Source organism: Ranitomeya variabilis, chromosome 4 (assembly GCF_051348905.1).
Source record: "Ranitomeya variabilis isolate aRanVar5 chromosome 4, aRanVar5.hap1, whole genome shotgun sequence".
Lineage (NCBI taxonomy): Eukaryota > Metazoa > Chordata > Amphibia > Anura > Dendrobatidae > Ranitomeya > Ranitomeya variabilis.
This window is the reverse complement of record NC_135235.1, coordinates 212,155,357-212,299,535: the sequence shown is the minus strand read 5'-3', so window position 1 is coordinate 212,299,535 and position 144,179 is coordinate 212,155,357. Positions and strand designations below refer to the sequence as shown.

The following is a 144,179-nucleotide window of genomic DNA, read 5'->3' as shown; positions in this document are numbered from 1 at the left end:
CCTACCGCATCATCTAGAAGTAGCCAGGTAGCATGTCCTACTTTTTATCCCTATATGCCCAGCGCCGGCCGGAGAACTAAATAATGCTAGCAGAGGGAAATATAAGACCTGACTCACCTCTAGAGAAATGCCCAAAAAAAGGAGACAGAGGCCCCCCACATATATTGGCGGTGATTTTAGAAGAAATAACAAACGCAGCAGGAAAATAGTTTTAGCAAATTTGAGGTCCGCTTTCTAGATAGCAGAAGACAGAAAGCATACTTTCATGGTCAGTAGAAAACCCTAACAAAACACATCCAGAAATTACTTTAGGACTCTGGCATTAACTCATAATACCAGAGTGGCAATTCCTGATCAACAAGAGCTTTCCAGACACAGTAACGAAACTGCAGCTGTGAACTGGAACCAAAATACAAAAACAAAACATGGACGAATGTCCAACTTATCTAGTAGATGTCTGGGAGCAGGAACAAGCACAGAGAGGCTTCTGATAACATTGTTGACCGGCAAGCATCTAACAGAGAAGCCAGGTTATATAGCGACACCCAGATCTAATCAGAACAGGTGAACAGGGAAGATGATGTCACAAGTTCAATTCCACCAGTAGCCACCGGGGGAGCCCAGAATCCAAATTCACAACACAGCTGCTAATGCTAAACCCAAGGAGCAGCAGTTCCACTCAAAACCACCGGAGGGAGCCCAAGGGCAGAATTCACAAAAGTGCCATTTACGACCACCAGAGGGAGCCCAAGAACGGAATTCACAACAGGGATCGTCGTGGGACACTCATTATTAATTGGACTATGGCGGACCGGTAGTATACGGTTTATTATTTTACATTTTTTGCAGGCACTGAAGTATGGTAAGTATGGTTAAATGAAGACTATTGAAATACTTTTTTCCTAATGTGTGTGTGTTTTATTAACCCTTTACTAGTATTGGATTAATAATGGATAGGCATCTTATTGACGCCTCTCCGTTATTAACCCGGCTTAATGTCACCTTACAATAGCAAGGTGACATTAACCTCTTATTACCCCATATCCCACCGCTACATGGGAGTGGGAAGAGAGGGGCTAAATGCCGGAATTGGTGCAACTTACAGATGCGCCATTTCTGGGGTGGCTGCAGACTGGTATTTGTAGCCCCCCGCCAATATCCATGGCCCCTCTCTAGGCTATGAATATCAGCCCGCAGCTGTGTGCATAGCCTTTCTGGCTACAAAATATAGGGAGACCCCACGTCATTTTTTGGGGGTCCCCTTATTTTAATAGCCAGTAAAGGCTACGCAGACAGCTTCGGGCTGATATTCATAGCAGGCTACAAATATTGGCCCTGGCCATCGGCTTTCCCCCTCTGGCGCAGAAAATTTTGCGGGAGCCCACGCCGTTTTTTTTTTTAATTAAATGCTTATTAAGGCCTCTTTCATGCTTGCGTCGGTACAGGTCCGTCGCTATGCGTCGGGCCGACGTACCGACGCACGTTGTGAAATTTGTGTACGACGTGGGCAGTGGATGCAGTTTTTCAACGCATCTGCTGCCAATTCTGAAGTCCGGGGAGGAGGGGGCAGAGTTTCGGCAGCGCATGCGCGGTAGAAAATGGCGGACAAGACAGACAAAAAAGTTCACTTGAACGTTTTTTCGTGCTGACGGTCCGCCAAAACACGACGGATCCCTTGCACGGCGGATGCGAAGTGTGGCCATCCATCGCGATCCGTCGCTAATACAAGTCTACGAGTAAAAAACGCATCCTGCGAGCACATTTGAAGGATCCGGTTTTTTACACCGGATCTGATTTTTTCCCATAGAGTTGTATTAGTGTCGGATTGCGCCTGATGGCCACACGTTTCATCCGTTTTTTTTCAGGATCCGTCAAAAAAGCTGTTTCCGCTGGACGGAAAACACATACAGAGAAATGGTTTTTCTGTCCGGCGAAAAAACGCACAACGATTGATCTGGCAAAAAAAGCGATGAAACTGAGATGTGAAATGATGAATCCGGCCTCCGAATCTTTTTTTTTCATGCATATTTCCATTCAAATCATGCACATTTTCCGATTATTTAATTTCCAAAAACTGCATTAAAACCGCGCACAAACCGCACCAAAAACTGCATCAAAACCTGCATCAAAAACTGGTGCAGTTTTGATGCAGTTTTTGGTGCGGTTTTTGATGCTCTTTTTGATGCAGTTTTTGATGCTGTTATTGATGCAGGTTTTTGGTGCAGTTTTTTATGCAGGCTTTTGGTGTGGTTTTTGATGCGGTTTTTGATGCAGTTTTTTTGTGCGGTTTTTTATGTAGTTTTTGGTGCAGTTTTGATGCAGTTTTGGGCTCAGTTTTTGATGCAGGTTTTTGGTGCGGTTTTTGATGAAGGTTTTTGGGGCGGTTTTTGGTGCAGTTTTTGATGCAGGTTTCTATGCAGTTTTTGGTGCAGTTTTTGGTGCAGTTTTTGATGCGGTTTTTGATGCTGTTTTTTTATGCAGTTTTTGGTGCCGTTTTGATGCAGTTTTTGGTGCAGTTGTTGATGCAGGTTTTTGGTGCGGTTTTTGATGCAGGTTTTGATGCAGTTTTGGTGCCGTTTTTATGTAGTTTTTGGTGAAGTTTTGGTGCAGTTTTGATGCAGTTTTTGGTGCAGTTTTTGGTGCAGTTTTTGATGCAGTTTTTGGTGCATTTTTAATGCAGGTTTTGATGCAGTTTTTGGTGCTGTTTTTGATGCTCCTTTTGATGCAGTTTTTGATGCTGTTTTTGGTGCGGTTTTTGATGCAGGTTTTTGGTGCGTATTTTAATGCGGTTTTTGATGTAGTTTTTGGTGCAGTTTTGATGCAGTTTTTGGCACAGTTTTTGATGCAGGATTTTGGTGCAGTTTTGATGCAGGTTTTTGGTGCGGTTTTTGATGCAGTTTTTGGTGCAGTTTTGATGCAGTTTTTGGTGTAGTTTTGGTGCAGATTTTGGTGCAAATTTTGATGCAGGTTTTGATGCAGTTTTTGGTGTGGTTTTTGATGCTGTTTTTGATGCAGGTTTTGATGCAGGTTTTGGTGCAGTTTTGATGCAGTTTTTGGTACAGTTGTTGATGCAGGTTTTTGGTGCGGTTTTTGATGCAGGTTTTGATGCAGTTTTTGGTGCAGTTTTTGATGTAGTTTTTGGTGCAGTTTTTGATGCGGTTTTTGATGCTGTTTTTTATGCAGTTTTTGGTGCAGTTTTGATGCAGTTTTTGATGCAGTTGTTGATGCAGGTTTTTGGTGCGGTTTTTGATGCAGGTTTTGATGCAGTTTTGGTGCAGTTTTTATGTAGTTTTTGGTGAAATTTTGGTGCAGTTTTGATGCAGTTTTTGGTGCCGGTTTTTGATGCAGTTTTTGATGCAGTTTTTGGTGCAGTTATTGATCAGGTTTTTGATGCTGTTTTTTATGCAGTTTTTGGTGCAGTTTTGATGCAATTTTTTAAAGCAGTTTTTTGGTGCGGTTTTTAATGCAGGTTTTGATGCATGTTTTTGGTGCAGTTTTTGATGCAGTTTTTGATGCGGGTTTTTGGTGCGGTTTTTCATGCGGTTTTTATGTAGTTTTTGGTGCAGTTTTGATATAGTTTTTGGCACAGTTTTTGATGCAGGTTTTTGGTGCGGTTTTTGATGCGGTTTTTATGCAGTTTTTGGTGCAGTTTTGATGCAGTTTATGGTGTAGTTTTGGTGCAGTTTTGATGCAGGCTTAGATTCAGTTTTTGGTACGGTTTTTGATGCAGTTTTTTATGCCGTTTTTGATGCAGGTTTTGATGCAGTTTTGATGCAGTTTTGATGCAGTTTTTGGTGCAGTTGTTGATGCGGTTTTTTATGCTATTTTTTTCAGGTATGTGCACACATTGCGGATTCTGCTGCAGATTTTTCCGCAGCGGATTTGGAAAATCCACAGTGCAAAACCACTGCGGTTTTCACTGCAGATTTTCGCGCGGTTTCTTCTGCGGATTCCTCTGCAGGTTTTCAACTGCACTTTCCTATTGGTGCTGGTTGAAAACCGCTGCGGAAACTGCACAAAGAAGTGACATGCTACTTCTTTTAATCCGCAGCGTTTCCGCGCGGAATTTTCCGCAGCATGTGCACTGCGGTTTTTGTTTTCCATAGGTTAACATTGTACTGTACACCGCATGGAAAACTGCTGCGGATCCGCAGCAAAAACCGCAACGTGTGAACATAGCCTTATACAGTTTTTGGTGCGGTTTTGATGCAGTTTTTGGTGCATTTTTTAATGCAGGTTTTCATGCAGTTTTTGGTGCGGTTTTTGATGCTGCTGTTGATGCTCTTTTTTATGTAGTTTTGATGCAGTTTTTGGTGCATTTTTTGATGCAGTTTTTGGTGTAGTTTTCGTGCAGTTTTTGGTGCAGTTTTTGATGCAGGTTTTGATGTAGTTTTTGGTGCGGTTTTTGATGCAGGTTTTTGGTGCGGTTTTTGATGCAGTTTTTGATGTAGTTTTTGGTGCAGTTTTTGATGCATTTTTTGATGCTGTTTTTTAGGCCATGTTCACACTTCGCGGTTTTTACCGCGGATCCGCGGCGATTTTGATGCTACGGGTCCGCAGCAGTTTCCATAGTGTTTACATTAACATGTAAACCCTATGGAAACCGCAAACCGCAGTGCACATGCTGTGGGAAAAACCACGCAGAATCGCAGCGGTTTAAAACCCGCAGCATGTCTGTTGTGAATCTGCTTTTGGGCTCCTTCTGGTGGTGGCTAGTGGTACTGGTGACTCGGGTGTGTTTTCTTTCTCAGTTCACCTGTTTTCATCAGTAGTGGGGAGTTCCTATTTATTCCTGCTCTTCAGTCATTGCCTTGCCGGCCATCAATGTAACCAGAGCCTTTCTGTTGCATGTTCCTGCTCCTAGACTACTGATCAGCTAAGTTGGACTCTTAGTCCTAAGTTTGTTTGCATTTTTTGTTCCAGTTTACAGTTATATCATTCTCTGTAGCTGGAAGCTCTTGTGGGCTGAAATTACCACTCCGGTGTCATGAGTTGACACATGAGTCTTAAAGTAATTTCAGGATGGTATTTTAAAAGGGTTTTCAGCTGACCGTGCAGTTCCCTTTTGTATCTTTCTACTATCTAGTAAGCGGACCTCGCTTTGCTGAACCTACCTTCATACTGCGTATGTCTTTTCCTCTGAACTCACCGTCAATATATGTGAGGGGCTTCTGTCTCCTTTTCGGGGGAATTTCCCTAGAGGTAAGCCAGGTCTGTTTTTTCCTCTACTAGGGTTAGTTAGTCCTCCGGCTGGCGAGAGACGTCTAGGGATAAAACTTAGGCACACCCCCCGGCCACTATTAGTTGTGTGGTAGGTTTAGCTCACGGTCAGCTCGAGATTCCATCACCCAAGAGCTCGTCCGTTATTTATGTGTCCTGACGTTCCCCTGCCATTGGGAACCATGACAGTATGGCCGGCCAAGTGTTAAAACTGTTGGCAGAAGAAAGGAGAGAAAAAGAAGTCTGCAAATTTTTTTTTTTTCCCTTGGTGCTTGCTCTATAGTTGAATCAGTTGCATTTCAGCTCTAATTGCAGTCTTTGTCTCCCTCTCCTTCTAACCCTTGAATGGCTCTGATCTCACCTGCTTAAAATGGATCCTCAGAGTTTGGCTACAGGTTTGAATAATCTTGCCACAAAAGTTCAAGATTTACAGGATTTTGTTATACATGCTCCTATATCTGAACCTAGAATTCCTATACCAGAATTTTTCTCCGGAGATAGATCTCGTTTTTTGAATTTCAAATATAATTGTAAATTATTTCTTTCTCTGAGACCTCGCTCCGCTGGAGATCCCGCACAGCAGGTTAAGATTGTAATTTCCTTGCTGCGAGGTGACCCTCAAGATAGGGCATTTGCATTGGCACCAGGGGATCCTGCGTTGCTCAATGTGGATGCGTTTTTTCTGGCTTTGGGGTTGCTTTATGAGGAACCTAATTTAGAGATTCAGGCTGAAAAAGCCTTGATGGCCCTGTCTCAAGGGCAAGATGAAGCTGAAATATACTGCCAAAAATTTCGTAAATGGTCTGTGCTTACTCAGTGGAATGAGTGCGCTTTGGCGGCAAATTTCAGAGAGGGTCTCTCTGATGCCATTAAGGATGTTATGGTGGGGTTCCCTGCGCCTACAGGTCTGAATGAGTCCATGACAATGGCTATTCAGATTGATCGGCGTTTGCGGAAGCGTAAACCTGTGCACCATTTGGCGGTGTCTTCTGAGAAGGCGCCAGAGAATATGCAATGTGATAGAATTCTGTCCAGAAGCGAACGGCAGAATTTTAGGCGAAAAAATGGGTTGTGCTTCTATTGTGGTGATTCAACTCATGTTATATCAGCATGCTCTAGACGCACAAAGAAGGTTGATAAGTCTGTTTCAATTGGCACTTTACAGTCTAAGTTTATTCTATCTGTGACCTTGATTTGTTCATTATCGTCAATTACCGCGGACGCCTATGTCGACTCTGGCGCCGCTTTGAGTCTTATGGATTGGTCCTTTGCCAGGCGCTGTGGGTTTAATCTAGAGCCTCTGGAAGTCCCTATACCTCTGAAGGGTATTGATTCTACGCCATTGGCTAGTAATAAACCACAATACTGGACACAAGTGACTATGCGTATGACTCCAGACCATCAGGAGGTGATTCGCTTCCTTGTGTTGTACAATCTACATGATGTTTTGGTGCTCGGATTGCCATGGTTACAATCTCATAATCCAGTCCTTGACTGGAAAGCTGTCATGGTTCTCAATGGCAAGAGACCGTAGTAAAGCATACAAAAGGACTAGCTCTTGGAAGATGGGAACTCGAGCTGACTGTGAGCTAAACCTACCGCACAACTAACAGTGGCCGGGTAGCGTGCCTACGTTTTATCCCTAGACGCCCAGCGCCAGCCGGAGGACTGACTGACCCTAGCAGAGGAAAATACAGACCTGGCTTACCTCTAGAGAAATTTTCCCCAAAAGGCAGACAGTAGCCCCCACATATATTGTCGGTGATTTTAGAGAAAATTGACATACGAAGTATGAAGATAGGTTTAGCAAATTGAGGTCCGCTTACTAGATAGTAGGAAGACAGAAAAGGGAACTTCACAGTCAGCTGAAAACCCTTTCAAAACACCATCCTGAAATTACTTTAAGACTCTAATATCAACTCATGACACCAGAGTGGCAATTTCAGCTCACAAGAGCTTCCAGCCTCAGAAATATTCAAACACAGAGAACTGGAACAAAAATGCAAAACAATCTTAGGACTACAAGTCCAACTTAGCTGATAGTAGTCTAGGAGCAGGAACATGCAACAGAAAGGCTTCTGGTAACATTGTTGGCCGGCATAGAAATGACTGAGGAGCAAGGCTAAATAGAAACTCCCACATCCTGATGGAAACAGGTGAACAGAGGAGATGAAGCACACAAGTTCAGTACCACCAGTAACCACCGGGGGAGCCCAGAAACCAAATTCACAACAGTACCCCCCCCTCAAGGAGGGGGCACCGAACCCTCACCAGAACCACCAGGGCGATCAGGATGAGCCCTATGAAAGGCACGGACCAAATCGGAGGCATGAACATCAGAGGCTGTCACCCAAGAATTATCCTCCTGACCGTAGCCCTTCCACTTGACCAAATACTGAAGTCTCCGTCTGGAAACACGGGAGTCCAAGATCTTCTCGACAACGTACTCCAACTCACCCTCAACCAACACCGGAGCAGGAGGCTCAACGGAAGGCACAACCGGTACCTCATAACTGCGCAACAATGACCGATGGAAGACATTATGAATAGAAAAAGATGCAGGGAGGTCCAAACGAAAGGACACAGGGTTAAGAATCTCCAATATCTTGTACGGGCCGATGAACCGAGGCTTAAACTTAGGAGAAGAAACCTTCATAGGGACAAAACGAGAAGACAACCACACCAAGTCCCCAACACAAAGACGAGGACCAGCACGACGACGGCGGTTGGCAAACTGCTGAGTCTTCTCCTGGGACAACTTCAAATTGTCCACCACATGCCCCCAAATCTGATGCAACCTCTCCACCACAGCATCCACTCCAGGACAATCCGAAGACTCCACCTGACCGGAAGAGAAACGAGGATGAAACCCCGAATTACAGAAGAAAGGAGAAACCAAGGTGGCAGAACTAGCCCTGTTATTGAGGGCAAACTCCGCCAAGGGCAAAAAGGCAACCCAATCATCCTGATCCGCAGACACAAAACACCTCAAATAAGTCTCCAAGGTCTGATTAGTTCGCTCGGTCTGGCCATTAGTCTGAGGATGGAAAGCAGACGAAAAAGACAAATCAATGCCCATCCTAGCACAGAACGCTCGCCAAAATCTAGACACGAATTGGGTTCCCCTGTCAGAAACGATATTCTCCGGAATACCATGCAAGCGAACCACATTTTGAAAAAACAGAGGAACCAGCTCGGATGAGGAAGGCAATTTAGGCAAGGGGACCAAATGGACCATCTTAGAGAAACGGTCACACACCACCCAGATGACAGACATCTTCTGAGAAACAGGGAGATCAGAAATAAAATCCATGGAGATGTGAGTCCAAGGCCTCTTCGGAATAGGCAAAGATAACAACAATCCACTAGCCCGAGAACAACAAGGCTTGGCCCGAGCACAAACATCACAAGACTGCACAAAACCTCGCACATCTCGCGACAGGGAAGGCCACCAGAAGGACCTAGCCACCAAATCCCTGGTACCAAAGATTCCAGGATGACCAGCTAACGCAGAAGAATGGACCTCCGAGATGACTCTACTGGTCCAATCATCCGGAACAAACAGTCTACCAGGCGGGCAACGATCAGGTCTATCCGCCTGAAACTCCTGCAAGACCCGTCGCAAGTCTGGGGAAACAGCAGATAATATCACTCCATCCTTAAGGATACCTGTAGGTTCAGAATTACCAGGGGAATCAGGCTCAAAACTCCTAGAAAGGGCATCCGCCTTCACATTTTTAGAACCCGGTAGGTAAGAAACCACAAAATTAAACCGAGAGAAAAATAACGACCAGCGCGCCTGTCTAGGATTCAGGCGCCTGGCAGACTCAAGATAAATCAAATTCTTGTGGTTGGTCAATACCACCACCTGATGTCTGGCCCCCTCAAGCCAATGACGCCACTCCTCAAAAGCCCACTTCATAGCCAAGAGCTCCCGATTACCAATATCATAATTTCGCTCAGCAGGCGAAAATTTACGAGAAAAGAACGCGCAAGGTCTCATCACGGAGCAGTCGGAACTTTTCTGCGACAAAACCGCCCCAGCTCCGATTTCTGAAGCGTCGACCTCAACCTGAAAAGGAAGAGTAACATCAGGCTGACGCAATACAGGGGCGGAAGAAAAGCGGCGCTTAAGCTCCCGAAAAGGCCTCCACAGCAGCACGGGACCAATCAGCAACATCAGCACCCTTCTTAGTCAAATCAGTCAACGGCTTAGCAACATCAGAAAAACCAGTTATAAATCGACGATAAAAATTAGCAAAGCCCAAAAACTTCTGAAGGCTCTTAAGAGAAGAGGGTTGCGTCCAATCACAAATAGCCTGAACCTTGACAGGGTCCATCTCAATGGAAGAGGGGGAAAAAATGTACCCCAAAAACGAAATCTTTTGAACCCCAAAAACACACTTAGAACCCTTTACACACAAGGAATTAGAGCGCAAAACCTGAAAAACCCTCCTGACCTGTTGGACATGAGAGTCCCAGTCATCCGAAAAAATCAAAATATCATCCAGATACACAATCATAAATTTATCCAAATATTCACGGAAAATGTCATGCATAAAAGACTGAAAGACTGAAGGGGCATTTGAAAGACCAAAAGGCATTACTAAATACTCAAAATGGCCCTCAGGCGTATTAAATGCGGTTTTCCACTCATCCCCCTGCTTAATTCGCACTAAATTATACGCCCCACGAAGATCAATCTTAGAGAACCACTTGGCCCCCTTTATTCGAGCAAACAAATCAGTAAGCAGTGGCAAAGGATACTGATATTTAACCGTGATTTTATTCAAAAGCCGATAATCAATACACGGCCTCAAAGAGCCATCTTTTTTAGATACAAAGAAAAAACCGGCTCCTAAGGGAGATGACGAAGGACGAATATGTCCCTTTTCCAAGGACTCCTTAATATATTCCCGCATAGCAGCATGTTCAGGCACAGATAGATTAAATAAACGACCCTTTGGAAACTTACTGCCCGGAATCAGATCTATAGTACAATCGCAATCTCTGTGCGGAGGTAGTGAACCAAGTTTAGGCTCCTCAAAATCGTCACGATAATCAGATAAAAATTCCGGAATCTCAGAGGGAATAGATGACGAAATGGAAACCAAAGGTACGTCCCCATGAGTCCCCTGACATCCCCAGCTTAACACAGACATTGCTTTCCAGTCGAGGACTGGGTTATGAGATTGCAGCCATGGCAATCCAAGCACCAACACATCATGTAGATTATACAACACAAGGAAGCGAATAATCTCCTGGTGATCCGGATTAATACGCATAGTTACTTGTGTCCAGTATTGTGGTTTATTACTAGCCAATGGCGTGGAGTCAATACCCTTCAGAGGTATAGGAACTTCCAGAGGCTCTAAATCAAACCCACAGCGTTTGGCAAAGGACCAATCCATAAGACTCAAAGCGGCGCCAGAGTCGACATAGGCGTCCGCGGTAATAGACGATAAAGAGCAAATCAGGGTCACAAATAGAATAAACTTAGACTGTAAAGTGCCAATTGAAACAGACTTATCAACCTTCTTAGTTCGTTTAGAGCATGCCGATATAACATGAGTTGAATCACCACAATAGAAGCATAACCCATCTTTTCGCCTAAAATTCTGTCGTTCGCTTCTGGACAGAATTCTATCACATTGCATAATCTCTGGCGCCTTCTCAGTAGACACCGCCAAATGGTGCACAGGTTTGCGCTCCCGCAAACGCCGATCAATCTGAATAGCCATTGTCATGGACTCATTCAGACCTGTAGGCACAGGGAACCTCACCATAACATCTTTAATGGCATCAGAGAGACCCTCTCTGAAATTCGCCGCCAGTGCGCACTCATTCCACTGAGTAAGCACAGACCACTTACGAAATTTTTGGCAGTATATTTCAGCCTCATCTTGCCCTTGAGACAGGGCCATCAAGGCTTTTTCAGCCTGAATCTCTAAATGAGGTTCCTCATAAAGCAACCCCAAAGCCAGGAAAAACGCATCCACATTGAGCAACGCAGGATCCCCTGGTGCCAAAGCAAATGCCCAATCCTGAGGGTCGCCCCGGAGCAAGGAAATTACAATCCTGACCTGCTGTGCAGGATCTCCAGCGGAGCGAGATCTCAGAGACAAAAATAATTTACAATTATGTTTGAAATTCTGGAAGCGAGATCTATCCCCGGAGAAAAATTCAGGTAAAGGAATTCTAGGTTCAGATATAGGAGCATGAATTACAAAATCCTGTAAACTTTGAACCTTCATAGCGAGATTATCCAAACCTGTAGCTAAACTCTGAGGATCCATTTTAATCAGGTGAAATCAGAACCATTCAAGGATTAGAAGGAGAGAGAGACGAAGGCTGCAGTAAGCAGAGATGCAAGTGAATCAACTAATGAGCAAACTCAGAAAAAAAAAATAAAAATTCTCTGCAGACTTCTTTTCTCTCCTTTCTTCTGCCAATTATTTTAACCCTTGGCCGGCCAAACTGTCATGGTTCTCAATGGCAAGAGACCATAGTAAAGCATACAAAAGGACCAGCTCTTGGAAGATGGGAACTCGAGCTGACTGTGAGCTAAACCTACCGCACAACTAACAGTGGCTGGGTAGCGTGCCTACGTTTTATCCCTAGACGCCCAGCGCCAGCCGGAGGACTGACTGACCCTAGCAGAGGAAAATACAGACCTGGCTTACCTCTAGAGAAATTTTCCCCAAAAGGCAGACAGTAGCCCCCACATATATTGTCGGTGATTTTAGAGGAAATTGACATACGAAGTATGAAGATAGGTTTAGCAAATTGAGGTCCGCTTACTAGATAGTAGGAAGACAGAAAAGGGAACTTCACAGTCAGCTGAAAACCCTTTCAAAACACCATCCTGAAATTACTTTAAGACTCTAATATCAACTCATGACACCAGAGTGGCAATTTCAGCTCACAAGAGCTTCCAGCCTCAGAAATATTCAAACACAGAGAACTGGAACAAAAATGCAAAACAATCTTAGGACTACAAGTCCTACTTAGCTGATAGTAGTCTAGGAGCAGGAACATGCAACAGAAAGGCTTCTGGTAACATTGTTGGCCGGCATAGAAATGACTGAGGAGCAAGGCTAAATAGAAACTCCCACATCCTGATGGAAACAGGTGAACAGAGGAGATGAAGCACACAAGTTCAGTACCACCAGTAACCACCGGGGGAGCCCAGAAACCAAATTCACAACAGAAAGCAATGTCTGTGTTAAGCTGGGGATGTCAGGGGGCTCATGGGGACGTACCTTTGGTTTCCATTTCATCATCTATTCCCTCTGAGATTCCGGCATTTTTGTCTGATTATCGTGATGTTTTTGAGGAGCCTAAGCTTGGTTCACTCCCTCCTCACAGAGATTGCGATTGTACCATAGATCTGATTCCAGGCAGTAAATTTCCAAAGGGTCGTTTGTTTAATTTATCCGTACCTGAACATGTTGCTATGCGAGAGTATATTAAGGAGTCCCTGGAAAAGGGACATATTCGTCCTTCTTCATCTCCCTTAGGAGCCGGTTTTTTCTTTGTGTCTAAAAAAGATGGCTCTTTGAGGCCGTGTATTGATTATCGACTCTTGAATAAAATTACAGTCAAATATCAGTATCCTTTGCCACTGCTGACTGATTTGTTTGCTCGAATAGAGGGGGCTAAGTGGTTCTCTAAGATTGATCTTCGTGGGGCGTATAATTTGGTGCGAATTAAGCAGGGGGATGAGTGGAAAACCGCATTTAATACGCCCGAGGGCCATTTTGAGTATTTAGTAATGCCTTTTGGTCTTTCAAATGCCCCTTCAGTCTTTCAGTCCTTTATGCATAACATTTTCCGTGAATATTTGGATAAATTTATGATTGTGTATCTGGATGATATTTTGATTTTTTCGGATGACTGGGACTCTCATGTCCAACAAGTCAGGAGGGTTTTTCAGGTTTTGCGGGCTAATTCCTTGTGTGTGAAGGGTTCTAAGTGTATTTTTGGGGTTCAAAAGATTTCTTTTTTGGGGTACATTTTTTCCCCTTCTTCCATTGAGATGGATCCTGTCAAGGTTCGGGCTATTTGTGATTGGACGCAACCTACTTCTCTTAAGAGCCTTCAGAAATTCTTGGGCTTTGCTAATTTTTATCGTCGATTTATAACTGGTTTTTCGGATGTTGCTAAACCTTTGACTGATTTGACTAAAAAGGGTGCTGATGTTGCTGATTGGTCCCCTGCTGCTGTGGAGGCCTTTCGGGAGCTTAAGCGCCGCTTTTCTTCTGCCCCTTTGTTGCGTCAGCCTGATGTTGCTCTTCCTTTTCAGGTTGAGGTTGACGCTTCCGAGATCGGAGCTGGGGCGGTTTTGTCGCAGAAAAGTTCCGACTGCTCCGTGATGAGACCTTGTGCGTTCTTTTCTCGAAAATTTTCGCCCACCGAGCGAAACTATGATATTGGTAATCGGGAGCTTTTGGCTATGAAGTGGGCTTTTGAGGAGTGGCGTCATTGGCTTGAGGGGGCTAGATATCAGGTGGTGGTATTGACCGATCACAAGAATCTGATTTATCTTGAGTCTGCCAAGCGCCTGAATCCTAGACAGGCGCGCTGGTCGTTGTTTTTCTCTCGGTTTAATTTTGTGGTCTCATACCTACCAGGTTCTAAGAATGTGAAGGCAGATGCCCTTTCTAGGAGTTTTGAGCCTGATTCCCCTGGTGATTCTGAACCTACAGGTATCCTTAAGGATGGGGTGATATTATCTGCTGTTTCCCCAGACCTGCGACGGGCTTTGCAGGAGTTTCAGGCGGATAGACCTGATCGTTGCCCGCCTGGTAGACTGTTTGTTCCTGATGATTGGACCAGTAGAGTCATCTCGGAGGTTCATTCTTCTGCGTTGGCAGGTCATCCTGGAATCTTTGGTACTAGGGATTTGGTGGCTAGGTCCTTCTGGTGGCCTTCCCTGTCTCGAGACGTACGAGTTTTTGTGCAGTCTTGTGATGTTTGTGCTCGGGCCAAGCCTTGTTGTTCTCGGGCTAGCGGATTTTTGTTATCTTTGCCTATTCCGAAGAGGCCTTGGACTCACATCTCTATGGATTTTATTTCTGATCTCCCTGCTTCTCAGAAAATGTCTGTCATCTGGGTGGTGTGTGACCGTTTTTCAAAGATGGTTCATTTGGTACCTTTGCCTAAGTTGCCTTCCTCATCCGAATTGGTTCCTCTGTTTTTTCACAATGTGGTTCGCTTGCATGGTATTCCGGAAAATATCGTTTCTGACAGGGGGACCCAGTTCGTGTCTAGATTTTGGCGGGCATTCTGTGCTAGGATGGGCATTCATTTGTCTTTTTCGTCTGCGTTCCATCCTCAGACTAATGGTCAGACGGAGCGAACTAATCAGACCTTGGAGACTTATTTGAGGTGTTTTGTGTCCGCGGATCAGGATGACTGGGTTGCCTTTTTGCCGTTGGCAGAGTTTGCCCTCAATAATCGGGCTAGTTCTGCCACTTTGGTTTCTCCTTTCTTTTGCAATTCGGGGTTTCACCCTCGTTTTTCTTCCGGTCAGGTGGAGTCTTCGGATTGTCCTGGAGTGGATACTATGGTGGATAGGTTGCATCGGATTTGGGGACAGGTGGTGGACAATTTGAAGTTGTCCCAGGAGAAGACTCAGCACTTTGCCAACCGCCGTCATCGTGTTGGTCCTCGTCTTCGTGTTGGGGACTTGGTGTGGTTGTCTTCCCGTTTTGTCCCTATGAGGGTTTCTTCTCCTAAGTTTAAGCCTCGGTTCATCGGTCCTTATAGGATTTTGGAGATTCTTAACCCTGTATCCTTTCGTTTAGACCTTCCGGCATCTTTCGCTATCCATAATGTCTTCCATCGGTCGTTGTTGCGGAGGTATGAGGTGCCGGTTGTTCCTTCTACCGAGCCTCCTGCTCCTGTGCTGGTTGAGGGTGAATTGGAGTATGTTGTGGAGAAAATTTTGGACTCCCGTATTTCCAGACGGAGACTACAATATCTGGTTAAGTGGAAAGGGTTATGGTCAAGAAGATAATTCTTGGGTAACTGCTTCTGATGTTCACGCCTCTGATTTGGTTCGTGCCTTTCATAGGGCTCATCCGGATCGCCCTGGTGGTTCTTGTGAGGGTTCGGTGCCCCCTCCTTGAGGGGGGGGTACTGCTGTGAATCTGCTTTTGGGCTCCTTCTGGTGGTGGCTAGTGGTACTGGTGACTCGGGTGTGTTTTCTTTCTCAGTTCACCTGTTTTCATCAGTAGTGGGGAGTTCCTATTTATTCCTGCTCTTCAGTCATTGCCTTGCCGGCCATCAATGTAACCAGAGCCTTTCTGTTGCATGTTCCTGCTCCTAGACTACTGATCAGCTAAGTTGGACTCTCAGTCCTAAGTTTGTTTGCATTTTTTGTTCCAGTTTACAGTTATATCATTCTCTGTAGCTGGAAGCTCTTGTGGGCTGAAATTACCACTCCGGTGTCATGAGTTGACACATGAGTCTTAAAGTAATTTCAGGATGGTATTTTAAAAGGGTTTTCAGCTGACCGTGCAGTTCCCTTTTGTATCTTTCTACTATCTAGTAAGCGGACCTCGCTTTGCTGAACCTACCTTCATACTGCGTATGTCTTTTCCTCTGAACTCACCGTCAATATATGTGGGGGGCTTCTGTCTCCTTTTCGGGGGAATTTCCCTAGAGGTAAGCCAGGTCTGTTTTTTCCTCTACTAGAGTTAGTTAGTCCTCCGGCTGGCGAGAGACGTCTAGGGATAAAACTTAGGCACGCCCCCCGGCCACTATTAGTTGTGTGGTAGGTTTAGCTCACGGTCAGCTCGAGATTCCATCACCCAAGAGCTCGTCCGTTATTTATGTGTCCTGACGTTCCCCTGCCATTGGGAACCATGACACATGTCACTTCTTTGTGCAGAATCACAGCGATTCTGCACCCATAGAAATGCATTGAACCGCTTACTTCCCGCATGGGGCTGTGCCGATGTTGCGGGAAGTAAGCGGATAATGTGCGGGTGATACCCGGGGTGGAGGAGAGGAGACTCTCCTCCAGGCCCTGGGAACCATATTAGCGTAAAAAAAAAGAATTATAAAATAAAAAATGATGTTATACTCACCTCTCAGCGCTGCACGCAGCCGGCCGGTCTCAGTTGCTGTGCGAACAGGACCTGCGGTGACGTCGCGGTCACATGACCGTGATGATGCCGCGGTCACATGACCGTGACGTCACGAAGGTCCTTCTCGGCACAGCATCTTTGGAACCAGACCGCCGAGTGCAGCGCCGAGGAGATCCGGACATCGGAGGGTGAGTATAACCAATTTTTATTATTTTTAACATTACTATTGATGCTGCATATTGCTGCATATGCAGCATCAATAGTATAGGCGGAAACCCGCAGCAGAAACCGCGGAACAAACCGCGATAAATCTGCAGGGATAACCGCAGCGGGTTTGCCCTGCAGATTTATCAAATCCGCTGCGGGAGAACCCGCAGAGGTCACACGCAAAGTGTGCACATAGCCTTATGCAGTTTTTGGTGCAGTTTTGATGCAGTTTTTGGTGCATCATGACTAAGGAGAACTATGAGTCATAATTAACCAAAAAATTATTTTTTAATATAATATAAATTTTATTGAGAAATTATTACCATATAGTATTAAAATGATAAACCATAATCAATACATGAATGTGACAAAACCATAGGTGCATCCAAAATCCAAAGCACACAGAGCAGGGTGCTGCAAAATATATCTAAACATACCACAAATGTATTACCGAGTCTGACCATAGACATATGGGCTGTGACACTCTGACTATAGTAAGATCAGTGCATATCATGCACGTAACTCAGCCACAAGCCCAGTAATAGTCCGATTGTGCAGCAAATCTGGCTCTGGTACCGAGGGGTAACCCCTCGGTACCAGAGCCAGATTTGCTGCACAATTATGGGTAATTATGTTTAATTTTATACATCTGTATGTATATCACAATCGGACTATTACTGGGCTTGTGGCTGAGTTACGTGCATGATATGCACTGATCTTACTATAGTCAGAGTGTCACAGCCCATATGTCTATGGTCAGACTTGGTAATACATTTGCGGTATGTTTAGATATATTTTGCAGCACCCTGCTCTGTGTGCTTTGGATTTTGGATGCACCTATGGTTTTGTCACATTCATGTATTGATTATGGTTTATCATTTTAATACTATATGGTAATAATTTCTCAATAAAATTTATATTATATTAAAAAAAATTTTTTTGGTTAATTATGACTCATAGTTCTCCTTAGTCATGATACTTTGATTTTGAGTTGCCATTTTGACATTTTGATTGTCATTTGTACTGATGTTCTGTTGGTATATATGTTTATTTTCTGTAAGTTTTTGGTGCAGTTGTTGATGCAGGTTTTTGGTGCGGTTTTTGATGCAGGTTTTGATGCAGTTTTGGTGCCGTTTTTATGTAGTTTTTGGTGAAGTTTTGGTGCAGTTTTGGGTGCAGTTTTTGATGCGGTTTTTATGCTGTTTATTATTTGCAGTTTTTGATGCCGTTTTTGGTGCATTTTTAATGCAGGTTTTGATGCAGGTTTTGGTGCTGTTTTTGATGCTCCTTTTGATGCAGTTTTTGATGCTGTTTTTGGTGCGGTTTTTGATGCAGGTTTTTGGTGCGTTTTTTTATGCGGTTTTTATGCAGTTTTTGGCACAGTTTTTGATGCAGGATTTTGGTGCGGTTTTTTATGCAGTTTTTGGTGCAGTTTTGATGCAGTTTTTGGTGTAGTTTTGGTGCAGTTTTTGGTGCAAATTTTGATGCAGGTTTTGATGCAGTTTTTGTTGTGTTTTTGATGCAGGTTTTGGTGTAGTTTTGATGCAGTTTTTGGTGCAGTTGTTGATGCAGGTTTTTGGTGCGGTTTTTGATGCAGTTTTTGGTGCAGTTTTTGATGTAGTTTTTGGTGCAGCTTTTGATGCGGTTTTTGATGCTTTTTTATGCAGTTTTTGGTGCAGTTTTGATGCAGTTTTTGGTGCAGTTGTTGATGCAGGTATTTGGTGCGGTTTTTGATGCAGGTTTTGGTGCAGTTTTTTATGTAGTTTTTGGTGCAGTTTTGATGCAGTTTTTGGTGCAGTTTTTGATGTGGTTTTTGATGCTGTTTATTATGCCATGTTTGGTGCAGTTTTGATGCAGTTTTTGGTGCATTTTTAATGCAGGTTTTGATGCAGTTTTTGGTGCTGTCTTTGATGCTCCTTTTGATGTAGTTTTTGATGCTGTTTTTTATGTGGTTTTTTATGTAGTTTTTGGTGCAGTTTTGATGCAATTTTTGGCAGTTTTTGATGCAGGTTTTTGGTGCGGTTTTTTTATGCAGGTTTTTGTTGCGGTTTTTTATGCAGGTTTTGATGCAGTTTTTGGTGCAGTTTTTGATGTAGTTTTTGGTGAAGTTTTGGTGCAGTTTTTGGTGCAGTTTTTGATGCGGCTTTTGATGCTGTTTTTATGCAGTTTTTGGTGCAGTTTTGATGCCGTTTTTGGTGCATTTTTAATGCAGGTTTTGATGCAGTTTTTGGTGCTATTTTTGATGCTCTTTTTGATGCAGTTCTTGGTGCAGTTTTAATGCAGTTTTTGGTGCGATTTTTGATGCTGTTTTTGATGGTTTTTGGTGCAGTTTTGATGCCGTTTTTGGTGCACTTTTAATGCAGGTTTTGATGCAGTTTTTGGTGCTGTTTTTGATGCTCTTTTTGATGCAGTTCTTGGTGCAGTTTTAATGCAGTTTTTGGTGCGATTTTTGATGCTGTTTTTGATGGTTTTTGGTGCAGTTTTGATGCAGTTTTTGGTGCAGTTGTTGATGCAGGTATTTGGTGCGGTTTTTGATGCAGGTTTTGGTGCAGTTTTTTATGTAGTTTTTGGTGCAGTTTTGATGCAGTTTTTGGTGCAGTTTTTGATGTGGTTTTTAATGCTGTTTATTATGCCATGTTTGGTGCAGTTTTGATGCAGTTTTTGGTGCATTTTTAATGCAGGTTTTGATGCAGTTTTTGGTGCTCTCTTTGATGCTCCTTTTGATGTAGTTTTTGATGCTGTTTTTTATGTGGTTTTTTATGTAGTTTTTGGTGCAGTTTTGATGCAATTTTTGGCAGTTTTTGATGCAGGTTTTTGGTGCGGTTTTTTATGCAGGTTTTTGTTGCGGTTTTTTATGCAGGTTTTGATGCAGTTTTTGGTGCAGTTTTTGATGCAGTTTTTGATGCTGTTTTTATGCAGTTTTTGGTGCAGTTTTGATGCCGTTTTTGGTGCATTTTTAATGCAGGTTTTGATGCAGTTTTTGGTGCTGTTTTTGATGCTCTTTTTGATGCAGTTCTTGGTGCAGTTTTAATGCAGTTTTTGGTGCGATTTTTGATGCTGTTTTTGATGGTTTTTGGTGCAGTTTTGATGCAGTTTTTGGTGAAGTTGTTGATGCAGGTTTTGATGCAAGTTTCGGTGCAGTTTTTGATGTAGTTTTTGGTGAAGTTTTGGTGCAGTTTTGATAAAGTTTTTGGTTCAGTTTTTGATGCTGTTTTATGCAGTTTTTGGTGCAGTTTTGATGTCTTTTTGGTGCGTTTTTAATGCAGGTTTTGATGCAGTTTTTGGTGCTGTTTTTGATGCTCTTTTTGATGCTGTTTTAGATGCGGTTTTTGGTGCAGTTTTTGGTGCAGTTTTAATGCAGTTTTTGGTTCGATTTTTGATGCTGTTTTTGATCGTTTTTGGTGCAGTTTTGATGCAGTTTTTGGTGCAGTTGTTGATGCAGGTTTTGGTGCGGTTTTTGATGCAGGTTTCGATGCAGTTTTTGGTGCAGTTTTTGTTGTAGTTTTTGGTGAAGTTTTGGTGCAGTTTTGATGCAGTTTTTGGTGCAGCTCTTGATACGGTTTTTGATGCTGTTTTTATGCAGTTTTGATGCAGTTTTTGATGCCGGATTTTGATGCAGTTTTTGATGCAGTTTTTGGTGCAGTTATTGATCAGGTTTTTGATGCTGTTTTTTATGCAGTTTTTGGTGCAGTTTTGATGCAATTTTTTTAAGCAGGTTTTTGGTGCGGTTTTTAATGCAGGTTTTGATGCATGTTTTTGGTGCGGGTTTTTGGTGCGGTTTTTCATACGGTTTTTATGTAGTTTTTGGTGCAGTTTTGATATAGTTTTTGGCACACTTTTTGATGCAGGTTTTTGGTGCGGTTTTTGATGCGGTTTTTTATGCAGTTTTTGGTGCAGTTTTGATGCAGGCTTAGATGCAGTTTTTGGTACGGTTTTTGATGCGGTTTTTTATGCCGTTTTTGATGCAGGTTTTGGTGCAGTTTTGATGCAGTTTTTGGTGCAGTTGTTGATGCAGGTTTTTGGCGCGGTTTTTGATGCAGGTTTTGATGCCGTTTTGGTGCAGTTTTTTATGTAGTTTTTGGTGAAGTTTTGGTGCAGTTTTGATGCAGTTTGTGGTGCAGTTTTTTATGCAGGTTTTTGGTGCAGTTTTGATGCAGGTTTTGGTGCAGTTTTTGATGCAGTTTTTTACGCTGTTTTAATGCAGTTTTTGGTGCAGTTTTTATGCAGGTTTTTGGTGCGGTTTTTTGATGCAGGTTTTGATGCAGATTTGGTGCAGTTTTGATGCAGTTTGTGGTGCAGTTTTTTATGCAGGTTTTTGGTGCAGTTTTGATGCAGGTTTTGGTGCAGTTTTTGATGCAGTTTTTTACGCTGTTTTAATGCAGTTTTTGGTGCAGTTTTTATGCAGGTTTTTGGTGCAGTTTTGATGCAGTATTTGGTGCAGTTTTTGATGCCTTTTTTATGCTATTTTTTTCGGGTATGTGCACGCGTTGTGGATTCTGCTGCAGATTTTTCCGCAGCGGATTTGGAAAATCCACAGTGCAAAACCACTGCGGTTTTCACTGCGGATTTTCGCGCGGTTTCTTCTGCGGATTCCTCTGCAGGTTTTCAACTGCACTTTCCTATTGGTGCTGGTTGAAAACCGCTGCGGAAACTGCACAAAGAAGTGACATGCTACTTCTTTTAATCCGCAGCGTTTCCGCACGGAATTTTCCGCAGCATGTGCACTGCGGTTTTTGTTTTCCATAGGTTAACATTGTACTGTACACCGCATGGAAAACTGCTGCGGATCCGCAGCAAAAACCACAACGTGTGAACATAGCCTTATACAGTTTTTGGTGCAGTTTTGATGCAGTTTTTGGTGCATTTTTTAATGCAGGTTTTCATGCAGTTTTTGGTGCGGTTTTTGATGCTGCTGTTGATGCTCCTTTTGATGCAGTTTTGATGCTGTTTTTGGTACATTTTTTGATGCAGTTTTTGGTGTAGTTTTCGTGCAGTTTTGGTGCAGTTTTTGATGCAGGTTTTGATGTAGTTTTTGGTGCGGTTTTTGATGCAGGTTTTTTGGTGCGGTTTTTCATACGGTTTTTATGTAGTTTTTGGTGCAGTTTTGATATAGTTTTTGGCACACTTTTTGATGCAGGTTTTTGGTGCGGTTTTTGATGCGGTTTTTTATGCAGTTTTTGGTGCAGTTTTGATGCAGGCTTAGATGCAGTTTTTGGTACGGTTTTTGATGCGGTTTTTTATGCCGTTTTTGATGCAGGTTTTGGTGCAGTTTTGATGCAGTTTTTGGTGCAGTTGTTGATGCAGGTTTTTGGCGCGGTTTTTGATGCAGGTTTTGATGCCGTTTCGGTGCAGTTTTTTATGTAGTTTTTGGTGAAGTTTTGGTGCAGTTTTGATGCAGTTTGTGGTGCAGTTTTTTATGCAGGTTTTTGGTGCAGTTTTGATGCAGGTTTTGGTGCAGTTTTTGATGCAGTTTTTTACGCTGTTTTAATGCAGTTTTTGGTGCAGTTTTTATGCAGGTTTTTGGTGCGGTTTTTTGATGCAGGTTTTGATGCAGATTTGGTGCAGTTTTGATGCAGTTTGTGGTGCAGTTTTTTATGCAGGTTTTTGGTGCAGTTTTGATGCAGGTTTTGGTGCAGTTTTTGATGCAGTTTTTTACGCTGTTTTAATGCAGTTTTTGGTGCAGTTTTTATGCAGGTTTTTGGTGCAGTTTTGATGCAGTATTTGGTGCAGTTTTTGATGCCTTTTTTATGCTATTTTTTTCGGGTATGTGCACGCGTTGCGGATTCTGCTGCAGATTTTTCCGCAGCAGATTTGGAAAATCCACAGTGCAAAACCACTGCGGTTTTCACTGCGGATTTTTGCGCGGTTTCTTCTGCGGATTCCTCTGCAGATTTTCAACTGCACTTTCCTATTGGTGCTGGTTGAAAACCGCTGCGGAAACTGCACAAAGAAGTGACATGCTACTTCTTTTAATCCGCAGCGTTTCCGCGCGGAATTTTCCGCAGCATGTGCACTGCGGTTTTTGTTTTCCATAGGTTAACATTGTACTGTACACCGCATGGAAAACTGCTGCGGATCCGCAGCAAAAACCACAACGTGTGAACATAGCCTTATACAGTTTTTGGTGCAGTTTTGATGCAGTTTTTGGTGCATTTTTTAATGCAGGTTTTCATGCAGTTTTTGGTGCGGTTTTTGATGCTGCTGTTGATGCTCCTTTTGATGCAGTTTTGATGCTGTTTTTGGTACATTTTTTGATGCAGTTTTTGGTGTAGTTTTCGTGCAGTTTTGGTGCAGTTTTTGATGCAGGTTTTGATGTAGTTTTTGGTGCGGTTTTTGATGCAGGTTTTTTGGTGCGGTTTTTGATGCAGTTTTGTTTTTTAGGCCATGTTCACACTTCGCGGTTTTTACCACGGATCCGCGGCGATTTTGATGCTGCGGGACCGCAGCAGTTTCCATAGCGTTTACATTAACATGTAAACCCTATGGAAACCGCAAACCGCAGTGCACATGCTGTGGGAAAAACCACGCAGAATCGCAGTGGTTTAAAACCCGCAGCATGTCACTTCTTTGTGCAGAATCACAGCGATTCTGCACCCATAGAAATGCATTGAACCGCTTACTTCCCGCATGGGGCTGTGCCGATGTTGCGGGAAGTAAGCGGATAATGTGCGGGTGATACCCGGGGTGGAGGAGAGGAGACTCTCCTCCAGGCCCTGGGAACCATATTAGTGTAAAAAAAAAGAATTATAAAATAAAAAATGATGTTATACTCACCTCTCAGCGCTGCACGCAGCCGGCCGGTCTCAGTTGCTGTGCGAACAGGACCTGTGGTGACGTCGCGGTCACATGACCGTGACGTCACGAAGGTCCTTCTCGGCACAGCATCTTTGGAACCAGACCGCCGAGTGCAGCGCCGAGGAGATCCGGACATCGGAGGGTGAGTATAACCAATTTTTATTATTTTTAACATTACTATTGATGCTGCATATTGCTGCATATGCAGCATCAATAGTATAGGCGGAAACCCACAGCGGAAACCGCGGAACAAACCGCGATAAATCTGCAGGGATAACCGCAGCGGGTTTGCCCTGCAGATTTATCAAATCCGCTGCGGGAGAACCCGCAGAGGTCACACGCAAAGTGTGCACATAGCCTTATGCAGTTTTTGGTGCAGTTTTGATGCAGTTTTTGGTGCAGTTGTTGATGCAGGTTTTTGGTGCGGTTTTTGATGCAGGTTTTGATGCAGTTTTGGTGCCGTTTTTATGTAGTTTTTGGTGAAGTTTTGGTGCAGTTTTGATGCAGTTTTTGGTGCAATTTTTGATGCGGTTTTTATGCTGTTTATTATGCAGTTTTTGATGCAGTTTTTGGTGCATTTTTAATGCAGGTTTTGATGCAGGTTTTGGTGCTGTTTTTGATGCTCCTTTTGATGCAGTTTTTGATGCTGTTTTTGGTGCGGTTTTTGATGCGGTTTTTGATGCAGGTTTTTGGTGCGGTTTTTTATGCGGTTTTTATGCAGTTTTTGGCACAGTTTTTGATGCAGGATTTTGGTGCAGTTTTTGATGCAGGTTTTTGGTGCGGTTTTTGATGCAGTTTTTGATGCAGTTTTTGGTGCAGTTTTTGGTGTAGTTTTGATGCAGTTTTTGGTGTAGTTTTGGTGCAGTTTTTGGTGCAAATTTTGATGCAGGTTTTGATGCAGTTTTTGTTGTGTTTTTGATGCTGTTTTTGATGCAGGTTTTGGTGTAGTTTTGATGCAGTTTTTGGTGCAGTTGTTGGTGCGGTTTTTATGCTGTTTATTATGCAGTTTTTGATGCAGTTTTTGGTGCATTTTTAATGCAGGTTTTGATGCAGGTTTTGGTGCTGTTTTTGATGCTCCTTTTGATGCAGTTTTTGATGCTGTTTTTGGTGCGGTTTTTGATGCAGTTTTTGATGCAGGTTTTTGGTGCGGTTTTTTATGCGTTTTTTTTGCAGTTTTTGGCACAGTTTTTGATGCAGGATTTTGGTGCAGTTTTTGATGCAGGTTTTTGGTGCGGTTTTTGATGCAGTTTTTGATGCAGTTTTTGGTGCAGTTTTTGGTGCAGTTTTGATGCAGTTTTTGGTGTAGTTTTGGTGCAGTTTTTGGTGCAAATTTTGATGCAGGTTTTGATGCAGTTTTTGTTGTGTTTTTGATGCTGTTTTTGATGCAGGTTTTGGTGTAGTTTTGATGCAGTTTTTGGTGCAGTTGTTGATGCAGGTTTTTGGTGCGGTTTTTGATGCAGGTTTTGATGCAGTTTTTGGTGCAGTTTTTGATGTAGTTTTTGGTGCAGTTTTTGATGCGGTTTTTGATGCTGTTATTTATGCAGTTTTTGGTGCAATTTTGATGCAGTTTTTGGTGCAGTTGTTGATGCAGGTTTTTGGTGCGGTTTTTGATGCAGGTTTTGGTGCAGTTTTTGGTGAAGTTTTGGTGCAGTTTTGATGCAGTTTTTGGTGCAGTTTTTGATGTGGTTTTTGATGCTGTTTATTATGCCATGTTTGGTGCAGTTTTGATGCAGTTTTTGGTGCATTTTTAATGCAGGTTTTGATGCAGTTTTTGGTGCTGTTTTTGATGCTCCTTTTGATGTAGTTTTTGATGCTGTTTTTGATGTGGTTTTTTATGTAGTTTTTGGTGCAGTTTTGATGCAATTTTTGGCAGTTTTTGATGCAGGTTTTTGGTGCGTTTTTTAATGCAGGTTTTTGTTGCGGTTTTTTATGCAGGTTTTGATGCAGTTTTTGGTGCAGTTTTTGACGTAGTTTTTGGTGAAGTTTTGGTGCAGTTTTTGATGCAGTTTTTGATGCTGTTTTTTATGCAGTTTTTGGTGCAGTTTTGATGCAGTTTTTGGTGAAGTTGTTGATGCAGGTTTTGATGCAAGTTTTGGTGCAGTTTTTGATGTAGCTTTTGGTGAAGTTTTGGTGCAGTTTTGATAAAGTTTTTGGTTCAGTTTTTGATGCGGTTTTTAATGCTGTTTTTATGCAGTTTTTGGTGCAGCTTTGATGTCGTTTTTGGTGCATTTTTAATGCAGGTTTTGATGCAGTTTTTGGTGCTGTTTTTGATGCTCTTTTGATGCTGTTTTTGATGCGGTTTTTGATGCAGTTTTTGGTGCAGTTTTAATGCAGTTTTTGGTGCGATTTTTTATGCTGTTTTTGATGGGTTTTGGTGCAGTTTTGATGCAGTTTTTGGTGCAGTTGTTGATGCAGGTTTTCGTGCGGTTTTTGATGCAGGTTTCGATGCAGTTTTTGGTGCAGTTTTTGTTGTAGTTTTTGGTGAAGTTTTGGTGCAGTTTTGATGCAGTTTTTGGTGCAGCTTTTGATACGGTTTTTGATGCTGTTTTTTATGCAGTTTTGATGCAGTTTTTGATGCCGGTTTTTGATGCAGTTTTTGATGCAGTTTTTGGTGCAGTTATTGATCAGGTTTTTGATGCTGTTTTTAATGCAGTTTTTGGTGCGATTTTTTATGCTGTTTTTGATGGTTTTTGGTGCAGTTTTGATGCAGTTTTTGGTGCAGTTTTGATGCAGGTTTTGGTGCGGTTTTTGATGCAGGTTTTGATGCAGTTTTTGGTGCAGTTTTTGTTGTAGTTTTTGGTGAAGTTTTGGTGCAGTTTTGATGCAGTTTTTGGTGCAGCTTTTGATACGGTTTTTGATGCTGTTTTTTATGCAGTTTTGATGCAGTTTTTGATGCCGGTTTTTGATGCAGTTTTTGATGCAGTTTTTGGTGCAGTTATTGATCAGGTTTTTGATGCTGTTTTTTATGCAGTTTTTGGTGCAGTTTTGATGCAATTTTTTTAAGCAGGTTTTTGGTACGGTTTTTAATGCAGGTTTTGATGCATGTTTTTGGTGCGGTTTTTGATGCGGGTTTTTGGTGCGGTTTTTCATGCGGTTTTTATGTAGTTTTTGGTGCAGTTTTGATATAGTTTTTGGCACAGTTTTTGATGCAGGTTTTTGGTGCGGTTTTTGATGCGGTTTTTTATGCAGTTTTTGGTGCAGTTTTGGTGCAGTTTTGATGCAGGCTTAGATGCAGTTTTTGGTACGGTTTTTGATGCGGTTTTTTATGCCGTTTTTGATGCAGGTTTTGGTGCAGTTTTGATGCAGTTTTTGGTGCAGTTGTTGATGCAGGTTTTTGGCACGGTTTTTGATGCAGGTTTTGATGCAGTTTTGGTGCAGTTTTTTAATGTAGTTTTTGGTGAAGTTTTGGTGCAGTTTTGATGCAGTTTTTGGTGCAGTTTTTTATGCAGGTTTTTGGTGCGGTTTTTGATGCAGGTTTTGATGCAGTTTTTGATGCAGTTTGTGATGTAGTTTTTGGTGAAGTTTTGGTGCAGTTTTGATGCAGTTTTTGGTGCAGTTTTTTATTCAGGTTTTTGGTGCGGTTTTTGATGCAGTTTTTGGTGCAGTTTTTGATGTAGTTTTTGGTGAAGTTTTGGTGCAGTTTTGATGCAGGTTTTGGTGCAGTTTTTGATGCAGTTTTTTATGCTGTTTTAATGCAGTTTTTGTTGCAGTTTTTATGCAGGTTTTTGGTGCATTTTTTTGATGCAGGTTTTGATGCAGTTTTTGGTGCAGTTTTTGATGCGGTTTTTTATGCTATTTTTTTCGGGTATGTGCACACGTTGCGGATTCTGCTGCAGATTTTTCCGCAGCGAATTTGGAAAATCCACAGTGCAAAACCACTGCGGTTTTCACTGCAGATTTTCACGCAGTTTCTTCTGCGGATTCCTCTGCAGGTTTTCAACTGCACTTTCCTACTGGTGCTGGTTGAAAACCGCTGCGGAAACCGCACAAAGAAATGACATGCTACTTCTTTTAATCCGCAGCGTTTCCGCACGGAAATTTCTGCAGCATGTGCACTGCGGTTTTTGTTTTCCATAGGTTAACATTGTACTAAAAAATGAAGAAAAAAGAAATGTGGCACTCACCCAGATGAACTGCTCAATTAATGTCCTTTATTCGTCATACGGTAAAACACATACCATGAGGAGAGGCGGCTGGGATCGGGTAATGGTGCTGGGAGTAAGGAAGAGGACGACGGCCGTTTCGCGCCGATGCGCTTCCACGGGTCCAGGTGCACAAATAAAAAACGTCATATCCTTTATAGGAAATTCCATGATGCTACGTGAACAGGTGTGAAACTTAAAAACATAATTAATTATGTGCAAAAACATTATTAACAAGCACAAATGTAAAGTCACATTTCCAAGCAGAAATAATACAGTAGATATCACTTATTAATACTACAAAAAGATAGTCATATCCAGTTTATCGTTAAGACCAATAGGTCCCTGCGCATTGGTTTCCATTATCCATCTCCCTTCCCGTTGTAACAACATTCTATTGCGGTCACCTCCCTGTGCAGGGCTTTTTACAACCTCTAAACCTGCGAAACGCAATACATTAGGGTCACCATTATGATGATCCCGCATATGTTGAATGAACCGGGGACGGCCTTTACCGGATAACACCGAATTAAAGTGTTCCTTGAATCTGGTAACCATTGGACGTATGGTTTTACCAATGTAGTAATGTAGACAAGGGCAGAGAATCAGGTACACAACGTATTGGGTTTTACACGTGATTAGATGCCGAACTACATGAGTGACAGGACCTATTCGAATAGGATTTTCCAGCAGTCTCAAGTGGCAAAATTTACAATTCCCGCACTTGCGGTTACCCGTTGGTGAAGCTTTTGACAGCCAATTATTTACCGTCGGGAGGAGTCTATTCCTAACTAGTAAATCGCCCAGATTTTTCGTACGTTTGTAACCAAATCTTGGTCGACTTATTGCCAGGGATTTCAATTCTCTGTCATTTTGCAATATGTGCCAGTTTTTGTTTATGGCTGCATAAATTTCTCTATCGATTGGGCTATGTGTGAAGGTGAACGTGAATCTTTTCTGTTCATGCTCGTTGCGGGGGGTTAATCTTGTGCGTTTGCGGGTTTTTAATAAATCTTTTTGTGTGAGGTGCTCCACTCTATGTTCCGCCGAAGCTAGGATGTCCGATGGATAATTTCTATTAGAGAGGTCAGTTTTTAATTCTGCTATTTGTTGTTTAAACATTATTTCGTTATTAATAATTTTTCTATACCGTACCATTTGACTATATGGCAAGCTGTTTTTTGTATGGTGCGGATGAGCACTGGAATAGTGCAAAAAGCTATTAGTTGCAGTAGATTTTTTATGGACCCTCGTACTCAGTGTTCCCTCCCATACCTCAAGCTTCACGTCTAGATATTCTAATGTATTGCCCCCGAAACAAGCTGAGAATTGCATATTCTCATTATTCACTGCATTAAGATGGACAACGAACAAATCAAAGTCTTTTTGGGACCCGTCCCAGACGATAAAAATGTCGTCTGCGAACCTTAAATATAGACGGATGTATTTCAAAAAGGGGTTCATTGTGGAGGTGATGTATTTCTCCTCAAATACTGCTAAAAATAAATTCGCAAAAACGCAAGCGACGGGCGTACCCATCGCAGTTCCAGTGCGTTGAAGGAACCACTTTTCCCCAAATTTAAATGCGTTGTGAGACAAAATAAAGTGTAAGCTTTCAGTAATGAATGCAATAAAGTCCTGGTCCTTATTTGTATTTAGCAAAACAGTTTCAACAGCTTCTATGCCTTTATTCTGTGGTATCCTTGTATACAGGCTGACAACGTCGATTGAAGTTAGTGCATATGAAGGTTGCCAGTCAATAGATTGTAGAACAGTTAGGAAATCACCTGAGTCTTTTACAAATGAAGGGATTTTTTGCAACAGGGGTTTCAGTAACCAATCGAGGAATTGAGACAATGGTTCTGTTAGAGACCCGATGCCCGATATGATCGGGCGTCCGGGTGGATGGGTAGCATTTTTGTGCACCTTAGGCAAACTATACCAATGGGGTATGCTCGGATGATTGGGAAAGAGTTTTTCAGCCTTATTTTTTGACAACGTGCCCCTTGATACATATTTATTCAATAAGCATCTTAATTTTTCTTTGAATTTCACCGTTGGGTTATGATCCAAGGGAATATATGTGTTTTTGTCATTTAGCTGGGACATAGCTTCATCAATATAATATTTTTTGTCAAGGAGAACCAAATTTCCTCCCTTCTCTGCTTTCCTTATGATTACATCCTCCCACTGTTGCATTTCTCGTATTGCCATTTCCTCTTTATTAGATAAATTCTTTTTGGGCTTGCGATATAAAATAGCCTCAAAGTCCTTGATTACCAGATCCTGAAATAAATCAATCGCATTGCCCGGTGACACAGGAGGCATAAAAGTAGAACTTATGCCACCTTTAAAGGGCTCAGTTTCCGTATGGATGTTACTGGTAGTTGTGGGAGCATTGATTTCCTGGGATAATTCACTAAGATTGGCTAGCAACCAAGCGTTCTCCAGGTCCCGTGGATCCGCTGGGGGGAACGCAATAAATCCCAAAGTACCTATAGTGGCAGGAACTTCAGTCGAGGTTGTACAAGATTTAATACTTTGATTTTTTGTGTCAGAAAAGTGCTTGTGCAGATGTAATTTTCTTGTAGCCTTGAAGAGGTCGATTTTAAAGTTAGTTAAATTAAATTCCTCCGGAACACAAAAATTTAAGCCTAAGGATAATACTTTCTTTTGTTCAACGGACAGGACCTTGTTGGAGAGATTTATAATTTGAAGCTCATTATTCGTTACTTTCTCCAAGAGACCTGCTTGCGTTTCTTTTGCACACCCTTTTCTTCGTCCGCCCCGTCGGGTCTTTTTCCTAAAGGGGCATTCGCCCCTATAGTAGTCATCGCGGGGGAAACTACATTTATTGTCTCATCAGCTCCACTGGAGTCAGAGTCAGTTACCCATCCGTCTTTTTGTGATTTGCGTTTATTAAATTTTTTAGAGGAAAAATGTCTTTGAAAGTTTCTTTTTTTATTTTTACTCCACGTAAAGATTTGTCCTGTAGCGAAATCGTTTTTGTCCCTGAGAAATTTATCCTTCTTTTGTTGTTTCGTTTCTATCTGAATTAAGACCAGTTTTTTCTCTAATTTTTTGAGAAACATTTTATTCTGATTATCCGAGACTCTTGATTTTAACTCCTGTTTGGCTTTGTCTAATTGTTCACAAAGGGTAACATATTCCTTATCATTTTGTGCAATAACAAGTGATAATAAATTTCGGGAACATTGCAAATGTATTTCCTCCCATGCTTGCTGGAATGCGGGATCCTCTGCAAACTGCGAGATTTCCTTGAAGACCCGTAGTCCTCTTGGGACCCTTCCACATTCGACATAGGAATTCAAAGATTTTATTGTCCAATACATTCTGATTTCCCTCTCTGCCAAAAAATAAATTTTAGTTTCTAGTGATTTTGTGCTTATTAAAAGTAAATCCTCTTTATGGTTGCAATCCATAAAGAACTCCTCAGCACCCTCCCGTCCAGCCAATAAACCACACTCCACTGACGTGCTCGCCTCTGAGTCCATAGTATCTTCATGGTTATTTTCCATAATGAAGTGCTTCAAGACACCTCAGGTGCTGATTGTTACCGCCTGTGCTCAGTTCTAGTAGAGATATAAGTTTTTCCAAACAACAAAATCCAAGATGTGTGAATGGCACCAAGCTGTGTTGCACAATTTATAATGAAAATTCACTGGATCCTCAACGGACTCGTATGGCGGGCATACCTGCAGTAATGCCCAGGGGTGCTCAACATAGAAAAATCAGCAATGTCCGAAAAATGAAGAAAAAAGAAATGTGGCACTCACCCAGATGAACTGCTCAATTAATGTAATTTATTCGTCATACGGTAAAACACATACCATGAGGAGAGGCGGCTGGGATCGGGTAATGGTGCTGGGAGTAAGGAAGAGGACGACGGCCGTTTCGCGCCGATGCGCTTCCACGGGTCCAGGTGCACAAATAAAAAACGTCATATCCTTTATAGGAAATTCCATGACGCTACGTGAACAGGTGTGAAACTTAAAAACATAATTAATTATGTGCAAAAACATTATTAACAAGCACAAATGTAAAGTCACATTTCCAAGCAGAAATAATACAGTAGATATCACTTATTAATACTACAAAAAGATAGTCATATCCAGTTTATCGTTAAGACCAATAGGTCCCTGCGCATTGGTTTCCATTATCCATCTCCCTTCCCATTGTAACAACATTCTATTGCGGTCACTGTTATGACCCCAGTGGACAGGGTCTCAGAGGAACGTGTAAGTCTGCAAGATACAAAAATCCAGCTCATAGGGCTGTGGTAACTGGGTTGACCAAATAGCTACTCCTAACGCCAACACTAGAAGTAGCCGGGGATCATGCCTACGGTGATCGCTAGATGACTCGCGCCAGCCGGAGAATCTAATTACCCCTAGGAGAAGAAAACAAAGACCTCTCTTGCCTCCAGAGAAAGGGACCCCAAAGCAAGATACAAGCCCCCCACAAATAATAACGGTGAGGTAAGAGGAAATGACAAACACAGAAATGAACCAGGTTCAGCAAAGAGAGGCCAGCTTACTAATAGCAGAATATAGCAAGATAACTTATCTGGTCAACAAAAACCCTATAAAAATCCACGCTGGAGATTCAAGAACCCCCGAACCGTCTAACGGTCCGGGGGGAGAACACCAGCCCCCTAGAGCTTCCAGCAAAGGTCAGGATACAGATAGGAACAAGCTGGACAAAAATACCAAACAAAACAAAAGCAAAAAGCAAAGAAGCAGACTTAGCTTGAAAAACAGGAACCAGGATCAGAGGACAAGAGCACAGCAGATTAGCTCTGATTTCAACGATGCCAGGCATTGAACTGAAGGTCCAGGGAGCTTATATAGCAACGCCCCTGAACTAACGGCCCAGGTGAGGATATAGGAAAAGACAGACGCTCCAGAGTCAAATCACTAATGACCACTAGAGGGAGCAAAAAGCAAAATCACAACAGTACCCCCCCCTTAGTGAGGGGTCACCGAACCCTCACCACGACCACCAGGGCGATCAGGATGAGCGGCATGAAAGGCACGAACTAAATCGGCCGCATGAACATCAGAGGCGACCACCCAGGAATTATCTTCCTGACCATAACCCTTCCACTTGACCAGGTACTGAAGCCTCCGCCTGGAGAGACGAGAATCCAAGATCTTCTCCACCACGTACTCCAACTCGCCCTCAACCAACACCGGAGCAGGAGGCTCAGCAGAAGGAACCACAGGCACAACGTACCGCCGCAACAAGGACCTATGAAACACGTTGTGGATAGCAAACGACACAGGTAGATCCAGGCGAAAGGATACAGGATTAAGAATTTCCAATATCTTGTAAGGACCAATAAAACGAGGTTTAAATTTGGGAGAGGAAACCTTCATAGGAACAAAGCGGGAAGAAAGCCACACCAAATCCCCAACACGTAGTCGGGGACCCACACCGCGGCGGCGGTTGGCAAAGCGCTGAGCCCTCTCCTGTGACAACTTCAAGTTGTCCACCACAAGATTCCAGATCCGCTGCAACCTATCCACCACAGAATCCACCCCAGGGCAGTCAGAAGGTTCCACATGACCCGAAGAAAAACGAGGGTGGAAACCAGAGTTGCAGAAAAACGGCGAAACCAAGGTGGCGGAACTAGCCCGATTATTAAGGGCAAACTCAGCTAACGGCAAGAAGGTCACCCAATCGTCCTGATCAGCAGAGACAAAACACCTCAAATAAGCCTCCAAAGTCTGATTAGTTCGCTCCGTCTGTCCATTAGTCTGAGGATGGAAAGCAGACGAAAACGACAAGTCAATGCCCATCCTACTACAAAAGGATCGCCAGAATCTGGAAACGAACTGGGATCCTCTGTCTGACACAATATTCTCAGGGATGCCGTGCAAACGAACCACGTTCTGGAAAAACACAGGAACCAGATCGGAAGAGGAAGGCAGTTTAGGCAAAGGAACCAAATGGACCATCTTGGAGAAGCGATCACATATCACCCAGATAACAGACATGCCCTGAGACACCGGAAGATCAGAAATGAAATCCATGGAGATATGTGTCCAAGGTCTCTTAGGGACAGGCAAGGGCAAGAGCAACCCGCTGGCACGAGAACAGCAAGGCTTAGCTCGAGCACAAGTCCCACAGGACTGTACAAATGACCGCACATCCCTAGACAAGGAAGGCCACCAAAAGGATCTGGCCACCAGATCTCTGGTGCCAAAAATTCCTGGGTGACCTGCCAACACCGAGGAATGAACCTCGGAAATGACTCTGCTGGTCCACTTATCAGGCACAAACAGTCTGTCAGGTGGACAAGAATCAGGCCTATCAGCCTGAAATCTCTGCAACACACGTCGCAGATCTGGAGAAATAGCTGACAAGATAATACCATCCTTAAGAATACCAACAGGTTCAGCGACTCCAGGAGCATCAGGCACAAAGCTCCTGGAAAGAGCATCGGCCTTCACATTCTTTGAACCTGGTAAATACGAGACAACAAAGTCAAAACGGGAGAAAAACAATGACCAGCGGGCCTGTCTAGGATTCAGGCGTTTAGCAGACTCGAGATACATCAGATTTTTGTGATCAGTCAAGACCACCACACGATGCTTAGCACCCTCGAGCCAATGACGCCACTCCTCAAATGCCCATTTCATGGCCAACAACTCCCGATTGCCCACATCATAATTTCGCTCCGCAGGCGAAAACTTCCTAGAGAAAAAGGCGCAATGTCTCATAACAGAGCAACCAGGGCCTCTCTGCGACAAAACGGCCCCTGCTCCAATCTCTGAAGCATCCACCTCAACTTGAAAGGGAAGCGAGACATCAGGCTGGCACAAAACAGGCGCCGAAGTAAACCGACGTTTCAACTCCTGGAAAGCCTCCACGGCAGCAGGAGCCCAATTAACCACATCGGAGCCCTTCTTGGTCATATCCGTCAAAGGTTTCACAATGCTAGAAAAGTTAGCGATAAAACGACGGTAGAAGTTAGCGAAACCCAAGAACTTCTGAAGACTCTTAACTGACGAGGGCTGAGTCCAATCAAGAATAGCTCGGACCTTGACTGGGTCCATCTCCACAGCAGAAGGGGAAAAAATGAACCCCAAAAAGGGAACCTTCTGTACACCAAAAAGACACTTTGAGCCCTTGACAAACAAAGAATTTTCACGCAAAATTTTAAAGACCATCCTGACCTGCTCCACATGCGAGTCCCAATTATCAGAAAAAACCAGAATATCATCCAGATAAACGATCAGAAATTTATCCAGATAGTTCCGGAAAATGTCATGCATAAAGGACTGAAAAACTGAAGGGGCATTAGAGAGCCCAAAAGGCATCACCAAGTACTCAAAATGACCTTCGGGCGTATTGAATGCGGTTTTCCATTCATCCCCTTGCTTAATGCGCACAAGGTTGTACGCACCACGAAGGTCTATCTTGGTAAACCACTTGGCACCTTTAATCCGGGCAAACAAGTCAGACAACAGCGGCAAAGGATACTGAAATTTGACAGTGATCTTATTTAAAAGCCGATAGTCAATACAAGGCCTCAAAGATCCGTCCTTTTTAGCCACAAAAAAGAATCCCGCACCAAGAGGGAAAGAAGACGGACGGATGTGTCCTTTCTCCAGAGACTCCTTGATATATGAACGCATAGCGGTATGTTCAGGTATCGACAGATTAAACAGTCTTCCCTTAGGAAATTTACTGCCTGGAATCAAATCTATTGCACAGTCACATTCCCTATGAGGAGGCAATGCACTGGACCTGGACTCGCTAAAGACATCCTGATAATCAGACAAGTACTCCGGAACTTCCGAAGGCGTAGAAGAAGCAATAGACACAGGCAGGGAATCCTCATGAATACCACGACAGCCCCAACTAGACACTGACATAGCCTTCCAGTCAAGGACTGGATTATGGGTCTGTAACCATGGCAGCCCCAAAACAACCAAATCATGCATTTTATGTAGAACGAGAAAACGTATCACCTCGCGGTGTTCAGGAGTCATGCACATGGTAACCTGTGTCCAATACTGCGGCTTATTTTCTGCCAATGGCGTAGCATCAATACCCCTAAGAGGGATAGGATTTTCTAATGGTTCAAGAATAAAACCACAGCGCTTAGCAAATGAGAGATCCATAAGACTCAGGGCAGCACCTGAATCTACAAACGCCATGACAGGATAAGATGACAGTGAGCAAATCAAAGTTACAGACAGAATAAACTTAGGATGCAAATTACCAACGGTGACAGGACTAACAACCTTAGATATACGTTTAGAGCATGCTGAGATAACATGTGTAGAATCACCACAGTAGTAGCACAAGCCATTCCGGCGTCTATGAATTTTCCTCTCATTTCTAGTCAGGATTCTATCACATTGCATCAAATCAGGTGTCCGTTCAGACAACACCATGAGGGAATTTGCGGTTTTTCTATCACATTGCATCACATCAGGTGTCTGTTCAGACAACAACATGAGGGAATTTGCGGTTTTGCGCTCCCGCAACCGCCGGTCAATTTGAATAGCCAGGGACATGGTATCATTCAGACCTGTGGGAATGGGAAAACCCACCATAACATTCTTAATGGCCTCAGAAAGGCCATTTCTAAAATTAGCGGCCAGTGCACACTCGTTCCAATGTGTCAGCATGGACCATTTCCGAAATTTTTGGCAATACACCTCAGCCTCGTCCTGGCCCTGAGACATAGCCAGCAAGGCTTTCTCTGCCTGAATCTCAAGATTGGGTTCCTCATAAAGTAAACCGAGCGCCAGAAAAAACGCATCAATATCAGCCAATGCCGGATCTCCTGGCGCCAACGAAAAAGCCCAATCCTGAGGGTCACCCCGTAAGAATGAAATAACAATTTTTACTTGTTGAGCAGAGTCTCCAGACGAACAAGGTTTCAGGGACAAAAATAATTTACAATTATTCCTGAAATTCCTAAACTTAAATCGGTCTCCTGAAAACAGTTCAGGAATCGGAATCTTGGGTTCAGACCTAGGATTTCTGGTAACATAATCTTGTATACCCTGCACACGAGCGGCAAGCTGGTCCACACTTGTAATCAAGGTCTGGACATTCATGTCTGCAGCAAGCTTAAGCCACTCTGAGGTAAAGGGGAAAAGAAAAAAAAAATGAGAGAGGGAAAAAAAAACCTCAAAATTTTCTTTCTTATAATCCCACTTCTGCAATGCATTAAACATTTAATACTGGCCTGGCATACTGTTATGACCCCAGTGGACAGGGTCTCAGAGGAACGTGTAAGTCTGCAAGATACAAAAATCCAGCTCATAGGGCTGTGGTAACTGGGTTGACCAAATAGCTACTCCTAACGCCAACACTAGAAGTAGCCGGGGATCATGCCTACGGTGATCGCTAGATGACTCGCGCCAGCCGGAGAATCTAATTACCCCTAGGAGAAGAAAACAAAGACCTCTCTTGCCTCCAGAGAAAGGGACCCCAAAGCAAGATACAAGCCCCCCACAAATAATAACGGTGAGGTAAGAGGAAATGACAAACACAGAAATGAACCAGGTTCAGCAAAGAGAGGCCAGCTTACTAATAGCAGAATATAGCAAGATAACTTATCTGGTCAACAAAAACCCTATAAAAATCCACACTGGAGATTCAAGAACCCCCGAACCGTCTAACGGTCCGGGGGGAGAACACCAGCCCCCTAGAGCTTCCAGCAAAGGTCAGGATACAGATAGGAACAAGCTGGACAAAAATACCAAACAAAACAAAAGCAAAAAGCAAAGAAGCAGACTTAGCTTGAAAAACAGGAACCAGGATCAGAGGACAAGAGCACAGCAGATTAGCTCTGATTTCAACGATGCCAGGCATTGAACTGAAGGTCCAGGGAGCTTATATAGCAACGCCCCTGAACTAACGGCCCAGGTGAGGATATAGGAAAAGACAGACGCTCCAGAGTCAAATCACTAATGACCACTAGAGGGAGCAAAAAGCAAAATCACAACAGGTCACCTCCCTGTGCAGGGCTTTTTACAACCTCTAAACCTGCGAAACGCAATACATTAGGGTCACCATTATGATGATCCCGCATATGTTGAATGAACCGGGGACGGCCTTTACCGGATAACACCGAATTAAAGTGTTCCTTGAATCTGGTAACCATTGGACGTATGGTTTTACCAATGTAGTAATGTAGACAAGGGCAGAGAATCAGGTACACAACGTATTGGGTTTTACACATGATTAGATGCCGAACTACATGAGTGACAGGACCTATTCGAATAGGATTTTCCAGCAGTCTCAAGTGGCAAAATTTACAATTCCCGCACTTGCGGTTACCCGTTGGTGAAGCTTTTGACAGCCAATTATTTACCGTTGGGAGGAGTCTATTCCTAACTAGTAAATCGCCCAGATTTTTCGTACGTTTGTAACCAAATCTTGGTCGACTTATTGCCAGGGATTTCAATTCTCTGTCATTTTGCAATATGTGCCAGTTTTTGTTTATGGCTGCATAAATTTCTCTATCGATTGGGCTATGTGTGAAGGTGAACGTGAATCTTTTCTGTTCATGCTCGTTGCGGGGGGTTAATCTTGTGCGTTTGCGGGTTTTTAATAAATCTTTTTGTGTGAGGTGCTCCACTCTATGTTCCGCCGAAGCTAGGATGTCCGATGGATAATTTCTATTAGAGAGGTCAGTTTTTAATTCTGCTATTTGTTGTTTAAACATTATTTCGTTATTATTAATTTTTCTATACCGTACCATTTGACTATATGGCAAGCTGTTTTTTGTATGGTGCGGATGAGCACTGGAATAGTGCAAAAAGCTATTAGTTTCAAAGACATTTTTCCTCTAAAAAATTTAATAAACGCAAATCACGAAAAAGACGGATGGGTAACTGACTCTGACTCCAGTGGAGCTGAAGACTCCTCCCGACGGTAAATAATTGGCTGTCAAAAGCTTCACCAACGGGTAACCGCAAGTGCGGGAATTGTAAATTTTGCCACTTGAGACTGCTGGAAAATCCTATTCGAATAGGTCCTGTCACTCATGTAGTTCGGCATCTAATCACGTGTAAAACCCAATACGTTGTGTACCTGATTCTCTGCCCTTGTCTACATTACTACATTGGTAAAACCATACGTTCAATGGTTACCAGATTCAAGGAACACTTTAATTCGGTGTTATCCGGTAAAGGCCATCCCCGGTTCATTCAACATATGCGGGATCATCATAATGGTGACCCTAATGTATTGCGTTTCGCAGGTTTAGAGGTTGTAAAAAGCCCTGCACAGGGAGGTGACCGCAATAGAATGTTGTTACAACGGGAAGGGAGATGGATAATGGAAACCAATGCGCAGGGACCTATTGGTCTTAACGATAAACTGGATATGACTATCTTTTTGTAGTATTAATAAGTGATATCTACTGTATTATTTCTGCTTGGAAATGTGACTTTACATTTGTGCTTGTTAATAATGTTTTTGCACATAATTAATTATGTTTTTAAGTTTCACACCTGTTCACGTAGCGTCATGGAATTTCCTATAAAGGATATGACGTTTTTTATTTGTGCACCTGGACCCGTGGAAGCGCATCGTCGCAAAACGGCCGTCGTCCTCTTCCTTACTCCCAGCACCATTACCCGATCCCAGCCGCCTCTCCTCATGGTATGTGTTTTACCGTATGACGAATAAAGGACATTAATTGAGCAGTTCATCTGGGTGAGAGCCACATTTCTTTTTTCTTCATTTTTCGGACATTGCTGATTTTTCTATGTTGAGCACCCCTGGGCATTACTGCAGGTATGCCCGCCATACGAGTCCGTTGAGGATCCAGCGAATTTTCATTACAAAATTGTGCAACACAGCTTGGTGCCGTTCACACATCTTGGATTTTGTTGTTAACATTGTACTGTACACCACATGGAAAACTGCTGCGGATACGCAGCAAAAACCGCAACGTGTGAACATAGCCTTATACAGTTTTTGGTGCAGTTTTGATGCAGTTTTTGGTGCATTTTTTAATGCAGGTTTTCATGCAGTTTTTGGCGCGGTTTTTGATGCTGCTGTTGATGCTCTTTTTGATGCAGTTTTGATGCTGTTTTTGATGCAGGTTTTTAGTGCAGTTTTTGATGCAGTTTTTGGTGCATTTTTTGATGCAGTTTTTGGTGTAGTTTTCGTGCCGTTTTTGGTGCAGTTTTTGATGCAGCTTTTGATGTAGTTTTTGGTGCGGTTTTTGATGCAGGTTTTTGGTGCGGTTTTTGATGCAGTTTTTGATGTAGTTTTTGGTGCAGTTTTTGATGCGTTTTTTGATGCTGTTTTTTAGGCCATGTTCACACTTCGCGGTTTTTACCGCGGATCCGAGGCGATTTTGATGCTGCGGGTCCGCAGTAGTTTCCATAGCGTTTACATTAACATGTAAACCCTATGGAAACCGCAAACCGCAGTGCACATGCTGCGGGAAAAACCACGCAGAATCGCAGCGGTTTAAAACCCGCAGCATGTCACTTCTTTGTGCAGAATCACAGCGATTCTGCACCCATAGAAATGCATTGAACCGCTTACTTCCCGCATGGGGCTGTGCCGATGTTGTGGGAAGTAAGCGGATAATGTGCGGGTGATACCCGGGGTGGAGGAGAGGAGACTCTCCTCCAGGCCCTGGGAACCATATTAGTGTAAAAAAAAGAATTATAAAATAAAAAATGATATTATACTCACCTCTCAGCGCTGCACCCAGCCGGCCGGTCTCAGTTGCTGTGCGAACAGGACCTGCGGTGACGTCGCGGTCACATGACCGTGATGATGCCGCGGTCACATGACCATGACGTCATGAAGGTCCTTCTCGGCACAGCATCTTTGGAACCAGACCGCCGAGTGCAGCGCCGAGGAGATCCGGACATCGGAGGGTGAGTATAACGAATTTTTATTATTTTTAACATTACTATTGATGCTGCATATTGCTGCATATGCAGCATCAATTGTATAGGCGGAAACCCGCAGCGGAAACCGCGGAACAAACCGCGATAAATCTGCAGGGATAACCGCAGCGGGTTTGCCCTGCAGATTTATCAAATCCGCTGCGGGAGAACCCGCAGAGGTCACACGCAAAGTGTGCACATAGCCTTATGCAGTTTTTGGTGCAGTTTTGATGCAGTTTTTGGTGCAGTTGTTGATGCAGGTTTTTGGTGCGGTTTTTGATGCAGGTTTTGATGCAGTTTTGGTGTCGTTTTTATGTAGTTTTTGGTGCAGTTTTGATGCAGTATTTGGTGCAGTTTTTGATGCAGTTTTTATGCTGTTTATTATGCAGTTTTTGATGCAGTTTTTGGTGCATTTTTAATGCAGGTTTTGATGCAGGTTTTGGTGCTGTTTTTGATGCTCCTTTTGATGCAGTTTTTGATGCTGTTTTTGGTGCGGTTTTTGATGCGGTTTTTGATGCAGGATTTTTGTGCTGTTTTTTATGCAGTTTTTGGCACAGTTTTTGATGCAGGATTTTGGTGCAGTTTTTGATGCAGGTTTGTGGTGCGGTTTTTGATGCAGTTTTTGATGCAGTTTTTGGTGCAGTTTTGATGCAGTTTTTTATGTAGTTCTGGTGCAGTTTTTGGTGCAAATTTTGATGCAGGATTTGATGCAGTTTTTGTTGTGTTTTTGATGCTGTTTTTGATGCAGGTTTTGGTGTAGTTTTGATGCAGTTTTTGGTGCAGTTGTTGATGCAGGTTTTTGGTGCGGTTTTTGATGCAGGTTTTGATGCAGTTTTTGGTGCAGTTTTTGATGTAGTTTTTGGTGCAGTTTTTGATGCGGTTTTTGATGCTGTTTTTTATGCAGTTTTTGGTGCAGTTTTGATGCAGTTTTTGGTACAGTTTTGATGCAGTTTTTGGTGCATTTTTAATGCAGGTTTTGATGCAGTTTTTGGTGCTGTTTTTGATGCTCCTTTTGATGTAGTTTTTGATGCTGTTTTTGATGTGGTTTTTTATGTAGTTTTTGGTGCAGTTTTGATGCAATTTTTGGCAGTTTTTGATGCAGGGTTTTGGTGCGGTTTTTTATGCAGGTTTTTGTTGCGGTTTTTGATGCAGGTTTTGATGCAGTTTTTGGTGCAGTTTTTGGTGAAGTTTTGGTGCAGTTTTTGGTGCTGTTTTTGATGCTGTTTTTGATGCGTTTTTTGATGCAGTTCTTGGTGCAGTTTTAATGCAGTTTTTGGTGCGATTTTTGATGCTGTTTTTGATGGTTTTTGGTGCAGTTTTGATGCAGTTTTTGGTGAAGTTGTTGATGCAGGTTTTGATGCAAGTTTTGATGCAGTTTTTGATGTAGCTTTTGGTGAAGTTTTGATAAAGTTTTTGGTTCTGTTTTTGATGCGGTTTTTGATGCTGTTTTTATGCAGTTTTTGGTGCAGTTTTGATGTCGTTTTTGGTGCATTTTTAATGCAGGTTTTGATGCAGTTTTTGGTGCTGTTTTTGATGCTGTTTTTGATGCGGTTTTTGATGCAGCTTTTGGTGCAGTTTTAATGCAGTTTTTGGTGCGATTTTTGATGCTGTTTTTGATGGTTTTTGGTGCAGTTTTGATGCAGTTTTTGGTGCAGTTGTTGATGCAGGTTTTGGTGCGGTTTTTGATGCAGGTTTCGATGCAGTTTTTGGTGCAGTTTTTGTTGTAGTTTTTGGTGAAGTTTTGGTGCAGTTTTGATAAAGTTTTTGGTTCAGTTTTTGATGCGGTTTTTGATGCTGTTTTTATGCAGTTTTTGGTGCAGTTTTGATGTCGTTTTTGGTGCATTTTTAATGCAGGTTTTGATGCAGTTTTTGGTGCTGTTTTTGATGCTCTTTTTGATGCTGTTTTTGATGCGGTTTTTGATGCAGTTTTTGGCGCAGTTTTAATGCAGTTTTTGGTGCGATTTTTGATGCTGTTTTTGATGGTTTTTGGTGCAGTTTTGATGCAGTTTTTGGTGCAGTTGTTGATGCAGGTTTTGGTGCGGTTTTTGATGCAGGTTTCGATGCAGTTTTTGGTGCAGTTTTTGTTGTAGTTTTTGGTGAAGTTTTGGTGCAGTTTTGATGCAGTTTTTGGTGCAGCTCTTGATACGGTTTTTGATGCTGTTTTTTATGCGGTTTTGATGCAGTTTTTGATGCAGTTATTGATCAGGTTTTTGATGCTGTTTTTTATGCAGTTTTTGGTGCAGTTTTGATGCAATTTTTTTAAGCAGGTTTTTGGTGCGTTTTTTAATGCAGGTTTTGATGCATGTTTTTGGTGCAGTTTTTGATGCAGTTTTTGATGCAAGTTTTTGGTGTGGTTTTTATGTAGTTTTTGGTGCCGTTTTGATATAGTTTTTGGCACAGTTTTTGATGCAGGTTTTTGGTGCGGTTTTTGATGCGGTTTTTTATACAGTTTTTGGTGCTGTTTTGATGCAGTTTTTGGTGTAGTTTTGGAGCAGTTTTGATGCAGGCTTAGATGCAGTTTTTGGTACGGTTTTTGATGCGTTTTTTTATGCCGTTTTTGATGCAGGTTTTGGTGCAGTTTTGATGCAGTTTTTGGTGCAGTTGTTGATGCAGGTTTTTGGCGCGGTTTTTGATGCAGGTTTTGATGCAGTTTTGGTGCAGTTTTTTATGTAGTTTTTGGTGAAGTTTTGGTGCAGTTTTGATGCAGTTTTTGGTGCAGTTTTTTATGCAGGTTTTTGGTGCGGTTTTTTATGCAGGTTTTGATGCAGTTTTTGGTGCAGTTTTTGATGTAGTTTTTGGTGAAGTTTTGGTGCAGTATTGATGCAGGTTTTGGTGCAGTTTTTGATGCAGTTTTTTATGCTGTTTTAATGCAGTTTTTGGTGCAGTTTTTATGCAGGTTTTTGGTGCGGTTTTTTGATGCAGGTTTTGATGCAGTTTTTGGTGCAGTTTTTGATGAAGTTTTGATGCAGTTTTGATGCAGTATTTGGTGCAGTTTTTGATGCGGTTTTTTATGCTATTTTTTTCGGGTATGTGCACACGTTGCGGATTCTGCTGCAGATTTTTCCGCAGCGGATTTGGAAAATCCACAGTGCAAAACCACTGCGGTTTTCACTGCAGATTTTCGCGCGGTTTCTTCTGTGGATTCCTCTGCAGGTTTTCAACTGCACTTTCCTATTGGTGCTGGTTGAAAACCGCTGTGGAAACCGCACAAAGAAGTGACATGCCACTTCTTTTAATCCGCAGCGTTTCCGCGCGGAATTTTCCGCAGCATGTGCACTGCGGTTTTTGTTTTCCATAGGTTAACATTGTACTGTACACCGCATGGAAAACTGCTGCAGATCCGCAGCAAAAACCGCAACGTGTGAACATAGCCTTATACAGTTTTTGGTGCAGTTTTGATGCAGTTTTTGGTGCATTTTTTAATGCAGGTTTTAATGCAGTTTTTGGTGCGGTTTTTGATGCTGCTGTTGATGCTCTTTTTGATGCAGTTTTTGGTGTAGTTTTCGTGCAGTTTTTGGTGCAGTTTTTGATGCAGGTTTTGATGTAGTTTTTGGTGCGGTTTTTGATGCGGTTTTCTATGCAGTTTTTGGTGCAGTTTTGATGCAGTTTTTGGTGCAGTTTTTATGCAGGTTTTTGGTGCCGTTTTTGATGCAGGTTTTGATACAGTTTTTGGTGCAGTTTTTGGTGAAGTTTTGGTGCAGTTTTGATATAGTTTTTGATGCGGTTATTGATGCTGGTTTTTTATGCAGTTTTTGGTGCAGTTTTTATGCAGGTTTTTGGTGCGGTTTTTGATGCAGGTTTTGATGCAGTTTTTGGTGCGGTTTTTGATGCAGGTTTTGATGCAGTTTTTGCTGCGGATTTTGATGTGTTTTTTGATCCAGTTTTTGGTGCAGTTTTAATGCAGTTTTTGGTGCAGTTATGATACAGTTTTTGATGCAGTTTTGGTGCAGTTTTGATATAGTTTTTGATGCGGTTATTGATGCTGGTTTTTTATGCAGTTTTTGGTGCAGTTTTTATGCAGGTTTTTGGTGCGGTTTTTGATGCAGGTTTTGATGCAGTTTTTGGTGCGGTTTTTGATGCAGGTTTTGATGCAGTTTTTGCTGCGGATTTTGATGTGTTTTTTGATCCAGTTTTTGGTGCAGTTTTAATGCAGTTTTTGGTGCAGTTATGATATAGTTTTTGATGCAGTTTTGGTGCAGTTTTGATGCAGTTTTTGGTGCGGTTTTTGCGTGGTTTTGATGCAGTTTTTGGAAATAAATAAATAAATGGAAAATGTGCATGATTTGAATGGAAACAAGCATGAAAAAACGGATTCGGAGGCCAGATTCATCATTTCACATCTCAGTTTCATCCGTTTTTTGCCGGACAGAAAACTGTTCCTCTGTATGTGTTTTCCATCCAGCGGAAAAAGCTTTTTTGATGGATCCTGAAAAAAACGGATGAAACGTGTGGCCATCAGGCGCAATCCGGCGCTAATACAATACAACTCTATGAGAAAAAAACAGATCCGGCGTAAAAAACGGATCCTGCATATGTGCTTGCAGGATGCGTTTTTTACCCATAGATTTGTATTAGCGACGGATCGCGACGGATGGCCACACGTCGCGTCTGCCGTGCAACGGATCCATCGTGTTTTGGCGGACCATTGGCAGAAAAAAATGTTCAAGTGAACTTTTTTTGTCCATCGCGTCTGCCATCTTTTACCGCGTATGAGCTGCTGAAACTCCTCCAGAATGGGCAGCGGATGCGTTGAAAAACTGCATCCACTGCCCACGTCGTGCACAAATTTCACAACGTGCGTCGGCATAGCGATGGACCCGTACCGACACAAGTATAAAAGAGGCCTTAATGAGCATTTAATTTAAAAAGGAAAAAAACTGTAAAAAACGGCGTGGGCTCCTGAGCAATTTTCTGCGCCAGAGGGGGAAAGCCAATGGCCGGGGGCCAATATTTGTAGCCTGCTATGAATATCAGCCCGCAGCTGTCTGTGTAGCGTTTACTGGCTATTAAAATAGGGGGACACCCCCAAAAAAATTATGTGGGGTCCCCCTATATATAATAGCCAGAAAGGCTATGCAGTAGTTGTGGGCTGATATTCATAGCCTAGAGAGGGGCCATGGATATTGGCCCCCCGGCGACAAATACCAGTCTGCAGCCGCCCCAGAAATGGCGTATCTGTAAGATGCACCAATTCCGGCACTTAGCCCCTCTCTTCCCACTCCCGTGTAGCAGTGGGATATGGGGTAATAAGGGGTTAATGTCACCTTGCTATTGTAAGGTGAGATTAAGCCGAGTTAATAACGGGGAGGCGTCAATAAGACGCCTATCCATTATTAATCCAATACTAGTAAAGGGTTAATAAAACACACACACATTAGGAAAAAAGTATTTTAATAGTCTTCATTTAACCATACTTACCATACTACAGCGCCTGCAAAAAACGTAAAATAATAAACCGTATACTACTTGTCCGCCATAGTCCAATTAATAACGAGTGTCTCACGACGATCTCCCCTATAGAACAGTGACAATGGGTGACGTCACTGCTCTATAGGACCTTCAGTGACTCATTGACAGGAGACAATGGCTCCTGCAGTGCATCACTGAACTATAGTAACCTCTAAGAGTCTCACTTTATGGCAATTGCTGCGTGGGAAAATTTATCATACAGCAATGCCAAAAGTGAGACTAGGGACTATTTTTTTACAGTGGTGGAGGAATACAGTGCGGAAGGATACCTTCCTCCCGTCATTGTGTTCCTGGAGCCCCTAGAGAGCGGTCGCATCAGCTGATGCTGCCGTTCTCCACGGGAGATCATCGTGGGACACTCGTGAATTTCTGCAGATCAGGGAGTATACTGGTTGTTTGTTATTTTAATCTTTTTTACAGATGTCACTGGCTTTGTGGATCAAAATGACAAGTAATGGTGAGTATGTACTCTTTGTTATATGTACTGTATGTCTGTAAGTATGTATTGTATGTAATGTATGAATGTATTGTATGTAGTATGAATGTTTTATGTATGTAGTATGTATGTATGTAGTATGTATGTAGTATGCATGTTGTATGTATGTAGTATGTATGTATGTATGTAAGTAGTATGTTGTATGTATGTAGTATGTATGTAGTAAGTATGTAGTATGTATGTAGTATGCATGTAGTATGTATGTATGTAGTATGTATGTTGTATGTATGTAGTATGTATGTATGTAGTATGTATGTAGTATGTTGTATGTATGTATGTTGCATGTATGTAGTATCTTGTATGTAGTATGTATGTACTATGTTGTATGTATGTATGTAGTATGTATGTAGTATGTAGTATGTATGTTTAGTTTTTTGTTTTTTTCATTCAACACATTAGCCGGATCATGGGACTACTACTGTCCCATCATTGGCTAATGTGTCAATCACTGCCATTGTAGCAGACATAGCCCAATGGAACTTGTAGTCCCATCGGACGATGCCTGCACACCCACACAGACCCCCGGCAGGCCGCACAGACCCCCGAGAGGCCCATACAGACCCCCGGCAGGCCCACACAGAGCCCCCACGGTCCCGCACAGACATGCAGTCTCCGCCCACGCACCACCCACACTCTTCCCCCCTCCGGAACAGGATGTACAAGGACAGAAAGGGCTTATTTTAATTCCGATATTTGTGTCCCATTTACTTGCATTGGTATCGGGTATTGGAATCGGCGATATCCGATATTTTTTGGATTTCGGACGATCCAATCCGATACCGATATTTCCGAATATCAGAAGGTATCGCTCAACACTGCTAATGAGTTAACTTTTGTTAAGTCCAAGTGGGTGTTATCAGACAGTTTTCACTGGGGGCGTGTACTTCTTCCCCATGTATGAGGTGCTATCTGATAGTGATAAATACTTTGATCCTAATGCAAAGGCGAAATAAGGATCCAAATGTGAAGCAAAAGTCAAATCCAAACTTTTGGATTGTTGAGCAGAATCCCACAACTCTGCATGTGACCCCTCCTGTACGTTATTTTGCCATCAAGCATGGGGGTCATCAGCAGACCCCAGGCTGTCATGACATCCTGTCGGCGACACACGATCACGTCACGGGTGCGTTGATGGGCCGAAGTACTGATGAGCATGCTCATCAGCGAGAGTTAAGTGCCGTTGTCAGGGATTGACAGCAGCATTTAACAGGTTAACAATCACGGGTGTCGCTCCTATCTACCAGCAATTGTTAGCAGCAGGTCCTGGCTGTAATTGACAGCCATCGCCTTCTGGGTATGGGGTGGGCTCGCTGCGTGATCTCATTCCATACACCCACTTCCGACTTGTGCCGTATATATACGACACATGTTGTGAATGGGGTAATGCTACATTTAGTAAATGTCTCTGTCCCACTTTTGTCTGAAACAACAAGGGCAGCCATAGACAGCAATAAATAGTTGCTATCCTTTCAACAAACTTTGCAAAAATCAATAGTACAAACAAACATGAGCATAAGGGGTTGCAATCATACCCAAGCTGTAACAGGACGAAGAGGTCTTTTTGGTCTATAGTAAAGAATCATAATAGTTGGGTAGTTTATCTTATTAGAGAAATATTCTTCTTTCTCCATTTATTTGCCACTTCTCTCTCTTTCCTCTGCACCTCCTGAACTCAATGTCCACTGTGAGAAAAATAGCTCAAAGCCAACTAGGTCAGAGCAAGATAGATTACCAGTACAGGGAAGTATCAGGTTACAACTTCTAGTGTACTCAATGGAGAGGGGAGTATGGAGGAAGAATGAGGTGCCAGGAGAGAAAACAAGCAGAGGTAAAGACAGATGGATTCATAACTACACTGCTCAGTACTGATTTATACTGTCCTCCCTACTGCTTTAATTTCTGAACGAAGAAAAAAGCATGAATCCCTCTGTTTCTTTGCAATTTGAATGGGAGACATTGTAGAAGCTGGTCTCCTCCCACTAGTACTGAGAGAACTGAAAATTAGAGGCAACACCTGCAGGGGGAAAATAGGTGAAAATATATATACAGTATATATATACACACTGCTCAAAAAATAAAGGGAACACTTAAACAACAGAATATAACTCCAAGTAAATCAAATTTCTAGGAAATCAAACTGTCCACTTAGGAAGCAACACTGACTGACAGTCAATTTCACATGCTGTTGTGCAAATGGTATAGACAACAGATGGAAATTATTGGCAATTATCAAGACACACTCAATAAAGGAGTGGTTCTGCAGGTGGGGACCACAGACCATGGTAGCATGAGACAGACTCTACAACCCACACAAGTGGCTCAGGTAGTGCAGCTCATCCAGGATGGCACATCAATGCGAGCTGTGGCAAGAAGGTTTGCTGTGTCTGTCAGCGTAGTGTCCAGAGGCTGGAGGCACGACCAGGAGACAGGCCAGTACACCAGGAGATGTGGAGGGGGCCATAGGAGGGCAACAAACCAGCAGCAGGACCGCTACCTCAGCCTTTGTGCAAGGAGGAACAGGAGGAGCACTGCTAGAGCCCTGCAAAATGACCTCCAGCAGGCCACAATTGTGCATGTGTCTGCACAAATGGTTAGAAAATGATTCCATGAGGATGGCCTGAGTGCCCGACGTCCACAGATGGGGCTTGTGTTCACAGCCCAACACCGTGCAGGACGCTTGGCATTTGCCACAGAACACCAGGATTGGCAAATTCACCACTGGGGCCCTGTGCTCTTCACAGATGAAAGCAGGTTCACACTGAGCACATGTGACAGATGTGACAGAGTCTGGAGACGACGTAGAGAGCGATCTGCTGGCTGCAACATACTTCAGCATGACTGGTTTGGCAGTGGGTCAGTAATGGTGTCTGTTGGCATTTCTTTGGAGGGCCAGACAGCCCTAGATGTGCTCGCCAGAGGTAGCCTGACTGCTATTAGGTACCGAGATGAGATCCTCAGACCCCTTGTGAGACCATATGCTGGTGCGGTTGGCCTGGGTTCCTCCTAATGCAGGACAATGCCAGACCTCATGTGGCTGGAGTGTGTCAGCAGTTCCTGCAAGATGAAGGCATTGAAGCTATGGACTGGCCCGCCCATTCCCCAGACCTAAATCCGATTGAGCACCTCTGGGACATCATGTCTCGCTCCATCCACCAACATCACGTTGCACCACAGGCTGTCCAGGAGTTGGTGGATGCTTTAGTCCAGGTCTGGGAGGAGATCCCTCGAGAGACTATCCGCCGCCTCATCAGGAGCATGCCCAGGCATTGTACAGCAGGAGGTCATACAGGCACGTGGAGGTCACACACAATACTGAACATCTTTTCCTTGTCATGAGGCATTTCCACTGAAATTGGATCAGCCTGTAATTTGATTTTCCACTTTGATTTTGATTATCATTCCAAATCCAGACCTCCATGGAATATTCATTTTTATTTACATTGATAATTGCTATGTTTTATTGTTCTGAACACATTCCACTATGTAATAAATAAAAATTTGCAACTGGAATATTTCATTCAGAGATATCTAGGATGTGGTATTTTAGTGTCCCCTCTATTTTTTGAGCAATGTATATACGCAGCTTGTACTGTCATGATCTCTGCAGGCAGAGATCATAGCAAGCCTATAGAGGGACAAGCTCTCGGAAGATGGAACTATACTGACCATGAACTAAGCCTGCCGCGCAACTAGAAATAGCCAGGTAGCATTTCCTATTTATCGCTAGATGCCCAGCTCTGGCCTAAGACCTAAATAGCTAGCAGAGGGAAATATAAGACCTGGCTCACCTCTAGAGAAATATTCCAAAGAAGACAGTAGCCCCCCACATATAATGACGGTGAGTTCAGATGAAACAACAAACGCAGCAGGAAAATAGTCTTAGCAAATTTGAGGTCCGCTTACTAGATAGCAGAAGACAGATAGTATACTTTCATGGTCAGCAGAAAAACACTAACAAAACACCATCCAGAGATTACCTTAAACTCTGGCATTAACTCATAACGCCAGAGTAGCAATCCCTGATCCACGAGAGCTTTCCAGACACAGTAACAAAACTTCAGCTGTGAACTGGAACAAATAGGCAAAACAAAACATGGACAAAAGTCCAACTTATCTAGTAGTAGTCTAGAAGCAGGAACAAGCACTGAGAGGCATCAGATAACATTGTTGACCGGCAAGAAACCACCAGAGAAATGAGCTTAAATAGCGACACCCACTACTGATGGAATCAGGTGAAACAGGAAAGAGGATGACAAGTCCAATTCCACAAGCGGCCACCGGGGGAGCCCAGAATCCAAATTCACAACAGTACCCCCCCCTCAAGGAGGGGGCACCGAACCCTCACCAGATCCACCAGGGCGACCAGGATGAGCCCTATGGAAGGCACGAACAAGATCAGAAGCATGAACATCAGATGCATTGACCCAAGAATTATCCTCCTGGCCGTAACCCTTCCAGTTGACCAGATACTGGAGTTTCCGTCTGGAAACACGAGAGTCCAAAATTTTCTCCACAACGTACTCCAACTCACCCTCAACCAACACCGGAGCAGGAGGCTCAAATTAAGGTACAACAGGTACCTCATACCTGCGCAATAACGACCGATGAAAAACGTTATGAATGGAAAAGGACGCAGGGAGGTCCAAACGGAAAGAAACAGGATTAAGAATCTCCAATATTCTATAAGGGCCGATGAACCGAGGTTTAAACTTAGGAGAAGAGACCCTCATAGGGACAAAACGAGAAGACAACCACACTAAATCTCCAACACAAAGCCGAGAACCAACACGACGATGACGGTTGGCAAAACGCTGAGTCTTCTCCTGGGACAACTTCAAATTGTCCATAACCTGCCCCCAAATGTGATGCAATCTCTCTACCACCGCATCCACTCCAGGACAATCCGAGGATTCCACCTGACCGGAGGAAAATCGAGGGTGAAACCCCGAATTACAGAAAAACGGGGACACCAAGGTGGAAGAACTGGCCCGATTATTGAGGGCGAACTCTGCCAATGGCAAAAAAGCAACCCAATCATCCTGGTCAGCAGAGACAAAACACCTCAGATATGTCTCAAGGGTCTGATTAGTCCGCTCGGTCTGGCCATTAGTCTGAGGGTGAAAAGCAGACGAAAAAGACAAATCTATGCCCATCCTAGCACAGAATGCCCGCCAAAATCTAGACACAAATTGGGTACCTCTGTCAGAAACAATATTCTCAGGAATACCGTGCAATCGGACAACATTCTGAAAAAACAGAGGAACCAACTCAGAAGAAGAAGGCAACTTGGGCAGAGGAACCAAATGGACCATTTTAGAGAAACGGTCACAGACCACCCAGATGACAGACATCTTCTGGGAAACAGGCAGATCTGAAATAAAATCCATCGAGATGTGTGTCCAAGGCCTCTTAGGAATAGGCAAGGGCAACAGCAGTCCGCTAGCCCGAGAACTACAAGACTTGGCCCGAGCACAAACGTCACATGACTGCACAAAGACTCGCACATCTCGTGACAGAGAAGGCCACCAGAAGGATCTTGCCACCAATTCCCTGGTACCAAAAATTCCGGGATGACCTGCCAATGCAGAAGAATGTACCTCAGAGATGACTCTGCTGGTCCAATCATCCGGAACAAACAGTCTATCAGGCGGACAACGATCCGGTCTATCCGCCTGAAACTCTTGCAAGGACCGCCGCAGATCAGGAGAAACGGCCGACAAAATTACTCCCTCCCTAAGGATACCTGTGGGTTCAGAATTACCAGGAGAGTCCGGGTCAAAACTCCTAGAAAGGGCATCTGCCTTAACATTCTTAGAACCCGGTAGGTATGACACCACAAAATTAAAGCGAGAAAAAAATAAAGACCAGCGCGCCTGTCTAGGATTCAGGCGTCTGGCAGTCTCAAGATAAATCAAATTTTTGTGGTCAGTCAATACCACCACCTGATGTCTAGCCCCCTCGAGCCAATGGCGCCACTCCTCAAACGCCCACTTCATGGCCAAAAGCTCCCGATTCCCAACATCATAATTCCGCTCTGCGGGCGAAAATTTGCGAGAAAAGAAGGCACAAGGCCTAATGACGGAGCAGTCGGAACCTTTCTGCGACAACACTGCCCCAGCTCCGATCTCCGAAGCGTCAACCTCAACCTGAAAAGGCAGATTCACATCAGGCTGACGCAACACAGGGGCAGAGGCAAAACGGCGCTTAAGCTCCTGAAAGGCCTCTACAGCATGAGGGGACCAATTAGCAACATCAGCGCCTTGTCTGGTCAAATCAGTCAGTGGTTTAACGACATCCGAAAAACCAGCAATAAATCGGCGGTAAAAGTTGGCAAAGCCCAAAAATCTCTGAAGACCCTTAAGAGAGGAGGGCTGAGTCCAGTCACAAATAGCTTGCACCTTGACGGGATCCATCTCAATGGAAGAGGGAGAAAAAATATACCCCAAAAAGGAAATTTTCTGGACCCCAAAAACGCACTTAGACCCCTTCACACATAAAGAATTAGACCGCAGAACCTGAAAAACTCTCCTGACCTGCTGGACATGAGAGTCCCAGTCATCAGAAAAAATCAGAATATCATCCAGATATATTATCATAAATTTATCCAGAAAATCGCGGAAAATATCATGCATAAAAGACTGGAAAACTGAAGGGGCATTAGAAAGACCAAAAGGCATGACCAAATACTCAAAGTGGCCCTCGGGCGTATTAAATGCGGTCTTCCACTCATCCCCCTGCCTGATCCGCACCAAATTATACGCCCCACGAAGATCAATTTTAGAGAACCACTTAGCACCCTCTATACGAGCAAACAAATCAGTAAGCAATGGCAATGGGTATTGATACTTAACAGTGATCTTATTCAGAAGCCGATAATCAATACATGGTCTCAAAGAGCCGTCTTTTTTTGAGACAAAGAAAAACCCAGCTCCCAAGGGAGAAGAGGATGGACGAATATGTCCCTTTTCCAAAGACTCCTTTATATATTCCCGCATAGCAGCATGTTCCGGCACAGACAAATTAAACAAACGACCCTTAGGATATTTACAACCCGGTATCAAATCTATGGCACAATCGCACTCACGGTGCGGAGGTAACGACCCAAGCTTGGGTTCGTCAAAGACGTCTTGATAATCAGAGAGGAACTCAGGGACTTCAGAGGGAATGGACGACGAAATAGAAACCAAAGGTACGTCCCCATGAATACCCTTACATCCCCAGCTCAACACAGACATTGCTCTCCAGTCCAAGACTGGGTTGTGAGACTGCAACCATGGCAATCCCAGTACCAAATCGTCATGTAAATTATACAGCACCAGGAAACGAATAATCTCCTGGTGATCCGGATTGATACGCATGGTTACTTGTGTCCAGTATTGTGGTTTATTATTAGCCAATGGGGTGGAGTCAATCCCCTTCAGAGGAATAAGAGTCTCCAAAGGCTCTAAATCAAAACCACAACGATTGGCAAAGGACCAATCCATAAGACTCAGAGCGGCGCCAGAGTCAACATAGGCGTCCGTGGCAATGGATGACAAAGAGCAAATCAGGGTTACAGACAAAATAAACTTAGACTGAATGGTGCTAATGGAAACAGACTTATCAAGCTTCTTTGTACGCCTAGAGCATGCTGATATAACATGAGTAGAATCCCCACAATAGAAACACAATCCATTCTTCCGTCTAAAATTCTGTCGCTCGCTCCTGGACAGAATTCTATCACACTGCATACTTTCTGGCGTCTTTTCCATAGACACCGCCAGATGGTGCACCGGTTTGCGCTCCCGCAGACGCCTATCAATCTGAATAGCCATTGTCATGGACTCATTCAGACCTGCAGGCAAAGGGAACCCCACCATAACATCCTTAACGGCATCAGAGAGACCTTCTCTGAAAGTTGCCGCCAAGGCGCACTCATTCCACTGAGTAAGCACAGACCATTTACGGAATTTTTGGCAGAAAACTTCGGCTTCGTCTTGCCCCTGAGATAGTGCCATCAAAGTTTTTTCTGCCTGAAGTTCCAAATGAGGTTCCTCATAAAGCAAGCCCAAGGCCAGAAAAAACGCATCCACATCGCGTAACGCAGGATCCCCTGCTGGCAATGAGAAGGCCCAATCTTGAGGGTCACCCCTGAGCAAGGAAATCACAATCCTAACCTGCAGAGCAGGGTCTCCAGCTGAACGAGACTTCAGGGACAAATAAAGCTTACAATTATTTCGGAAATTCTGGAAGCTAGCTCTATTCCCTGTGAAGAACTCCGGCAAAGGAATTCTCGGCTCAGATACCGGAGCATGTACCACAAAATCTTGTAAATTTTGTACTTTCGTGATGAGATTATTCAAACCCGCAGTTACACTCTGGAGATCCATTATTGTCAGGTGCACACAGAGCATACAGAGATTAGGAGGAGAGAGAGAGAAAAGACTGCAGCAAGGCAGACTGGAGGAAAAAAAAAAAAAAAAAATTTCAGCAGACTTCTTATAACTCTCCTTTCTCAACCTGGGTCTTTAACACTTTATTGGCCGGTCAAACTATCATGATCTCTGCAGGCAGAGATCATAGCAAGCCTATAGAGGGACAAGCTCTCGGAAGATGGAACTATACTGACCATGAACTAAGCCTGCCGCGCAACTAGAAATAGCCAGGTAGCATTTCCTATTTATCGCTAGATGCCCAGCTCTGGCCTAAGACCTAAATAGCTAGCAGAGGGAAATATAAGACCTGGCTCACCTCTAGAGAAATATTCCAAAGAAGACAGTAGCCCCCCACATATAATGACGGTGAGTTCAGATGAAACAACAAACGCAGCAGGAAAATAGTCTTAGCAAATTTGAGGTCCGCTTACTAGATAGCAGAAGACAGATAGTATACTTTCATGGTCAGCAGAAAAACACTAACAAAACACCATCCAGAGATTACCTTAAACTCTGGCATTAACTCATAACGCCAGAGTAGCAATCCCTGATCCACGAGAGCTTTCCAGACACAGTAACAAAACTTCAGCTGTGAACTGGAACAAATAGGCAAAACAAAACATGGACAAAAGTCCAACTTATCTAGTAGTAGTCTAGAAGCAGGAACAAGCACTGAGAGGCATCAGATAACATTGTTGACCGGCAAGAAACCACCAGAGAAATGAGCTTAAATAGCGACACCCACTACTGATGGAATCAGGTGAAACAGGAAAGAGGATGACAAGTCCAATTCCACAAGCGGCCACCGGGGGAGCCCAGAATCCAAATTCACAACATTGTACATTGTATAGTCCTCAGCAGAATAGCAGGACTCCAGAATTATAACGTAATGCTACTTTTTCTCAAACATGCAGAATTTCTAGCTTCTACTACCCCTGGCAAAAATTATGGAATCACCGGTCTTGGAGAATGTTCATTCAGTTGCTTAATTTTGTAAAAAAAAAACAGATCACAGACATGGCACAATACTAAAGTCATTTCAAATGGCAACTTTCTGGCTTTACGAAACACTAAAAGAAGTCAAGAACAAAAAATGTGGTAATCAGGAATGGTTACATTTTTAACCAAGCATAGGGAAGAAATTATGGAATCACTCATTTCTGAGGAAAAAATTATGGAATCACACTGGAAATTTTCATACCCAAAAATAACACCTGCATCAAATTAGATCTGCTCATTAGTCTGAATCTAAAAAGGAGTGATCACACCTTGGAGATCTGTTGCACCAAGTGGACTGACATGAATCATGGCTCCAACATGAGAGATGTCAATTGAAACAAAGGAGAGGATTATCAAACTCTTAAAAGAGGGTAAATCATCACACAATGTTGCAAAAGATGTTGGTTGTTCACAGTCAGCTGTGTCTAAAATCTGGACCAAATACAAACACTATAGGAAGGTTGTTAAAGGCAAACATACTGGTAGACCAAGGAAGACATCAAAGTATCAAGACCAGAAACTTCAAGCAATATGTCTCCAAAACAGGAAATGCACAACAAAACAAATGAGGTACGAATGGGTGGAAACCGGAGTCAATGTCTGTGACCGAACTGTAAGAAATCGCCTAAAGGAAATGGGATTTACATACAGAAAAGCTAAATGAAAGCCATCATTAACAGCTAAACTGAAAAAAAAGCTTACAATGGGCTAAGGAAAAACAAACGTGGATGGTGGATGACTGGATGAAAGTCATATTCAGTGATGAATCGCAAATCTGCATTGGGCAAGGTGATGATGCTGGAATTTTTGTTTGGTGTTGTTCCAATGAGATTTATAAAGATGACTGCCTGAAGAGAACATGCACATTTCCACAGTCACTAATTATATAGGGCTGCTTGTCAGGTGAAGGCACTGGGGAGATGGCTGTCACTACATCTTCAATAAACGCACAAGTTTATGTTGATATTTTGGACACTTTTCTTATCCCATCAATTGAAAGGATGTTTGGGATGATGAAATCATTTTTCAAGATGGTAACGCATCATGCCATAGAGCAAAAGCTGTGAAATTATTCCTTGAAAAAAGACACATAAGGTCAATATCATGGCCTGCAAATAGTCCAGATCTCAATCCAATTGAAAATCTTTGGTGGAAGTTGAAGAAAATGGTCCATGACAAGGCTCCAACCTGCAAAACTGATCAGGCAACAGCAATCAGAGAGAGTTGGAGCCAGATTGATGAAGAGACCTGTTTGGCACTCATTAAAGGTACCGTCACATTAAGCGACGCTGCAGCGATATCGACAACGATGCCGATCGCTGCAGCATCGCTGTGTGGTCGCTGGAGAGCTGTCACACAGACAGCTCTCCAGCGACCAACGATGCCGAAGTCCCCTGGTAACCAGGGTAAACATCGGGTTACTAAGCGCAGGGCCGCGCTTAGTTACCCGATGTTTACCCTTGTTACCAGTGTAAATGTAAAAAAAAAAAAAACACTACATACTTACATTCCGGTGCCTGTCGCGTCCACTTCCCTGCACTGTGTGAGCACCGGCCCTAAAGCACAGCGATGACGTCACCGCTGTGCTTTGCCTTACGGCCGGCACTGACACATTCAGTGCAGGAAGCTCTGAGAAGCAGCGCGGACGCCGGGGGACGTGACAGACATCAGAGGGTGAGTATGTAGTGTTTTTTTTTAACTTTTACAATGGTAACCAGGGTAAATATCGGGTCACTAAGCGCGGCCCTGCGCTTAGTAACCCGATATTTACCCTGGTTACCATTGTAAAACATTGCTGGCATCGTTGCTTTTGCTGTCAAACACAACGATACACGCCGATCTGACGACCAAATAAAGTTCTGGACTTTCAGCAACGACCAGCAATATCACAGCAGGATCCAGATCGCTGCTGCGTGTCAAACACAACGATATCGCTATCCAGGACGCTGCAACGTCACGGATCGTTGTCGTTCTCGTTATTAAGTCGCTTAGTGTGAAGGTACCTTAAGTCCATGCCTCAGAGACTGCAAGCTGTAATAAAAGCCAGAGGTGGTGCAACAAAATAATAGTGATGTGTTGGAGTTTTTTTTGCTTTTCATGATTCCATAATTTTTTCCTCAGAATCGATTGATTCCATAATTTTTTCCCTATGCTTGGCTAAAAAAAAGTAACCATTACTGACTACCACATTTTTTTTCTTGATTTCTTTTAGTGTTTCTTTAAGCCAGAAAGTTGCCATTTGAATTGACTTTAGTTTTGTGCCATGTCTGTGATCTGCTTTTTCTCCACAAAATTAAACAACTGAATGAACATCCTCCAAGGCCGGTGATTCCATAATTTTTCCAGGGTTTGTATATTTGGATCATACGTCAATTTGAGCACTGATTATAATAATATTCTCGCTTACTCCTTTTCTTTTCATCTACAGCACAGGTAACAGACATTAGACATACAAGAGCCCATAAAGCTACCAAAAAAGTGTTCAATATCTATTAATAAAACGTATCCCACAAGGGATCTAATACTTTCCCTTTACGCTTCCGATGACTTAGCTGCTTGTCCTTCATAATCACTTTGCCCTTCAGCTCTGATTTCCTGTGGAGCATGTGCTTATTTGCATTAGATAATATGAGCAAGCAGAGCTGCATTGTAAAGCATGAGGGAAAGACGGTGTACCAACCTAACAAACAGATACATTTACACTTATTCAATCCAATGCATCCTGGGTCCACAGAGTTTAAAGGTGTTGTATGGGACTAATATACTGATATAGATTGGTCATTATGAGATCATGTGGTTGCAACCCCCAATGAACTGTTATTTGTTCCAGTGTTCCAGCAGTGGCTGGAAGTAAAGAGTAAGGTTTCTTTCACACTTCCGTTTTTTGCCATCAGTCACAATCCGTCGTTTTTAGAAAAAAACGGATCCAGCAAATGTTTCTGCTGGATCCGTTTTTTTCTCATAGACTTGCATTAGGGATGGATTGTGACGGATGGCCACATGTTTCGTCCATTGTGCGCTGGATCCGTCGCAAAATCGCTGTCCATCGGGTGGAGACAACGCACAGAGGAACGTTTTTTTTTGTACGTTGAAAAGTTGGACCACAACAGATCCTGCGGTGTCCGTTGTTGGCTATAATGTAAGCCTATGGGTGCAGGATCCATCGCTGATGGATTCAGTATTTTAAAACTGAGCATGCCTGGAAGAATTTCCAGTTAAGGACATTCTCTCTCGCGCTCTCTCTCTCTCTTTTTACTATTGATGCTGCCTATGCAGCATCAATAGTAAAAAGATACAATGATAAAAATAATAATAAAAAAAAATCGTGATATTCTCACCTTCCGGCGGCCCCCGAAGCTTTCCCGCAGCCCCCGCAGCCTTCCTGATTCTCGCGATGCTCCCGACAAGTCCCCTTCACAGTGATGCCTTGCAAAATGACCACAGATGACGTAGCATCACGCAAGACCGCTACATCATCACAGGTCATTGTCTCGCAAGGCATTACTGGGAACGGGAGCTGCCAGGAGCATCGCGAGGATCAGGAAGGCTGCGGGGGCTGCCGGAAGGTGAGTATGCCATTGAATTCAATGGGCTGTGTTGTGTATGCGTTTTCGCAGCGAAAACGCATACACAACACAACCTGTGCACATAGCTTAAATTCAGGGAACTGCCTTAACGGATCCGTAAAAAAAAATGGATCCAGTGCATCAGTTTTTTACAATCTGCACAGGATCCATCTTTTCAACATTTTGACGGATTGTGACTGATTGTAAAAAATGGAAGTGTGAAAGAGGCCTAATAAAGCTTGTTTATTGGCCACTGTTAAATCCTGCAGTTTATTCCACCCTGATATAACACTGTGGCAATGGGGTTTACTAGTACTGTATGCGTCTCTTTAATTTACTGTTCTGGTTGCGACTGCATCCTCTATAACTATGTCTTTGCTCTTGCTTAATTGTGTGTGGCCCTATAAAAACTCCTCCATAAATATTAGATCAATTGATTGCAACATTCACAAGGGCCATGGGGTACTCGGAACTGGGTCGCATGGCTCTTAAAGGGGTGGTCATGGCAGCGGTGACCCGGTCTGTTGCCCTGAGTGCGCAATAAAAGGGATGAGGAAATGTTTGTAGGGGATTGTTCGTGACGCCACCTGTGGTATTCAGCTATAAATGGCCAACGCTGGTTAGAGTCCGCTGGGGCCAATGGTGATGCAGCTAGGATGGTTCTGCTCCCCACTGGTGGAGTGGGGCCCCAGGGCTATCGGTATAGTTTATGAGGGATGGTGGACGTTGGGGTACAGGACTGAGGGTGTGGGAAAAAGGAGAAGAGGACGCAAGGGCTGCAGTTTTCTTTACCTTTAAATCCTGGTCAAAGGTGCAGTCCGGAGCACAGGTAACAGGTGGTGTTGGAGATCCGGGCAACCTTAAAGCAATTCGGAATTCAGGTGGGGATAGAAGCCTCCCTGCTGCACTATTCTCTGGCTTCCTGATGCTTTATGCTCTATTCAAGTCCCTCTTACTCTCTGTCCATTAAATGGTACACTACCCGCATAACAGGCAGCTTGAGCCTGTTCAGGTGTCACTTCCTCATGGTGACTCCGGGCTCTGATCTGCTGCTGTGCATTCAGGTGTCAGATGGGACCAGGAGACCTGCAATCTCCGGTCCTCTGGTTTTAGTTGCTGGGCCTGCAGTTCAAAAATAACCACAGACTCCAGTGTCCGATCTTTGGAGCTCAGTCCTGGGGTGAGCTCAGTCGCAGCTCCAATCCCAGGCTCTCCTCACTTGCTTCCTCTTCCTCAGACTAGCGCTGACTGACTGACTAACCCTGCCTCCAGACCAGAACTTATCAGGGAAACTCTTCTGAAACTGTGTTTAGAGCTCCCCCTTCTGGTCTGGAGTCAGGAAAGTATTGCATGCTGATGTACCTGCTAAGGAAATCCCTTCTTTCTTCCAGGCATGACATCACCCCCTGTGAGAGAGGCATTGCCACTGTGGCATCCGGACTCCTGGGGTGCCACATGATCACTTAGGGATTGTTACAAGCTCACCTGGATACTTGGATTCTTTAAGCTATAGGTGATGGTGTGCAAAACAAAGCAAAGCTAGCTGGATTTGCTTGATCAGTCAGTACCAGGATACCAGGGTGTGAAGGATGGCAGACAAATGGAACAGGAATCACTGGGAGACACAGAGCCAGCAATGTGAATATCCACAGGTACTGTAGCTGTATAGTCAGTCCATAACTTTCAGCTAACAAATGGTTAATGGTTTAGTTGTGTGCTAGTGGCATGACAGAAGATTAATAGCAAAAATGTAGACTCTCAGAAAACAAATAGTTAACAGCAGACAGAAGTGATTAACAGTAAAGTAAATATTACATACTGTTACAGCAGAGTTATAGTGTGAATAGCATCAGTATAGTAGAGTTCATCTACTTACAGCAGGTGAATGGTTAACCGCAGATCTGAGCTAGGAAATGATCCCAGATAGATGATAAATAAGCAGGAGAGAAATAGCTGAGAGAAATGGATGGTGAGGCAAATTCTAGGGGTCAACATGGAAATGAATATTATGTTTACCTGCTGACTCCAATCCATTACCCTTTATATTGTAAACCTGAGAGGACATAGTTTTCTTCCACTTTCTAGCAGTCTGTCAGTTTATTTAATCTTGTATATGTTATATGTATGTAACCCTTTTCATATGTACAGCATCCTGGAATTAATGGTGCATTAACAATAATAATACTAAATACTCAGACAGTGCATAGCTGTCTGAGTCGGTCTTAAAAGACTTTGGATGATAATATCAAAGGAGTTCAACAGGTTATTTGAGAAGTGTGGACTACAGCACTGGGGGCGATCATAGAAGGAAACAGAGATGGATGCTAATAACAGGACTATACAGGAAAGAAATATATCTTGGTACCGTGTTAGCCAGTAGATAGAAAAATATTTAGAATTGAGAGTTATCTAAGAATTGGCCCAATATTTATGGACGTAACTGTTTATCACCCATGGTAATTCTGCTTCATGTCACCTGGCTTATCCATGTTTTTTTTTTCCCCTCTTCTTCTTCTTTTTTTTTTTTTTTTCTATACTATGTTGTGCATAAATATGTGATTCTTCAGAATTTGTTTTAGTCTTTGCCTGATGAAGAGACGTATGTAGTCTCGAAAGCTTGCAGTTTGTTACCATCTTTTCAGTTAGCCATTAAAAGGTATCAACCACTGAGGACTCTCAATTCTAAATATTTTAATAACAGGACTAGTGAGTAGTAGGGGTATTGCTTCTTTCTACTTGCTGAGACCACGAACTGGCACGGGAAGTATAACATTCAATGCTTTGGGGAAAAATTAAGAAAAATTAGGTTTCCACCAGGAGGAAGAAAACTGTATCCCCAGTTCTACCTTTTAGGCTGGGGTCACACATGGCGTAAGAAAATACGCCACGTATTATACGTCCGTACTACGGCCGTAATACGGAGAAATGTCCCCAAAATATTGATCCGTAGTCAGGGTGTTTCAGCGTATTTTGCGCATGGCATCCTCCGTATGTAATCCGTATGGCATCCGTACTGCGAGATTTTCGCGCAGGCTTGCAAAACCGACATCTAATGGATTTATGTGCTCAAATGTTCGGGAAAACATATATACAGTATATATATATATATATATGTCATTGAGACACATATATATATATTCTGTATTTAGATTTCATTCAGCGCGATATCTGTGAACAGCCGGTAATTCAATTGCCGGCTTTTCATTTCTCCTGCACAAACCCGACAGGATATGAGACATGGTTTACATACAGTAAACCATCTCATATCCCCTTTTTTTTTGCATATTCCACATTACTAATGTTAGTAGTGTGTATGTGCAAAATTTCAGCGCTGTAGCTGCTGAAATAAAAGGTTAAATGGCGGAAAAAATTGGCGTGGGCTCCCGCGCAATTTTCTCCGCCAGAGTGGTAAAGCCAGTGACTGAGGGCAGATATTAATAGCCAGGAGAGGGTCCATGGTTATTGGCCCCCCCGTGGCTAAAAACATCTGCCCCCAGCCACCCCAGAAAAGGCACATCTGGAAGATGCGCCTATTCTGGCACTTGGCCACTCTCTTCCCACTCCCTGTAGCGGTGGGATATGGGGTAATGAAGGGTTAATGCCACCTTGCTATTGTAAGGTGACATTAAGCCAGATTAATAATGGAGAGGCGTCAATTATGACACCTATCCATTATTAATCCAATTGTAGGAAAGGGTTAAAAAACACACACACACATGATTACAAAGTAGTTTAATGAAATAAACACAGCGGTTGTTGTAATAATTTATTGTTCTCCCATTCCATTTCCAGGACCTCGCTTGGCAACATAATAAACGCACAAGATACATACCTTCTGCTGTCAGATCTCGTCCCACGAAGTAATCCATCTGAAGGGGTTAACTAATATTACAGGCAGGAGCCCTGCAAATGCAGCTGTGTGCTCGTGCCTGTAATCCCCGGGGAATGAATGAAATGTAGGTCATTGACCTACATTTCCTTCAGTCGCGGTGATGCGCCCCCTGGTGGATGTCCTCATATGACCTGGAGCGTGGGAAAAAGTTCCCAGGCTGCAGTTCATGAGAACATCCAGCAGGGGCGCATCACCGCGACTGAAGGAAATGTAGGTCAATGACCTACATTTCATTCATTCCCCGGGGATTACAAGCACGGAGCACAGCTGCATTTGCAGGGCTCCTGCCTGTAATATTAGTTAACCCCTTCAGATGGATTACTTCGTGGGACGAGATCTGACAGCAGAAGGTATGTATCTTGTGCGTTTATTATGTTGCCAAGCGAGGTCCTGGAAATGGAATGGGAGAACAATAAATTATTACAACAACCGCTGTGTTTATTTCATTAAAATACTTTGTAATCATGTGTGTGTGTGTTTTTTAACCCTTTCCTACAATTGGATTAATAATGGATAGGTGTCATAATTGACGCCTCTCCATTATTAATCTGGCTTAATGTCACCTTACAATAGCAAGGTGGCATTAACCCTTCATTACCCCATATCCCACCGCTACAGGGAGTGGGAAGAGAGTGGCCAAGTGCCAGAATTGGCGCATCTTCCAGATGTGCCTTTTCTGGGGTGGCTGGGGGCAGATGTTTTTAGCCACGGGGGGGCCAATAACCATGGACCCTCTCCTGGCTATTAATATCTGCCCTCAGTCACTGGCTTTACCACTCTGGCGGAGAAAATTGCGCGGGAGCCCACGCCAATTTTTTCCGCCATTTAACCCTTTATTTCAGCAGCTACAGCGCTGAAAATTTGCACATACACACTACTAACATTAGTAGTGTGGAATATGCAAAAAAAAGGGGATATGAGATGGTTTACTGTATGAAAACCATGTCTCATATCCTGTCGGGTTTGTGCAGGAGAAATGAAAAGCCGGCAATTGAATTACCGACTTTTCACTAACACCGCTGCGTATTTCTCGCAAGTCACACTGCAGGTCCGTGTGGAATCCGTATTTTTCGCGCCCCCATAGACTTTCATTGGCGTATTATTTGCGCAGTACGCTGACAAACGCAGCATGCTGCGATTTTGTACGGCCGTAGAAAGCCGTATAATACTGAACCGTAATATACGGCTAATAGGAGCAGCCCCATTGAGAATAATTGTGCCGTATGTAATGCGAGTTTTACGGACGTAGTTTCTGCGCTCTTACGTCCGTAAAACTCGCATGTGTGACCCCAGCCTTAGAGGCAGCAACCCATTAAAGAGCTTAAGGGCACAGACAGCTGTATAAATCTGACCGAGATCAGACCGCAATGCTCGGATTGGCCATGGCTCTCGCAACCTGAGCATCACATAGAAATATATGAAGCTGTTGCACTTGGGTCAGAAGAGCCACTGGTCAGTCCATGCATTGTGGTCAAATCTTGGTCAGATGTATATGGCCAATATCACGATTTTGCCTCCCAGTGTGGTAAGTGGCAGCTCAGTCATCCAGTCTGGGGCAGGGGTGTGCCGAATTGTCAGTATTGTGATATACAGCTCAGCCATCCAATCTGAGGCTTGGGCATGCTGGAATGTCAGTGTGATGAGTGACAGTCCAGGCAGCCAATCAGGGCCTGGGCATGCTGGGCTTCATACAAAAGTCTCCTGTTCAGAATTATTCCAGGCATTTTAGCTGGCTGTCTGCCTCTTGTCTCTGTCAGTTGTAGCTTTGTTCTGTGAGGTATGTGCTTTGTTTATGACTTCCTGATCTTGTTACCGGGCCTAGGATTCATTGTGACTACTCATATATGTTTTCTCTTTTGCTCTTGGCGCTCCCTGACCTCAGGTACCAGACCCTGGACTTGGCATCTGACTATCCGTTGTCTTATCCCTTTATCTTGTCATACCCTCCTGGCATTTGGACCCAGGCTTTTACATGACCACACTTTTGTATCGCCCCTTCGTACAATGAGCCCTCCCTGTATTTGACCTTGGACCTACTTACCACCCTGGCTCATGGCTTGAGTAGTGACTCAGAGTCACAGCCATCTGACTGTACCTTTAAAGAAGAACTACAAGTTAATCAAAATGAAGAGACACCCATCTCTAAACAACTGTTTCAGGGTTCTTGCCCCTCATCAGTACAATGCAGTGTTGTGGTTGGCTGAGTGAGAAGTATTCAAGGACACATGCTTATAGCTCTAAGACAAAACATACGCAGCCAATAGACCATCTAGCCTCTTATGTACCATTAGAAAACTGGACTTCTTTTCCATTTTTCATGTCTTCAACAAGTAAAAAAATGTAAAGGGGTTATCCAGGCCTTTTTTTTAATGCTATAGGGCAGGTAGTTGTTAGCTACCTGGTTGTTCTGCCACATAAAAATCAATCCAAATTCAAAGTGGTCTTGGACAATTCCTACCGACGATTCATCTGCTTCCATTGACGTAACGTCAACAGAGCAGATTCTTCTCTTCCACTCTGCTGTGTCGATGGAGCATTATTGTCGGCATCATGTTGACTGACAGTCGGCTCCCCGCAGTTAGGCAGTAATGTCAATCAACATGACGTTCCCAATGACGCCCCATCGACAGAGCACAGAGGATAGAAGGAGCCGCTTTGTTGATGTCACTGTAAACAGGAGATGTCCATGACCGCTTTGAGCTTGGAGTGATCAACGCACTGTAGAACAGACCGGTAGCTCACAACTACCTGCCAATAAGTACTAACCACCATATATAAAAAAAAAGTCCTGGATAGACCCTTTAAGTTTGATGGAGGGGAGAGGAGTATTCGCTTACACTTTGTATTTGGAATGTCAGCACCCTCCATGGCTTCATGTAGGTAAGGTCTTACTCATCACTGAAGGGTTTCAGTCTATGATAATTGCTATTGACAAGAGCAGTTTTGTGTCACTGTACGAAACCATAATGTCTTCTGTGTATGAAAGCGAGTTCTTCCTGCATTCATCATGTGTGATAGAGTATCAGTGAAGTGCCACCCATCACAGGAGCACCTGTGCTCACGTGGAGTGGGTGTGACACTCACACAAACAGGAAGAGATCCTGCACTGTGGATCTGTCACTCTCTGCTTTCAGGTCACTGACTATATAGAACTTTACACCCAGAACTTTTCACATTGATTTTCGCCTCTTCCTACTCCCCTTCACTCATTTTCACTTTCCCATAACTGTAACTCCCAACATCTACTTCTGCGTCTCATTTCTTTACTTCCTCTTCTCCAACTCGACGCTTTGTGCCTGCCCTGATCTTCTTCATCGTGGGACTCCTTTTGCTCCACAGACCTAAGCCTCTTTTATATCTGAGGTTTTCCCTACTATTGATCCTAATTCTTTTGGCCCCCTTATATACCCATGCACACATTACATGGAAGGCACAACGGCAACCTGGACAGAAAGACGGTGGAGAAGCTCATACAGGGGCTGGATGGATTATCAAGGCTTAATGGGGTCCCCCAATTGCAAAGGAGTCACCCCTACCTTCCAGACATTACACGGGACACAAAGGAGCATCTGCGACAAATTCTAGATAAGACCTCAGATCTGGGTCAGAACCCGTACCTGCAGGTGACAGTGAACAGTCTGCTGGCCAAGACAGCACAATGCTCGGAAATGGTGAATATGGAAGGCACAATGGCCAGGTAAGTGCAAAGCCTAATATATGGTCAGCAGAGCTGTAGTTATCATTGCTAGGGTTGAGCGACTTTCATTTTTTTAAGATCGAGTAGGGTTTTGGGAAACCCGATTTTGTCCAGAGTCGAGTCGAGTGCAGTCGGCCGATTATCGCTAAAAGTCGGGGATCGACCGAAACACGAAACCCAATGCAAGTCAATGGGGAAGCATAGTCGGCAGTGAGTGGAGGCCAGGAAAACACCTACAGTGCCCATTTTAATGCCAAAAACATCCATTCTTGTTTCTGAAGCTTGCCAATCTTAATTAACTGTATAATAATAGTTGGGCATAAGGAATTGGGGGAAAGTTGTGGGGGGAGTAGGGCTGGCTCAAGTTTTTCGTGGGCCCAGGAAATGCGGACTACGTCACGGCGGTGTTGCAGGGAAAGGTAAGTATTTAAAAGTTGCAAGTGCTGTGATCCTGAGCAAGCAGGGGGGGCCCACTCGTTCGCATTGCCACTGGCACAGGGCCCCTCAAAGTACGGCGGTGTGTTTGCATGGCGGGGGCGCCTCCCACCAGCAGCGACACTTTTGCGTACTCTGAGGGGCCCTGTGCCAGTGACGTCGCCAACGAGTATGCCCCCCCACCTGATGAAGGAACCTGCACTTTCATCTGCACCTTCCTCTTTGTCCCTGTGTAAGGTGGTATAACATGCGGGAAGGGGAACCTTACTTTCAGCAGGGTCAGATTCTGGCTGTGTAGAGTACAAGGGGAATGTAGTGGTCTAGGTCAATGTACCAGCAGACTCATTTAGCAGTGGCTGGGCAATGGGCAGGATGAGGAGGAAACAGATATAGGGCCAAAGAATAAAGTAGGCTACATGCAGTTCAAAATTGGTAACAGGACTAAACAGGCGGCATTGCTTTGTTCAGTGGAGTAGCAAACCCAAGAGCAGCAGACACTGTTTCAAGGGCCTAACCACACTAGTAGGCCAAATGCAGTTTAATATCTGATAGTATAGGGCGAAAGCCAGAATGTGGAAGCTCAGCTTTGTTCAGTTGAGGACAACACCAGGGAGGGGCAGACACCTTTAGTAGGCCGGAAAAGCCTATTGCATTTTTTAAAATGGTAATTTGGAGCAGAAGGTTGAAGCTCAGCTTTATTTAGTTGAGGGCAACACCAGGGAGGGGCAGAAGCCGTTAGTAGGCCCTAACCACCATTTTTTTTTTTTAAACCACTTAATGAGAGCCGGAAGGTTGAAGCTCAGCTTTATTTAGTTGAGGACAACACCAGGCAGGGGCACACAGACAGACACCTTTAGTAGGCCGGAAAAGCCTATTGCATTTTTTAAAATGGTAATTTGGAGCAGAAGGTTGAAGCTCAGCTTTATTTAGTTGAGGGCAACACCAGGGAGGGGCAGAAGCCGTTAGTAGGCCCTAACCACCATTTTTTTTTTTTAAAACCACTTAATGAGAGCCGGAAGGTTGAAGCTCAGCTTTATTTAGTTGAGGACAACACCAGGCAGGGGCACACAGACAGACACCTTTAGTAGGCCGGAAAAGCCTATTGCATTTTTTAAAATGGTAATTTGGAGCAGAAGGTTGAAGCTCAGCTTTATTTAGTTGAGGACAACACCAGGCAGGGGCACACAGACAGACACCTTTAGTAGGCCGGAAAAGCCTATTGCATTTTTTAAAATGGTAATTTGGAGCAGAAGGTTGAAGCTCAGCTTTATTTAGTTGAGGGCAACACCAGGGAGGGGCAGAAGCCGTTAGTAGGCCCTAACCACCATTTTTTTTTTTTAAAACCACTTAATGAGAGCCGGAAGGTTGAAGCTCAGCTTTATTTAGTTGAGGACAACACCAGGCAGGGGCACACAGACAGACACCTTTAGTAGGCCGGAAAAGCCTATTGCATTTTTTAAAATGGTAATTTGGAGCAGAAGGTTGAAGCTCAGCTTTATTTAGTTGAGGACAACACCAGGCAGGGGCACACAGACAGACACCTTTAGTAGGCCGGAAAAGCCTATTGCATTTTTTAAAATGGTAATTTGGAGCAGAAGGTTGAAGCTCAGCTTTATTTAGTTGAGGGCAACACCAGGGAGGGGCAGAAGCCGTTAGTAGGCCCTAACCACCATTTTTTTTTTTTTAAACCACTTAATGAGAGCCGGAAGGTTGAAGCTCAGCTTTATTTAGTTGAGGACAACACCAGGCAGGGGCACACAGACAGACACCTTTAGTAGGCCGGAAAAGCCTATTGCATTTTTTAAAATGGTAATTTGGAGCAGAAGGTTGAAGCTCAGCTTTATTTAGTTGAGGGCAACACCAGGGAGGGGCAGAAGCCGTTAGTAGGCCCTAACCACCATTTTTTTTTTTTAAAACCACTTAATGAGAGCCGGAAGGTTGAAGCTCAGCTTTATTTAGTTGAGGACAACACCAGGCAGGGGCACACAGACAGACACCTTTAGTAGGCCGGAAAAGCCTATTGCATTTTTTAAAATGGTAATTTGGAGCAGAAGGTTGAAGCTCAGCTTTATTTAGTTGAGGACAACACCAGGCAGGGGCACACAGACAGACACTTTTAGTAGGCCGGAAAAGCCTATTGCATTTTTTAAAATGGTAATTTGGAGCAGAAGGTTGAAGCTCAGCTTTATTTAGTTGAGGACAACACCAGGCAGGGGCACACAGACAGACACCTTTAGTAGGCCGGAAAAGCCTATTGCATTTTTTAAAATGGTAATTTGGAGCAGAAGGTTGAAGCTCAGCTTTATTTAGTTGAGGACAACACCAGGCAGGGGCACACAGACAGACACCTTTAGTAGGCCGGAAAAGCCTATTGCATTTTTTAAAATGGTAATTTGGAGCAGAAGGTTGAAGCTCAGCTTTATTTAGTTGAGGGCAACACCAGGCAGGGGCACACAGACAGACACCTTTAGTAGGCCGGAAAAGCCTATTGCATTTTTTAAAATGGTAATTTGGAGCAGAAGGTTGAAGCTCAGCTTTATTTAGTTGAGGGCAACACCAGGGAGGGGCAGAAGCCGTTAGTAGGCCCTAACCACCATTTTTTTTTTAAAAAACCACTTAATGAGAGCCGGAAGGTTGAAGCTCAGCTTTATTTAGTTGAGGGCAACACCAGGGAGGGGCAGAAGCCGTTAGTAGGCCCTAACCAAAGTTGAAGGCCAAATGCAGTTTAATTTCTGATACTATAGGCCGAAAGCCAGAAGGTGGAAGCTCCGATTTAGACAGTGGAGGACAATTTGAATTAGGGACTGCAGACAGACTTAGTAGGCTGTCCCCTGTGGACCATGCATCCACCACATTAACCCATTGCGCCGTAATGGACACGTAATCTTCCGTGGCCATGCCTACAGGTCCATGCGTCTGTTGTCAGGTGCACCTTTGTACTCACAGATTGCCAGAGTGCATGGACAATGCGGTCTTCTACATGCTGGTGGAGGGTTGGGATGGCTTTTCTCGCAAAAGAAGTGTCGACTGGTTAGCTTGTAGCATGGTACAGCGTAGTCCATCATGGCCTTATTAATAGTAAATAAAATATATAACTAGGCTCTATGAACTTTTAAATAGGTTCCAGGGGTACACGGGCAGCATTGGTGTGGTCAGTGGAGGAGTATTGCAAGTAGGGGCTGCAGACAGGCTATCAAAGGCCTAAAATAACAAACAGTAGGCAGTCATGGCAGTTTTACATCGGTTACATGGATACACAGGCAGGCACTCCAGGCAGCATTGTGGTCAGTGGAGGAGTATTGCAAGTAGGGGCCGCAGACAGGCTATCAAAGGCCTAAAATAACAAACAATAGGCTCATTGCAGTTTTACAGCGGTTACATGGATAGACGGGCAGGCAGCTTGGTGGTGAGTGGAGGAGTATTTAAAGTAGGGACCGCAGACAGGCTATCAAAGGCCTAACATAACAAACAATAGGCTCATGGCAGTTTTACAGCGGTTACATGGATACACGGGCAGGCAGCTTGGTGGTCAGTGGAGGAGTATTTAAAGTAGGGACCGCAGACAGGCTTCAAAGGCCTAACATAAGAAAATGGGCTGGCTGTAGGCACTTTATAATTGGTTCCAGGGGTACACGGGCAGCAGTGGTCTGGTCAGTGGAGGACTAGTGGAAGGAGGGACCGCAGACAGGCTTCAAAGGCCTAAAATAACAAACAATAGGCTCATGGCAGTTTTACAGCGGTTACATGGATACACGGGCAGGCAGCTTGGTGGTCAGTGGAGGAGTATTTAAAGTAGGGACCGCAGACAGGCTTCAAAGGCCTAACATAAGAAAATGGGCTGGCTGTAGGCACTTTATAATTGGTTCCAGGGGTACACGGGCAGCAGTGGTCTGGTCAGTGGAGGACTAGTGGAAGGAGGGACCGCAGACAGGCTTCAAAGGCCTAACATAAAAAAATGGGCTGGCTGTAGGCACTTTATAATTGGTTCCAGGGGTACACGGGCAGCAGTGGTCTGGTCAGTGGAGGACTAGTGGAAGGAGGGACCGCAGACAGGCTTCAAAGGCCTAACATAAAAAAATGGGCTGGCTGTAGGCACTTTATAATTGGTTCCAGGGGTACACGGGCAGCAGTGGTCTGGTCAGTGGAGGACTAGTGGAAGGAGGGACCGCAGACAGGCTTCAAAGGCCTAAAATAACAAACAATAGGCTCATGGCAGTTTTACAGCGGTTACATGGATACACGGGCAGGCAGCTTGGTGGTCAGTGGAGGAGTATTTAAAGTAGGGACCGCAGACAGGCTTCAAAGGCCTAACATAAGAAAATGGGCTGGCTGTAGGCACTTTATAATTGGTTCCAGGGGTACACGGGCAGCAGTGGTCTGGTCAGTGGAGGACTAGTGGAAGGAGGGACCGCAGACAGGCTTCAAAGGCCTAAAATAACAAACAATAGGCTCATGGCAGTTTTACAGCGGTTACATGGATACACGGGCAGGCAGCTTGGTGGTCAGTGGAGGAGTATTTAAAGTAGGGACCGCAGACAGGCTTCAAAGGCCTAACATAACAAACAATAGGCTCATGGCAGTTTTACAGCGGTTACATGGATACACGGGCAGGCAGCTTGGTGGTCAGTGGAGGAGTATTTAAAGTAGGGACCGCAGACAGGCTTCAAAGGCCTAACATAAGAAAATGGGCTGGCTGTAGGCACTTTATAATTGGTTCCAGGGGTACACGGGCAGCAGTGGTCTGGTCAGTGGAGGACTAGTGGAAGGAGGGACCGCAGACAGGCTTCAAAGGCCTAACATAAAAAAATGGGCTGGCTGTAGGCACTTTATAATTGGTTCCAGGGGTACACGGGCAGCAGTGGTCTGGTCAGTGGAGGACTAGTGGAAGGAGGGACCGCAGACAGGCTTCAAAGGCCTAAAATAACAAACAATAGGCTCATGGCAGTTTTACAGCGGTTACATGGATACACGGGCAGGCAGCTTGGTGGTCAGTGGAGGAGTATTTAAAGTAGGGACCGCAGACAGGCTTCAAAGGCCTAACATAAGAAAATGGGCTGGCTGTAGGCACTTTATAATTGGTTCCAGGGGTACACGGGCAGCAGTGGTCTGGTCAGTGGAGGACTAGTGGAAGGAGGGACCGCAGACAGGCTTCAAAGGCCTAAAATAACAAACAATAGGCTCATGGCAGTTTTACAGCGGTTACATGGATACACGGGCAGCTTGGTGGTGAGTGGAGGAGTAGTGCAAGGAGTGTCTGTCCCAGTACTCCCAAAATATAAATAGATGTTAATGTCTCGCAAAACAACCAAAACAAAAAAAAAGGTGGCATACTTAGGTACAGGGGTGGGCTCATCTGCTGAGTTTCTGACATAGTAATTTGGCAGTAACTATTTAATGGTGCCAATATAGGACACAGACACAGACTACTTTAAGTTGCATCGTAGATGTCTACAAATTTGTATTGTCAGTGCCAGACATTGAATGATGTCAGCGAATAGACTAAAGATTGGTGGAGCTGTGCGACATAATTTTGCATGTGGTAGAGCACATTTTGAGCTGGGGTAGGGGGGAACTCTCTAGAGGCCGGCGGGACCGCCCCAGGGCCCCTCATGTTACAACGGTGTGTCTGACGTTGGGTGTGCACCACCACCGCCAGAGACACTACATTGTACTATGAGGGACCCAGTAGCAATGCCGTCAACCAAAAGCGAGCACACCCACCTCTTCAGACAAACAGCAGTCTCACGGGTGCTTGCGCCAAGTCGCGATACCACGGCCCCGTGTGGGGAGTTTGGCCATTTAGGGAGGTGTAAACATGTCGTATGCTGTACAATCAGCTGCAGCAAATTAGACATTAGAAAAGTAATTCACAGGCAAGAGCCTTTCATAGGAAAGCTAGGTGTCGGCCGGGCAAGGTGGGGCAAAAGATTTCGAAATCCAGTTGTGGTTCATTTTAATGAATGTTAGATCGTCAACATTTTGGGTAGCCAGACGAGTCCTTTTTTCGGTTAATATTGAACCTGCAGCACTGAATACTCTTTCTGATAGGACACTTGCTGCCGGGCAAGCAAGCTCCTGCAATGCATATTCTGCCAATTCTGGCCAGGTGTCTAATTTGGAGGCCCAGTAATCAAATGGGAATGACGGTTGAGGGAGAACATCGATAAGGGATGAAAAATAGTTAGTAACCATACTGGACAAATGTTGTCTCCTGTCACTTTCAATTGATGCAGCAGTACCTGTCCTGTCTGCGGTCATAGCAAAATCACTCCACAACCTGGTCAGAAAACCCCTCTGTCCAACGCCACTTCTGATGTGTGCACCCCTAACACTCCTAGTCTGCTGCCCCCTGGAGCTCGTGTGAGAACGATCACGTGCGCTGTGTGCTGGGAATGCCTGAAGCAAACGGTCAACAAGAGTTGATTGTTTGGTTGCTAATATTAGTTCCAAGTTCTCATGTGGCATAATATTTTGCAATTTGCCTTTATAGCGTGGATCAAGGAGGCAGGCCAACCAGTAATCGTCATCGTTCATCATTTTCGTAATGCGTGTGTCCCTTTTTAGGATACGTAAGGCATAATCCGCCATGTGGGCCAAAGTTCCAGTTGTAAAATCTCCGGTTGTGATTGGTTGAGGGGCAGTTGCAGGCAAATCTACGTCACTTGTGTCCCTCAAAAAACCAGAACCCGGCCGTGACACGCAACCAATTTCCTGTGCCCCCGGGAAAGGTTCGGCATTAAAAATATACTCATCCCCATCATCCTCCTCGTCCTCCACCTCCTCTTCGCCCGCTACCTCGTCCTGTACACTGCCCTGACCAGACAATGGCTGACTGTCATCAAGGCTTTCCTCTTCCTCTGGTGCAGACGCCTGCTCCTTTATGTGCGTCAAACTTTGTATCAGCATACGCATTAGGGGGATGCTCATGCTTATTACGGCGTTGTCTGCACTAACCAGCCGTGTGCATTCCTCAAAACACTGAAGGACTTGACACATGTCTTGTATCTTAGACCACTGCACACCTGACAACTCCATGTCTGCCATCCTACTGCCTGCCCGTGTATCCTCCCACAAATAAATAACAGCACGCCTCTGTTCGCACAGTCTCTGAAGCATGTGCAGTGTTGAGTTCCACCTTGTTGCAACGTCTATGATTAGGCGATGCTGGGGAAGGTTCAAAGACCGCTGATAGGTCTGCATACGGCTGGCGTGTACAGGCGAACGTCGGATATGTGAGCAAAGTGCACGCACTTTGAGGAGCAGGTCGGAGAACCCAGGATAAGTTTTCAATAAGCACTGCACCACCAGGTTTAAGGTGTGAGCCAGGCAAGGAATGTGTTTCAGTTGGGAAAGGGAGATGGCAGCCATGAAATTCCTTCCGTTATCACTCACTACCTTGCCTGCCTCAAGATCTACTGTGCCCAGCCACGACTGTGTTTCTTGTTGCAAGAACTCGGACAGAACTTCCGCGGTGTGTCTGTTGTCGCCCAAGCACTTCATAGCCAATACAGCCTGCTGACGCTTGGCAGTAGCTGGCCCATAATGGGACAACTGGTGTGCAACAGTGTCATCTGCCGATGGAGTGGTTGGCAGACTGCGTTCTGTGGAAGAGCTGTAGCTTCTGCAGGAGGACGAGGAGGAGGAGGAGGAGGGGGTGCGAACGCCTACAGCCAACTGTTTCCTAGACCGTGGGCTAGGCACAACTGTCCCTAAATTGATGTCGCCTGTGGACCCTGCATCCACCACATTCACCCAGTGTGCCGTGATGGACACATAACGTCCCTGGCCATGCCTACTGGTCCATGCATCTGTAGTCAGGTGCACCTTTGTACTCACAGATTGCCTGAGTGCATGGACGATGCGCTGTTTAACATGCTGGTGCAGGGCTGGGATGGCTTTTCTGGAAAAAAGTGTCGACTGGGTAGCTCGTATCGTGGTTCAGCGTACTCCATCAGGGCTTTGAAAGCTTCGCTTTCAACTAACCGGTAGGGCATCATCTCTAACGAGATTAGTCTAGCTATGTGGGCGTTAAAACACTGTGTACGCGGATGCGAGGATAAGTACTTCCTTTTTCTAACCAGAGTCTCATGTAGGGTGAGCTGGACTGGAGAGCTGGAGATCGTGGAACTTTCGGGTGTGCCGGTGTACATGGCAGACTGAGAGACGGTTGGAGACGGTATTGTTTCCGCCGGTGCCCTAGATGCAATATTTCCTCCTACAAAACTGGTGATTCCCTGACCCTGACTGCTTTTGGCTGGCAAAGAAACCTGCACAGATACTGCCGGTGGTGCGGAAAATGGTGGCCTTACAGTGACGGAAGGGATGTTGCGTTGCTGACTAGCTTCATTGGCCGAGGGTGCTACAACCTTGAGGGACGTTTGGTAGTTAGTCCAGGCTTGAAAATGCATGGTGGTTAAGTGTCTATGCATGCAACTAGTATTTAGACTTTTCAGATTCTGACCTCTGCTTAAGCTAGTTGAACATTTTTGACAGATGACTTTGCGCTGATCAGTTGGATGTTGTTTAAAAAAATGCCAGACTGCACTCTTCCTAGACTCGGATCCCTTTTCAGGGATTGCAGACTGAGCTTTAACCGGATGGCAATGCTGTGCTCCAACAGGTTTTGGCTTTGACACGCGTTTTGGGCCAGATACGGGCCCGGCAGATGGAACCTGTTGCGATGTTGATGCCTGCTGCGGCCCCTCCTCCACCTCCGCTTCTGAACTACTGCCGCCTGCACCCTGTTCCCCCAATGGCTGCCAATCCGGGTCAATAACTGGGTCATCTATTACCTCCTCTTCGAGCTCGTGTGCAACTTCGTCTGTGTCACTGTGTCGGTCGGTGGTATAGCGTTCGTGGCGGGGCAACATAGTCTCATCAGGGTCTGATTGTGGATCTGTACCCTGAGAGGGCAATGTGGTGGTCTGAGTCAAAGGAGCAGCATAGTACTCTGGCTGTGGCTGTGCATCAGTGCACTCCATGTCAGAATATACTTGTAATGGGCATGGCCTGTTAAATGTTTCACTTTCTAAGCCAGGGACGGTATGTGTAAAGAGCTCCATGGAGTGACCCGTTGTGTCGCCTGCTGCATCCTTCTCTCTTGTTGTAGTTTTTGCTGAGGAGGACAAGGAAGCGACTTGTCCCTGACCGTGAACATCCACAAGCGACGCGCTGCTTTTACATTTACCAGTTTCGGAAGAGGAGGCAAAAGAGCTAGAGGCTGAGTCTGCAATGTAAGCCAAAACTTGCTGTTGCTGCTCCGCCTTTAAAAGCGGTTTTCCTACTCCCAGAAAAGAGAGCGTTCGAGGCCTTGTGTAGCCTGACGACGAAACTGGCTCCACAGCTCCAGACTTAGGTGGAATATTTTTATCCCCACGACCACCTGATGCTCCACTACCACTACCATCATTACCAGCTGACAATGAACGCCCACGACGACCTCTTGCACCAGACTTCCTCATTGTTTTAAAATCTTAACCAAAGTAACTTTATTTGTTGCTATCAAACAACTTACACGGTGAGCTATAACTTCAGTATGATTTCAATATCCCTTAACAGGTTGGTGAGACCACAAGGAAAATCAGGCACAATGTTACACACTCTGTTTTCTGTGGCACAAAATCACAGAGATGACACACACGCAGGACTGTCACTCAAGCACTAATGTCAATATTAATCTCCCACCTAATTTATTTATTTTTTTTTCTCAGGGAGACTTTAGAAACCAAATAATATTAAAAAAAAAAAAAAAAAAAAAATATAGGCTTGCTATAGCCCACTGAATGATAGCGCACACACAGCAGTGGCACACAAGCCCTGACTGAGGCCAATATTTTTCTCCCACTGATTGATGTAGTGTTTCTGTGTTGAGGTAGATTTTAGAACACAAATCACGGAAAAAATAAATAGGCTTTCTATGGCCCACTCAGTGAGAGATGGCACACACAGGGATGGCACTGTAGCAGAAATGCCAATCTTAATCTCCCACAAAAAAAAAACAAAAACAAAAAAAAACTGTCCTACAATTACTATCTCCCTGCAGTAATGTAAGCCAGGTATGGCAGGCAGCAATAGGAGTGGACTGATGCACAAATTAAATAAAAAGTGTGGACAAACAAAAAAGATAGCTGTGCAGAAAGGAAGGAACAAGAGGATATGTGCTTTGAAAAAAGCAGTTGGTTTCCACAGTGGCGTACACACAGCAATACAGCTATCACGGAGCCTTCTAGGGCAGCCCAATGAGCTACAGCGCTGAGGGGAAAAAAAAAAAAAAATAGCTTCCACTGTTCCTGCACACCGAAGGTGGTGTTGGACAGTGGAAATCGCTGCAGCACAAGCGGTTTGGTGGTTAGTGGACCCTGCCTAACGCTCTCCCTGCTTCTGACGAAGCGGCAGCAACCTGTCCCTAAGCTCAGATCAGCAGCAGTAAGATGGCGGTCGGCGGGAACGCCCCTTTATAGCCCCTGTGACGCCGCAGACAGCAAGCCAATCACTGCAATGCCCTTCTCTAAGATGGTGGGGACCAGGATCTATGTCATCACGCTGCCCACACTCTGCGTTCACCTTCATTGGCTGAGAAATGGCGCTTTTCGCGTCATTGAAACGCGACTTTGGCGCGAAAGTCGCGTACCGCATGGCCGACAAGCACAGGGGTCGGATCGGGTTTCATGAGACGCCGACTTAGCCAAAAGTCGGCGACTTTTGAAAATGATCGACCCGTTTCGCTCAACCCTAATCATTGCCATTGACCATTTGATCAATCGTGGTATCTCTATTAGAATGAGATTCATAGATCTTACTATTACTTTATTTTGTGACAACTGGCAATCTCCACCTTGCTACATATATATATATATATATATATATATATATATATATATATACAGTATATATATATATATATATTGTTTACAAAGACATAACTGTATGTTGTACATAGGGCACTGGTGAACGTGGAGCACGGATATGTCATCCAATGTGGTCTTTGACACCAAGAGCTTGGGCAAAAGACCAGGTGCTGGCAACCCCACAAATCCAAAACATATTCATAAATTTGCAAAATATGAAAGGTATACAGCCATAGGGATAGCTGTCTAACCCAAAATTAGTGAGTATAGATGAGCGACTCGATCCTCAAAGGATCGAGTTTGAGTTGAATTTCATGAAATTTTCGATTTCATGCAAATTCTGACACTTGGTGTGATTTGGTTCACAAAAAAAAACTTGCCCAACACCATTTCCCACACTGCTGAAGTATCAGAGAGCAGGCTCATGTCATTTTGCATAGTCGCACGGCCTCCCCATAATGCCCAGCACCTATGACATCTAGCGGATTATTACACCTTGTACAGTGGTGATCAGTGGTACCGTGGGCCATCACAGATCAGTGAAGCACAGTTTATAAGGCAGAGTCGATCTCCATCTCCAGAGTCTCTGAGTAAATCTCTCTCTCCTGTAGAGTGTAAGCTATTATGGTCAGTGGGGTCCTCTCTCTCCTGTAGAATGTAAGCTCTTATGGTCAGCGGGGTCCTCTCTCTCCTGTAGAATGTAAGCTTTTATGGTCAGTGGGGTCCTCTCTCTCCTGTAGAGTGTAAGCTCTTATGGTCAGCAGGGTCCTCTCTCTCTTGTAGAGTGCAAGCTCTTATAGTCAGTGGGGTCCTCTTTCTCCAGTAGAGTGTAAGCTCTTATGGTCAATGGGGTACTCTCTCTCCCGTAGAGTGTAAGATCTTATGGTCAACGGGGTCCTCTCTCTCCTGTAGAGTGTAAGTTCTTATGGACAGTGGGGTCCTCTTTCTCCAGTAGAGTGTAAGCTCTTATGGTCAACGGGGTCCTCTCTCTCCTGTAGAGTGTAAGCTCTTATGGTCAACGGGGTCCTCTCTCTCCTGTAGAGTGTAAGCTCCAATGGTCACTGGGGTCCTCTCTCTCTCTCCTGCAGAGTGTAAGCTCTTATGGTCAGTGGGGTCCTCTCTCTCTCCTGTAGAGTGTAAGCTCCTATGGTCAGTGGGGTCCTCTTTCACCTGTAGAGTGTAAGCTCCTATGGTCAGCAGGGTTCTCTCTCTCTCCTGTAGAGTATATGCTCCTATGGTCAGCGGGGTCCTCTCTCTCCTGTAGAGTGTAAGCTCCTATGGTTAGGGAGGTCCTCTCTCTCTCTCCTGTAGAGTATAAGCTCCTATGGTCAGCGGGGTCCTCTCTCTCCTGTAGAGTATAAGCTCCTATGATCAGCGGGGTCCTCTCTCTCTCTCTCCCTACATGTATTGAGGACATTTTGAAAATTTTGAATTTCAAAATTTCCGCTCATCTTGACTAGTGAGAGTCATTATGGCTGTGAATGACAATCTGAATTCCAGACCTGTAGATGACACTTCAGTATTATATTATAAGGGCTTGCTCACAGGAGTGTATAAATCAAACGAGTGCAATGCGAGAAAATGTCACATTGCACTCTGACCAATGTTATTCAGCGAGTCAGTGCAGATCTGAGAGTTTTCCCTCAGCTGGACTCGGGCTTAGGAAAAAAATCGAAGCGTGCTGTGAGTGGATGCGACAATCGGATCACACTTGCCAATACAAGTCAATGGGTGCAGAAAGAAAAAAATTGTACGGCACGCCGACTATATGTATGCTATCCAATTTTTACTCATACATCTCAAAAGAAACCTGACATTTCATCAGCCAAGTACAGTAAATTTACTGCTAGAACCCACAGAATAGAGAGATAGATGAAAGATATATAGAATAGTATTGATAAATACATAGAATATGTAGAATACATAGATGTCCTGTAGATATATAATTTCACAAGCCCCCTACATATAATAAACTTGCACGCTTTAGTGCCTTTTATGTGTTTAGGACAGGGGTGAGCAATTATTTTTTCCAAGGGGTCACATGCAACACCATGGCTGTTGTGGAGAGCCAAACTAATAGGCTGAAATTAATTCAGCTTAATATTAATATTAACATAATAATTATAATAATTTTATATTAATTGCATCACTTAATATTGATCAAAATTAAGTACGCTGACATCCCCTATACACCATATGAGACCACACACAACACCCCTATATACTGTAAGAGCCCTCACACAACCCCTATACACAATATGAACCTGCACACAGCCCCTTTATACACAGTATGTGTCTCCACATTGCCTCCTATATACAGCATGAGCCCCACATAGCCTTCTATATACAGCATGAGCCCCCATATAGCCTCCTACATACAGTGTGAGCCCCCACATTGCCCTCTTTATAAAGCCTGAGCCCCACATAACCTCCCATACACAGCTTGAGCCCACACATAGCTGTCATGGGTTTACTGCGACATAGAGGTGCAAGAAGACCACAGCATTTGATTTATCCTACTCCTGCAGTGGTTAGAAGCACTTCACCTTCAAATTTCTTTTGGCAGTGAAGGGGTTAGTCTGGTCTGTTGAGAACTACTGGAGCTTTAAGGCTCTCAGCTGTACACTGTTAGCCACTCCCATCTCCTATATAATCTGGGTCCTGGCTAGCACTCATTGTCAGAGTTAGCTTATGCTGCAAGACTGGAGGTTGTTGGTAGTTGTTATTGGAGAAGACGTTTGGTGGATTTATCGGTGACTGTTGCTAGGTTTTGAGTGTGTGATAATTCCCTTTCTTCTTCTACTTTGGTTTAACCTCATCCTCCACTCCCCGATGTTTACCTCTGTTGTTTGTGTGAGTATATTTGTATGTTTGGCATTTTCAATTATCTCTGTTCGTATTACTTTGTTAGTCTGGTTGGTGTAGTATGGTACACTACTACTCCGCTTTTCCCTGGGTTGGGGAAGGGTACAGACTGAGGGTGGATTTAGGAGATAAGGCAAGGTACGTGGCCCCGGAATCTTCACCATGAGAAGTAATCCGGGGAGCAGGGCAAGCTAGGGCGTCCCTAGCGTTATGGACAGGGAAGGAGCCCCTGGTCCAGGGACACCCGATAAAAGAGTTGTGACACTGTCATACGCATGGTCTGTGTGCCGTCTGATTTCTTTCTTGCACCCATTGACTTGCATTGGCAAGTGCAAATCTCACATCCACTCCCAGCATGCTGCGATTTTTTCCATAGTCCGATTAGAGCTGAGGAAAAATGTGCAGATCAGCACTGTCTCATTGAATAGCATTGGTCAGAGCGCAATGCAATGTTTTCTCAACGGTCTGCTTTATACGCTAATGTGGGCGAGAATTGAATTTTAAAGTGAAATATGAACCACTAGCAATACGCTTCAGATGTAGCTGAGCTGAACTTGTTTGTAGTGCCCCATGATATCTCAGTGGACTAGTTGTCAACAATCCACTCTAAAATAGCAGGTAACACAAGGTGGTAGAATGATGCACTGTGCCAAATGACAAACTTCTCTTTGCTACATGTGCAATCCATTTTTCAATTAAAGCAATATTTTGAGCAAAAACAAATCTTTTGATTTGATTGGATGACACTCGTATGTGAAAATCGGACTTCTGAATGAGACCTAAAGAAGAAGACTTAATTGATTTATGGATACTTGTAAACTACATTTACTGTTATAAAAAATAACTAATCACTACTTATAAAAAATATGAGAAAAGGAGGATGTAGAAGAAATGTCTCACTTCCCTCTACAGATACAGACATACACTATTTGTGGAAGTATTGGGGCATAACACTCAACTGAGAACTGTAACACTCAACAGAGAATCAGTCAGTGAGCTCGTTCTGACATTGAAAGTTTGAAACTATTTTATCTGTCTTTTTCTGAGCTCCTTTCAGCTGATTTATGACCACAGGTCATATTAAAGTTTGTTGTGTTGGAAAGCAAAAAGCCTGTAAAAGCCAAACAGTGCAAAATGTGTAAAGAACCCCAAATGTAAAAACAATTCTTAGCCCAAAATATATCCATTTAAATTAAAAACAAAATGCCCCAAAAGGTTGCTAACCCCTTTAATGATAAAATTCAGGTTTTTCCTTAATTGCCCCAGTATATAACATCCAGCCCCTCAACATCTGGTATATAGCATCTGACCCCTCTTACCCGGGTGTATAAATTTTATCTACACATCCTCCTGTATAGAATATTCAGCCCCTTGACCCCCCCCCCCGATGTATAACATCCAGCTTGTCGCCCCCCTGTGTATAACATCTGGCCCCTCTCTCCCTGGTATATAACATCCGACTCCTTGCTCCCCTGGTGTATAACATCCGGCCCCTCTTCCCCTGGTGTATAACATTCGTCTCGTTGTCCCCGGTATAAAATATTTGGCCCCTCTTCCCCCAGTGTATAAAAGTTGTCTCCTCGTCCCCCGGTGTAGAATATTTGGCCCCTCGCCCTCCGGTGTATAACATTCCAGCTCCTTGCCACCCTTGTGTATAACATCTGGCCCCTCATTCCCTGGTATATAACATACGGCTCCTCGCCCCCCCCCCCGGTGTATAACATCCAGCTCCTTGCCCCCCTGGTGTATACCAGCAGGCCCCTCGTCCCCAGTACATAACATCCGGCCCCTCCTCCCCCGGTGTATAACATTCGTCTCCTCATCCCCCGGTATAGAATATTCGGCCTCTCGCCACCCGGTGTATAACATCCAGCCCCTCATCCACCGATGTATAAAATTTGCTCCCTGGTCCCCCCAGGGTATAACATCTGGCCCCTCACCCCTGGTATAAAACCTCACTCCAGGTATATAACATCTAGCTCCTCGCCTCCGGTGTCTAACATTTGGCCCCTCATTCCTGGTGTTTAATATCCGGCCCCTCGCCCCCTGGTGTATAGCATCCAGCCTCTAGACCCCTGGTGTATAACATTTGGCCCCTCAAACCCCGTGCACAACATCTGGCCCCTCACCCCCCCCCCCCCCCCCCCCCCGTGTATAACATGCTGGCCCCTTGGCCCTGGTGTATAACTGCTGGCTCCATAACTGCAGAGTCCAGACCTCCTCTAATATAAGATCAGCATAGACACTGTGCACCCACTGGGAGCTTCATGGCCGAGCAGCTGCATGCAGCCGTACATCACCATGCATAATGACAAACATCAGATAGAGTAGTGTAAAGTCGCCACCAGTGAACTCTGGACTGAATGTGTTCTGTACATTGACGGATCGCAATTCTCTATCTGGCAGTTATCGGATGAGTCTGAGTTTGTCAAAAGTAGGCAGCGTTATGAACAAAGAAATATACAAAGGTTAGAAAAATACTTCCTTATTGCTGCTGAAAAACCTTCTGAATAGACAAGTACAAAGTCAACAATGAAGAAGCATGGAACGGCTGGAGGTTACTTCCTGCTGATAGTATCTGGTTAGTGATGAGCGAATATACTCGTTACTCGAGATTTCTCGAGCATGCTCGGGGGTCCTCCGAGTATTTTTTAGTGCTCGGAGATTTCGTTTTTCTTGCCGCAGCTGAATGATTTACATCTGTTAGCCTGCATAAGTACATGTGGGGGTTGCCTGGTTGCTAGGGAATCCCCACATGTACTTATGCATGTACTTATGAAAAACTAAATCTCCGAGCACTAAAAAATACTCGGAGGACCCCCGACCATGCTCGAGAAATCTCGAGTAACGAGTATATTCGCTCATCACTATATCTGATCCAATGTGTTACTATTATTTCACAAATTCCATATGAATCTATTAGAAGAAAAAAATTGTTATAAAATGTGAGACGCGCGGAGAACAAAATGACATCTATAACAGTGATCCATAAGGCACAATATAACGCAGAAGTCAATCCGGCCGAATCTGTTCTCTTACAGCATTGATCCAGATACTGGAACAATCCCCCAAAGGCAGAACATAAGAAAAAACTTTTCTCAAAATCCTTTGATCATATTTCTCTGATAGGATATATTACAAAGTGTCTAATAAGTTACTTTCATAAAAATAAACATTAAAATGACGGTTACTCCTAAGGGTATGTGCACACGTTGTGAATTTTGCTGCGGATTTGCAGCAATTTTCCATGAGTTTACAGTACCATGTAAACCTATGGAAAACCAAATCTGCTGTGCCCACGGTGCGGAAAAAAAACGAGCGGAAATGTAGCATTGTTTTTTCCGCAGCATGTCAATTCTTTGTGCAATTCTTTTGACAGAAAAATTACCGGAATTACCGCGGATTTACCACATATTTTCTGCGGTTTTTGTGCGGATTCCACCTGCGGTTTTACACCTGCGGATTCCTATTGAGGAGCAGATGCAAACCGCTGCGGAATCCGCACAAAAAACGCAGAAAATATGTGGTAAATCCGCGGTAATTCCGGTAATTTTTCTGTCAATGAAGCTGTTTTGTTTTTTTGCCTGGTGACCTTTAGCTTTTACTGGTACAATTTAGAGGTATATCTGACATTTAGATTGTTTTTTGGGGGAGGTATGGCGACCAAAACAGCATTATATAATGAGTGGATTTCCAAATGATCCATCTGATCTTCTCCAATGCAGGTGGAGATACCATGTTTCATTTAGTCTCACCACATTTGTATCTCGCTTTTTTTTTTTCGTTTCTGCTCTTGACATACTTTAGGTCTTGAAAAGTTTTCTTAGGGCACTTCATGAAGAAGTGTCCACTTTATTTCCCAATCTGAGACAAATTCATTCCAATGTAGAAGAAATTGTAATTTAACCCTTTGAGCTACATAGTTGGTGCCTAGATGAGAACCCTCCGGGGGGGCCACGTATCAGTCTGCGCAAAATGATCGTTTCCCATTGATAATAATGAGTAGAAACTTTACATTTATTGCCACAATCTGCGGTGCCGCAAATTGTATGCGCTGTTTATCTCATGCACTCACAAATCACTATTGAGGCGCTCTCTCTCTCTCTCTAAGGCTGGCCTCACACTAGCGAGTTTTACGGACGTATGAGCGCATAAACTACGTCCGTAAAATTCGCATAACACACGGCCCAATGATTCCCTATGTCCCAGCTCCTATCTGCCGTATATTACGCATCCGTAATATACGGTCTTGTACGGCCATAGAAAATTTAAGCATGCTGCGTTTGTCACCGTATTGCGCAAAAAAAATCGCCAATGAAAGTCTATGGGGGCGAGAAAAATACGGATTCCACACAGACCAGCAGTGTGACCTGCGAGAAATACGCAGCGGTGTTAGTGAAAAGCCGGTAATTCAATTGCCGGCTTCTCATTTCTCCTTCCCAAACCCGACATGATATGAGACATCTCATATCCCCTTTTTTTTTGCATATTCCACACTACTAATGTTAGTAGTGTGTATGTGCAAAATTTGGGCGCTGTAGCTGCTAAAATAAAGGGTTAAATTGCGGAAAAAATTGGCGTGGGCTCCCGCGCAATTTTCTCCGCCAGAGCGATAAAGCCAGTGACTGAGGGCAGATATTAATAGCCTAGAGAGGGTCCATGGTTATTGGCCCCCCCCTGGCTACAAACATCTGCCCCCAGCCACCCCAGAAAAGGCACATCTGGAAGATGCGCCTATTCTGGCACTTGGCCACTCTCTTCCCACTCCCTGTAGCGGTGGGATATGGGGTAATGAAGGGTTAATGCCACCTTGCTATTGTAAGGTGACATTAAGCCAGATTAATAATGGAGAGGCGTCAATTATGACACCTATCCATTATTAATCCAATTGTATGAAAGGGTTAACCCCTTCCCGACCTTTGACGACACGTAGGCGTCATGAAAGTCGGTGCCAATCCGACCTGTGACGCCTATGTGGCGTCATGGAATGATCGCGTCCCTGCAGATCGGGTGAAAGGGTTAACTCCAATTTCACCCGATCTGCAGGGACAGGGGGAGTGGTACTTCAGCCCAGGGGGGGGTGGCTTCACCCCCCCCCCCCCCCCGTGGCTACGATCACTCTGATTGCCTGTTGAAAGTGAAACAGCCAATCAGAGCGATTTGTAATATTTCACCTAAAAAACTGGTGAAATATTACAATCCAGCCATGGCCGATGCTGCAATATCATCGGCCATGGCTGGAAACACTTATGTGACCCCCCACCCCACCGATCGCCCCCCCAAACCACCGATCTGTGCTCCGCTCCCCTCCGTCTTGTGCTCCACTCCCACGTCCTTCTGTCCGCTCCCCCCGTGCACCTATGCCACCCCCGTGCTCCGACGCCCCCCTGTGCCTCAATCTCCCCCCCCCTTATACTTACCGAGGCTCCCGGTGTGCATCCGTCTTCTCCATGGGCGCCACCATCTTCCAAAAAGGCGGGCGCATGCGCAGTGCGCCCGCCGAATCTGCCGGCCGGCAGATTCATTGCAAGTACATTTTGATCGCTGTCATAGGTTCTATCACAGCGATCAAAATAAAATAATAATAAATAACCCCCCCCCTTTATCACCCCCATAGGTAGGGACAATAATAAAATAAAGAAAATATTTTTTTTTCTTTTTCCACTAGGGTTAGAGTTAGAACTAGGGTTAGAACTAGGGGTAGGGTTAGGGTTAGGGGTAAGGTTAGGGGTAAGGTTAGGGTTAGGGGTAGGGTTAGGGTTATGGCATGTGCACACAGTGCGGATTTGGCTGCGGATCCGCAGCGGATTGGCCGCTGCGAATTCGTAGCAGTTTTCCATCAGGTTTACAGTACCATGTACACCTATGGAAAACCAAATCCGCTGTGCCCATGGTGCGGAAAATTTCGTGCAGAAATGCTGCGTTGTATTTTCCGCAGCATGTCAATTCTTTGTGCGGATTCCGCAGCGTTTTACACCTGTTCCTCAATAGGAATCCGCAGGTGAAATCCGCACAAAAAAACACTGGAAATCCGCTGTAAATCCGTAGGTAAAACGCAGTGCCTTTTACCTGCAGATTTTTCAAAAATCGTGAGGAAAAATCTCACATGAATCCGCAACGTGGGCACATAGCCTTAGGGGTAGGGTTGGAATTAGAGTTAGGGTTGGAATTAGGGCTAGGGTTGGAAATAGTGTTAAGATTAGGCTTGTGGTTAGGGTTACGGATAGGGTTAGCGGTGTGTTGGGGTTACAGTTATGGTTAGGGTTGGGATTAGGGTTAGGGTTGGGATTAGGGTTAGGATTAGGGTTAGGGTTGGAATTAGGGTTACGGGTGTGTTGGGGTTAGGGTTGTGGTTAGGGGTGTGTTGGGGTTAGGGTTGTGATTAGGGTTATGGCTACAATTGGGATTAGGATTAGGGGTGTGTTGGGGTTAGTGTTGAAGTTAGAATTGAGGGGTTTCCACTGTTTAGGCACATCAGGGGTCTCCAAACGCAACATGGCGCCACCATTGATTCCAGCCAATCTTGCGTTCAAAAAGTCAAATGGTGCTCCCTCCCTTCCAAGCCCCGACGTGCACCCAAACAGTGGTTTACCCCCACATATGGGGTACCATCGTACTCAGGACAAACTGGGCAACAACTGTTGGGGTCCAATTTCTCCTGTTACCCTTGCAAAAATAAAAAATTACTTGCTAAAACACAGTTTTTTGAGGAAAGAACAATTATTTTTTATTTTCACGGCTCTGCGTTATAAACTTCTGTGAAGCACTTGGGGGTTGAAAGTGCTCACCACACATCTAGATAAGTACCTTGGGGGGTCTAGTTTCCAAAATGGAGTCACTTATGGGGTGTTTCTACTGTTTAGGCACATCAGGGGCTCTGCAAATGCAACGTGATGCCCGCAGACCATTCCATCAAAGTCTGCATTTCAAATGTCACTACTTCCCTTCCGAGCCCTGACGTGCGCTCAAACAGTGGTTTACCCCCACATATGGGGTACCAGCATACTCACAACAAACTGGGCAACAAATATTGGGGCCCAATTTCTCCTGTTACCCTTGTGAAAATAAAAAATTGCTTGCTAAACATCTTTTTTGAGGAAAGAAAAATGATTTTTTATTTTCACGGCTCTGCGTTATAAACTTCTGTGAAGCACTTGGGGGTTCAAAGTGCTCATCACACATCTAGATAAGTTCCCTTGGAGGTCTAGTTTCCAAAATGGAGTCACTTGTGGGGAGTTCCTACTGTTTAGGGACATCAGGGGCTCTGCAAACCCAACCTGACGCCCGCAGAGCATTCCATCAAAGTCTGCATTTCAAAACGTCACTACTTCCCTTCCGAACCCCGGCATGTGCCCAAACAGTGGTTTACCCCCACATATGGGGTATCAGCGTACTCAGGAGAAACTGTACAACAACTTTTGGGGTCCAATTTCTCCTGTTATCCTTGGGAAAATAAAAAATTGTGGGCTAAAAAATCATTTTTGAGAAAAGAAAAATTATTTTTTATTTTCTTGGCTCTGCATTATAAACTTCTGTGAAGCACTTGGGGGTTCAAAGTGCTCACCACACATCTAGATTAGTTCCTTGGGAGGTCTAGTTTCCAAAATGGGGTCACTTGTGCGGGAGCTCCAATGTTTAGGCACACAGGGGCTCTTCAAACGCGACATGGTGTCCGCTAATGATTGGAGCTAATTTTCCATTCAAAAAGCCAAATGGCATGCCTTCCCTTCCGAGCCCTGACGTGCGCCCAAACAGTGGTTTACCCCCACATATGGGGTATCATCGTACTCAGGACAAACTGGACAACAACATTTGGGGTCCAATTTCTCCTATTACCCTTGGCAAAATAAAAAATTCTGGGCTAAAAATCATTTTTGAGGAAAGAAAAATTATTTTTTTATTTTCACGGCTCTGCGTTATAAACTTCTGTGAAGCACCTGGGGGTTATAAGTGCTCACTATGCATCTAGATAAGTTCCTTGGGGGGTCTAGTTTCCAAAATGGGGTCACTTGTAGGGGAGCTCCAATGTTTAGGCACACAGGGGCTCTCCAAACGCGACATGGTGTCCGCTAACGATTGGAGCAAATTTTCCATTCAAAAAGTCAAATGGCACGCCTCCCCTTCCGAGCCTTGCCGTGCACCCAAACAGTGGTTTACCCCCACATATGAGGTATCGGCGTACTCAGGAGAAATTGCCCAACAAATTTTAGGATCCATTTTATCCTGTTGCCCATGTGAAAATAAAAGAAATTTTGTGTGAAAAAAAAGTACTTTTTCATTTTTACGGATCAATTTGTGAAGCACCTGAGGGTTTAAAGTGCTCACTATGCTTCTAGATACGTTCCTTGGGGGGTCTAGTTTCCAAAATGGGGTCACTTGTGGGGGAGCTCCAATGTTTAGGCACACAGGGGCTCTCCAAACGTGACATGGTGTCCGCTAGCGATGGAGATAATTTTTCATTCAAAAAGTCAAATGGCGCTCTTTCCCTTCCGAGCCTTACCATGTGCCCAAACAGTGGTTTACCCCCACATGTGAGGTATCGGTGTACTCAGGAGAAATTGTGCAACAAATTTTAGGATCCATTTTATCCTGTTGCCCATGTGAAAATGAAAAAATTGAGGCTAAAATATTTTTTTTGTGAAAAAAAGTACTGTTTCATTTTTACGGATCAATTTGTGAAGCACCTGGGGGTTTAAAGTGCTCATCATGCTTCTAGATAAGTTCCTTGGGGGGTCTAGTTTCCAAAATGGGGTCACTTGTGGGGGAGCTCCAATGTTTAGGCACACGGGGGCTCTCCAAACGCGACATGGTGTCCGCTAAAGATTGGAGCCAATTTTTCATTCAAAAAGTCAAATGGCGCTCCTTCCCTTCCGAGCCCTGCCGTGCGCCCAAACAGTGGTTTACCCCCACATATGAGGTATCAGCGTACTCAGGACAAATTGGACAACAACGTTCGTGGTCCAGTTTCTCCTTTTACTCTTGGGAAAATTGTTGCTAAAAGATCATTTTTGTGACTAAAAAGTTAAATGTTCATTTTTTACTTCCATGTTGCTTCTGCTGCTGTGAAACACCTGAAGGGTTAATAAACTTCTTGAATGTGGTTTTGAGCACCTTGAGGGGTGCAGTTTTAGAATGGTGTCACTTTTGGGTATTTTCAGCCATATAGAACCCTCAAACTGACTTCAAATGTGAGGTGGTCCCTTAAAAAAATGGTTTTGTAAATTTTGTTGTAAAAATGAGAAATCACTGGTCAAATTTTAACCCTTATAACTTCCTAGCAAAAAAAAAATTTGTTTCCAAAATTGTGCTGATGTAAAGTAGACATGTGGGAAATGTTATTTATTAACTATTTTGTGTCACATAACTCTCTGGTTTAACAGAATAAAAATTAAAAATGTGAAAATTGCGAAATTTTCAAAATTTTCGCCAAATTTCCATTTTTTCACAAATAAACTCAGAAATTATCGACCTAAATTTACCACTAACGTGAAGCCCAATATGTCACGAAAAAACATTCTCAGAATCGCTAGGATCCGTTGAAGCGTTCCTGAGTTATTACCTCATAAAGGGACAATGGTCAGAATTGCAAAAAACGTCAAGGTCATTAAGGCCAAAATAGGCTGGGTCATGAAGGGGTTAAAAAACACACACATTATTAAAAAGTATTTTAATGAAATAAACACACCGGTTGTTTTAATATTTTATTGCTCTCTCAATCCAGCTGAACACCCTCGCTTGGCAAAATAATAAACCCACAATATACATACCTTCGGATGACCTGTCACGTCCCACGAGGTAATCCATCTGAAGGGGTTAACTCAATTTACAGGCAGGAGCTGCGCTAAAGCACTAGCTCGTGTCTGTAATCCCTGGGGAATGAAGGAAAGCTGAGTGATCTGTACTTACATTGAGTTGCGGTGAGGCGCCCTCTGGTGGATGTTCTCATGAACTGGAGCCTTGGAAAAGTTCCCACGCTCGAGTTCATATGAGAGCATCCACTAGAGGGCGCCTCACCGCAACTCAATGTAAGTACAGATCACTCAGCTTTCCTTCATTCCCCGGGGATTACAGACACGAGCTAGTGCTTTAGCGCAGCTCCTGCCTGTAAATTGAGTTAACCACTTCAGATGGATTACCTCGTGGGACGTGACAGGTCATCCGAAGGTATGTATATTGTGGGTCTATTATTTTGCCAAGCGAGGGTGTTCAGCTGGATTGAGAGAGCAATAAAATATTAAAACAACCGGTGTGTTTATTTCATTAAAATACTTTTTAATAATGTGTGTGTGTGTTTTTTAACCCTTTCATACAATTGGATTAATAATGGATAGGTGTCATAATTGATGCCTCTCCATTATTAATCTGGCTTAATGTCACCTTACAATAGCAAGGTGGCATTAACCCTTCATTACCCCATATCCCACCGCTACAGGGAGTGGGAAGAGAGTGGCCAAGTGCCAGAATAGGCGCATCTTCCAGATGTGCCTTTTCTGGGGTGGCTGGGGGCAGATGTTTGTAGCCAGGGGGGGGCCAATAACCATGGACCCTCTCTAGGCTATCAATATCTGCCCTCAGTCACTGGCTTTACCACTCTGGCGGAGAAAATTGCGCGGAAGCCCACGCCAATTTTTTCCGCGATTTAACCCTTTATTTTAGCAGCTACAGCGCCCAAATTTTGCACATACACACTACTAACATTAGTAGTGTGGAATATGCAAAAAAAAAGGGGATATGAGATGGTTTACTGTATGTAAACCATGTCTCATATCCTGTCGGGTTTGGGAAGGAGAAATGAAAAGCCGGCAATTGAATTACCGGCTTTTCACATATATCGCGCTGAATTAAATATAAATACAAAATATATATATATGTGTCTCAATGACATATATATATATATCTATATATATAATTGTCTAAGGGTTTTTCCGTCTGTCTGTCTGTCTGTCTGTCTGTCTGTCTGTCTTTCTGTCTGTCTGTCTGTCTGTCTGTCTGTCCTGGAAATCCCGCTGTAGACCATACCTTATATGGAGTGGTCGGCGGTTTGTAGACCATACCTTATATGGAGTGGTCGGCGGTTTGTAGACCATACCTTATATGGAGTGGTCGGCGGTTTGTAGACCATACCTTATATGGAGTGGTCGGCGGTTTGTAGACCATACCTTATATGGAGTGGTCGGCGGTTTGTAGACCATACCTTATATGGAGTGGTCGGCGGTTTGTAGACCATACCTTATATGGAGTGGTCGGCGGTTTGTAGACCATACCTTATATGGAGTGGTCGGCGGTTTGTAGACCATACCTTATATGAAGTGGTTGGCGGTTTGTAGACCATACCTTATATGGAGTGGTCGACGGTTTGTCGCCAGGCCTCGACCAATCAGACACGGGCACAGTCTGCTGCGAATTCTGGAATCATCATTGTCCATATACTACGGGGACATGCATATTCTAGAATACCCGATGCGTTAGAATCGTCTAAGTCTAAGGGTTTTTCTGTCTGTCTGTCCCGTTTATTCATTCGCTGATTGGTCGAGGCCGCCTGGGCCTCGACCAATCAGCGACGGGCACAGCATGGCGACGATGATGTCATAATAGAAATCCCGCATCTCTGATTGGTCGAGGCCGCCAGGCCTCAACCAATCAGCGACGGGCACAGTATCGACGTAGATGTCATAATGGTTGCCATGGCGACGATGATGTCAAAAAGGTTGCCTCGACCAATCAGCGATGGGCACAGTCGGAATCATCATTGTCCATATACTACGGGGACATGCACATTCTAGAATACCCGATGCGTTAGAATCGGGCCACAATCTAGTATATATATATATATATATATATATTTATATATATACTGTATATATGTTTTACCGAACATTTGAGCACATAAATCCATTAGATGTCGGTTTTGCAAGCCTGCGAGAAAATATCGCAGTACGGATGCCATACGGATTACATACGGAGGATGCCATGCGCAAAATACGCTGACACACCCTGCCTACGGATGACATACGGACCACTATTTTGGGGACATTTCTGCGTATTACGGCCGTAAAAAACGGACCGTATTTTTATATGCTGAGTGTGAGGCCGGCCTAAGAAGTGCTTCAGCAGCTGCAGCAGATCTCATCTATTTCTATGTCCCTTCTTAGTGAGAAGGATGAAAGAATTTCAGTTGAACAGTGGATAAGAATCTCTCCCCATAATTGCTGGAAAAGAGGTTCCGCAGCAGCCTATGTGTGTATTAAACAGAACATACTGTATACCCCTTTATTATGGATTAATGGAATGTCATGGCCTTTGGAAGTGTACTCAGTCCATGTTGCAGTCCTATATAAAAAAACAGATACGTTATCTGTTTTTTTTTTACATAGGACTGCTACAAGGATTGAGATAACAAACACATTGTTATATCGCTATGGATTCTGCCAAGTGACAATCTCATATCTTCCCCATGTCATCTCTGCTACATCTGTAGCTTAATAATGGTTTAATGCAGAAACTTTATAGACCAGTCTCCTCATGTGTGGCCACATGACAAAGGAGCTGGCTGACTGCTCATTTCACTAGCGAAGCCAGCCCCCTTCTCTGTCTGTACATTGGCTGTGTCAGGGGAAAGGGGCTGGCTTGGCCAGTGAAATAGGCAGTTACACAGCCCTTTTTATCATATGTCAACACACAGGGATGGGGGGACAAGCTCTCTCCTGTGCCAAAACTGGAAGTGTAGCTGCGGGTACCTAAGGCCAGTGAATAGGGGGCATAGGAGCTGCTCCCACACCATAGCCAAGTGCTGCTCCATTGATTCTGGATCAGTTTATCTTTTTCTTCTGTGCCCCTCCATTCCAAAGTTATACCCCCTGGTAATAATGATGAAAATATTCATGGGCGTGGCCATTTTGATTGACCAGCCTCCAAGGAACAAAAGCAAACGTCCACAGAGAAGTCCAGTTGGTTGAAAAGAAAATTGTATTTGAAGTGAGCATAACTTTGTAACACAGAGGCACTGAAGAAAAAGAAAAATTGATCCAGAACCAATGTATCAGTGGCAAATGGAGGAGGTACTAGTCTAATTATTTTTTTAAATCCAGTGAAAGGTCACCTTTAAATGCAGAAGTTAAATTCAAACTGTGGCATTTACGTGGAATGATTCCATGATGTGACCTTTGTGGCAGCCATCCCCACCCAACATCTCTAGTCTCCCCTGTGACGCAATTGCAGTTTGAAGTCCCCTAAGGGAACTTAAAAAAAGAAAGTAAAAGCGTACAAAAATATTTTTAAAAATTTAAAAATTGAGTTAGCCCTTCCATCTACCAGTTAAAAATAAAGAAATGAAAATTAAATATATATCTTGATATTATCACATCCGTAACATCTCCCAGCTATGAAAATATAAAATGTATCCCATATGGTAAAGGTTGTAAAGAGGGGAAGAAAAACTCCAGAATTGCCTTTTTTTCATGCTCATCACCTACCCCAAAATTAAAAATGATGAAAATTTCATATGTATCCCAAAATGTTATCAATAAAAATGTCAGCTCGACAGGCAAAAAAAGAAAAAAAAACAAGCCGTCACTCAGCACTGCTAAATAAAAAAATTACACATTTCAGAAAATGGCAAGACAAGCTAAGAAAAAAAGTACAGGTCTCAGATTATGGGGGTCACAAACCAAATTTTTCTTCTTTTTTTTTTAAACAAACTTTTAGAATTATTTTTCACCAATCAAAAATAATCTGTGCAAGTTTGGCATCACCATAATCGTCCTGAACTGAGTAATCGCATTGGTGGGTCATTTTTACTCCACGATTAATGCCGTAAAAACAAAAAGCAAAAAACAATTTTCGAACTGAGATATTATTTTTACCATTTCATTTCACTTGGATTTCTTTTAGTTAACATTATATGTTTAAAACTGAGACTCATCTTGCAAAATACAAGCATTTATAGTAGATAAAGTAGCGATTCTTAAAAGAATGGAAAGAAAAAACATGGAAGCAAAAAAATAAAAAAAAATGTGCCCAACGAACAAGGGGTTAAAATGTATTGGATCAATTTTCTCACCGGCATACATTCGTTCTAAATCCTGGCTCGATCATCTTGACTTTCCAGATTTTCCAGTGTTTGCTATAGTTGTCTACTCGCTGTGTTACATACCTAGCATTCCTCTTCAGTGGTTTTTCATGTTTTGCTGTAGTATTTGCTCACTGTCGTAAGGGTGAATGAGACCATTTGATGTAATGGGATTAAAGGGCATAAACCTTCATATGTGAACCTCACCTAATTATCAAAGTCCAACCACAAAGACCACAATGACAATGAGAATGACAATGTCCCCATGACATAATTTTCTATATTAATACACTAGATGACCAGACGTGAACTCATGGGATGGTAACAATGACGCAAGACAGGTACATTTACATTTGAATTATGATGAATGAGAATTGTTTTATTGTGTGTAAAGTAAACAACTACCAGCTCGAAACCATCAACAAGTTGCTGTTGACTGACGCTTTGTTTTCTGTATACAAACAGTATTGAACAAAAATTTGGAGACATCTGAACATGCAATGGTATTCCTTGTTCTTTTTAGAATGTGCACATTATACATTCAGACTGAAGGCAGCAAAATCACGAAGGAATTAATGAACAGGTCACCAAGTATAGAGATCATTTACAGAATCACCAGCCATCAGAAAGTGTTTACAACCCTTGGCTGTGTTTTGCAGAAGCAGGGCTGGTACAACTGTTGTAAGTCAAAATATGGCAAAACCCATTCAACTAAGTAAAGAGAAATGTGAGTCCATCATTTCTTTAAGATATGAGGATCAATTCATCTTGAAAATGGCTACAACCTTGAAGATATCCTCAAGTGTAATCATGAAAATCATTAAATGCTATGATGAAACTGCCTCGGATGAAGAGGTTTCCAGGAAAGAAATCTAAAAAATAATCTCTGCTGCAGAGGATAAGTTCATCAAAGTAATCAGACTCACAAACAGCAAATTTCAACAGTCTCAACATCACCTTTTCATAGGATAACGCGAAGAGCTAGCACTCTTGGTTGATTTGTTGCAACAAAGCCACCACTGAAGACCACAAGCAAGAAGTCTTGGTTGGGCCAGGCAATACAAAGACTGGATATGAGATCAGTGGAAATCTGAGCTGAAGTCTGATGAGTCAGAATGTGTCAATGTACATATAATTTATACAAATTAACATGTCCAAATGTGAGCAAATGGCTTCTACATGTCTGATGCCCACCATGAAACATGACGTAGGAAGTGTGATAGTGTGGCAGTGCTTTGCTGGTGACACTGTTGGTGATTTATTCTACATTCATGGCATACTTACCCAGCATGGTCACCAAAAAATTCTGTGATGATTGCCGCCACATTTGGTGTAGACTTAGTGAGATCATTATTTGTGTTGCAATAGGACAATGACCCAAAACACCTCTAGGTTCTGTAAGGGTTATGTGACCAAGAAGGAGAGCGATAGAGACTGCATGAGATGACATGGCCTCAACAATCATCAAACCTCAAGTCAATTGAGATGCTTCTGGATGAGTTGGATACAGAGTGAAGGCAAAGCAGCCAACAAGTCCTCAGCACCTTCAAGACTGGGGGAAGCCATTCCAGATAACGACCTGATGAAGTTGCTGGAGAGAAGGGGGTGTACACCTGGCATCAGAGTAGAAGAAGGGTACTGCGAGGAATCTAAGGTGTAACCCATATTCTGGATTGTTTCACACGTTTCTTTACTTCTTGTTTCCATATTTGCTTCTTTGTGGTTTTACCTTTAGTTTGAATCTACAATGTGCACATCCCAATAAAAACAAGAACATTACATTAACAGGTGCCTCCAAACTTTTGACTGCTACTTTACTTTATACATTGAGTGGTTACTTACCGCCGACCTGCCGGGAATAGTCTGTGACTCTGATTGTCTCAATACTTTCATATGTTTCCATTGTTAATTATGGAACAAAAGCCATAACAAAATAGAAAAAAAAAAGTTATAATAGAATGAGCCAAAGCAACTATCCTGCTTGCTGACAGTTTCCAGGTAGCATTTGTTTTCTATTATGTAGAGAGTAAACACATTATACAAAAGGGAAAACAGCGAAAACATTGAAGTAAATGTATAAAACACATGGCAAATTTTCCATTCCCTGATTTTATTAGCTAGATTTATTATTCCAAATGGTGATTATGGAAGGAAATAACACACTTGGGGACAGAACCGAAAAAAGTGTCTGGGGCAACAGTCGCCTTAGGGTTGTCACTGTGATGTGAGCACTTCGGCTGTCTTCTTGCTGTGAGGGCAAAGCTATCTTAATGGGACTGATAATGTAATAAGAACTAGTGGTTGTCACTGTCATGATCTGGGCCTGCTAGGCCTCAAAACAAAAACCTGTCTTGGTTACCTATAGCAACCAATCAGAGCTCAGCTTTCATTTTGCCAGAGCTGTTTATGAAATGAAAGCTGACCTTTGATTGGTTGCTATTGGAAACAAATACTATTCATTTGTTGGACATTTTTGATAAATTAGGCCCATTTTTTGTAGCCTATAGGGATACTGGGGTCGGCACTGTTTGGGGGGCACTGTGATTATGCTTATTTTTGCTCAAAATAGTTGACTAATTCGTGCTGTCCAGCTCTGTTTGCTCCAATTTAATCTTTTAGATGCTGCTGTCAGTTGTGTACCCTTAACAGGCTGAACATGGTGGGGATAGCGTCCCACCCAATACCCATTGACTTCAGCAACAGGATGGCATGGTGACGATGGCATTGTCATCACAGGCCCTATTAAAGGCCTCTGTGTCTGCCATGTTTGTTCACTTTTAAAGGCCAAAGTCACAGACTCGTAATTTTATATTATACTGCAATATAACAATTACAGGGATCAATGAAAATTTTTTTAAAAAAAGCAACATAAAATAATATAAAACTCATGTCACCTCCACCTTTTCCCAAAACCCAAATAAGATCTAAAAAATAAAAAATAAAAACATATTTGGTATTGCGGAGTGAGTGAGTGACTGAATTAATCAAATTTAACATAATATTTACCCAACATGGGTAAAAAAAATGGAGTTGATGCTTCATGGTTATTTTGCCTCCCAAAGAAAGTAAATAAAAAGAGATCAAAAAGTCTTTTGGACCCCAAAATGTTAGCAATAAAATCTATAGCTTGTATAAGCATTGATACAACTCTATCAACCGAATGTCCGCCAAGTGATCGCACAAATCTGTAGCCAGCACTATTGTAGTTTTAGCTGACTTTAATATGGGGGCATAATGGCTGTTTTATGGGTGTGCTGTCTATTAAAATGGATGCATAGTCTTTATTTTATAGTGCATTATTGTAAGGATTTTCACAGCGCACTACTTCATCCCGCCAGCAGGGATAAGGGGCGCTATTGTTGATGAGTTTATCAAATACAGTCCTCTATGGACATTTTGTAGGACATGAAATCATTTGCTATACATAGTTGTAGTGTTTATTGGTGGGTTTGGCTGAAGGAACCAATCTGTAGAAGTGTAGGTGGCGAATATTCTACTAGTTAGTTTGGAATGCATTACATGACATTTCTAGTGCATTGATGAAAGTCATTGTAAAACATTGGAGGCGCTGGAAAAAAGGAAGACGTGGTCCCTAACAGCTGTCACAAAAGTACAACTCCCAGCATGCCCTGAAATCTGCAAGCTGACTCCTATACCTATTACTAATACAATCTCATTCTGCTATTTTTAGTCCATCTAAGGCACTGTAACCTAAAATCATTTGTTTGCACTATATATACTTCAGTGTTGCAGCATACAGTAAAAATCATGGTATCTTATGAAGCTTAGCTTATACAGTATATAAATGGGCTTCACCAGAGCACCAAGTTGGACCTTGATAAATGATCTAATTAAAGGAACTGAAAGTAAACTAATCAAATTTTCAAGCAATGCAAAGCTAGGAGGGATAGCTAACACTAAGGGTATGTGCACACGTTCGGATTTCTTGCAGAAATTTCCTGAAGAAAACCGGAAATTTTCTGCAAGAAATCCGCATATTTTTTTTTGCGTTTTTTTTCCGTTTTTTTCGCGTTTTTTTTAGCATTCTGCAAGCGTAATTAGCTTGCAGAATGCTAAAGTTTTCCAAGCGATCTGTAGCATCGCTTGGAAAACTGACTGACAAGTTGGTCACACTTGTCAAACATAGTGTTTGACAAGTGTGACCAACTTTTTACTATAGATGCTGCTTATGCAGCATCAATAGTAAAAGATAGAATGTTTAAAAATAATAAAAAAAATAAAAAAATGGTTATACTCACCTGCAGACAGCCAATCTGCTCAGCGGCGTCCGTTCCTATAGATGGTGTGTGCGCGCAGGACCTTCCATGACGTCGCGGTCACGTGAGCGGTCACATGACCGGTCTCGCGACCAATCACAGGACTGCACCTTCACCGCACACCAGCTATAGGAACCGAAGCGGCAGCATGCACCTGAGAGGCGGGAAGACATCGAAGGTGAGTATATCACTATTTTTTATTTTAATTCTTTTTTTTTTACCAGTTATATGGTGCCCAGTCCGTGGAGGAGAGTCTCCTCTCCTCCACCCTGGGTACCAACCGCACATAATCTGCTTACTTCCCGCATGGTGTGCACAGCCCTGTGCGGGAAGTATACAGATCAATGCACTCCTAGGTTTGCGGAACCCCCGCAATTCCACATTTTTAATGAACATGTTGCTTTTTTTTCCGCGATGCGATTTTTTCGCGGAAAAAAATGCAACATTTGCACAAGAAATGCGGAATACACTGTAAATAATAGGAGGCATATGTTAGCGTTTTTTTCGCGTTTTTATCACGTTTTTATAGCGAAAAAAATGCGAAAAATACTGAACGTGTGCACATGGCCTAAAGAAGACAGAGAAAGGATTCAGAAGGACCTAGATAAGCTTGAACAATGAGCAGTGACTAATAGAATGGCATTTAACAGGGAGAAATGCAAGATTCTACATCTGGGCAAGAAAAGCAAAAATTACTTCTACCAGTAGCGTAGCTACTGGGGGGGCAGAGGGGGCCATCGCCCCGGGCCCTGTCACATGAAGGGGCCCACCGGGAGCCAGGGCCACTTCTGTGACGAGGCAGAACACCGCATAGGAGGAGAGCAGTATAATGTCTGCTCCCATCTGACGGAGACTCTGCACGCTATCAGCACAGTGGCCGGCTGCACCGCTGCAGTCTCCCTCCTGCAGTGAATGGTTTCGCCCGTCTGACCTGATCATGAAGCTTTTCCCGCTGCAGTTTTTCTTCACTCTGCACGCTGGGTTTGGCTCAGGCACGCTGGGTCCTAGTGCCCACATCTTGCATTTCAACACTTCCTGCTCCTGCCTGCAGTGCAAACTTTATCAGTAGTGGGGATGGGACTTATTAGGAATAGGTTTATTAAATTCAGGTATATCAGTGTGAGACCGTTGGGGCATTGTGGGGGCGGAAAGTGAGTGAGGGGGGGACAGGGCACTGAGGGTGAATGTGAGACCATGGGGGTATTGTGGGGGAGGGGAGACAGGACACTGGAGGGTGAATGTAAGACCATTTGGGGGTTGTGAGGGCTGAAGACGGGTGAGGTGGGACAGGGCACTGAGGGGTGGATGTGAGATGATGGGGGTATTGAGGCTGAAGTGGGGGAGGGGGGACAGGTCACTGGGGGCTGAATATTATAATGTTTAGTTCTGATATTATATGTACTCCATCATGTAATATTTGCTGTCTGGAGAGGCTGGAGATGGGGGGGGGGGGGGGTAGGGGGCTCTTGATACGTACCACCTGGGTATTTTATGAGTATTAGTATAAGGAGCCCGCATACAGTAACCAAGAGCTGCATCACATTTACAGCACCACTCCAGTATTATTTTTTACTTCATTGCTGGAGTGGTGCTGAACATCCACGTCCCCTGTCTGATACTCACCTTCTGGCGTTTTCATCTAGTCTCCGCTCGGCTCTGTCTCCTGCAGTTTGTGGCCTGTCCGAGGCTCCAGAGTTTCATGAAGCAGCGCAGAGGTCACTAATCAATGTGAGTCTATGGGAGCCTTGTTCTGCCCTCTTTCTCACTCTCAGGCTATGTGCACACGGTGTGGATTAGCCGCTGCGGATTCGCAGCAGTTTTACATCTGGTTTACAATGCCATGTAAACCTATGGAAAACCAAATCCGCAGTGCACATGGTGCGGAAAATACCGCGCGGAAACGCTGCGTTGTATTTTCCACAGCATGTCAATTATTTTTGCAGATTCCGCACCGTTTTACACCTGCTCCTGTATAGGATTCCGCAGGTGGTAAAACGCAGGTGAAATCTGCACAAAAAACACAGGAAATCCGCGGTGAATCCGCAACAAGTGCACATAACCTCACATTGAGCGCTTGTGACATAGCTTCTAACTTCTGGCCTGTCAGAAGCTGCGCTCACAAGTTTGAGCAGCGGCACTGCAGCAGTGCCATAAAATAGTGAATACGCCGGAGGATGAGTAAATGACCAGGGCATCCAAACCATGACAGGGAGCTGTGAGTCCATCATACTGTGTATACGGGAGCTGCGGGCCCATCATACTATGTATAAGGGAGCTGCGGGTCCATCATACTGTGTATAAGGGAGCTGCGGGCCCATCATACTGTGTATACGGGAGCTGCGGGCCCATCATACTGTGTATACGGGAGCTATGGGCCCATCATACTGTGTATACGGGAGCTGCGGGCCCATCATACTGTGTATAAGGGAGCTGCGGGCCCATCATACTGTGTATAAGGGAGCTGCGGGTCCATCATACTGTGTATACGGGAGCTGCGGGCCCATCATACTGTGTATAAGGGAGCTGCGGGCCCATCATACTGTGTACAAGGGAGCTGCGGGCCCATCATACTGTGTATAAGGGAGCTGCGGGCCCATCATACTGTGTATACGGGAGCTGCGGGCCCATCATACTGTGTATACGGGAGCTGCGGGCCCATCATACTGTGTATACGGGAGCTGTGGGCCCATCATACTGTGTTTATGGGAGCTGCGGGCCCATCATATTGTGTATAAGGGAGCTGCGGGTCCATCATACTGTGTATAAGGGAGCTGCGGGCTCATCATACTGTGTATACAGGAGCTGCGGGCCAATCATTCTGTGTATAAGGGAGCTGCAGGCCCATCATACTGTATATAAGGGAGCTGCGGGCCTATCATACTGTATATAAGGGAGCTGCGGGCCAATCATACTGTGTATAAGGGAGCTGCGGGTCCATCATACTGTGTATAAGGGAGCTGCGGGCCCATCATACTGTGTATACAGGAGCTGCGGGCCAATCATTCTGTGTATAAGGGAGCTGCGGGCCCATCATACTGTGTATAAGGGAGCTGCGGGCCCATCATACTGTATATGAGGGAGCTGCGGGCCCATCATACTGTATATAAGGGAGCTGCGGGCCAATCATACTGTGTATAAGGGAGCTGCGGGCCCATCATACTGTATATAAGGGAGCTGCGGGCCCATCATACTGTATATAAGGGAGCTGCGGGCCAATCATACTGTGTATAAGGGAGCTGCGGGCCCATCATACTGTATATAAGGGAGCTGCGGGCCCATCATACTGTATATAAGGGAGCTGCGGGCCAATCATACTGTGTATAAGGGAGCTGCGGGCCCATCATACTGTATATAAGGGAGCTGCGGGCCCATCATACTGTGTATAAGGAAGCTGTGGGCCCATCATACTGTGTACAGGGGAACTGTGAGGGACATCATACTGTTTGACGGGAGCTGCAGGCCCATCATACTGTGTATAAGGAAGCTGCGGGCCCATCATACTGTGTACAGGGGAACTGTGAGGGACATTATACTGTTTGACGGAAGCTGCAGGCTCATCATACTGTTTATAAGGAAGCTGTGGACCCACCATACTGTGTATAGGGAACAGTGAAGGCATATTGTGCATATGGGAGCTGTTGGCCCATTACACTGTATATAGGAGAGCTCTGGGGGGCATTATACTTTCTATAGTGGAGTTCTGTCAGCATTATACTGTGTATAGGGGAGCATTGGGCTCATACTATCTATAGGGGAGCAGTGGGAACATCATACGGTGTATAGGGGAGCAGTGGGAACATCATACGGTGTATAGGGGAGTTCTAGAATCATCATACTGTGTATAGGGGAGCTGTGGGGGCCTTAGACTGTGTATAGGGGAGCTTTAAGCTCACCATACTGTGTATAATGGAGCAGTACTTGGGGGAACTTAGGGGACATTATTAAATGTTAAGTGGGCACTTAAGCATTATTGTTATAGGGGCACTCAGAGTATTGTGACCATCAAAGTTGCATATGGTCACAATATGGTGGTAAAGTCAATGTTCGTTTTTGTATATAGATTTATTTTCAATAACAGTAGGGTCATATTCTGAGGTTCCCCTATATTCACATTTAGAGTGCGCAACCGTAGCTGTAATCAGGGTTAGCTGGTTAGGGGCCCACTCAGATGTTTCGCCCCCCCCTAAATTGAAACCCTAGCTACACCTCTGACTTCTACAGAATGGAATGAATAGAACTAAGCAACAGCACATGTGAAAAAGACTTGGGTATACTAATACATCACATACAACACATGAGTCAACAGTGTGATGCAGCTATCGCCCAATATCACTGCTCCCATTCGCTTCCAAACTCCTGGAGCAGCACGTCCACTCTGAACTTTCCTCCCACCTCTCATCTAACTTGCTCTTTGACAATCTACAATTTGGTTTCTGTCCCCATCACTCAACTGAGACAGCCCTGACCAAAATCACTAACAACCTACTTACCGCCAAAGCTAATGGACAATACTCTGTACTCCTCCTTCTAGACCTGTCCTCTGCTTTCGACACAGTTGACCACTACCTCCTACTACAGATCCTCTCCTCCTTTGGCATCAAAGACCTCGCCCTATCCTGGATCTCCTTGTACCTTTCCAACCGCACATTCAGCGTCTCCCACTCCAACACTACCTCCTCATCCCACCCTCTCTCTGTTGGAGTCCCCCAAGGCTCTGTTGTAGGACCCCTGCTCTTCTCAATCTATACACTTGGCTTGGGACAACTCAGAAAGTCCCATGGATTCCAGTACCACCTCTATGCTGATGACACTCAGATCTACCTCTCTGGCCCAGCCGTCACCGCTCTGCTGTCCAGAATCCCAGAGTGCCTATCAGCCATATCCTCCTTCTTCTCCTCTCGCTTCCTCAAACTCAATGTGGACAAATCCGAACTCATCATCTTTCCTCCATCCCATAGATCTTCCTTACCTGACCTATCGCAATCAATGACATCATGCTTTCCCTCGTACCGGAAGTCCGCTGCCTCGGAGTAACCTTCGACTCTGCCCTGTCCTTCAAACCGCACATCCAAGCTCTTTCCACCTCCTGCTGCCTCCAGCTCAAAAATATCTCCAGAATTAGTTCTTTCCTCAACCGTCAATCTACTAAAATGCTTGTTCAATCCCTCATCATCTCCCGCCTTGACTACTGCAACATCCCCTCTGTGGCCTCCCTGCTAACACCCTTGCACCTCTCCAGTCCATCCTTAACTCTGCTGCCCGACTAATTCATCTCTCTCCTCGCTACTCCTCTGCTTCCCCCCTCTGCAAATCTCTTCACTGGCTCCCATTCCCTCAGCGTATCTAGTTCAAATTACTAACACTGACCTACAAAGCCAACCATAACCTGTCTCCTCCATATATCTCTGAACTACTCTCCAGATATCTTCCCTCACGTAATCTCTGGTCCTCCCAAGACCTCCTTCTCTCCTCCACACTTATTCGCTCCTCATCCAATCGCCTCCAAGACTTCTCACGAATATCCCCCATCCTCTGAAATTCTTTGCCCCAACACATCCGACTATCAACCACATTCGGATCCTTCAGACGGAACCTGAAAACCTATCTCTTCAGGAAAGCCTACAGCCTGCACTGACCCCGCTGCCTCCTCATCACTACCGAAGCTACCGCCTCACCAACACCGGAGCTCCTGCAACCCTCAACCTACTGTCTCCTTCCCCATAATCCTGAAGAATGTAAGCCCGCAAGGGCAGGGTCCTCGCCCCTCTGTATCAGTCTGTCATTGTTAGTTTGCTTACTGTAAGTGATATCTGTAATTTGTATGTAACCCCTTCTCATGTGCAGCACCATGGAATCAATAGTGCTATATATATAAATAAGTAATAATAATAATAATGCAGTAAAAAAAGTCAAATACAGTTCTATTTTGTATTAAGAGAAACATAGAGTCTAGATCACATGAAGTAGTTATCCCCCTCTACTCCTCCTTAGTCTGGCCTCCTGTGTCCAGTTCTGGGCACAACATATTAAAAAATACATTTCTTTTAAGAAATGCAAGAGCGCACTAGGGTCTAATCCAGGTTAAAAGTTTGATGAATGAAAGGTGAAACAGCTCACCTTATAAGGTTGTGTGAGACACAACACTTAATAGAGCCTAAAAAACAGATGCAGCAACTTCCATATAAAAAAAAGTAACCGGATTGTCGACACGTTTTACTCCACAGTCTCCTTCCTCAGGACAACTATCCAAAAATTGGCTAATTTTGTATGATTGTCCTGAGGAAGGAGTTGGTGGACTCTGAAACACGTCAACAATAAACCTGCAATTTTATCTGTTATATCTCGTGTCATAATTCCCATGGTCAGTCTCCTGGCTAAGGTTCCGTAAAGAAAAGAAAAGTGTTAATATCTCAAGAACGTCTGCAAAGTTTAATTTTCAGTCAATTGCAAAAGTGCTTGCTTGTTTTTACAAGTACCATCGCAAAAAAAAACCAATCTACAAAGATGGAAATAAACCTTTAAGGGATCTGTTTCTAGCGTCTTGTTCATAGTCTTGTGGTGTCCATACCTTGATGGATCGAGCTTTTTAGGGACACATGGGGAAACAATATAATATTAGGCAGGTAGGTATAATGTATAACTGACCTGTGTACAGAGACTAGACAGGTGTCTAAATCAGCATACCTATAGGAAGAATGTGTCAAACTGCGGAAAATGTGATCTTCCTGATTAATCTGGTTTCGCTCTATGTCTAGAACATTTGTTGAACCTTCAGTCACGTTATTACAGTAGTTTTTCCATTGTTATCTTTGCACTCTTTGGCAGCAAGTGGACTGTTGGCAATCATTTAAGTGTTACATAAAGACCACATAGCAACTGGTATGCAATGATGGAACTTGACATTGAGCAGATATCACTTTTTTACATTCATATGCTACATTTCCTTTCCTGTAATGTGACACAACGTATCAATCTGAACCAAATATGGAGATATTCATAGGGGTACTACTGTCAGGAGTGAGGACCTCCATCATGTGGTAGAAGGATAGAAGGTCAACAAGCGCAAGAGCTTCTTACCTGGGTATAATGGAGAGATGGTGGCAGTGGTGCTCACCTGGTAGGGTTGTGTGCTAAAAAAGGCTCAAGGTTGTCGCAAACTCACGACTTGGATAATATCAGAAAATGGAGTGAAATGGGTTAAACTGCGATCAAAATGGAGTCAGAAATCAAGGAACACAGTTTTTTTGTCAACGTGTTTCGAAGTGCCACACTTCATCAGGACAAACCAGTGTTTTCTCCTGATGAAGCTTGCCACTGCGAAACATTTTTACAAATTGAATACATTTTTGGATCCCTGACTCTATTCACTTGCAGAGCAGATTTAACCTGTTTCACTCCGTTCTCTGATACTTCTATCATGTGGCCATTTCTTTATTTTGTTGCCCCATTCTACTCTTTAATTCACGATGCAATGCTTTTTTTTTCCTTACAGAAGGAACCTCACAAAGTTGTCACTAATCTTTAGTCACATTCTGTCTGAGCTTCGAGCTTTATTCCCCGGAGGCCGCTTTCAAGGAAATTCTTATCGGATAACAAAACTTGAGGCATCCAAATTCTGGGGACAAACATTTGGGGCAAGGTAACCTTTTTACATGAAACTTTTTAAACTTTTTACCTTATTAGATCAGCCAATTATGCAAAAAGGTAACATATTTGGTATATTTATATTTCAGCACCACTGGACAATAAAGGGATTTACCCACAAGTAACGCATATCACTAGAGATGACCAAATCAATTCAATGTGAATCAAATTAGTGTAAATTTTTTAAAAATTTGCAGGTCTGCATGGGTTTGAACAATTTGCGGATCAATTTGTGCAAATTGCCCAAAAAATGTTTGATACAATCTTCTGCAAAATATCAAGGTTTCAAGGTATCAGCCAGAAAAAGGTCACAAGACCTCCAGCAGGAATGCGTGGGATTTCCTTTGATGCCTTGTAGTTGTCACATCACGTGGTATAGCAAAGCCAATGAGGAGGGAGTATCATAGCCTGTATAAAAGCAGAAGCAGGGAATGCAGCAGCCATTTTAGGGTGATTTTAGGATAGTGAGAGGACGTCAAATCTTACAGCCCAACAACAGAGGTAAGAAGATAAAGCCCTAAAGCATTGGACAAGTATTCCAAACAGTAATGTCTTGTGCAACTGCAGCAGTGAAGATGATGAGTGTAGCTGTCTGTGAATAATGCAGAGAATCAATTGATAAAGAAGGGAGTTAGCAGAGGTTCCAGCAACAGTGCCAGACTCAGTGTCATTGATTTATGATTGCTGGCATCTGTCCTACTGGACTTGATTTACAGTTACACTTTTTTTTCTTAATTTTTAATGCACTAGAAAGCAGAAGCAAGGCAGCACAATATTTTTTGTAAAAAAATAATCTGAAATCAGTGTCAGATGGTGTGCATGCTTGTCACTAGTGACTGTACTGAGTTTTTTTTATCTCTTGTGCAATCCTTTTTTGTGAAGTGGGAAAGGAGAAATAGATGTTTTTTAAAATATACAAATGGCAATTTCCCAAAATCTAAGCATTTAACTATGACTGTCTGCCCCATAAAGTGTGCGTGCCACAGTTTTTTTAGTGAATATGTTTTAGTGGTCAAAGTCATAATACAGCATGTCAAACACTGTATTGTTGGGCCCCCCCATTCGAGTGAATGGGGTTCAGGTCCACTCTGCTGGATGACAACCATGTATGCATCATGTAACCTGCCATCCAGAGGTAGCAGAGCCGAGTGTGAGGTCACATCCGGCTGTCCTTGACTTTTCTGCAGCAATTACACTGCAAAAAAGTCAATCTGTGTATTTGCAGCCTTTTTTTCACCATCCATTCAAGTCAATGGGTGAAAAACTCTGAAAAAACGGTGCAAAAACAAATATGCAAGATGGCAGCATTTAAGTATGTCAGCACATTTTAACCCTAGGGCAATGTTTGCGCATGTGGAAACACTGTATTTTTAGTGCAAGATTTATTTATTTTTTTAAACTTGTGATATGGGAAAAAAAAACATTGCCAACATTTTTCAAAAATACAATTAACACAAAAGCCTGTTTTAAACAATAGCTCACTTTCTGAAGACTTTTTTCCCTTTAAAAACACAATTGTGATTTTACATGTTTTTTCAAGCTCCCTATAGAAGTATATGGGGAAAAACAAACAGTCAAGTATAACATTTCTACAAGTAGGAGCAAGGCCTAAAAGTGGTGAAATTAGTGAGGCACGATCAATCATTGGATTGGTTACACAATATTTTGTTGAAAATGATCTACTTTTGCATACAATAGAATGCATATATTTTCCAGGTGTTTTGTGAGATGGGAGGAATTCAGGGATGGGCTTCATTCTGTACATCCCATCGGAGAGGGACCACTGGAGTCGGCCCTTCGCACTACGATAGATCTTACATGTAGCGATTACATTTCAGTTTTTGAGTTTGACATCTTCTCTCGTCTATTTCAGGTAAGTTACACCTTGAAGAATATAGCTGGAAATAGTCTTCTTTTTAGAGAAACAGATCCACCCTAGTCATTGGGCCAGTAATGCAACCCATCCCAATTACATTGCATGCTGAAATGCAATACCACACATAGCCCATAGATGAGGGTGGCACTGTTTTGGAAATAAATGTGAGCTTTCTACAAAATATTAAAAACCTCTTTAACAATAACACAGGTCAACAAAAAAAAAATTTTTTTCTGGTGTCCAAAATATTTTAATGAATTTGGGGTATTTTTGGGGTGCTGATTCTGAATATGTCATCAGTTTTGCCAGATTGGCTCAAGTTTTTGAGATTTTTGGTATCTTATTTATAGCACTTGTTGGTAAATGCGACGCATCATCTCATGAATTTCTTTGGATTAGTACTTGAACTGAGCAGTTCTCAATATAGTTTTGTGTTAATTAGTGTTCTAAAAGTTTGTTCATAGCTTGATTTTTGCACTAACTTTATGTTGTTGTCTGTTTTCCAGTGAAAAGCATGAACTCATCAAGAAGAAGTTGTCTTAACGATCCAGACTCATTCTGTTACATTTGTGGTGAATACACACTGCCAAAACATAGAAGAAACATAACAGACTTCGTAAAAAAAGTGTATTTTGCCTATTTTGGGGTTATGCTTGGGGACCAAGACAAGTTTTGGGCACCACACATAGTGTGCAAAGCATGTATCGAATTATTACGAAAATGGAGCAAAGGACAAAGAAAAAGCTTCAAATTTGGTGTTCCAATGGTGTGGAGAGAGCCAAAAAATCATCATGATGACTGTTATTTCTGTGCAGTGCAAGTGCAAGGATTCAATAAGCATAAGAAACGAAAATGGGAGTAACATGGAATCTGCAAGAAGACCTGTCCCTCATTGTGAAGATGTGCCTGTACCTGTGTTTACCATAAATAACAGTCATCGTGATGATTTTTTGGCTCTCTCCACACCATTGGAACACCAAATTTGAAGCTTTTTCTTTGTCCTTTGCTCCATTTTCGTAATAATTCGATACATGCTTTGCACATTATGTGTGGTGCCCAAAACTTGTCTTGGTCCCCAAGCATAACCCCAAAATAGGCAAAATACACTTTTTTTACGAAGTCTGTTATGTTTCTTCTATGTTTTGGCAGTGTGTATTCACCACAAATGTAACAGAATGAGTCTGGATCGTTAAGACAACTTCTTCTTGATGAGTTCATGCTTTTCACTGGAAAACAGACAACAACATAAAGTTAGTGCAAAAATCAAGCTATGAACAAACTTTTAGAACACTAATTAACACAAAACTATATTGAGAACTGCTCAGTTCAAGTACTAATCCAAAGAAATTCATGAGATGATGCGTCGCATTTACCAACAAGTGCTATAAATAAGATACCAAAAATCTCAAAAACTTGAGCCAATCTGGCAAAACTGATGACATATTCAGAATCAGCACCCCAAAAATACCCTAAATTCGATGAAATATCTTTGGCACCAAAAATGCTGTTGACCAGTGTAATTGGAATCCATTGGCTTTTGTATCTTTTCTGATCTGTGGTTTTGTTGACTCCGTATACTTCCCAAAAATGCCTTTTTTCATTGTCCCCCTAGCCATGGGAAACTTTACTCCAGAACTGGATGTTGCTGGCTGTCACGCATCCTGGGTACATGGCGTTCCTAACTTACGATGAAGTCAAGGATCTTCTAAAGGGTCACATCCACAAACCCGGCAGGTGAGGCAACACCATTATACTGTATGGAGGACTATGTGGTGCCCATAATACTGTATGGAGCACTATGTGGTGCCCATAATACTGTATGGAGCACTATGTGGTGCTCATAATACTGTATGGAGGACTTTGTGCCGCCAATAATACTGTATGGAGGACTGTGTGGTGCCCATAATACTGTATGGAGGACTATGTGGTGCCCATAGTGCTGTATGGAGAACAATGCGGTGTCCATAATACTGTATGGAGAACAATGTGGTGTCCATAATACTGTATGGAGCACTATGTGGTGCATATAATACTGCATGGAGCACTATGTGGTGACCATAATACTGTATGGAGCACTATGTGGTGCCCATAATACTGTATGGAGCACTATGTGGTGCTCATAATACTGTATGGAGGACTATGTGGTGCCCATTATACTGTATGGAGGACTATGTGGTGCCCATAATACTGTATGGAGCACTATGTGGTGCCCATAATACTGTATGGAGCACTATGTGGTGCTCATAATACTGTATGGAGGACTTTGTGCCGCCAATAATACTGAATGGAGGACTATGTGCTGCTCATAATACTGTATGGAGGACTGTGTGGTGCCCATAATACTGTATGGAGCACTATGTGGTGCATATAATACTGCATGGAGCACTATGTGGTGGCCATAATACTGTATGGAGCACTATGTGGTGCCCATAATACTGTATGGAGCACTATGTGGTGCTCATAATACTGTATGGAGGACTATGTGGTGCCCATAATACTGAATGGAGGACTATGTGGTGCCCATCATACTGTATGGAGCACTATGTGGTGCCAATAATACTGTATGGAAGACTATGTGTTGCTCATAATACTGTATGGAGGGCTATGTGGTGCCCATAATACTGAATGGAGGACTATGTGGTGCCCATAATACTGTATGGAGCACTATGTGGGCCAATAATACTGTATGGAGGACTATGTGGTGCCCATAATACTGTATGGAGGACTATGCAGTGCCCATAATACTGTATGGAGCACTATGTGGTGCCTATAATACTGTATGGAACACTATGTGGTGCCCATAATACCGTATAGAGGACTATGTGGTGCCCATAATACTGTATGGAGGACTATGTGGAGCCCATAATACTGTATGAAGGACTATATGGGGCCCAATATACTGTATGGAAAAATATATGAGTCCCATAATACTGAATGTAGGACTATATTTTCTGGTCTAAAATAAAAAGTCTGCAGTCACTCAGTGTGCTGTGCACTGCAGGGATTTGTCGGTTTCTGAGCTATTATAGGATTTACAATAGATATCACTCAAATAATGTAAGAAGTAAGTGAAATCTTTGGCATTGTACTATACCTATATTTCTTATTTGTGCATAATGTGGCCCACTGAGATTCTATCAACCGGGGTCCACGAAAACCTGGGGCCGTCCTTGCAACCTTTGCATTTTTGGACTGAAACAAAAATTGTAAAATAACGCCTTTAAAGGGTTTTCAAGGATCAGAAAAGGTTTTATTTCCAAGAAATAGTGAGTGTAAGTAGGGGCAGACTGCAGTGAAATGGATATTGAGATCATCATAGGAACAGACTCTGCTATTCAAATCTAAATGTTAGCCCTCCTCTTTTGTTTCGCCATGACTGGCATCATCAGGGGTAAAGTGAAGCCTTTTTACCCCTGATGATGCCAGTCATTGCGAAACATTTTGGGGAGTCTAACATAATAGGGAAGTATGAGTGTTCCTCTGAATATATTACCATACATCTCCAGAACAAAACCTGCTCCATACAAGTTGGGTGTGTTTCTGAAAACTGCAGCAAATCTTCAGCAAACTCTGCATGCAAATTTTGCTGTAGACTAAGATGCAGATGCGCTGCAGGAAAAATTTGTATCAAGTACGCAATGTGTTAATTTCCGGCATTTAGAGGAGATAATTGCAGTAAGACAAGTAGTAAATTAGGTCCCAGACAGACAATTGGGCAATATATTCTGTGTGATTAGTTGATTTTCTAGACCACACACATTATGCCGCCGTGACCACATTACACATCACGTTTCATGAGGATAGAGGAACAAATGTATCTCACCACTCATTAATGTCATTCTGAGTATTTTGCTGATACTCAGAAACAAACAACTACAGCTAAACAAACCACATGATATCTGCCGCCGTGGGTGAGGCTTTTTTGGCTCCCAATGGCCGAGATGTGGTATTGAAACGAAGATATTGACAAATTCTAAGCATTTATTTTTTTCACTTAAAATGCCTATATTTCTGGCTAAAAACATTATTGCGGTAGTGTTTTATTAAAAATGTTGAATCATTTAGTTTCTACAGCCTTTAGTTATCACAGTCCATAGCAGACTGAACAATAAGTTACCAGTAATGATGAGAGAGTGGTGTGCTTGGATAAGGTGTTATCGGAGCATGCTCGGGTGCTAACCAACTGTCTTCGGCATGCTCGAAAAATATTTTCGAGTCCCCGCGCAGAGTGGTCCACAGAAAATATTAGAGACATGTCCGATTTGGTCCAAGGGTGTGATCAAAATTGTCAATGCAAGTCAATTTTTTTTTACATTTTTCTACGTATGATAAAAACATATGACACTCAGACCACACTCTGGTGAATGTGTGAATGAACCCTTATATCAATTATTTGACTCTGATTTATGACCAAATCAACTTTCACTATAAATGTTTAATGTAATCATAAATCAGTTTAAAAGAAAGTTCTGAAGAGAAATAAGTGTTGCATATTCTAAAATCAGAGGAGATCACTGATGGAGTCACTGGTAACTCATTCTGCAGCCTGCTACGTACAGTGATACATAGAGGCTGTAGAAGAGAAACGGATCAACTTTTATAATGAAATGCAATTGAAAAAATGATGTTTAATCAAAAGCGCAGGCAAGTCCTGCAAATTGATTTGTTTATCTGTAATGGACGTGGCAATAAAGCAGCCAGCTTGTCTAATCCTGTACAATCCCTTTAAATCAAGAAGTAAATGGAAAGCTGATGGCTGCCTTGTACTGTCATGTTAATATGAATAACTTGCTGTTAATGCTGAACTAACATAATCGTAGTGCAATAAAAAGATGAAAAATCCCACAATATGATTCCCGACCCCGTGGACTTTACACCCTTATATTTCTCATTTCCTGATTAATAGTTTACCTTCTCTTTGTGTTTAGCAGAATTAGACAATGTGTTAGATTATTTCCTCCATAATTCACAATTCCCCATGTTTGAGGATAGGCATGTGGCGTTCCATAGATTTTACTGATGTTACTGATTTCCCCCGATGATTTTACTGATTTTACTGATTTCCCCCGATGTATGCAGTAGGGGAATATGTATATGTGTATGTAGGGGAATAGCTATGATGTATACACTTAATGAGATGTAGACTAAGGGTAAATCCTCAGGAGATTGGATGTCTGAGAGTGAATCTACTGAGGATTTTACCCTTGGAATTGCAAAAGATGAAAACTGTTAGTGATAATGGCAAAATGTCAGATGAAGTTTTAGATTTTCACAACAGATATCATCCTTAGTAATTCAGATCTGTAGCTCCCCAATAATACTGCCAGCCATAGTGCCCATCTCATAGTGCTAACAACATCTCCCCAATAACAATGTCAGCCATAGTGCCCATCTCATAGTGCTGACCACATCTCCCCAATAACAGTGTCAGCCATAGTGCCCGTCTGATAGTGCTGATTACAGCTCCCCAATAACAGTGTCAGCCATAGTGCCCATCTGATAGTGGTGATTACAGCTCCCCAATAACAGTGTCAGCCATAGTGCCCATCTCATAGTGCTGACCACATCTCCCCAATAACAGTGTCAGCCATAGTGCCCGTCTGATAGTGCTGATTACAGCTCCCCAATAACAGTGTCAGCCATAGTGCCCATCTGATAGTGGTGATTACAGCTCCCCAATAACAGTGTCAGCCATAGTGCCCGTCTGATAGTGCTGATTACAGCTCCCCAATAACAGTGTCAGCCATAGTGCCCGTCTGATAGTGCTGATTACAGCTCCCCAATAACAGTGTCAGCCATAGTGCCCGTCTGATAGTGCTGATTACAGCTCCCCAATAACAGTGTCAGCCATAGTGCCCATCTGATAGTGCTGATTACAGCTCCCCAATAACAGTGTCAGCCATAGTGACTGTCTGATAATGCTGACCACAGCTCCCCAATAACAGTGCCAGCCATAGTGCCCATCTCATAGTGCTAACCACAGCTCCCCAATAACAGTGTCAGCCATAGTGCCCGTCTGATAGTGGTAACCACAGCTCCCCAATAACAGTGCCAGGCATAGTGCCCGTCTGATAGTGGTAACCACAGCTCCCCAATAACAGTGTCAGCCATAGAGCCCATCTCATAGTGCTAACCACAGCTCCCCAATAACAGTGTCAGCCATAGTGCCCGTCTGATAGTGCTAGTCACAGCTCCCCAATAACAGTGTCAGGCATAGTGCCCGTCTGATAGTGCTAGTCACAGCTCCCCAATAACAGTGTCAGGCATAGTGCCCGTCTGATAGTGCTAACCACAGCTCCCCAATAACAGTGTCAGCCATAGAGCCCATCTCATAGTGCTAACCACAGCTCCCCAATAACAGTGTCAGCCATAGTGCCCGTCTGATAGTGCTAGTCACAGCTCCCCAATAACAGTGTCAGGCATAGTGCCCGTCTGATAGTGCTAACCACAGCTCCCCAATAACAGTGTCAGCCATAGAGCCCATCTCATAGTGCTAACCACAGCTCCCCAATAACAGTGGCAGCCATAGTGCCCGTCTGATAGTGCTAACCACAGCTCCCCAATAACAGTGTCAGCCATAGTGCCCGTCTGATAGTGCTAACCACAGCTCCCCAATAACAGTGTCAGCCATAGAGCCCATCTCATAGTGCTAACCACAGCTCCCCAATAACAGTGCCAGGCATAGTGCCCGTCTGATAGTGCTAACCACAGCTCCCCAATAAAAGTGTCAGCCATAGTGCAAGTCTGATAGTGCTAACCACAGCTCCCCAATAACATTGTCAGCCATAGTGCCCGTCTGATAGATAGTGCTGACCACAGCTCCCCAATAACAGTGTCAGCCATAGTGCCCGTCTGATAGTGCTAGTCAGAACTCCCCATAAACAATGCCCCTATAACTGTACCAATGAAATTATCAGTAAGCCTAAGACTCTTTGTTTATATCCACGTTAATATGCCGAATTATGTCTTCTCTTTCCACAGCTATATCTTCCGGTTGAGCTGCACACATCTCGGACAGTGGGCAATCGGCTACGTGACATCCGGGGGCAACATCCTACAGACCATCCCACATAACAAGTCACTACACGAAGCTCTGAAGGAAGGAGAGAGAGAAGGCCTGTGAGTGGGGTGAGGGGACATGGGCTGTGGATGAACTGTAGCCTTGTAGGATAGCTGGGTTGTAAAGGATGTGAAAACCATGGCTGCTTTATTCCCAAAACAGTGCCACACCTGTCCATAGGCTGAACATGGTACTGCAGCTCACCTTTATTTTAGCGAATGGGGTTGACCTGCAATACATTACACAACCTGCAGCAAGTGAAGGGCTTTGGGGCTTCTCCGTCACCAGTGCTTCCTTTGTGACACCTGTACCTACACCCCTGACTGTACATTTGTGCTGTGACCGCAGGTATCTCTATCCGAATGGTTTGAGCACTAACCCGGATTTATCAGCACTCACCGACCCTGCTCCAAACACAGTGATTCAGGTGTCACAGGTAAGTAATGCACAATGACATGTATGAAGAAGGAATAGCAGTCTTTGAACACCAGGGGGCAGTATCAACAATGGTTTATCCATGAGCGCCCTCTAGTGGTAAAAACGTATTAATTTTCTGAAAAGTATAGAAAGTGCAGTATAGACTTTGTGTCGGGAATTTCTAAAAATGTGAATACATACACAGATACATCATACAAATCTCTCTTTTATGGGACCATATTCATTTTCATGGAAGAAATTGCAGTATTGCTTGATAGAATATTATAGCCCGTATCATAATGTGGCACCACGAACATCTACTGCAAATGCCACCTACTGCGAATGCCACCTACTGCATATGCCACCTACTGCAAATGCCACCTACTGCAAATGCCACCTACTGCAAATGACACCTACTGCAAATGACACCTACTGCAAATGTCACCTACTGCAAATGCCACCTACTGCAAATGACACCTAGTGCAAATGACACCTAGTGCAAATGACACCTACTGCAATTGACACCTACTGCATATGATACCTACTGCAAATGCCACCTACTGCATATGACACCTACTGCAAATGCCACTTACTGCAAATGCCACCTACTGCATATGACACCTACTGCAAATGCCACCTACTGCAAATGACACCTACTGCAAATAACACCTAGTGCAAATGACACCTGTCATGGTTCTCAATGGCAAGAGACCGTAGTAAAGCATACAAAAGGACTAGCTCTTGGAAGATGGGAACTCGAGCTGACTGTGAGCTAAACCTACCGCACAACTAACAGTTGCCGGGTAGCGTGCCTACGTTTTATCCCTAGACGCCCAGCGCCAGCCGGAGGACTGACTGACCCTAGCAGAGGAAAATACAGACCTGGCTTACCTCTAGAGAAATTTTCCCCAAAAGGCAGACAGTAGCCCCCACATATATTGACGGTGATTTTAGAGGAAAATGACACACGAAGTATGAAGATAGGTTTAGCAAATTGAGGTCCGCTTACTAGATAGTAGGAAGACAGAAAAGGGAACTTCACAGTCAGCTGAAAACCCTTTCAAAACACCATCCCGAAATTACTTTAAAACTCTAATATCAACTCATGACACCAGAGTGGCAATTTCAGCTCACAAGAGCTTCCAGCCTCAGAAATATTCAAAAACAGAGAACTGGAACAAAAATGCAAAACAATCTTAGGACTACAAGTCCAACTTAGCTGATAGTAGTCTAGGAGCAGGAACATGCAACAGAAAGGCTTCTGGTAACATTGTTGGCCGGCATAGAAATGACTGAGGAGCAAGGCTAAATAGAAACTCCCACATCCATTGGAAACAGGTGAACAGAGGAGATGAAGCACACAAGTTCAGTACCACCAGTTACCACCGGGGGAGCCCAGAAACCAAATTCACAACAGTACCCCCCCCTCAAGGAGGGGGCACCGAACCCTCACCAGAACCACCAGGGCGATCAGGATGAGCCCTATGAAAGGCACGGACCAAATCGGAGGCATGAACATCAGAGGCTGTCACCCAAGAATTATCCTCCTGACCGTAGCCCTTCCACTTGACCAAATACTGAAGTCTCCATCTGGAAACACGGGAGTCCAAGATCTTCTCGACAACGTACTCCAACTCACCCTCAACCAACACCGGAGCAGGAGGCTCAACGGAAGGCACAACCGGTACCTCATACCTGCGCAACAATGACCGATGGAAGACATTATGAATAGAAAAAGATGCAGGGAGGTCCAAACGAAAGGACACAGGGTTAAGAATCTCCAATATCTTGTACGGGCCGATGAACCGAGGCTTAAACTTAGGAGAAGAAACCTTCATAGGGACAAAACGAGAAGACAACCACACCAAGTCCCCAACACAAAGACGAGGACCAGCACGACGACGGCGGTTGGCAAACTGCTGAGTCTTCTCCTGGGACAACTTCAAATTGTCCACCACATGCCCCCAAATCTGATGCAACCTCTCCACCACAGCATCCACTCCAGGACAATCCGAAGACTCCACCTGACCGGAAGAGAAACGAGGATGAAACCCCGAATTACAGAAGAAAGGAGAAACCAAGGTGGCAGAACTAGCCCGGTTATTGAGGGCAAACTCCGCCAAGGGCAAAAAGGCAACCCAATCATCCTGATCCGCAGACACAAAACACCTCAAATAAGTCTCCAAGGTCTGATTAGTTCGCTCGGTCTGGCCATTAGTCTGAGGATGGAAAGCAGACGAAAAAGACAAATCAATGCCCATCCTAGCACAGAACGCTCGCCAAAATCTAGACACGAATTGGGTTCCCCTGTCAGAAACGATATTCTCCGGAATACCATGCAAGCGAACCACATTTTGAAAAAACAGAGGAACCAGCTCGGATGAGGAAGGCAATTTAGGCAAGGGGACCAAATGGACCATCTTAGAGAAACGGTCACACACCACCCAGATGACAGACATCTTCTGAGAAACAGGGAGATCAGAAATAAAATCCATGGAGATGTGAGTCCAAGGCCTCTTCGGAATAGGCAAAGATAACAACAATCCACTAGCCCGAGAACAACAAGGCTTGGCCCGAGCACAAACATCACAAGACTGCACAAAACCTCGCACATCTCGCGACAGGGAAGGCCACCAGAAGGACCTAGCCACCAAATCCCTGGTACCAAAGATTCCAGGATGACCAGCTAACGCAGAAGAATGGACCTCCGAGATGACTCTACTGGTCCAATCATCCGGAACAAACAGTCTACCAGGCGGGCAACGATCAGGTCTATCCGCCTGAAACTCCTGCAAGACCCGTCGCAAGTCTGGGGAAACAGCAGATAATATCACTCCATCCTTAAGGATACCTGTAGGTTCAGAATTACCAGGGGAATCAGGCTCAAAACTCCTGGAAAGGGCATCCGCCCTCACATTCTTAGAACCTGGTAGGTAAGAAACCACAAAATTAAACCGAGAGAAAAATAACGACCAGCGCGCCTGTCTAGGATTCAGGCGCCTGGCAGACTCAAGATAAATCAAATTCTTGTGGTCGGTCAATACCACCACCTGATGTCTAGCCCCCTCAAGCCAATGACGCCACTCCTCAAAAGCCCACTTCATAGCCAAGAGCTCCCGATTACCAATATCATAATTTCGCTCAGCGGGCGAAAATTTACGAGAAAAGAACGCGCAAGGTCTCATCACGGAGCAGTCGGAACTTTTCTGCGACAAAACCGCCCCAGCTCCGATTTCTGAAGCGTCGACCTCAACCTGAAAAGGAAGAGTAACATCAGGCTGACGCAATACAGGGGCGGAAGAAAAGCGGCGCTTAAGCTCCCGAAAGGCCTCCACAGCAGCAGGGGACCAATCAGCAACATCAGCACCCTTCTTAGTCAAATCAGTCAACGGCTTAGCAACATCAGAAAAACCAGTTATAAATCGACGATAAAAATTAGCAAAGCCCAAAAACTTCTGAAGGCTCTTAAGAGAAGAGGGTTGCGTCCAATCACAAATAGCCTGAACCTTGACAGGGTCCATCTCAATGGAAGAGGGGGAAAAAATGTACCCCAAAAACGAAATCTTTTGAACCCCAAAAACACACTTAGAACCCTTTACACACAAGGAATTAGAGCGCAAAACCTGAAAAACCCTCCTGACCTGTTGGACATGAGAGTCCCAGTCATCCGAAAAAATCAAAATATCATCCAGATACACAATCATAAATTTATCCAAATATTCACGGAAAATGTCATGCATAAAAGACTGAAAGACTGAAGGGGCATTTGAAAGACCAAAAGGCATTACTAAATACTCAAAATGGCCCTCAGGCGTATTAAATGCGGTTTTCCACTCATCCCCCTGCTTAATTCGCACTAAATTATACGCCCCACGAAGATCAATCTTAGAGAACCACTTGGCCCCCTTTATTCGAGCAAACAAATCAGTAAGCAGTGGCAAAGGATACTGATATTTAACCGTGATTCTATTCAAAAGCCGATAATCAATACACGGCCTCAAAGAGCCATCTTTTTTAGATACAAAGAAAAAAACGGCTCCTAAGGGAGATGACGAAGGACGAATATGTCCCTTTTCCAAGGACTCCTTAATATATTCCCGCATAGCAGCATGTTCAGGCACAGATAGATTAAATAAATGACCCTTTGGAAACTTACTGCCCGGAATCAGATCTATAGTACAATCGCAATCTCTGTGCGGAGGTAGTGAACCAAGTTTAGGCTCCTCAAAAACGTCACGATAATCAGATAAAAATTCCGGAATCTCAGAGGGAATAGATGACGAAATGGAAACCAAAGGTACGTCCCCATGAGTCCCCTGACATCCCCAGCTTAACACAGACATTGCTTTCCAGTCGAGGACTGGGTTATGAGATTGCAGCCATGGCAATCCAAGCACCAACACATCATGTAGATTATACAACACAAGGAAGCGAATAATCTCCTGGTGATCCGGATTAATACGCATAGTTACTTGTGTCCAGTATTGTGGTTTATTACTAGCCAATGGCGTGGAGTCAATACCCTTCAGAGGTATAGGAACTTCCAGAGGCTCTAAATTAAACCCACAGCGTTTGGCAAAGGACCAATCCATAAGACTCAAAGCGGCGCCAGAGTCGACATAGGCGTCCGCGGTAATAGACGATAAAGAGCAAATCAGGGTCACAGATAGAATAAACTTAGACTGTAAAGTGCCAATTGAAACAGACTTATCAACCTTCTTAGTACGTTTAGAGCATGCTGATATAACATGAGTTGAATCACCACAATAGAAGCATATCCCATTTTTTCGCCTAAAATTCTGTCGTTCGCTTCTGGACAGAATTCTATCACATTGCATAATCTCTGGCGCCTTCTCAGTAGACACCGCCAAATGGTGCACAGGTTTGCGCTCCCGCAAACGCCGATCAATCTGAATAGCCACTGTCATGGTTCTCAATGGCAAGAGACCGTAGTAAAGCATACAAAAGGACTAGCTCTTGGAAGATGGGAACTCGAGCTGACTGTGAGCTAAACCTACCGCACAACTAACAGTGGCCGGGTACCGTGCCTACGTTTTATCCCTAGACGCCCAGCGCCAGCCGGAGGACTGACTGACCCTAGCAGAGGAAAATACAGACCTGGCTTACCTCTAGAGAAATTTTCCCCAAAAGGCAGACAGTAGCCCCCACATATATTGACGGTGATTTTAGAGGAAAATGACACACGAAGTATGAAGATAGGTTTAGCAAATTGAGGTCCGCTTACTAGATAGTAGGAAGACAGAAAAGGGAACTTCACAGTCAGCTGAAAACCCTTTCAAAACACCATCCCGAAATTACTTTAAAACTCTAATATCAACTCATGACACCAGAGTGGCAATTTCAGCTCACAAGAGCTTCCAGCCTCAGAAATATTCAAAAACAGAGAACTGGAACAAAAATGCAAAACAATCTTAGGACTACAAGTCCAACTTAGCTGATAGTAGTCTAGGAGCAGGAACATGCAACAGAAAGGCTTCTGGTAACATTGTTGGCCGGCATAGAAATGACTGAGGAGCAAGGCTAAATAGAAACTCCCACATCCATTGGAAACAGGTGAACAGAGGAGATGAAGCACACAAGTTCAGTACCACCAGTAACCACCGGGGGAGCCCAGAAACCAAATTCACAACAGACACCTAGTGCAAATGACACCTACTGCAATTGACACCTACTGCATATGACACCTACTGCAAATGCCACCTACTGCAAATGACACCTACTGCAAATGACACCTAGTGCAAATGACACCTAGTGCAAATGACACCTACTGCAATTGACCCCTACTGCTTATGATACCTACTGCATATGACACCTACTGCAAATGCCACTTATTGTAAATGAAACATGCCACCTGCCACAAATTCCACCTACCACAAATGCCACCTGCCACAGTGACTTCTCACAGCCCAATACAATTACTTGATGATGAAGTAAAAATAGACGGATCATATGGAGCGCAAGCGGCACAGTTCAGCTGGTATTAAAAAGTCTTCATTTAATATTCCCACAACGCGTTTCAATGGAATAGTTCCATCTTCTTCAGGTGGCAGTTATGTGAAGCCGCCTATTCTGACTCTGTTCACAATACAATTACTTGTCATGTCATCTTGATCACTGTTGGCAGCCTAGATACCAGACTCATTTACTGTATATTTCTGTTCTATATTTTATCTATTCGTCTGATATATTGTTCTTTATTATTTTTCTTTCCATGTAGGAACAATGGGAATTGTATTCAGATATGGATTCCACATTTCAATTGTGTAAGATCTGCACGGACAGTGAGAAGAATACTCGGATACAGCCCTGTGGACACTTACTGTGCGACGCGTGCCTGACTTCATGGCAGGTAAGACACCAGGGTGCACTTATTTATACATGCTTGTCCAGGTAGCCTTCAGGATATATATTTATTGCATATATGTTGTATAAGATAGTTGGCACCTGCAGTGTATGGAGCGAGCTCAGCTCTTATGGCCTCTCCATTGGCCAACTTTTTTGAAAATCCGAGAGGTCTACCATTTTTCTGAGAAGCGCATGGATGTTTTGGGAGAATAGGAAAGTGTCAGTTAGATACAAATAATGAATAATTATAGTGATGTTGCAGCGGGACGGTGACATCTTAATAACTTGTCTTTTACTGAATGGTCTTGACTTTCTTTCCTGTAGAAATCAGAAAACACGTGTCCATTCTGCCGCACAACAATTACAGGCAGAGAGGAGGTTCACATTGCTGCAGTTTCAGATGTAGGACAGGTGGGTATTATCAGGCACTTTTATATGGGATTATAGGGGACACAACTTTATTTATCATTACTCAATAGGTCACCATAAACTGGGTGATGGCAGGTCATACTGGATCAACATGGTCCATTAAAACAAACATGGCAGTACTTTCATCTTCAGGGGCTGGGCACAGTACTTACTGACACTACCACCACTGAGTATGGGTTAATACGTAGAGATGGACACACATCTTCAATAGTTCTTAGCACAAAGCTAATCCTCGTGATACCCTCATATGCATGCTAGACACCTCCAGTGGTAGCCTCCCTTCCCTTAGAACAAAAGGGTTGACTATGTGGAAATTTATCTGACATCATCTACCATGAAAAAGTCAGCACAACCTCATACACATACGATAATCCTCCAAACTTGGTGGGTTCAGCCAACTTTTATGATTAAGGGCACTTGAAGTTCTAGACCTCTTGTCTTCAGTGAACATGAACATGGTCAATTTTGGGTTTTCCTAGATAAGAAAATACATAAATGTTGCCTGTCTTTCTTATAAAGCTCATCTCCGCTTCTTTCCTTGTATTTTATTGTGTTGTAGACAACAAATCCGACGAGCACCTCAGCCCAGCCAAACCATGATGTGAGTAATGAACCCTGTGGCTCCAGTCGGTTGTATGGCTATCTCTGTCTGTCTTGTCGTCTCTGCAGTGCTTTCTCGTGTTGTCTGACCTCCTAGAAGACTCTCCATGTTTGTCTGTTCCAAGGTGACTTTATAACCATGACGTTATCTTGTGCCAGCAGAACGCTGCCTCAAATGTATGGGGTGCATGCGCTGACAACGTTGTCGATGAAGAGGAGGTAGACTGGATTAGAAACCGACCATTACCACCACCTCCGGATATCCCAAGTACCTCAACTCACCACCTGTCCACACGGGTCTTACCTAGTACACCATCTCTTCCTTCTACATCTAGACGGTCATTCTTTCCTGGTAATAATAGACCTGCACTGCCCACTCGAAGACCAAAATTGCAGGCTCAAGATATCATTAGTAGACACCCAAATCCAAGCTGGCCAACAAGACGTTTATAGGGAAGAAAGAAGGAAAGAATGGATGGACCAACCAAGGAATGGATGGTCCAACCAAAGAATGGATGCACCAATCAAAGAATGAATGGACCAACCAAAGACTGAATGCACCAAGCATAGAATGAATGGACCAACCACAGAATGAATGGACCAACCACAGAATGAATGGACCAACCAAAGAATGAATGGACCAACCAAAGAATGAATGGACCAACCAATGAATAAATGGACCATCCATAGAAGGGATGGAGCAATCAAAGAATGAATGTACCAACCAAAAATGGAGGGATACACCAAAAAATGTATAGACCAACCACATGTTGGTAATGTATGTGTGAGATTTATATTTGACTCTTTAATCTAGAACTTCCATCAGAGATTTTGAAGACTTCTGTTGCTCTCTGTCCATGTAATGAAGGATATCTTAATATGTTTTTATAAGGATTTGGTTGAACTTAATAAAAGTTCATCAATGCCCACATCAGATATACATTATAGTTCTCCATAAAACAAAAATGTATAACACTCATGAAGAAGCAAAAATGAATCCTTCGGTTCAGTCTAGATGTTCAGAGGGGTCAAAGAAGATAATGAGTTTTGGAAGACTGTGGAGAACTCAAAGGAACAAGTTAAACTGTGCATTATAAGTGGGCACCTTAACAGGAGGCCCTACAGGAAAAAAATCGAGATGCCCCCATTTTCTGGTGGTGATTTACATTGCTTGTTTACGAGGCTTTAGAGAAAATATACAAATATTGCAAGCTAGTATTTCACAGATGAGGGATGGATCAGATTAGACAACCCAATATCATATTGTAGATCACCCTACGAGTATGTACTTGACTTGGATCTATCGGTGGAACTTTTAAGGAGAAAACTGCTGAAATGAAGCATCACTCATTGAAATGCGTGGGTGACATTTGAGGATGCGGATTGTTCTCCAAAGCAGCTTTCTGCCTTAAGGTCATCATTACCACTTGGCCATTGACTAATGCCTTAAAATATCATCTAGGGGCGATTTTAAAGGAAATGTATGCACTCCTTAGGAACATTTTACATTGCTATAATCTACAGTAGCCAGCAGAGGGCGAGAAGGCATAAGAAATAAGAAAAGTCTTGGCAATAATGTAAATGAGGTTGGTCTGATCACAATTCATGAATATTCAATAAAACTGGAATATTATGCATTTTCATGAATTTTTTATGCTCCTAAAGCTTCAGCAGAATTTATGATCTAATATCGTCCAAAAACAGAGGTTGATAAATGGTTAATTAAAAGCTTCCAAAAAACATACATTACAATATGTAAGAAGCAGCGCCTGTGTATGAGGACGTGTGCGACTCTTTATAGCCTTTGCGTTCATTCTTTTCCTGTCTGTGTAGGTTCTTTAATTAATGACCCATTGTTTAAATCTACTTTTTATGCTAAATTCATAGTTTTTTTAAAAATAAGTATTTTTTTATATTCTCACACTTAGTGCTCGATCACCTCTAATCAAAATATTTAAAAACAATTGTGCAGTTTTTACACTAATACTAGGCCAATTGTTAGACTCCTGCTTCTTGTTTTTGACATATACCTTAGCAGCAATAGACTGTCTAATACCCTATTTGTTTCTATACATGCATCGTCTGAGCATGCTCTAATCTGGACAAAATCAGTCAATATGAAAGGAGGAGGTGAGCTGTGACATCACGTATAGTGAAAGGTGGATTCTGTGTTATCTACTGTATATAGAGGTGTTATCAGTCATTGTACAGGAGGAGGAGGTGAGCTGTGACATCACCTATTGTGAATGGTGGATCCTGTGTTATCTACTGTATATAGAGGTGTAATCAGTCATTGTACAGGAGGAGGAGGAGGTGAGCTGTGACATCACCTATTGTGAATTGTGGATCCTGTGTTATCTACTGTATATGGAGGTGTTATCAGTCATCGTACAGGAGGAGGAGGTGAGCTGTGACATCATCTATTGTGAATGGTGGATCCTGTGTTATCTACTGTATATAGAGGTGTTATCAGTCATTGTACAGGAGGAGAAGGAGGTGAGCTGTGACATCACCTATTGTGAATTGTGGATCCTGTGTTATCTACTGTATATGGAGGTGTTATCAGTCATTGTACAGGAGGAGGAGGTGAGCTGTGACATCATCTATTGTGAATTGTGGATCCTTTGTTATCTACTGTATATAGAGGTGTTATCAGTCATTGTACAGGAGGAGGAGGTGAGCTGTGACATCATCTATTGTGAATTGTGGATCCTGTGTTATCTACTGTATATAGAGGTGTTATCAGTCATTGTACAGGAGGAGGAGGAGAGCTGTGACATCACCTATTGTGAATTGTGGATCCTGTGTTATCTACTGTATATGGAGGTGTTATCAGTCATTGTACAGGAGGAGGAGGTGAGCTGTGACATCATCTATTGTGAATTGTGGATCCTGTGTTATCTACTGTATATAGAGGCGTTATCAGTCATTGTACAGGAGGAGGTGAGCTGTGACATCACCTATTGTGAATGGTGGATCCTGTGTTATCTACTGTATATAGAGGTGTTATCAGTCATTGTACAGGAGGAGGTGAGCTGTGACATCACCTATTGTGAATGGTGGATCCTGTGTTATCTACTGTATATAGAGGTGTTATCAGTCATTGTACAGGAGGAGGAGGAGAGCTGTGACATCACCTATTGTGAATGGTGGATCCTGTGTTATCTACTGTATATAGAGGTGTTATCAGTCATTGTACAGGAGGAGGAGTTGAGCTGTGACATCTCCTATTGTTAATGGTGGATTCTGTGTTATCTACTGTATATAGAGGTGTTATCAGTCATTATACAGGAGGAGGAGGTGAGCTGTGACATCACCTATTGTGAATGGTGGATCCTGTGTTATCTACTGTATATAGAGATGTTATCAGTCATTGTACTGAAGGAGGAGGTGAGCTGTGATATCACCTATTGTGAGTGGTGGACCCTGTGTTATCTACTGTATATAGAGGTGTTATCAGTCATTGTACAGGTCTGCCATGTACTCAGTGCCGCCATCCTTCTCATTAACCTGGAGTCATCACTAGGCTTTTCCTTCCCTGTAAAGGGGATCTGGCAGCAAGATCAAATAAGCCTTAAAGTGCTTTATCGGATCCAGAGCACTTCACCAAATTCTGTCTCTTGAGGTTATTTCCAATTTTGCTTCAGAAAAAAATACACCTTGAAGAGCCAACAGTAGCCACGCCTCTATAACTGAAAGACGGCGGGTCCCGGGAGATATAAAGTTCATTTTCTCCCAGTAGCTGCCCTTAGGTGGCTGCACAAGGACAAACTGTAAACTCTAAGCTCCATCAAAAAGACACCGATCTGATTTAGGCAGATATTTTCAATATCAAATGTATCAGAGGGGCCCTGAAAAGAAGGGGCCCGGTCCTGGTTGGCTTTGGTTTTGCAACTGGGAAGTTGTAATTTGTTCTTGACCTCCCACCTAAGAACTGTTACAAGGGTCAAGTAAAGAATGTAATCTTTTGTTTTCCTTTTTATGCTGACCCATTATTTAGGGTGGTCTCGTTGGAATTTCCATTGGCATTTTACCATTAGTCTATAAGCATTGGATTCAGCCGTTTTGGAGGAGGCTTATATCATGTTCCTTAGATGAACCAAGTTTAATTGAAGAAAAATAAAGTAACAGCTGTATATAGATGTGTCCTTCCTTACTTTTACACATATCCCAAGATAAATGGCATGGGATGACTAACTGTGAAAAAAAAGATTTTTAGATACTCTGTTGGGAGATGTTTATGCTATATGTGGCCACCTAGTGGTTGTGATGTGACTTGCACTGTGTCCAGGGTTTACTTGCATGTATTGAATTCGTATTGAGATAAATTAATATAATTGGTTGGAAAGTTGGACACAAGATTATGCAATTCCTTGACGTAATGATTGCGACCGCAGAGGGTGTAAGCTAAACTTGTGGAAAGGGGATCCAACGACGTCAATTCACCTGGATGTGTGTCCTTGGATGCCCACTCAGCTGAAATGTATTGAGGCTCAGCGACCTTCCGGCTTCCTGCACTGAAACACTCGCTGCCAGTCATTCAGAGGCCAGCAGCAGACGTCAGCTTGCCAGTGACGCCCGTCGCATGGCAGTACAGAAGATGATGCTGTGTGGCGTGGAAGTGCAGGAAGGTAAGAATAATCATTTGTTTCTTTTTAAAATGTGCTGGAGATGAGCAGAATGGGGACATTATACCAGAATGGGAGCCTTAAACCAGAATGGGGGCATTATACCAGGATGAGTGACATTATACCAAGATGGGACAGTATACCAGGAAGGGGACATTATACCAGAATGGAGTCAGTATACCAGGATGGGGACATTATACCAAAATGGGGACATTATACCAGAATGGGGACATTATACCAGAATGGGGACATTATACCAGGATGGAGACATTATAGAAGGATGGGGCCATTATACCAAAATGGGTACATTATACCAGGATGGGTACATTATAGCAGGATGGGTACATTATACCAGAATGGGGACATTATACCAGAATGGGGACATTATACCAGGATGGGGACATTATAGCAGGATGGGGCCATTATACCAAAATGGCATTATACCAGGATGGGGACATTATACCAAAATGGGGACATTATATCACGATGGGGACATTATACCAAGATGGGGCCATAATATCACAATGGGGATACTCTACCAAGATGGGACCATTATATCAGGATGAGGACATTATATCAGGATGGGCGCATTATACTAGGATGGGGACATTATACTAGAATAGGGACTTTATACCAGAATGGGATACATTATACCAAATTGGGGGACATTATACCAGGATGGGTGCATTATATCAGGATGGGTGCATTATACCAGGATGGGTGCATTATACCAGTATGGGGAACATTACACCAGTATGGGAGACATTAAACCAGAATGGGGACATTATACCAGGATGGGGACATTATATCACTATGGGGACATTATACAGAATGGGATAATTATACAAGAATTGGGGGCATTACACTAGAATGGGAACATTATACCAGTATGGGAGGCATTATTATTGGAAGGGGTCAGGATGAGGATATTATTACTGGAAGGTGCCTCGGATGGGGGAGATTATTACAGGAAGTAGTCAGGACGGGGTCATTATTACATGGGGGGAGAACACTACAAGGGCCCATACGTCCAACCAACATGCAGGTGGAAGCCCAGGTCCAAATTTTGCAATGAGGCCCATCAGACTCTAGTTATAACAAGGAAAAGTGGTGTAATTAAACAGGTTTCCCCTAGTATCTGAATTTCTGTTTTAAGTGAATGACATCCCGGCCGTGCCAGAGAGCTGCCTGGGCCCTTATTTATAATGAGATTACTTTTGAGATGGCGCCATAGGCTGCTGAGTGAAGAGCATACATAGGAACACCATATCCCCGTGTACTGTAGTAGGAGCAGTGCGGTGACCTGAAATGCGTAGTGTTGGCTCGATTTCAGACTGACGAGTGTGTTTAAAGTGATATACATGTGAAGCGCACATCACGGGTTAGCAATGGTGTGTGAAGAGCGGAGCATCTCGTAGGCAGATCCAGACATGTTTTCTGCGCACATTTATCATTCCGGAGCTTCTGTTTACACAACGGAACGTTCATTTGCTGCAGATACAAATCGTTTCTTCACCTCTTGATGTGGATTAATGTAGAAATGTCACTTACTGATCATTCTCCACTTCAGATCTCGATGGGGAGAACATTGGGGGATTTATCGAGGAGGTTGAGGCTTCAGCCTGGGATTAGATCATTATCTCCTTTTTTATCTTTTTGCAGGAATGTTTTAGTCTAAAGAAACTGCAATGAACAATTCTACCAGAAGGTGGCAGCATGAGGCTTTCTGAATGTGTCATCAGAAGATCTAATGTTTAAATCAAGTTTTTATTTAAAATGCATTTATTAAAAAATACATAATACATTTTATTTTTTATATCGGTATTTATGTGAAAAAATTGCAAATTTCACACTGGTCCTAATTTAAGAATCTAATTTCCTGTTGGGCACAGGATATTAACAGCAACAGATGGATTCAGACTCTACATCTTGTATAAAAAATTTCTGAGCAACTAATCGGAGGATGCTCTGATCTGGGTATAGGGCATTGTGAAGGGAGGGGGAGGAGGTGAGCTGTGACATCACTTATTGTGAATGGTGGATCCAGTGTTATCTACTGTATATAGAGGTGTTATCAGTCATTGTACAGGAGGAGGAGGTGAGCTGTGACATCACCTGTTGTGAATGGTGGATCCTGTGTTATCTACTGTATATAGAGGTGTTATCAGTCATTGTACAGGAGGAGGTGAGCTGTGATATCACCTATTGTGAATGGTGGAACCTGTGTTATCTACTGTATATAGAGGTCTCATCAGTCATTGTACAGGAGGAGGTGAGCTGTGACATCACCTATTGTCAATGGTGGATCCTGTGTTATCTACTGTATATAGGTGTTATCAGTCATTGTACAGGAGGAGGTGAGCTGTGACATCACTTATTGTGAATGGTGGATCCTGTGTTATCTACTGTATATAGGTGTTATCAGTCATTGTACAGGAGGAGGTGAGCTGTGACATCACTTATTGTGAATGGTGGATCCTGTGTTATCTACTGTATATAGAGGTGTTACCAGTCATTGTACAGGAGGAGGAGGTGAGCTGTGACATCACTTATTGTGAATGATGGATCCTGTGTTACCTGCTGTATATAGAGGTGTTATCAGCCATTGTACAAGAGGACGAGGAGAGCTGTGACATCACCTATTGTGTATGGTGGATCCTGTGTTATCTACTGTATATAGAGGTGTTATTAGTCATTGTACTGGAGGAGGAGGAGAGCTGTGATATCACCTATTGTCAATGGTGATCCTGTGTTATCTACTCTAAATAGAGTTGTTATCAGTCATTGTACAGGAGGAGGAGGTGAGCTGTGACATCACCTATTGTGAATGGTGGATCCTGTGATATCTACTGTATATAGGTGTTATCAGTCATTGTACAGGAGGAGGTGAGCTGTGACATCACTTATTGTGAATGGTGGATCCTGTGTTATCTACTGTATATAGAGGTGTTACCAGTCATTGTACAGGAGGAGGAGGTGAGCTGTGACATCACTTATTGTGAATGGTGGATCCTGTGTTATCTACTGTATATAGAGGTCTCATCAGTCATTGTACAGGAGGAGGAGGTGAGCTGTGACATCACTTATTGTGAATAATGGATCCTGTGTTACCTGCTGTATATAGAGGTGTTATCAGCCATTGTACAAGAGGACGAGGAGAGCTGTGACATCACCTATTGTGTATGGTGGATCCTGTGTTATCTACTGTATATAGAGGTGTTATTAGTCATTGTACTGGAGGAGGAGGAGAGCTGTGATATCACCTATTGTCAATGGTGATCCTGTGTTATCTACTCTAAATAGAGTTGTTATCAGTCATTGTACAGGAGGAGGAGGTGAGCTGTGACATCACCTATTGTGAATGGTGGATCCTGTGATATCTACTGTATATAGGTGTTATCAGTCATTGTACAGGAGGAGGTGAGCTGTGACATCACTTATTGTGAATGGTGGATCCTGTGTTATCTACTGTATATAGAGGTATTACCAGTCATTGTACAGGAGGAGGAGGTGAGCTGTGATGTCACTTATTGTGAATGGTGGATCCTGTGTTATCTACTGTATATAGAGGTCTCATCAGTCATTGTATAGGAGGAGGAGGTGAGCTGTGACATCACTTATTGTGAATGATGGATCCTGTGTTACCTGCTGTATATAGAGGTGTTATCAGCCATTGTACAAGAGGACGAGGAGAGCTGTGACATCACCTATTGTGTATGGTGGATCCTGTGTTATCTACTGTATATAGAGGTGTTATTAGTCATTGTACTGGAGGAGGAGGAGAGCTGTGACATCACCTATTATGAATGGTGGATCCTGTGTTATCTACTGTATATAGAGGTCTCATCAGTCATTGTACAGGGGGAGGAGATGAGCTGTGACATCACCTATTGTGTATGGTGGATCCTGTGTTATCTACTGTAAATATAGGTGTTATCAGTCATTGTACAGGAGGAGGAGGTAAGCTGTGACATCACCTATTGAGAATGCTGGATCCTGTGTTATCTACTGTATATAGAGGTGTTATCAGTCATTGTACAGGAGGAGGAGGTGAGCTGTGACATTACGTATTGTGAAAGGTGGATCCTGTGTTATCTACTGTATATAGAGGTCTCATCAGTCATTGTACAGGAGGAGGAAGTGAGCTGTGACATTGCCTATTGTGAATATTGGATCCTGTGTTATCTACTGTATATAGAGCTACACTGTATATAGAGGTCTTATCAGTCATTGAACAGGAGGAGGAGGTGAGCTGTGACATCACCTATTGTGAATGGTGGATCCTGTGTTATCTACTGTATATAGAAGTCTCATCAGTCATTGTACAGGAGGAGGAGGTGAGCTGTGACATCGCCTATTGTGAATGGTGGATCCTGTGTTATCTACTGTATATAGAGGTGTTATCAGTCATTGTACAGGAGGAGGAGGTGAGCTGTGACATCACCTATTGTGAATGCTGGATCCTGTGTTATCTACTGTATATAGAGGTGTTATCAGTCATTGTACAGGAGGAGGAGGTAAGCTGTGACATCACCTATTGTGAAGGCTGGATCCTGTGTTATCTACTGTATATAGAGGTGTTATCAGTCATTGTACAGGAGGAGGAAGTGAGCTGTGACATCACCTATTGTGAATGCGTGAATGCTGGATCCTGTGTTATCTACTGTATATAGAGGTCTCATCAGTCATTGTACAGGGGGAGGGGGTGAGCTGTGACATCACCTATTGTGAATGGTGGATCCTGTGTTATCTACTGTATATAGAGGTCTCATCAGTCATTGTACAGGAGGAGGAGGTGAGCTGTGACATCACCTATTGTGAGTGGTGGATCCTGTGATATCTACTGTATATAGGTGTTATCAGTCATTCTACAGGAGGAGGTGAGCTGTGACATCACTTATTGTGAATGGTGGATCCTGTGTTATCTACTGTATATAGAGGTGTTATCAGTCATTGTACAGGAGGAGGAGGTGAGCTGTGATATCACCTATTGTGAATGCTGGATCCTGTGTTATCTACTGTATATAGAGGTGTTATCAGTCATTGTAGAGGAGGAGGTGAGCTGTGACATCACCTATTGTGAATGGTGGATCCTGTGTTATCTACTGTATATAGAAGTCTCATCAGTCATTGTACAGGAGGAGGAGGTGAGCTGTGACATCGCCTATTGTGAATGGTGGATCCTGTGTTATCTACTGTACATAGAAGTCTCTTCAGTCATTGTACAGGAGGAGAAGGTGAGCTGTGACATCACCTATTGTGAATGGTGGATCCTGTGTTATCTACTGTATATAGAGGTGTTGTCTGTCATTGTACAGGAGGAGGAGGTGAGCTGCGACATCACCTATTGTGAATGGTGGATCCTGTGTTATCTACTGTATATAGAGGTGTTATCAGTCATTGTACAGGAGGAGGAGGTGAGCTGTGACATCACCTATTGTGAATGGTGGATCCTGTGTTATCTACTGTATATAGAGGTATTATCAGTCATTGTACATGAGGAGGTGAGCTGTGACATCACCTATTGTGAATGGTGGATCCTGTGTTATCTACTGTATATAGAGGTTCTCAGTCATTCTAAATGGCGAAGAGGTGAGCTGTGATAACATAAAAACCTGATTCAAACAAAAAGCTATTTATCGATGACACATTCTTTTTAACCCCTTCATGGCTGGAGCTTTTTCCATTTTTGTCATAACTTTTTATTTTTGTCAATATGGCCATGTGAGGGTTTATTTTTTGCAGGACGAGTTGTACTTTTGAACAACACCATTGGTTTTAGCATGTCACGTAACAGAAAATGGGGAAAAAAATCCAAGTCCGGTGAAATTGCAAAAAAAGTGCAATCCCCCACTCACCGCCGGAGCCCACACCAAAGCGGAGGGATACTTCCATCGGACGTACAATCCCATCTGATGTCAGTATGGGGTTTTAAAGATAAAGTGTACCTGTAGTGTCAGGTGACGCTTCAGAAGAAGCTGTCACTATTTCTGTCCATTACATGATTTGTTTCTTGTATTCTTCACCAGTTTTTTCCTCTGCAGGGTATATCTCTGAGTTGCTTCTGAGCTAGTGGATGTATTTTTCTTCTATGACATCTTATATACGATGCACACACAGACATGAGGGATTCCTGCACTTCATTCTCTCTATCAAACAGACAGAAGTTGCAGCCACATAGAGGACATTATACAGCAGTACTGAGCTGTGTAGCTGTGAAATCTGCACGGTGGTATGGCAAAACACCAGAAATATGCCGCATGATCTCTGTGTGTCTTCCTCTCTCTTCTCCTTCTTTCTTTTCCCTTGTCTATAATTTTCAACAGACCGCTGTAATCTGATCTCTCAGTGAGCTGGCAGTCTCTTTTATCTTAACAAAGCCAGATTTGAGCGGATGGTCTAATAAGGAGGCAATAAAGAGGGAAAGAAGTGGCTCATAAGTGGAGAAAGAAGCAGATTTCTCTGATAAGATATATTACAAAGTTTCGTATAGTTGCTTGTACTATTGAGTTATGCAAAGATGGATGATCATTTAATTTCACCATAGGTGTCCGCCTGCTAATTTACTCATCTTCACCATGTTCTTATTAAAGTTTGTCCTAAATATATGTTAAAAACAATCCACTTATTAACAAGGTTCAAAAATATCTCCGCCATTGCATGACATAGTCAGATCAGCCCTTACTGTGGATGAGCTAAGAGGTGCAGTAATAGAAATGTTGCTGATTCCGTCCCTCCGGGATGATGTTTATATCGTGTAAACATCCATTTACTTCTCTGCAATCAATGTTTTCCCTTAAGCCGGGCACTGACACAAACATTTCCTCCATCCTGAGTAACTGATTCCAACACCATCCATTATCTGAAGATACTTGTTACGTAGACATTACTCAGTAGAAATAATATCAGATGCTTCCTTACAACACATTTCCCATTAAAGGGAACCTGTCTGGTTACCCAAAAGTTCATAATCTGCCCCAAAACCATTTAAAACCCAATCAAATCTTTGAACAACTAGATGGTAGTTCCTTGGTACACCTACACTACTCTTATAGTCATCATCAGAAAAAATGATGACTAGTCCCACAGGGCTAGTCCAAGATACTTAGTAAATGCCGAGGATGGAAATAAGAGTTGTGTAAGAGTGCAAAGGAACTATCGTCTAGGAGTTCACGGACTTAACATCATTTTTGGAGGCCTGGGGGACGTAATAGGTGCCCCTTATAATTTAAGGACTTGTAATATGACTTTTCTACATGTAAAAGTGGAGGAAATGCAACTTTTTTCTCCATAGAAGGGCAATTGTTGCTATTTTTTAGATGAGTCACAATGCCGTTCACTTTTCCATGAATGGTCGGTAAATTGCCACATGACTAGGGTTGAGCGACTTTCCTTTTTTTACGGTCGAGTCGGGTTTTGTGAAACCCGACTTTGTCCAGAGTCGAGTCGAGTGCAGTCGGCCGATTATCGGTAAAAGTCGGGGATCGACCGAAACACGAAACCCAATGCAAGTCAATGGGGAAGCATAGTCGGCAGTGAGTGGAGGCCAGGAAAACACCTACAGTGCCCATTTTAATGGCAAAAACATCCATTCTTGTTTCTGAAGCTTGTCAATCTTAATTAACTTTATAATAATAGTTGGGCATTGGAAATTGGGGTCATTTGGCAAAAGTTGTGGGGGGTAGGGCTGGTTCAAGGTTTTAGTGGGCACAGGAAACGTGGACTACGTCACGGTGGTGGAGCAGTGAGAGGTAAGTATGTCAAGTTTGCAAATGCTGTGATCCTAAGCAAGCAGGGGGGCCCACTCGTTGGCATTGGCACTGGCACAGGGCCCCTCAAAATACAGCGGTGTGTTTGCACGGCGGGGGCGCCTCCCACCGGCAGCGACACTTTTGCGTACTCTGAGGGGCCCTGTGCCAGTGACGTCGCCAACGAGTATGCCCCCCCCACCTGATGAAGGAACCTGCACTTTCATCTGCACCTTCCTCTTTGTCCCTGTGTAAGGTGGTATAACATGCGGGAAGGGGAACCTTACTTTCAGCAGGGTCAGATTCTGGCTGTGTAGAGTGCAAGGGGAATGTAGTGGTCTAGGTCAATGTACCAGCAGACTCATCTAGCAGTGGCTGGGGAATGGGCAGGATGAGGAGGAAACAGATATAGGGCCAAAGAATAAAGTAGGCTAAATGCAGTGCAAAATTGGTAACAGGACTAAACAGGCGGCATTGCTTTGTTGAGTGGAGTAGCAAACCCAGGAGCAGCAGACACTGTTTTAAGGGCCCAAACACACTAATAGGCCAAATGCAGTTTAATATTTGCTACTGTAGGCCAAAAGCCGGAAGGTAGAAGCTCAGCTTTATTCAGTTGAGGACAACACCAGGCAGGGGCAGACACCGTTAGTAGGCCGGAACCACCAATTTTTTTAAAAACAGCAGTTAATCAGAGCCAGAAGGTAGAAGCTCAGCTTTATTCAGTTGAGGACAACACCAGGCAGGGGCAGACACCGTTAGTAGGCCAGAAACCACCAATTTTTTTAAAAACAGCAGTTAATCAGAGACAGAAGGTAGAAGCTCAGCTTTATTCAGTTGAGGACAGCACCAGGCAGGGGCAGACACCGTTAGTAGGCCGGAAACCACCAATTTTTTTAAAAAACAGCAGTTAATCAGAGCCAGAAGGTAGAAGCTCAGCTTTATTCAGTTGAGGACAACACCAGGCAGGGGCAGACACCGTTAGTAGGCGGGAACCACCAATTTTTTTAAAAACAGCAGTTAATCAGAGCCAGAAGGTAGAAGCTCAGCTTTATTCAGTTGAGGACAACACCAGGCAGGGGCAGACACCGTTAGTAGGCCGGAAACCACCAATTTTTTTAAAAACAGCAGTTAATCAGAGCCAGAAGGTAGAAGCTCAGCTCTATTCAGTTGAGGACAAACACCAGGGAGCAGCAAACAGAGGTATTAGGCCCCATCCAGCAATTTAAAAAAAAAAATAAAAAAAAAGCTTAATCAGAGCCAGAAGGTAGAAGCTCAGCTTTATTCAGTTGAGGACAACACCAGGCAGGGGCAGACACCGTTAGTAGGCGGGAACCACCAATTTTTAAAAAAACAGCAGTTAATCAGAGCCAGAAGGTAGAAGCTCAGCTTTATTCAGTTGAGGACAACACCAGGCAGGGGCAGACACCGTTAGTAGGCCGGAAACCACCAATTTTTTTAAAAACAGGAGTTAATCAGAGACAGAAGGTAGAAGCTCAGCTTTATTCAGTTGAGGACAACACCAGGCAGGGGCAGACACCGTTAGTAGGCCGGAAACCACCAATTTTTTTAAAAACAGCAGTTAATCAGAGCCAGAAGGTAGAAGCTCAGCTTTATTCAGTTGAGGACAACTTGAATTAGGGACTGCAGACAGACTTACCAGGCTGTCCCCTGTGTGGACCATGCATGCAATACATTAACCCATTGCGCCACAAAGGACACGTAACCTTCCGTGGCCATGCCTTCCGCTCCATGTGTCTGTTGTCAGGTGTACCTTTGGACTCACAGATTGACAGAATGAAAGGACAATGTGGTCTTTAACATGCTGGTGGAGGGGTGGGATGGCTTTTCTCGCAAAAGAATTGTCAACTGGGTAGCTCATAGCGTGGTACAGCGTAGTCCATCATGGCTTTATTAATATTAAATAAAATAAAACAATAGGCTCTATGCACTGTAAAATAGGTTCCAGGGGTACACGGGCAGCAGTGGTCTGGTGAGTGGAGGCCTAGTGGAAGGAGGGACCGCAGACAGGCTTCGAAGGCCTAACACAATAAAATGGGCTGGCTGTAGGCACTTTATAATTGGTTCCAGGGGTACACGGGCAGCAGTGGTCTGGTGAGTGGAGGCCTAGTGGAAGGAGGGACAGCAGACAGGCTTCGAAGGCCTAACATAATAAAATGGGCTGGCTGTAGGCACTTTATAATTGGTTACAGGGGTACACGGGCAGCAGTGGTCTGGTCAGTGGAGGCCTAGTGGAAGGAGGGACAGCAGACAGGCTTCGAAGGCCTAACACAATAAAATGGGCTGGCTGTAGGCACTGTAAAATAGGTTCCAGGGGTACACGGGCAGCAGTGGTCTGGTCAGTGGAGGCCTAGTGGAAGGAGGGACCGCAGACAGGCTTCGAAGGCCTAACACAATAAAATGGGCTGGCTGTAGGCACTGTAAAATAGGTTCCAGGGGTACACGGGCAGCAGTGGTCTGGTGAGTGGAGGCCTAGTGGAAGGAGGGACCGCAGACAGGCTTCGAAGGCCTAACACAATAAAATGGGCTGGCTGTAGGCACTTTATAATTGGTTCCAGGGGTACACGGGCAGCAGTGGTCTGGTCAGTGGAGGCCGATAGTAATGAGTGTCTGCCAGTTAGTAGTCAAAAACCAAAAATAAATGTGAATGTCTCGCATTAAAACAAAACAAAAACACTAAAGGGTGCAATCATTAGGTTCAGGGGTGGGATCCTCTGCGTTGTTTCAGACCTACTAATTTAGCGCAAAGTATTTACTGTGGTAAATAGAGGACACTGCCCCTGACTATGTTAAGTACCATCATACATGTCAACACAATGGTATTGTCAGTGGCAGGTATGGAAGGATGTCAGCGCATAGACTAAACATTGGTGGAAGTGTGAGAGATAACTGTGGAAGTGGTAGAGCAATGTTTGACCTGGGGGTGGGTGAACTCTCTTGTGGCCGGCGGTACAGGCCCAGGGCCCCTCATGTTACAACAGTGTGTCTGACGTTGGGTGCGCACCACCACCGCCAGAGACACTTTATTGTACTATGAGGGACCCAGTAGCAATGCCGTCGACCAAAAGCGAGCACACCCACCTCTTCAGACAAACAGCAGTCTCACGGGTGCTTGCGCCAAGTCGCGATACCACGGCCCCGTGTGGGGAGTTTGGCCATTTAGGGAGGTGTAAACATGTCGTATGCTGGACAATCAGCTGCAGCAAATTAGACATTAGAAAAGTAATTCACAGTAGTCCACAGGCAAGAGCTTTTCATAGGAAAGCTAGGTGTCGGCCGGGCACGGTGGGGCAAAAGATTTCGAAATCCAGTTGTGGTTCATTTTAATGAATGTTAGATCATCAACATTTTGGGTAGCCAGACGAGTCCTTTTTTCGGTTAATATTGAACCTGCAGCACTGAATACTCTTTCTGATAGGACACTTGCTGCCGGGCAAGCAAGCTCCTGCAATGCATATTCTGCCAATTCTGGCCAGGTGTCTAATTTTGATGCCCAGTAATCAAATGGGAATGACGGTTGAGGGAGAACATCGATAAGGGATGAAAAATAGTTAGTAACCATACTGGACAAATGTTGTCTCCTGTCACTTTCAATTGATGCAGCAGTACCTGTCCTGTCTGCGGTCATAGCAAAATCACTCCACAACCTGGTCAGAAAACCCCTCTGTCCAACGCCACTTCTGATGTGTGCACCCCTAACACTCCTAGTCTGCTGCCCCCTGGAGCTCGTGTGAGAACGATCACGTGCGCTGTGTGCTGGGAATGCCTGAAGCAAACGGTCAACAAGAGTTGATTGTTTGGTTGCTAATATTAGTTCCAAGTTCTCATGTGGCATAATATTTTGCAATTTGCCTTTATAGCGTGGATCAAGGAGGCAGGCCAACCAGTAATCGTCATCGTTCATCATTTTCGTAATGCGTGTGTCCCTTTTTAGGATACGTACGGCATAATCCGCCATGTGGGCCAAAGTTCCAGTTGTCAAATCTCCGGTTGTGATTGGTTGAGGGGCAGTTTCAGGCAAATCTACGTCACTTGTGTCCCTCAAAAAACCAGAACCCGGCCTTGCCACGCAACCAATTTCCAGTGCCCCCGGGAAAGCTTCCGCATTAAAAATATACTCATCCCCATCATCCTCCTCGTCCTCCACCTCCTCTTCGCCCACTACCTCGTCCTGTACACTGCCCTGACCAGACAATGGCTGACTGTCATCAAGGCTTTCCTCTTCCCCTGGTGCAGACGCCTGATCCTTTATGTGCGTCAAACTTTGCATCAGCAGACGCATTAGGGGGATGCTCATGCTTATTATGGCGTTGTCTGCACTAACCAGCCGTGTGCATTCCTCAAAACACTGAAGGACTTGACATATGTCTTGTATCTTCGACCACTGCACACCTGACAACTCCATGTCTGCCATCCTACTGCCTGCCCGTGTATGTGTATCCTCCCACAAAAACATAACAGCCCGCCTCTGTTGGCACAGTCTCTGAAGCATGTGCAGTGTTGAGTTCCACCTTGTTGCAACGTCTATGATTAGGCGATGCTGGGGAAGGTTCAAAGACCGCTGATAGGTCTGCATACGGCTGGAGTGTACAGGCGAACGTCGGATATGTGAGCAAAGTCCACGCACTTTGAGGAGCAGGTCGGAGAACCCAGGATAAGTTTTCAATAAGCACTGCACCACCAGGTTTAAGGTGTGAGCCAGGCAAGGAATGTGTTTCAGTTGGGAAAGGGAGATGGCAGCCATGAAATTCCTTCCGTTATCACTCACTACCTTGCCTGCCTCAAGATCTACTGTGCCCAGCCACGACTGCGTTTCTTGTTGCAAGAACTCGGACAGAACTTCCGCGGTGTGTCTGTTGTCGCCCAAACACTTCATAGCCAATACAGCCTGCTGACGCTTGCCAGTAGCTGGCCCATAATGGGACAACTGGTGTGCAACAGTGTCATCTGCCGATGGAGTGGTTGGCCGACTGCGGTCTGTGGAAGAGCTGTAGCTTCTGCAGGAGGACGAGGAGGAGGAGGAGGGGGTGCGAACGCCTACAGCCAACTGTTTCCTAGACCGTGGGCTAGGCACAACTGTCCCGAAATTTATGTCCCCTGTGGACCCTGCATCCACCACATTCACCCAGTGTGCCGTGATGGACACATAACGTCCCTGGCCATGCCTACTGGTCCATGCATCTGTAGTCAGGTGCACCTTTGTACTCACAGATTGCCTGAGTGCATGGACGATGCGCTGTTTAACGTGCTGGTGCAGGGCTGGGATGGCTTTTCTGGAAAAAAAGTGTCGACTGGGTAGCTGGTATCGTGGTTCAGCGTACTCCATCAGGGCTTTGAAAGCTTCGCTTTCAACTAACCGGTAGGGCATCATCTCTAACGAGATTAGTCTAGCTATGTGGGTGTTAAAACCCTGTGTACGCGGATGCGAGGATAAGTACTTCCTTTTTCTAACCAGAGTCTCATGTAGGGTGAGCTGGACTGGAGAGCTGGAGATCAAGGAACTTTCGGGTGTGCCGGTGTACATGGCAGACTGAGAGACGGTTGGAGACGGTATTGTTTCCGCCGGTGACCTAGATGCAATATTTCCTCCTACATAACTGGTGATTCCCTGACCCTGACTGCTTTTGGCTGGCAAAGAAACCTGCACAGATACTGCCGGTGGTGCGGAAAATGGTGGCCTTACAGTGACGGAAGGGATGTTGCGTTGCTGACTAGCTTCATTGGCCGAGGGTGCTACAACCTTAAGGGACGTTTGGTAGTTAGTCCAGGCTTGAAAATGCATGGTGGTTAAGTGTCTATGCATGCAACTAGTATTTAGACTTTTCAGATTCTGACCTCTGCTTAAGCTAGTTGAACATTTTTGACAGATGACTTTGCGCTGATCAATTGGATGTTGTTTAAAAAAATGCCAGACTGCACTCTTCCTAGCATCGGATCCCTTTTCAGGGATTGCAGACTGAGCTTTAACCGGATGGCCACGCTGTCCTCCAACAGGTTTTGGCTTTGACACGCGTTTTGGGCCAGATACGGGCCCGGCAGATGGAACCTGTTGCGATGTTGATGCCTGCTGCGGCCCCTCCTCCACCTCCGCTTCTGAACTACTGCCGCCTGCACCCTGTTCCCCCAATGGCTGCCAATCGGTGTCAACAACTGGGTCATCTATTACCTCCTCTTCGAGCTTGTGTGCAACTTCGTCTGTGTCACTGTGTCGGTCGGTGGTATAGCGTTCGTGGCGGGGCAACATAGTCTCATCAGGGTCTGATTGTGGATCAGTACCCTGAGAGGGCAATGTGGTGGTCTGAGTCAAAGGAGCAGCATAGTACTCTGGCTGTGGCTGTGCATCAGTGCACTCCATGTCAGAATCTACTTGTAATGGGCATGGCCTGTTAAGTGTTTCACTTTCTAAGCCAGGGACGGTATGTGTAAAGAGCTCCATGGAGTAACCCGTTGTGTCGCCTGCTGCATCCTTCTCTCTTGTTGTAGTTTTTGCTGAAGACGACAAGGAAGCGACTTGTCCCTGACCGTGAACATCCACAAGCGACGCGCTGCTTTTACATTTACCAGTTTCAGAAGAGGAGGCAAAAGAGCTAGAGGCTGAGTCTGCAATGTAAGCCAAAACTTGCTGTTGCTGCTCCGCCTTTAAAAGCGGTTTTCCTACTCCCAGAAAAGAGAGCGTTCGAGGCCTTGTGTAGCCAGACGACTAAACTGGCTCCACAGCTCCAGACTTAGGTGGAATATTTTTATCCCCACGACCACCTGATGCTCCACTACCACTACCATCATTACCAGCTGACAATGAACGCCCACGGCCACGACGACCTCTTGCACCAGACTTCCTCATTGTTTTAAAAACTTAACCAAAGTAACTTTATTTGTTGCTGTCAAACAACTTACACGGTGAGCTATAACTTCAGTATGATTTCAATATCCCTTAACAGGTTGGTGAGACCACAAGGAAAATCAGGCACAATGTTACACACTCTGTTTTCTGTGGCACCAAATCACAGAGATGCCACACACGCAGGACTGTCACTCAAGCACAAATGTCAATATTAATCTCCCACTGTTTGTTTTTTTTTTCTTTTTCAGGGAGACTTTAGAAACCAAATAATAAAAAATAAATAGGCTTTCTATGGCCCACTGAGTGAGAGATGGCACACACAGGAGTCAGGAGTGGCACACAAGCAGAAAGGGCAATATTAATCTCCCACTGATTGATGTAGTGATTTTTTTTCAGGTAGATTTTAGAACCCAAATCAAGCAAAAAAATAAATAGGCTTTCTATGGCCCACTGAGTGAGAGATGGCACACACAGGAGTCAGGAGTGGCACACAAGCAGAAAGGGCAATATTAATCTCCCACTGTTTGAATTTTTTTTTTTTTTCAGGGAGACTTTAGAAACCAAATAATAAAAATAAATAGGCTTTCTATGGCCCACTGAGTGAGAGATGGCACACACAGGATTCAGGAGTGGCACACAAGCCCTGAGGCCAATATTTTTCTCCCACTGATTGATGTAGTGATTTTTTTTCAGGTAGATTTTAGAACCCAAATCAAGCAAAAAAATAAATAGGCTTTCTATGGCCCACTGAGTGAGAGATGGCACACACAGGATTCAGGAGTGGCACACAAGTCCTGAGGCCAATATTTTTCTCCCACTGATTGATGTAGTGATTTTTTTTCAGGTAGATTTTAGAACCCAAATCAAGCAAAAAAATAAATAGGCTTTCTATGGCCCACTGAGTGAGAGATGGCACACACAGGAGTCAGGAGTGGCACACAAGCCCTGAGGCCAATATTTTTCTCCCACTGATTGATGTAGTGATTTTTTTTCAGGTAGATTTTAGAACCCAAATCAAGCAAAAAAAATAAATAGGCTTTCTATGGCCCACTGAGTGAGAGATGGCACACACAGGAGTCAGGAGTGGCACACAAGCCCTGAGGCCAATATTTTTCTCCCACTGATTGATGTAGTGATTTTTTTTCAGGTAGATTTTAGA

The 144,179-nt window shown here is 43.8% G+C and overlaps 1 protein-coding gene across 1 annotated transcript; it reads left to right on the top strand.

The window, feature by feature from the left end:
• Positions 1-66,286: 66,286 nt before the first annotated feature.
• Positions 66,287-125,421, top strand: CBLC (Cbl proto-oncogene C). The gene is made up of 10 exons (XM_077259840.1): positions 66,287-66,901; positions 106,886-107,032; positions 108,754-108,910; positions 110,526-110,647; positions 115,895-116,032; positions 116,322-116,409; positions 122,629-122,760; positions 123,081-123,167; positions 123,745-123,786; positions 123,948-125,421. Exons 1-10 carry the CDS (start codon positions 66,615-66,617, stop codon positions 124,236-124,238), a joined length of 1,491 nt encoding a protein of 496 aa, XP_077115955.1. The 5' UTR covers positions 66,287-66,614; the 3' UTR covers positions 124,239-125,421.
• Positions 125,422-144,179: the final 18,758 nt, after the last annotated feature.

Excerpts from the sequence above, each read along its gene's own strand:
- CBLC (XM_077259840.1), top strand. The coding sequence starts at position 66,615 with ATGCACACATTACATGGAAGGCACAACGGCAACCTGGACAGAAAGACG. Across the intron at positions 108,911-110,525 it reads TCTTCTCTCGTCTATTTCAG|CCATGGGAAACTTTACTCCA; the intron begins GTAAGTTACACC and ends TTGTCCCCCTAG. Across the intron at positions 116,033-116,321 it reads GAAGGAGAGAGAGAAGGCCT|GTATCTCTATCCGAATGGTT; the intron begins GTGAGTGGGGTG and ends CTGTGACCGCAG.